General features: G+C 41.5%; 3 protein-coding genes across 4 annotated transcripts; 2 read left to right on the forward strand and 1 right to left on the reverse strand.

The window, feature by feature from the left end:
- The first annotated feature begins 12,988 nt into the window (after window positions 1–12,988).
- Window positions 12,989–88,713, forward strand: TP73 (tumor protein p73). The gene is made up of 14 exons (XM_075839404.1): window positions 12,989–13,085; window positions 18,608–18,703; window positions 19,997–20,120; window positions 38,140–38,385; window positions 64,190–64,376; window positions 65,374–65,489; window positions 65,957–66,066; window positions 66,706–66,848; window positions 67,571–67,662; window positions 70,195–70,319; window positions 70,507–70,655; window positions 71,609–71,741; window positions 80,673–80,766; window positions 87,276–88,713. The coding sequence occupies exons 1-14, from the start codon at window positions 13,009–13,011 to the stop codon at window positions 87,594–87,596; spliced, it is 2,013 nt and encodes a 670-aa protein (XP_075695519.1). The 5' UTR covers window positions 12,989–13,008; the 3' UTR covers window positions 87,597–88,713.
- Window positions 88,714–100,138: 11,425 nt separating this feature from the next.
- On the reverse strand, window positions 100,139–108,896 carry LOC142661810 (myo-inositol 2-dehydrogenase-like). Its single transcript, XM_075839405.1, has 9 exons — window positions 107,824–108,896; window positions 106,392–106,973; window positions 105,150–105,220; window positions 104,786–104,894; window positions 104,505–104,635; window positions 103,794–103,901; window positions 103,233–103,351; window positions 102,281–102,437; window positions 100,139–100,386 (listed from the first exon to the last, which is right to left on the reverse strand). The coding sequence occupies exons 1-9, from the start codon at window positions 108,066–108,068 to the stop codon at window positions 100,238–100,240; spliced, it is 1,671 nt and encodes a 556-aa protein (XP_075695520.1). The 5' UTR covers window positions 108,069–108,896; the 3' UTR covers window positions 100,139–100,237.
- Window positions 105,316–138,517, forward strand: LOC142661811 (urotensin-2-like). Of its 2 annotated transcripts, XM_075839406.1 has the most exons (5): window positions 124,113–124,195; window positions 130,329–130,606; window positions 133,374–133,499; window positions 134,779–134,822; window positions 138,185–138,517. In XM_075839406.1, exons 2-5 carry the CDS (start codon window positions 130,504–130,506, stop codon window positions 138,302–138,304), a joined length of 393 nt encoding a protein of 130 aa, XP_075695521.1. In that variant the 5' UTR covers window positions 124,113–124,195; window positions 130,329–130,503; the 3' UTR covers window positions 138,305–138,517. The 2 variants fall into 2 exon arrangements, with proteins under 2 accessions (XP_075695522.1, XP_075695521.1); XM_075839407.1 differs by lacking the exons at window positions 124,113–124,195; window positions 130,329–130,606 and adding an exon at window positions 105,316–105,639.
- Window positions 138,518–142,643: the final 4,126 nt, after the last annotated feature.

Raw genomic sequence — 142,643 nt, forward strand, 5'->3', positions numbered from 1 at the left:
GTCCTCTCATAATAAGAGTACCAACCAAATTGCCCCATAACATCAATAGCCAGAGTGCCCCCATAGTTCCAGTGTCTGTCACACCCATTACGTTGCCAGTCAAACTGTCCCATGACAAAATTGACAACCACAGTGCCCTCATTAAAGTGCCAGTCTAAGTGCCCCCATAACAGTGAGAGCTACATTTCCTCCAATAACAAAATTCTGACCCCTGCAGTCAGGGAAGGGTACTGCATGAGGCAAAGTACTCAAATTGCCTCATGGATGGTGCAATACACCCAATGCAGTTCCCATAACCTATTTGTGGATTCTGCTAGCTGCATTTATATATAAGGAATTACCGGTATATATAAAAAATTCAGGGATGCTTAATACAAGATTGTCCCCTAGTTCGTAAAACTAGTTCATGTGCCAAAGCCCCTTTTAATATGCCATTCACACGCAGAAAAGTCACTAGATCCAAGCCCTGTAATCATTCTGGGAAAGGTAAAAGTTTTTCTTCTTATAAAGTTGGCATGTGCATTGCATTTCGGAGGCTCCTTACAAGCCGAGCATAACACTCCCAGTTTGTGTGTGCTCAGTGTTCCAGGAAGGAGCACACAAACCGAGCCACGCTCTCACCTATTCTTCAGTAGTCGTAATGTCATCGCCTAGGAGACATAGACGCTACATGGCCCTTGTGCAGTGACGGCTGTTTCATAAGAACATGACGCTCCTCTCTGTAAGAAGTTCCTGCAGGTTTGCAAACTACTTCAGATCAGGTAGGGCCTCATGTCATGCACTGACGGGACTTCTTCTTTTTCTTCTACTAGTCAGGAGTAAGGAATGACTGGGATGATTCTAGATACGTGGTTAGGTTGTGTGCTACAGTACTGGGCAATAAACCCCTGAATGTCCCCACTTCTCTCTCTCTCTTCTCCACTTTCTTGTGTCTTATGAATAATTTGGAGTACATCCGTTTAAAAGCAAAACATGACCTGGAATTGTAAGTATTTAAGATATCCTCAAGTTGTTATAAAATCTATTTAACTGTTTTCAGGGGTGGCCCATATAAAAAATGACGTAGGGCCCCTTTAACAGGCCGCTTCATACTACCAGGGGCAACTCATTAGTGGTCAGGAGGACTCGTTCATCTAACCCACTCGTTCATCTAAACCAATTTTAACCCTTACTTGTTGTTTGTCTCTATTTTGATACATTAATAAAAGTTATATTTTAACTGACATTATTCGATGGTGGTTGGGAAATTGGGACCTTTTGTGCCTAGGCACATTATTTTTCATTGTTAATATATCCCTGCCAACCACTAGGGGTCTCCTCTTTATCTTTCTAGGTCTGATAGAGTGACTCGATTTGCTACCACTCAGGCTGGTAGGCTGAGGAGTGGGAGAACCTATCACAGCCTGGACAGACGGAGATAGCTCCCGCCCTCTGTCTATTTATACCTTCATTTCCTGCTCTTCCTTGCCTGTGCCTCTGTCGGGTTTCCTGGCTCTACTTTTCCTGCTAGTACTATTGACCTCTGCTTCAAATTGACCCTGGCTTTACTGACTACTCTCCCGCTCTGCGTTTGGTACCTCGTACACTCCTGGTTTGACTTGGCTCGTTCACTACTCTTGTTGCTCACGGTGTTACCGTGGGCAACTGCCCCATTTCCCGTAGCTTCTGTGTCCCCTTGTCTGTTTGTCTCTCGTGCACGTATTGAGCGTAGGGACCGTCGTCCAGTTGTACGCCGTCGCCTAGGACGGGTCGTGCAAGTAGGCAGGGACTGAGTGGCGGGTAGATTAGGGCTCACCTGTCTGTCTCTTTACCCCGTCATTACATAATCACAGGCCCATATACCTTTTCTACTCTGGTTCCTACTGCAATGGACCCCCTTGAGACCCTGGCCCAGCAAATGCAGGGTCTCTCCCTACAGGTCCAAGCCCAAGCTCAGAGGTGCAACCAGCGTGATGCTAACCAGGTATAATAATATCCTCTGTTGATTCTGACTTAGTCTATGAAATTGCGGCTGATCAAGGTTCAGCTCCCGTGAACCTTCCTGAGAACAAGCTGTTTGTTCCCCTGCAATTCCGACTAAGGGTACTCAGGGAAAATCATGACTCTGCACTGGCATCCTGGGTACCAAACACCTCATTGCTAGAACCTATTGGTGGCCTGGGTTGCCTAAAGACGTTAAGGCCTACCTCGCCGCTTGTGAAATTTGTGCTAGGTCCAAGACTCCCAGGTCCCGACCAGCGGGCTTACTATGTTCTTTGCCAATTCCCCAGAGACCTTGGACCCATATCTCCATGGATTTTATCACCGATCTGCCTCCATCTCAAGGTAAGTCGGTGGTGTGGGTTGTAGTAGACCGCTTTAGTAAGATGTGCCACTTTGTGCCGCTCAAGAAACTACCCAATCCCAAGACGTTAGCTACCTTGTTTGTCAAACACATCCTGCGTCTCCATGGGGTTCCCGTCAATAGTGTTTCTGACAGAGGGGTACAGTTTGTTTCATTGTTTTGGAGAGCTTTCTGTAAAAAGTTGGAGATTGATCTGTCCTTCTCCTCGGCCTTCCATCCTGAAACTAATGGCCAAACTGAGAGGACTAATCAGTCTCTAGAACAATATTTAAGGTGTTTTATCTCCGACTGTCATTATGATTGGGTCTCCTTCATTCCCCTCGCCGAATTTTCCCTTAATAACCGGGTCAATAACTCGTCAGGGGTCTCGCCCTTTTTCTGTAATTTTGGGTTTAATCCACGGTTTTCCTCCGTTTCACCTGGTGGTTCCAACAATCCCGAGGTAGATGTAGTTCATTGGGAACTGTGCACAGTCTGGGCCCAGGTTCAGAAGAACCTAGAGGCGTCCCAGAGAATACAAAAGACTCAGGCAGATAGAAAACGTTCTGCTAACCCCTTGTTTGTGGTCGGGGATCTGGTGTGGCTATCTTCAAAAAATTTGCGTCTTAAAGTTCCGTCCAAAAAATTTGCTCCCCGGTATATAGGGCCGTACAAGGTCATTGAGGTCCTTAACCCTGTCTCCTTCCGGCTGGAGTTACCCTAGTCTTTTCAAATACACGACGTGTTTCATGCCTCCCTCCTGAAACGCTGCTCCCCGTAGGATGGTCCAGGGCTCCCTCCAGTACCTGGTCCATTGGAGAGGATACGGGCCAGAGGAGAGGACTTGGGTACGCGCCCGGGATGTTCACGCTGGGCTATTGCTCAGGAGGTTCCAACTTCGGTTCCCCAATAAGCCAGGTCCACCTAGGAAGGGTCCAGTGGTCCCTCATAAAAGGGGGGGGGGTACTGTAAAGGATCTGCCAGACACAGCTTCTGTGTCGACGCCCGTGATTAATCAGTCTGCATCTGCTCCTAGGTCTGATAAAGTGACTCGATCTGCTACCACGGAGGCTGGTAGGCTGAGGAGTGGGAGAACCTATCACAGCCTGGCCAGACGGAGCTAGCTCCCGCCCTCTGTCTATTTATACCTTCATTTCCTGCTTTCCTTTGCCTGTGATTCCCTCTTGTTTCCTGGCTCTGCTGTTCCTGCTAGTACTATTGACCTCTGCTTCAAATTGACCCTGGCTTTGCTGACTACTCTCCTGCTCTGCGTTTGGTACCTCGTACACTCCTGGTTTGACTTGGCTCGTTCACTACTCTTGTTGCTCACGGTGTTGCCGTGGGCAACTGCCCCATTTCCCGTAGCTTCTGTGTACCCTTGTCTGTTTGTCTCTCGTGCACGTATTGAGCGTAGGGACCGTCGCCCAGTTGTACTCCGTCGCCTAGGACGGGTCGTGCAAGTAGACAGGGACTGAGTGGCGGGTAGATTAGGGCTAACCTGTCTGTCTCCTTACTCCGTCATTACACCCATATGGCCGCAGTTGATGTTGCTATGGGGTTACCACTGTTGTAGAATAAGTCTTAAAAATGCTTCGGTATTACTGGATGAGTACGTAATTTTTTGTTCAAAACTCCAGAAAAGCTGGATGACAACCCCATGGAATTTGTAGATACCTACCCCTTGTCTCGGACCAAGCTGCTGGACATCTCTGGAGCTGCTCATCTGTATCGGAAACAATGGATTTGGACGGTTTAAAATATAACCTGTTAGATCCAGGTTTCCCTCGACGGGACTGTCTATTTGGGCCTACACATAAAAATAGGCACCATGGGAACCATTGACTCAATCTTATGTCTATGATTCTGAGGCAGGACAATGTTTTCTAATGCCAACATCTAATAACATCTAATGGCCCACCTACCCTATAGCTCAGTGGCCAAAAGCCCGTTTTTATCAAAGCCTACCCCCTACATATCCCAGCCGACAGACCCTCTGACATTACTCATTAAGGGGCCTTTTAGGATTAATGCACAGAGGCAATAATAACAATCAGATTAGACTCATGGAGACCTCAAGGACTCCCGGAAGAGTAGAGTATTGTCCCACACCGGGGCCTCCTCTGACTCCCGCCCTACAGAATCTTCCCTTCTCAATCTAAATTTTAGACTTGACAGGGGCTGGGGTAGAGTGGATGGGTCATCATCTGAGTGCTTGGGTGTGGATGATTTTTGGGGTCCGGTATCTTAGGATTTATCTCATGCTGAAAGACATAACCGCCCTTGTAATTTGCAACAGTACATGTGCACTACACCATGATTGAATGGCGCTTGGCGGAGTGGCCTATATATGAAGGGGCTGGGTATATGTTTGAAGTTCGCTACCCACGATTTCTTGGGTGGGAAGATGTGGGAGGATCTTCCGGTGTCTGGTGCTTTTTTACAGAGGCGCCGTTGGATATCGGATTAGTGTAAAGCGATAGTTCTCATTAAAAAATTCTCTGTGTAACTTCAATTTTTAGTCTAACCACATTGCACTACACGATACCTTGATAAATTACAGAAATGAAAACAGCCCACATTAAAACGAGCCCAGAACACCGACACGGAAATATAAATGATACAACAGTCACCGACTACAGGCCCTTCCCCTATATTAACACCGTCATCCAAGACTGAAACCGGGTTAATAACTTATTAAAGACACATCTCTCACTTTAACACTGAGAGAAGTGGAAGTTTCAAAACGTCCTTAAAACTTTCAGCATTTTGATGACAAATAAGATCACGTGGTCTATGACAGTGCCACCCACGCTTCTGTATAAACGGAGTTACTGGCGCCCTAAAAATAAGTTGTGCCACTCAGTGGGGTATTTCCAAGCACAGAGAGACAGTCAAGAATAAAACGAATGGAAGTGGGGTAAGTCTATACTTTAATACTTCCTCGTTGGACAGATATAGAGTCCTTAGGGTCTCCTAGTTGTATCGAGGACAGTCAGTAAGGACCACCACGTGAAAGCCTAGACACCAAGTCATTGGTAAATTGGACTGATATAATTATACTAACACATATAGAGGCATATACCTAATAAATCTGACTCTATAGCTTGTATACTGGGGGAGTGGAATTTGTGATTGAACTTTTTGTGCACCGTGATGACTCCCTGAATTCGGATTATGTAGCCGATTTACACGCAGTCCTATGGAAAACCACAAAACTTTATATAAATCTGAGTACGGCACAGTCAGCTCTGCTACATCTGTATATGTCTTCTCACCATACTATTACTGAATATCACATATTCACACGTAACGTACAGCACGTGTACATTTATAAGAGAAGTCACACCATGTTCTTGTTACTTTGTCACGTCGTAGGTAAATAAAGCACTATTACTTTGAATTAGAGTAAAATGTATAGGAGCACGTGGTGACAGCCGGGCATCGATCCCTAACAAAAGAAGCAGAATTTGTCGCGAGATGCGGATGTTCCTTATGATGCCTATTAGATGTGCAGCTTCTGGCGCCATTTCCGTGCTAATGTGACGCACTCTATAGCTATGGCGGGTTTTTTTTATAGGGTTTTTTCCCCATTATATTGTTTCAATAGCAAAGCTTATAAAATATTCATCATGGCGGAGGAGTCTGACCACTGAAATCAAAGAACAGGATGATTTTGGCCGGGGGGGCTTGCCACGTATGTGAGGTCTCACTCTCCCCCTATTGAAATGAATGAGAGTTACAGAAACTAGCAAACAAAATAATTGCATCATTAATATTAAAAAAAATATATATATATTTAAAATAAAAACACGAGAGGATTCTCCGATTTAAAAATGGCCGGATGTCTAACTAGGCCTCGTTCATCACTGCTTATAATATAGCTACACATGTAGCAGAGCTCAGCCTACGGTGATATCACATATGTGTTCTGGTAATAAGTAGACCGTGAGTATGTCCCTTTAATGATGTATACAGCTGTAGGTTGGATGATATTGCTGTAAATAAGTTTGGGTCACACCTAGTTTTTCCTTATGTTCGGAGAATACGCTGGGAAATACTCTTGATGTATCCGCCAACCGTTCCATGGAGTATAATGGACCCGGTATATGCCCAAAAATTTCCTCTTGGCGTGTGCACAGGGGGTATTCAGCGGTTTATGTTTGTTTTTTTAACTGTATCAATAGGTGTAGTCAACTTTTCATTATAAGGGTATGTTCACACGACAGCGTCCGTAACGGCTGAAATTACGGGGATGTTTCCGCCTGAAAACATCCCCGTAATTTCAGCCGTACCGGCATGTGCAGGCGCTTGAACGCCGCGTCCATTACGGACGTAATTGGCGCTGCTATTCATTGGAGTCAATGAATAACGGCTCCAATTACGCCCCAAGAAATGACAGGTCACTTCTTTGACGCGGGCGTCTATTTACGCGCCATCATTTGACAGCGGCGCGTAAATATACGCCTCGTGTGAACAGACAAACGTCTGCCCATTGCTTTCAATGGGCAGATGTTTGTCAACACTATTGAGGCGCATTTTTCGGACGTAATTCGCAGCAAAAACGCCCGAATTACGTCCGTAATTAGTGCGTGTGAACATACCCTAAGAGGATCCTGCAAGAAAAGTATATTGCGCTGTATAACATTTTTACAATGGGAGCCAATGGTGATGCATGAAACTGTATTGCATACAGAGGTATATGATCGATAGATAGATAGATAGATAGATAGATAGATAGATAGATAGATAGATAGATAGATAGATAGATAGATAGATAGATAGATAGATAGATGGATAGATAGATGGATAGATGATAGATAGATAGATAGATAGATAGATAGATAGATAGATATGAGATAGATAGATAGATAGATAGATAGATAGATAGATAGATAGATAGATAGATAGATAGATAGATAGATAGATAGATAGATAGATATGAGATAGATAGATATGAGATAGATAGATAGATATGAGATAGATAGATATGAGATAGATAGATAGATAGATAGATAGATAGATAGATAGATAGATAGATAGATAGATAGATAGATAGATAGATAGATAGATAGATAGATAGATAGATAGATAGATATGAGATAGATATGAGATAGATAGATAGATAGATAGATAGATAGATAGATAGATAGATAGATAGATAGATAGATAGATAGATAGATAGATTGATAGATATGAGATAGATAGATGATAGATAGATAGATTAGATAGATAGATAGATAGATAGATAGATAGATAGATAGATAGATAGATAGATAGATAGATAGATAGATAGATAGATAGACCCTCTGGTCTGACACATAGCGGGATGATGAGATCGGTCTTACACATATTTAGGGGCTCCTGTCCGGCCCTTATAGACTGACCTCTATGACATATTATCCTTGTGTTGGAGGGTTTCTGACTATGTATATATTATATATATGTTATACATTGTTATTATTCATTTCTGTCGTTTGCTGTTGTTGTATTGTGAGAATAGGAAGAGAGAACTTTATAAAACGACCTTAAATGTGGCCACTTCTGTGTAATGAATGAGGTCACGTGACCACCACGCTCTTCATTCAACCGAAACGCCTGTAAAATTCATTTATTTCTTTTTTTTTCACAACACGGGGAACATCCTTTGTGGATCGCGGGTAAGAGATCGGCGGTTTCTTTGGCGCAGGGATTTTCAGACGACTTTCTTGGCATCACAGCTGATGAAACATCCGACAGTCAGACAGAGATCGTACGGTCAGCAAAACTGCACGAAGGAACTTTCGCCATTTTTTTTAAATGTGCTTTGATATTTTTTTATCCACCAGGCGCCATTTTAGAGGTTAATATTCCGAGCATTGTAGGCGCAAATGGTGGCGTTTCCAAAATGGTTGCCTGAATCGTGTCTTTAGAAAGTCGTTTGTTTTTTTTTGTGTTTTTTTTTTTAAAGGGACACGTTTCTGTTTTTGATTTTTCTGGGTTTGCTGGATGGCGAGTACAGAAAATATATTTTCTTGTATTTCTACATTTATTCGTACTATAACGCGTATTCCTTTGCCCAATTAAAGGACCGCTGCATCTAATGTCGTCGTCTTATAATAGTACAGGAGCATTATAAGCCGAGCTATGACATCACGACTATGTATATAAATGTGTCCGGAGGTACGAGATGAAGTGATCACGGGGATAGTGAGTTTTCTGGACTTCCTATTACTCATCCCATATATTCAGCCTCTTCTCCAGCCTGCAGCGGCTCATAACAAGGGCTTAGTGGTCAGTGCTATGGCCTTGCAGCCATGTGTGAATCTAAACAGGGTGACATCTGGACTAACAATATAGACATTTCGGCAGAAGACCCATCACCAGAGGTGACTCCTAGCTCCTCAGTCAAATGCATCAGTTGAATGAGGCTGAGTTGCAATACCAGACACTACCAATAGACCAGGGGGCGCTGTTTCTGGAGGAAAAAAAATAAAAAAATTTTCCCCCTCACAAACACCACTTTAATTTATGTTATTTGTGTTTATAATGTGGTTTTATGCCTCATGCCGACAGAGGGGACCGGAAAAGTGTTAATCCTTGGCAGTGAAATGGAATGTGAGTCACTGGGGGGTTAAGCAGCTCATAATTACAAGTATGATTTAATTCAAGTTATGTTATATTATTGCTCACGTATCCGCTGAGCTGAATGTGTTCACAGCTCGCAGGTGTATTGTCCCTTATACGCGTTACCTATGTGTGATTTTCTGGAGGTATGGGACATGAAGTGGTGATCATGGAGGCAGCCATATTTTAGGACTTCCTGAAAACGACAGTTAATCTCTCTCCAGCCTGATATGGCTGATAACAGTGAGCAATAGATTGTATTCAATTGCACATCGAAAGGTTCAAGGACTTTAGGCTTAGTGTCCCTTTAATCTGAATGTGGAAAGAAGGCCAATTAATACGCCCTTAAGAGTTTTAACCTCTTCTCACAATGAATGATGCACGTGGTCTGTGACACTTTCATATCCTGTAGATGTAGAGCACTGAGTAATCAGACAGACCTTCCAAATCTTCATATGAGCAACACCAAAAAATAATAATATACAGTAGAACACACTAAATATATATATATATATATATTTCACAAGAAAATGGTGACGGCACACTGCGAACACTAATGCCACCTAAACCAGTAAATATAAATAAATATACATTACTGCGAAATCTACTTACAATAGGGAGGTTCTTAGCGCACATTTTGATCAAATTGTGTGATCCCACCTGCCACGACAAGGCGACCCCTATGAGGGGGAACCTACGCTGCACATACACCCAGAACTGGGACTAAGCTTACATATATACCTGGGGATGGTAGGAACCAGCATTAAACTAATTAAAATCACACAGGGCAGAATGGGAGGAGTGCAAGATCAAAAATGGAGGCAGTCACTGATTCCACATATATGGATCACATAAACAACACAAAAGTTTGAACAGCACATTCCAACAAAATGAGACAAAACGTGTATAATATATACACGCTAAGCGTCGCGTCTGACTCTTTATGTATTCCTAAACTTACTATATTGCTCCGTTCAGGACGTCCGTCTGGTCCTGCATAATAATACACGCCCTGCGCATTATTTCATGTTGGAGTAGTATTTTATTGCACCTCTCTTTTGGTCCCAATTGTAAATTCATTTCTCCGCAGCCCTCCAGGTGTAGACGTTTGTATTTTTGGATCATTGCCTTCTTGTAAAACCCAATTGCGCGTCAGCATACCTTCCAACATTTCAATCCAAATCATGTGACATATAAGCCCCTCCCCGTTCTATCCGGGAACGCCCACACAAAAGGGCGTTCAATACTAATTGACACAACACTGCTTTTGCAATCTGGTTCTTGGGACTGTCTTGTGAAAATTGGGACTGTTTCCTTAAAGGGGTATACATATAACACTTTCTAGTATACAGATTGTTTTAGTTTTTCCTCTTTCTCCTGATCTCTTCATTTCAGCAGTAATGGAAATATTGTGCTTGCTTTGGGGTTGACATGGTAGCATCACAGACTAAGGGTCTTTTTACACGGGCCAATATGGAAACCAGTGCCGATCAACAAGACAGCTCGTTGATCGGCACTCGTTTGCTCCTTTCACAAGAAGCAACGATGGGTTATGTATGGGGATGAGCGATCGTTACTACGATCGCTCGTCCCATACATTTCCTTCATGGTGGCAGCACGTCTCCCTGAAATGTGCTGTCGACTAGCGACCATTTTTAGCCGCATATACGAGCAGATCAGAGGATGAAGGAGCGTTTGCCCCCTCATTGGCCCGTGTAAAAGGGCCTTAACTCCTCAGTGCATGGACCTCCTGTCATTGGACCTCCACTTTTATAAATGTGCTCTTATAAGTGGAAGTCACATGACGGAATATCTACTATAGAGACTATGACTTATATTTGTAAGCCCCTCTCCTGTTCTGCAGGGGAATGCCCCATACCTGCCAGAAACACCCCTTTCAGTGAAAATTTGCATAAACCACACCCCTTTTGTGCTCTAATTCCCTTTTATTACCCTCTGCTGCCCTCTAATTCTTTAATGCTAGGACTTGATCGCCAGCGAACTACAGTCAGATTGATCCATTACTGCGCCTGGCACACGTCCTCAATGTTTCCCTAGGAGGTAAAAAGTTCTGGACATTGACCATATTGTAACGCAACTTCTTCGACCATAGGTAACATTGAGTCGTTAGCAGCTAAATGTCATCATGGAGCCCAGTAGCTGGCATGTGAGCCGCCAATCAGCTCTATCTCTTGTGCGCCAATCTGTGGGGTCAAAAGCTGGAGAAGACAAGTCGGGCAGAAAGGGTCACAGATGTGTTGCATATTGGGACAGCTCTAGGAATCTGAATCCTGAACCCATGAGCCACATTTGGCTGCTGAATCTTATTGTAACCAGCCTGGGTGTAGATCCCCTATAGAAATATAGATTATATAATGCTTTGTAAATTTCCATTCAGGATATAGGAAAGCTGGGTGACAACCACCATAGGAGTTGCAGCCCCTGATCTTATTACCCAAATTGACCCCACTAGCAAAGCGAGCGATTAAAGAAATAGGGGGCAATTATGGAATTGCCCTATTACCTAATGTAACCAAAAAAGAGAATTTCATTAAACATAATATTTTTGTGCTTCAAGGAAATCCCGCTGTATAAATCTTCTGGGTACAGCAGTGAAGTCTCATGTTTCAGTTTGGACGTGTGGTGAGGGGTCGGCGCAGTCTGGTAGTGATCTGACTCTCACAATGGCATTGGTGCCTATTGCAAAATCTGCAGTAATTGTCATTCCTAGAATACAGAGATAACACCAAGGGGAGCAAAATCTTATCAGAAAGTTTCTCATACACAATGATAACAACTGACAGTTTTATTTTACAGCTGGTCTAAGCGGTATTAGTCGGATGTACATAGAATACACTTTTATATGCTGCTGGCTTTAGGCATAGTGTCCCTTTAAGAAAACTAAATTTAAAGGGGAATACATCTAGTAATAATAGTTGCATACATTCACTTCTGTGTACATAGAAACTTTAGGGCATATGGACTGGTATGTAGTCGGCATGTACAGATGGCTCTAAATATCCCGGCGTCTTGTATATCCTTAGGGATGTACAGATCAGATGTTTTTATTATCCACTAATCCACCGGGACACGTCCTCACTACTTACCTATTATAATATTAAACCTCTGTCATATATACAGTCTTAGAATAATCTGGGGAAAGTCCATACAACATGTTCTCATTGGCCTGTATTGTATGTTTGGATTTCACTCCCACAATTCCCACATTATACATTTTCTGGTTTCATGTAAATTAAAGGGGTTGTCCGGGCACGGGGCGGTTTTTCATACTGATGTCCTATCCTGTGGATAAGTTAATAGTATTTGATCGGTGCGGGTCCGACATCCGGTCACCGCACCGATCAGCTGCTCCTGCTGCCTCCAAGTGAATAGAAGCAGAATTGCAGTACCGCAGCACGGCCACTATGCAGTGTATGGAGCCATCTGCTTCAGACACCGGCCAGTGCATAACATCCGCTACCTGGAGGCAGTAGGAACAGCTGATTGGTTCGGGTTCTGAGTTTTGGACCCCCACCGATCATATACTGATGACCTATCCTGTGGATAGGTCATCGGTATGGAAAAAATAAAATAGGCAACTTACTAATATACTTTGTGTTACAATTCCTCACCATTTTCAAGATCTCTGCGTTCTGTCATTGAATATGAACACTCCTGTTTACATCTTGAGTCTGAAACTCCATACAGACCTAGCCTTGCTCTCAGCTGATGGGTTTGTTACAATGTATCAGTCTAAAGTAGAGGTATTCGGCCATCGTGGCATGCTGGGGATTGTAGTTTCACAACAGCTCAAGGATGAAGTGGGGAAGGACTGTCCATTCTTGCATACCAGGCTTAGAGCTTTATCGGAAATTCCATTTTAGATGTTTTAGCAAAAAAACTCTTGCGTTTTATACAACTTTTTCTAAAAGGAGGTTTTGATACTTTGTTAAAAAGTCGGTTTTTGGTAAAAATGTTCGTTAAATGTATCCAAATCTGTGAAGTATCATCGAGTTTATTCTTTGTTTTATGATCAGTTTTTGGTGTTTGGAATCGCTGTATGCAGTTCTCAAGATGTCCTGATGGTGGCAGTGTTGTACAGAGCCTGTCTATATCTAAACAGGATCTTTAACATTTCATATTGTCTCTGGCTAACACGGTACTACACTATTTTTTACTGTACTTCATGTAAAATGTAGGAAAGTTTCAGATCTTGGTTTACATATTTCTTGTACTTGTCATACACAGTCATACTTTTGCAAGAACTCAGCTGCAATGAGCTGTTTTACAGTGTAACGCCGCAAAAGTGCTGAGGTTATAAGACGGGACAATGCAAGTAAATAGTTTTTAAAATAATAATAATAATAATAATAATAATAATACAATTCTATTATACTCTATACATTGAACACTACAACTACCAACATGACCCAACCACAAGACATGATCATAATATAAATCTATTATACTCTATACATAGACCACTAAAACCCCCAACATGACCGGCCGCTGGACATGATAATAACAATTCTATTATACTTTATACATACAACACTACAACCCCCAATATGACCCGACCACTGAACATGATCATAATACAACTCTATTGTTCTCTATACATAGAACACTACAACTCCCAACATGACCCGACCACTAGACATGACCATAATGCAATTCTATTATTCTCTATACATAGAGCACTACAACCCCCAACGTTACCCGACCACTGGACATGATCATAATACAATTCTATTATTCTCTATACATAGAGCACTACAACCCCCAACGTTACCGGACCACTGGACATGATCATAATACAATTCTATTATTCTCTATACATAGAGCACTACAACCCCCAACGTTACCCGACCACTGGACATGATCATAATACAATTCTATTATTCTCTATACATAGAGCACTACAACCCCCAACGTAACCCGACCACTGGACATGACCATAATACAATTCTATTATTCTCTATACATAGAGCACTACAACTCCCAACATGACCCGACCACTGGACACGATCATAATACAATTCTATTATTCTCTATACATAGAGCACTACAACCCCCAACATGACCCGACCACTGGACATGATCATAATACAACTCTATCATACTCTATACATAGAACACTACAACCCCCAACATGACTGGCCACTAGACATGACATAATACAATTCTATCATACTCTATACATAGAACACTACAACCCCCAACATGACTGGCCACTAGACATGACATAATACAACTCTATTATACTCTATACATAGAACACTACAACCCCTAACATGACTGGCCACTAGACATGACATAATACAACTCTATTATACTCTATACATAGAACACTACAACCCCTAACATGACTGGCCACTAGACATGACGATAATACAATTCTATTAAACTCTAGAACACTACAACTCCCAACATGACCATAATACAATGATGTGATGGTCTGTGCAGACATAAGCCACAAATCGGGCATCTCTTCCAATTCCGGGACCTCAGATCAGGGATTACCGGGGTGCACAGCAGGGCGCTGACTTGTAGTCACTGTCACAGTGAGTGTCGACAAATCTTCCAATCAGAACCCTCTTGGCAGAGTAACATTGGCTTTAAGTATAGGATATGAAGGCAATAAAGTGACACATTATGGCCAGCAACGCACAGGCCCAGGCTTGCCAGGCTTAACGATGGGAAGTGCAACTTCTAATTCAGCCTTCCACAGGCTGGAGACCTCTTGAGGCTTCATTGGCGTCTGAGCCGAGAAGAGAAGAAGTGGTAGCACTTTAATGTAATTGACTCCTACAGCGTTATGTTCACACTATCCGAATCACTGCGGAGCTTGTGAGATTTCCCAGCATGCCTTGCTGACAGCAAACTACTCTATGGTTAAGAATAAACTTCATGATAAAACTTAGTAACCCTCCATCAAAATCCTAAAACAAAGGACTGGTTTAGTAATGTGTTGTAATAATGTCTCATAATGTTTCCAATTATTATATCTCTCTGTGAAATATATAATGTCTCTCGCTCTGGAGAACTTGTCCTGTCCTGCATTACACAGACAACCCATTGATTTGAATGAACACTATGTAATGCTTCATTTCACCTGTGGTGGCGCTGCAGGGAAATTGAACACTTACTGACAGGTTTCCCCACAGATTACAGCTGATCGCTGGGGGTCCCAGCAGGGGGACACTTTGCGATCATCTTATTGTCAAGGGATCCTTCTGACAAGTAGGGATTGTTCAAAGCGGAGAACCCCTTTAAATGTTTCTCTGCAAAGCCCTGGTCTGACTATATCTCAGTGATGAAGACTAACATGCCTGATACAGCTTCTAATGCAGGTTGGACTAAATGGATTTATAATTACCTATATTAACAGCGGCGCTATATGTAAAGGCGCAATAACTTACCGTGCTATATGTAAAGGCGCAATAACTTACCGTGCTATATGTAAAGGCGCAATAACTTACCGTGCTATATGTAAAGGCGCAATAACTTACCGTGCTATATGCACAGTTATACAGAGGTATCTTACTATACAAATGAATAGTGAATGTTTAGGTGAAATATATACTCTATATACTATGATGTCATCACATATGGTGGGTGGTAGCCCAGGTATAACTTTTGCACCAGGAACACAGAGCTTTAAACTATGCCTAGGGGTTGTCTAAACCCCATTATTGTATACGGTACCCTATTAGAGACCCTATTAGCCCAAGGGGAGAGTGGCTACAAAGAGTGTCTCTTACTCAATAGGGAGGATCCAACACTTCCTTACTTTGCATGGACGGCCCTTTAATTTCAATGTGCACTGCGTAATACCTAATTTCCCCTTTGGTGGCGCTACAGGGAAATTAAACACTTGCTGCCAGATACCCTCATAGATTACATCTTATCCTATTAGTGCTGACAGAGGACGACTTTCTGCTTATTTTTACAGATACCTTTGAATGTAACTAATAAGTATCCAAAAATATCTATCTATCTATCTATCTATCTATCTATCTATCTATCTATCTATCTATCTATCTATCTATCTATCTATCTATCTATCTATCTACCTCATATCTATCTATCTATCTACCTCATATCTATCTATCTATCTATCTATCTATCTATCTATCTATCTATCTATCTATCTATCTATCTATCTATCTATCTATCTATCTATCTATCTATCTATCTATCTACCTCATATCTATCTATCTATCTATCTATCTATCTATCTATCTATCTATCTATCTATCTATCTATCTATCTATCTCTCTCTCTCTCTCTATCTATCTATCTATCTATCTATCTATCTATCTATCTATCTATCTATCTATCTATCTATCTATCTATCTATCTATCTATCTATCTATCTATCTATCGCATATCTATCTATCTATCTATCTATCTATCTATCTATCTATCTATCTATCTATCTATCTAGCATCTATCTATCTATCTATCTATCTATCTATCTATCTATCTATCTATCTATCTATCTATCGCATATCTATCTATCTATCTATCTATCTATCTATCTATCTATCTATCTATCTATCTATCTATCTATCTATCTATCTATCTATCTATCTATCTATCTATCTATCTATCTCATATCTATCTATCTATCTCATATCTATCTATCTACCTATCTATCTATCTATCTATCTATCTATCTATCTATCTATCTATCTATCTATCTATCTATCTATCTATCTATCTCATATCTTTCTATCTATCTATCTCATATCTATCTATCTATCTATCTATCTATCTATCTATCTATCTATCTATCTATCTATCTATCTATCTATCTATCGCATATCTATCTATCTATCTATCTATCTATCTATCTATCTATCTATCTATCTATCTATCTATCTATCTATCTATCTATCTATCTATCTAGTAGGAAACAAGGGGAGAAGTCCTCCAGCTCACCTGACACAAGAATTGGGTGTCGCTGTCAGCGCCTGGATCTTTTTCGTGTCGGCACACGATGCAGGAACAGAAGTAGCAGAGGAGGTTAAGTCCAGCGCTTTAGTAGAGGTAAAATAGAAATTTTTTTTCCAAGTTTAATTAGATTTGCATTAAAAAGTCCATTGTAGTATGGTCCCGGTGTGTGGATAGAGGGAAAGAATGATCCTGTAAGCCTACGCGTTTCGGACGAAGCAACGTCCTTAGACTTGGCTGTAGTGTCATTCTTTCCCTCTATCCACACACCGGGACCATACTACAATGGACTTTTTAATGCAAATCTAATTAAACTTGGAAAATTTTTTTCTATTTTACCTCTACTAAAGCGCTGGACTTAACCTCCTCTGCTACTTCTATCTATCTATCTATCTATCATCTATCTCTATCTATCTCATATCTATCATCTATCTATCTATCTATCTATCTATCTATCTATCTATCTATCATCTATCTATCTATCTATCTATCTATCTATCTATCTATCTATCTATCTATCTATCTATCTATCTATCTCATATCTATCTATCTATCTATCTATCTATCTATCTATCTATCTATCTATCTATCTATCTATCTATCTATCTATCTATCTATCTATCTATCATCTATCTCTATCTATCTCATATCTATCATCTATCTATCTATCTATCTATCTATCTATCTATCTATCTATCTATCTATCTATCTATCTATCTATCTATCTATCTTTCTATCTATCTCATATCTATCTATCTATCTATCTATCTATCTATCTATCTATCTATCTATCTATCTATCTATCTATCTATCTATCTATCTCATATCTATCTATCTATCTATCTATCTATCTATCTATCTATCTATCTATCTATCTATCTATCTATCTATCTATCTAATATCTATCTAATATCTATCTATCTATCTATCTATCTATCTATCTATCTATCTATCTATCTATCTATCTATCTATCTAATATCTATCTAATATCTATCTATCTATCTATCTATCTATCTATCTATCTATCTATCTATCTAATATCTATCTAATATCTATCTATCTATCTATCTATCTATCTATCTATCTATCTATCTATCTATCTATCTATCTATCTATCTATCTATCTAATATCTATCTAATATCTATCTATCTATCTATCTATCTATCTATCTATCTATCTATCTATCTATCTATCTATCTATCTATCTATCTATCTATCTCATATCTATCTATCTATCTATCTATCTATCTATCTATCTATCTATCTATCTATCTATCTATCTATCTATCTATCTATCTATCTATCTATCTATCTATCTCATATCTATCTATCTATCTATCTATCTATCTATCTATCTATCTATCTATCTATCTATCTATCTATCTATCTATCTAATATCTATCTAATATCTATCTATCTATCTATCTATCTATCTATCTATCTATCTATCTATCTATCTATCTATCTATCTATCTGTCTGTCTGTCTGTCTGTCTGTCTGTCTGTCTGTCTGTCTGTCTGTCTGTCTGTCTGTCTGTCTGTCTATCTATCTGTCTATCTATCTATTTCATTAAATTGTATTCCCTTTTTGCAGTTAGGTTTTCAACAATATTGAACAATCAGCAATAATAGACAATGATTTGAGTGGCTTTGTTTTTGGATCTGAAGCGATATATAATATTTCCGGTGCACTGTGTAATACATGTAACTGTCTTTCACAGAGTGATATATCCTTTGTCTGATTCTCCCTCGGTGAAGATGTCTAATTCTTCCCCTGCTGATGAAGGGACGACATTTGAGCACCTCTGGAGTACCCTGTAAGTCACGGCCATGGCATGTTGCTACCTCTTTGTACATGTCTGTTACTGATGTAGTGAAGTCCTTATCTGTGGGGGTGTATAGGGGGTGCAGAGGTAGAAGTCGCACATGAGGTCCAAAGACCCCTCTGCCTCATAAGACACCAGTATTATAAATGGTACCTGATCAGTGGGGGCCCTGTTATAAATTTTGCATTGAGGTCCAGCAGATACAAGCTTCGCCCCCGGGCGTTACTTCTGCCTCCGCCTGGTTGATTATTGTGGCCTTCTTCCCACTGCTGTAGATGGGCGGTCATTGACAGGTAGCACTTCGTATGTGTGGCATACCTGGGCACTACCATTTTGCACACCTATGATTTTCTCTATGGTGCCGGTTACGATCTAGAAAATCTCAAATTCAAGTCTCCGGTTTTCCCTCATGACAGCAGATGTCTCTATGTCGTAATACACAATGTCTGCCTCTATAAATAATGTTATTTATTATACAGATGTAGTAGAGCTGAATTTGTCATCTAACACGTTGCCGCTTTATTGTTAAGTATAACTCCACTTTGATTAACATTGGTTCTGTGGTTAGCAAATATCTGATGCCGTCTTTCTCATTTATTGTAATTGCCTTTCTGCCATTTTCACTATTTTTATTGCTCATTTTTACTCTGTGCACTGTAGAAAAATCGTGTTCCTCATTGGAAACCGTCAGCAAGCAGGCTAGTTGTTGCAGCTGATCTTTATTATGGATTTATATTTAATCTAACTTAGGGCAAGTGTGCATACCTAGGACAGCCTGGCTGATGCTGATGAAGACATCAATATCCAAATAGTCTGATTAGGGTAATCAGACTATTTGGATATAGGGTATAAAGATGTAATATTTAGGTTAGGTATTTATGTGTTAATAATCAGAGCTGCAATGAGGAAAATGAGCCAATCAGATCCCTTGCCCATTCACTGCAGGACATCCTGACATCTGATTCACCAGGACATCACATTTACCAACAGCAGCTTGTTGACGGTTTCCACTACTATTATTACATATTACAGAGGTATTCACCCCTAGGGAGGATATGATGACTTTCGGTTGTCAGCACCAAAAAAAGATAATGAAAATATATTGGTTCTCTTAACTTTATACTGAATTGGCTGACAGGGTATGCTGGGGGTTGTAGTTCCACAACTGCTCTATATTGTCACACAGTTTTGGATTTCCGTCACCTCTAGTTCCACATCTACAATTATAGAATTTAAATAACTCTTAGCATCATAATGACACATTGTATTTCTTCTTTCCATCAGGGAACCTGATAGTAATTATTTCGATCTCCATCAATCAAGTCACTCAAACAACTCGGAGGTTTCTAATCAGACGGAAGTCAACATGGACGCTTATCAAATGAGGAACATGAATGAATCCATCATGGTAAGTGTGAAGTGAACCAAATATATAACATAGGAAAGTATCGTACAAACTTTAGAATCATGACTTTCAAAATACTCAGACTATACTCCAGTCACTTCCAAAGCTGCATTAAAAATTCTGCTAATGTCCTGTCAGATCTTAGGCATTGAAAATAATGTAACCTGTTCAATGTCATTCTTTTGTCAGAGGGCTAAAAAATTCCAAATGGCTGCCTGCAGAATTTAGAATGCAGCTCTGGATGTGCATGGAGTAGAAGACCTAATGTCACTCAGGATCAGAATTCTGTAAAGTTATATTTCACATTGGAAGATATTTCTTGTACCATCTGGAATATAGTATAATATCAATAATTGGTCCCTCTTTTTATAATATGATTTTTGAGCAGCCACAATTGTATTTTTACCACATTTGCTCTTTGACGGCTTTATAAGTAAATATTACAAGCAGGGCAGGACTTTGTCCGAGCATGAACACTGTTGGCAGAGATTTCCACTGAATTGTACAGTAATTGTAAAATACTTCAGCAAAGTGTGTGCCGTAACACGTAGAGCTGGCACCCGCACATGTACCGCCAAACCTCATAGCACCAGAATGAGACCCAGTCTGCGATGTGACTCCGTACGGACTTGCTGGGAGTTGAATGTGAACATGTTCTATACATTTTTCTTTTCTTATTTCATTTTAAGAATTTAATGTGTGCTGCTTTCCAAAAAAAGAGGAGTCGAATATGCCCATGTTTTGCCTTGGACGTAATTTGTCTGATTAGATAGATAGATAGATAGATAGATAGATAGACAGACAGACAGACAGACAGACAGACAGACAGACAGACAGACAGACAGACAGACAGATAGATAGATAGATAGATAGATAGATAGATAGATAGATAGATAGATAGATAGATGATAGATAGATAGATAGATAGATAGATAGATAGATAGATAGATAGATAGATAGATAGATAGATAGATAGATAGATAGATAGATGATAGATAGATAGATAGATAGATAGATAGATAGATAGATAGATAGATAGATAGATAGATAGATATGAGATAGATAGATGATAGATAGATAGATAGATAGATAGATAGATAGATAGATAGATAGATAGATAGATAGATAGATAGATAGATAGATAGATAGATAGATAGATATGAGATAGATAGATAGATAGATAGATAGATAGATAGATAGATAGATAGATAGATGATAGATATGAGATAGATAGATATGAGATAGATAGATAGAGATAGATAGATATTAGATAGATAGATAGATAGATAGATAGATAGATAGATAGATAGATAGATAGATAGATAGATAGATAGATAGATAGATAGATAGATAGATAGATAGATAGATAGATAGATATGAGATAGATAGATAGATATGAGATAGATAGATGATAGATAGATAGATAGATAGATAGATAGATAGATAGATAGATAGATAGATAGATAGATAGATGATAGATAGATAGATAGATAGATAGATAGATAGATAGATAGATAGATAGATAGATAGATAGATAGATATGAGATAGATAGATAGATAGATAGATAGATAGATAGATAGATAGATAGATAGATAGATAGATAGATAGATAGATAGATAGATAGATAGATAGATAGATAGATAGATATTAGATAGATAGATAGATAGATAGATAGATAGATAGATAGATAGATAGATAGATAGATAGATAGATAGATAGATAGATAGATAGATAGATAGATATGAGATAGATATGAGATAGATAGATAGATAGATAGATAGATAGATAGATAGATAGATAGATAGATAGATAGATAGATAGATAGATCTCTTAGCTCCCATATTTCCCATTATATATGCCATTCCTGACTCTATATAAGCTGGGTGCTGACCCCCATGAGATGGTACGATGATGAATGACACCCAATAAATCCCGTTATGCAGCAACATGTGGGTGACAGATATCTGGCTGTATGACTTGTGGCCCTCATGATAAATAGAACATATTACTGGCGGGATCTTCTCCTTCTTGTTTATCTTTCGGATTCTGTAAGATAAGTGTGAGCAGGATGACTACATGAGTTTGTGTATTAGGCCACATCTCTAGTCTTTGCTGTGGGGGCGCTGACACCCCTCTCTCCACTCGACTTCAGAACTCCTTGAAGGCTTTGTTGTTACTACCGGCTAAATGCAGAAGGATCAGGTGGAGGGTGCACTGGTAATTATAGGCCAAGCCTTTGATGGCAGATCTATCGCACCCTCAGCTGGGACATTCTTACCGTGACGCCATACGAGGGGCTGCCAAAATAGTGCAAAAAGTTCTCCAGTCTGACTATGCCAACTCCCAGAGCCAGTGCGGATGATCAGAAGAATTTCAGCGCGACGATTCTTTATCACTGATATTAAAAATGTCCGATTCCCAGTATATGGCCCATTTTCAAAAAGCGTCATTTTACAATGTTTTACGTTTGAAGAAAATGGGGCCATTTGTTGCAGCAAATTACCACAAATTATGCACAAACGTATCTGAATGTGGTGCAATTACCTGCATCATAACAATAGAATTCTCTTAAAGAAACACTCTGATAAAAACGAATAGGCCGAGTTATGCCGAGCGGGGACGGTGCGTGAGACTCTGATTCAAAGAGACAATCCTCGTGTCATCCCTTTGCTCAAACCCTGATACATAGAATCATTTCTAAGAACCTTTTCTTGAACAGTTAGGAAAAAATTGCAACTGCTGAGCGCAGCACACCGCAGCAAGAGCAGGAAACACATGTATTATTATATGGATTGTACTTGTGTGTTTTGGTTGAGCTATTTGGTGATAATTTATAAATACCCGTAGTTTTCGGACTATAAGACGCACTTTTTAGCAAGAATAAATCTTGCTAAAAAAGTCCCTGCGTCTTATAGGTTGGCAGTCAAGGGGCCCGGCTGTGGCAGACCCCCCTGACCACTTCCTTAACCCCTTCCCAACCCTGCAGGTGTCAGCTGTGTTTTACAGCTGCCACGCTTCTCTAACGGCTAGGGACAGCGATCGCACTGTCCCTGGCCGTTTAACTAGTTAAATGCCGCGTTCGATAGCGACCGCGGCATTTAAAGGGGTTTTTCCATGGAGGACATTTATGACATATCCACAGGATATGTGCTCACGCTCACTCCCGGCCACTTACTGACTACATGGTCGGGAGTTGCGAAAACAGCTATATAAAATACGATAGATAGATAGATTAGATAGATAGATAGATAGATAGATAGATAGATAGATAGATAGATAGATAGATATGAGATAGATAGATAGATAGATAGATAGATAGATAGATAGATAGATAGATAGATAGATAGATAGATAGATAGATAGATAGATAGATAGATAGATAGATAGATAGATAGATAGATAGAGATAGATAGATAGATAGATAGATAGATAGATAGATAGATAGATAGATAGATAGATAGATTTTTCCATTAAGAACAAGCGGCACGTGCCTAAGAGCCACCTTGGGAGTTGGTGGTCTAGTCTGAGTGCAATGCTGTAATTCATGGTTTTTGGTATAAGACTATAAATGCACACCACTGGCCCAGACTGATACATTGTAACAAAACCATCAGCTGTGAGCAAGTCTAGAGTTGTCCTGGTTTTCAGACTGTGGATGTAAATAAGAATGTTTACATTTATTCACATCAAGCAGAGATCTTGAGATAGAGGGGAATTGGTACACAAAGCATCAATCAGTATTGTATTTGTATAGATATTTGTACATTTTCTGTGCCCAGGTTTTACTGGTATAATGCCAAGCGTCTCACTGCTGAAATGAAGCTGCGTGCAAAGGGTTAGGTCTCATTTCTCAACCCTTATATCCCTATTGACCTGAGTTCTTCCAATGCTTGAGGTGCCCATATACATGAGACGAAACTCAGCCGACGATCTAATGTGTATGATCTAATGTGTATGATCTAATGTATATGATCTGATGTATATGATCTAATGTGTATGATCTAATGTATATGATCTGATGTATATGATCTAATGTGTATGATCTAATGTGTATGATCTAATATACAGTGAAGGAAATAAGTATTTGATCCCTTGCTGATTTTGTAAGTTTGCCCACTGTCAAAGACATGAACAGTCTAGAATTTTTAGGCTAGGTTAATTTTACCAGTGAGAGATAGATTATATAAAAAAAAAAAAAGGAAATCACATTGTCAAAATTATATATATTTATTTGCATTGTGCACAGAGAAATAAGTATTTGATCCCTTTGGCAAACAAGACTTAATACTTGGTGGCAAAACCCTTGTTGGCAAGCACAGCAGTCAGACGTTTTTTGTAGTTGATGATGAGGTTTGCACACATGTTAGATGGAATTTTGGCCCACTCCTCTTTACAGATCATCTGTAAATCATTAAGATTTCGAGGCTGTCGCTTGGCAACTCGGATCTTCAGCTCCCTCCATAAGTTTTCGATGGGATTAAGGTCTGGAGACTGGCTAGGCCACTCCATGACCTTAATGTGCTTCTTTTTGAGCCACTCCTTTGTTGCCTTGGCTGTATGTTTCGGGTCATTGTCTTGCTGGAAGACCCAGCCACGAGCCATTTTTAATGTCCTGGTGGAGGGAAGGAGGTTGTCACTCAGGATTTGACGGTACATGGCTCCATCCATTCTCCCATTGATGCGGTGAAGTAGTCCTGTGCCCTTAGCAGAGAAACACCCCCAAAACATAATGTTTCCCCCTCCATGCTTGACAGTGGGGACGATGTTCTTTGGGTCATAGGCAGCATTTCTCTTCCTCCAAAAACGGCGAGTTGAGTTAATGCCAAAGAGCTCAATTTTAGTCTCATCTGACCACAGCACCTTCTCCCAATCACACTCAGAATCATCCAGATGTTCATTTGAAAACTTCAGACGGGCCTGTACATGTGCCTTCTTGAGCAGGGGGACCTTGCGGGCACTGCAGGATTTTAATCCATTACGGCGTAATGTGTTACCAATGGTTTTCTTGGTGACTGTGGTCCCAGCTGCCTTGAGATCATTAACAAGTTCCCCACGTGTAGTTTTCGGCTGAGCTCTCACCTTCCTCAGGATCAAGGATACCCCACGAGGTGAGATTTTGCATGGAGCCCCAGATCGATGTCGATTGACAGTCATTTTGTATGTCTTCCATTTTCTTACTATTGCACCAACAGTTGTCTCCTTCTCACCCAGCGTCTTACTTATGGTTTTGTAGCCCATTCCAGCCTTGTGCAGGTCTATGATCTTGTCCCTGACATCCTTAGAAAGCTCTTTGGTCTTGCCCATGTTGTAGAGGTTAGAGTCAGACTGATTAATTGAGTCTGTGGACAGGAGTCTTTTATACAGGTGACCATGTAAGAGCTGTCTTTACTGCAGGCACCAAGTTGATTTGGAGCGTGTAACTGGTCTGGAGGAGGCTGAACTCTTAATGGTTGGTGGGGGGTCACATACTTATTTCTCTGTGCACAATGCAAATAAATATATATCATTTTGACTATGTGATTTTCTTTTTTTTTTTAATATAATCTATCTCTCACTGGTAAAATTAACCTAGCCTAAAAATTCTAGACTTACAAAATCAGCAAGGGATCAAATACTTATTTCCTTCACTGTATATGATCTAATGTATATGATCTAATGTGTATGATCTAATGTATATGAGGGCCTCCTGAATCTCCCCTTGATGGCAGATGTCGGGAGAAAAAAGGATCGGCCAGTTGGATTTCATCATGCCTGATCCTTTGTTCTCAGGGGAGATAAGCCGTACCCAGAGGTGCCTGCCAGTGGTTTACTCCCCTCTCCCTTCAGTTTATCGGCGCTCGTTTACTCTTTTCACACGTAGCTATGGTCAGTAATGTATGGGGACGAGTGATTATTACTACGATCGCTCGTCCCCATGCATTTCCATGATGTCGGCAGCGCATCTTCCTGTTTACACGGCGAGACGTGCTGCCCACAACGATGATATTTATTGCAGCATAAACGATACCATCAGACGATGAACGAGTGTTTGCTCGTTCATCGTCTGATCGTTGCCCAGGGCAATGATCGGGGACGAGTTTTCATATGAGCGCTCGTTTGCCCCATCATTGGCCCATGTACAAGGGCCTTTAAGAAAAAAAAATCCTCAGTGATCACATTGATCGCTCCATATAAGAGATAGTCAATGGAAATCTCTGGTGTGAGGAATACACCAAACATCTCTCATATCTCAGCCTCCCGGACTCCTGTAATTGTGCCAAGAGAAGGATGGGAAATTGGGGTTAACTTTTTTTTACTGTCGTTTGACTTTAAGTTATTGTTTTATACAAGGCGTTTCCTCATTGATACATTTTTTTGCGTGTTTTTATACTTTACTAACGCAGTTTAATGCCTCAACAAATGCAGAATGTCAAGAGATTAATACCTGTTAACCCCGAGAATTAGCGGCCGGTCTTGGTGTTTTATGAAGTTAGACTTTGTGTCTCCATGATCTTGGCTTGGAGATGAGACTTATTGATGTTACCTTAACGATGGAGACAAGTAACCGGCTACCGAACCTTCTATGATGAAGAATTAGTTTTTACGTCATCCATAACCCAGTCGCGTTTGACTTGTAGTTCCACTTGTCTTACACGTAACCTATTGGCGCTCAGAATCCAGCTTTACCGAATTAAAATACATTGAGTTTAATAATATTTAAAAAAGTAGACCCGTCCTCATCCCCCCCTCTCGGGATACATGGTATAGTCCAATACAACACCGGGCAAGCCTGAACCTGCCTGGTGGTTTAATGAATAGTCATGAGGAAAGGGGGTGGACTCAAGTTTGTTGTTGGATGCAGCTAGTTGACAGAACCAAGGGAGATGAGAAAAAAACGAAAAAAAAAAACCTAACAAACTGCTTCCATGTACCACAGCATCCTCTAAGACATATGCACTGTGTGTTATACCTGCGCGCTGTCTACACGTTGCATTTCTTACCTATTCTCCATTGCATCCTACTGACCCCATGACTGCTCTGCTGGGACAATTGCCATCTGCATTTGTATTCCAGGAAGACTAAGATGCTGTATATAAGTGACCCCATGCAGCCATACACGGTAGGTTATTTCGGTTGTCTACCTGCATTTTTTTAATTTTTTGTAATAAAAAATAATTGGCAAAATGCCTTTGAGCCAATCACAACTGTCTTACTCATTGTGCAGCGCGGTTTTCACACCTGTTGCCATTGAGAGTCTTCCATGCGTGAGATTAGGAAATTAGGGGCTTCTTTTGGGAACGACTTAGAGTCTGACAGTCATGACAAAAGAAATTAGAGTGCAAAAATGTGCACAAGTATGTACTAAACCTACTCATAATCTGTGTATTCGTTTTTTTTCCTCGCGATCTTATAGTAGAACCATGTAATACAAATTAGGCGAATGATAACCAATTTTCTCCCAATTTATCAACATAGAAAATAAGTTTTAATAGAGACAGAAATGAGATACTTACAGGGAGGTCGTGGAGTTCTCATTCAGTCGCAGAAGGTTTTATATGTACATGTCGGTAAATCATGCTGAGATATAGAAATGTCCAAAAATACTTCACGTTCAGTGGATATCAACGGAGGATCCTCTGTGATAGTTTAATAGAACAGTTGTGATTTCAGAATTTCAATTTTTAATTCAGGGTTTTTTTTCAATGTAAATAAATTTTTCAAAATATTTTGTATGTTTTTTCCAATAAGGCTTTATGTGTTATTTATTGAGAAAAAAAATGGTTCTATTTTAAAAATTCTTATTACTTTTATTATTATTATTATTATTATTATTATTATTATTAATAATATTAATTTCGATGTATTAATTTTCTTTTAGATTATTAAAAATAAATATATTCATGATTAATTACTAGTTTTAGAAAAAAAATTACACTTAACAAATTCATTTTTATTTAAAAAAATTAATCAATAAATAAAAAATGTATAATAATTATATATATATATATATATATATATATATATATATATATATATATATATATATATATATATATATATATATATATAATTATTATACTTACAATTTTTATTTTATTTTTTATGTATTCTTTGTTTTCCAAAAAGGAATGTACAGATCTGAGATTGTTCTTGTTCTTTTATTGGTTATTTTACAAAAATTGATATATATTTATATTTATTATTTTGTTTTATTTAAAAACAAACAATACTAATAGCTTTTTATAAAAAATATTTAATAAATGTATGTAAACAATCATTTTAATAGTCGTTTAATAAATAATATATATATATAATATGACTTTCAAATTTATTGTTTACATACATTTTTTTAATATTTTTTATAAAACGTTATTTGTTATTGTATTGTTGTGTTGTTGTTGTTTTTTTTACAATGTTTTCTACTGAGTATTTAGTAATAATTACTTTGCCTGCAGTCCTAGGTTCACATAGGTCTCCTATACACCTGTCACACAGCTGTTTCATGCACCTCCCACAGATGCTGTACACCTCCGCCCATCTGTATCCCTCGGGTGCCCTCACTGGGAGGGGTGATATTTAGCCTTTTCATTGTCCATTAAAATAAAATATGAAGAAAATGTAGCTAAATAATGACTTTTTGCATATTATAGAGGTTCTGATCTTTTGGAAACATGTGCAGCCAAGGTTAAGGAGATAATGCTGGGTAATGGCATGGGATGCAGATCCTACGGCATTATAACTATTCAAATTGGTCTTTCTTATTATGTTAATAGTTGGTGAGATCCTGCACAGGGTTGTGGTCTCCATAGGTGCTACAATATTAGCAAACAAGGAAGTAGAAAAGGGATGTGGGCATCCGAACCGCCTGTCCTGGGCAGCGTGGGATGGTGTCAAGCAGCACCTGAAAAGGGCCTAATTCGTATCTTTGCTATGGGGCCTCCCAACCTGTTAATATGTTGCTGATTATTAGCTTATATTTACATGAGTCCTTTTTTTCGCCATTTTTGATTCAATTTTCATAAGAAAAAAACACTACGCCATTCTTAAAAAAATCGTGAAAAATAAAACGACCCATATAAATATTATTATTGTTACATATAAAATCTATATTTTTTGGTAAAAATACCATAGGAGATAAAGATGACCAATATCCCCAAAATACTTATTAATACTTCCTACAAATTGTTATTACCCTCGACTTAACACCTTCCACCCTGGGCAGAATTCATTCAGCTTTACAGATCTAAATGTCATTTTCACCTTAAAATAGTTATAATAAGCATTCATTTTATTCGAGAATTTGCCTGAATCCAAGTCAGAATAAAATTATATTAATATGGAAGTTTCCACCGCCAAAATCGACCAGAGCTCATGGGGTATCAGGCCAGGTGTAGTGGCCAATAGGCTAACGCTGAGCTTTATAGTTGCGGCTGGTTGCAATTTTTGTACAGGTTAATGCAATCTGAGTCTTGGATGATACAGAAGGGAAATCTAGTCTCTCAGCATTTCCGTTGACTTTTATGGGAAGAAAATGTTCAAAATTTGCACAAAATTTGCACAGAATTTGCAGTTCCAATATTTTTGTCATTGTCCTCTATGGAAGATGAGTGTCCCAACTGTAGTATATCAGTTATACCAGATCCGAGTGTCATACTGTATCTTACTACCAGTGAAGCCGGTGATATCCTTGCCACTTACGTAGTGTTTTGACTTGTCAGAATTTCCCAACAATACAAAAACACAAACTTTTTGATTTTCAAGACGGAATTTGTATAGAAAAGTTTGCCTGCTAGGGATGTTTTGTGTGAATGGAGTAATTGTCTTTGACTCCGGTTAGAAGATACGTATTGACACAGCTAATAACATTAATTCTTGTGGTCGGCAAGAATGCAGATTAATGTGTTTGAACAACCCAAATTTCGAATGCCTGCTTGCAGGAACAACACCGGGATTACATAGTTTAAGATCCAGGGCACATACATATACGCCTCCTCTCCAATCCATATTTAGGGTGTTCATATATTAAAGGGTAACTAAACTTTTACAAATATTTTGACATGTCATAGTGACACGTCAGAAGTTTTAATCGACGAGGACCCGAGTACTGAGACCCCCACCGATCTCTAAATTGAAGCGGCAGAACCGCTTAGTTTTTGATTGAGTTTTCTTGGAAAGCCGAGCGAGCACTTTCCGGACTCATTGAACCAGTCACCGCTCCGAGGAAAGACGATCAGAAACATAACGGCACAGCGATCACCTTCTCGTTTTAGCTAAGGGAGGGGGTCTCAGAGCTCGAACCCCCACAGATCAAAACTTCTGACATGTCACTATGGCTATAAAAGTTTAGTTACACTTTAAAGGGTAACTCCAATTTGGATCTGCTGTGCAGAATATATGAAAGGAATTGCTTAAATGTCAATTCCTAAAATGTCACATGTGATCGCCACAAGCGCTCGTTCATCGGCTGATCGGATCTTTTATGTGGACAAAAAAATGCTCGCCTGTCGGCATTACGTCTGCCCGTGTGAGCAGGGGATGTGCTGCCGACAAGATGCAAAATGCATAGGGAGGATCGATCGTATTAACGATCAATTACACCAAGTCGATCGAACAAACGAGCGCTGATCGACAAGCTCGTTTGGCAGTAAAGGATCTGGTATGACACCTGCCCATCCTCCAGCTGTGACCGTATGTCTATGAATATCTTCCCATAGATAAGGACCCTATCTTTTTTGGGATAGCGAAGCAAAATATCCATTTCCAAATTGCTGAGACCTGACAGATAGCGAAAGCTTTCGATGGGCGTCCTTACAAGCTGTCATTACGCATTTGATCCCTATACTGATAAATTGCTCGGTAAAACGTAGCCTGTGGGCTGAGGATACTTGTCCCTCCCAGTCTTTGAAAGCTCAATTGAGGGATAATTAGAAAGTAAATATGGGACAGTTCACACATGTCCGCGCAGAATTCTTACAATCAAGATAAGGGTTCGCTGTATTCGAGACGTGTCCGGGTGGATCCTATTGACTGCCATGATGAAAAATGATGGGGCTCCTACCATTCATTATCTGACTGTACGTTAAGAGTACTACTTCACTATTTATTGCCTTAAAGAGACAGGTCCTATAATTACATGTACTTGGATTTGTAAGGACTGGGCAGAATTTGCGGCAAAAAAGGTAAATACACCCTTAAAACAAATATCCTCAAATCAATAGCCATTTGTCAGAAAAGAAGAGGAATACGCGATCCAACCTATTACTGACTGACGGTGGCCTTAGACGTAGCCGTAGTCATCACTAGCCGACCGTAAGGGACAATCATTTACAATAATGATGGCTGGAAAATTGGAATTGTTTCCCATGTTTCAAATTTGTGTTCATTTTTATTTTATAATACATCTTTATATCCGTCTCAGTTCCTTTTTTCTGACACATAGATATAGGGAGGAATTTATTAATGTTTTTACGCAACTTTTCTTACGTTAAAACATTGCAAATTATGCAGCACGCCATATTTGCACAAAGATTTTTTTTGCCATTTAACGCTGTTTTCAGCAGACCGAAAGATTTACTATAATTTATGCCAACGTTGGCGTAAATTATAGCCCAAATCTACACCTGCTAATAACAGGCATAGATTTGATTTTCTGACGCACAAGCTGGCAAAGATGCACCAAATTTATTAAGAAACGTGCGCCTCTTGATAAATTTGGCGCATTTTACTCTAGCGCAGTACAGTTTAAGATTGGCGTGGGAAACACCTTTCCCCCATAGAGTTAAATTATACAAATCTAGCTGTTTGCAGTCACCACTAGGGGGAGCTTACTGCAGACGGATTTACTATTGACTTCAATGGGAGCAGTATGATTCCGTGTGCAGTACGCTCCCTCTAGTGGTGGTTGCAGGCCACTGACTGATGGATATCTGTATCGCAGGTAAGATATTTTATAGGACATACCGAAAATATTCTCTTAGCTACATATGTAGAGCATGATATCTGCAGGGCGAGAAGTTTCTACATGGGGCAAGGCAAATGTTGTATTGTAATTAAGATTGTTAGATCTGTGAGATATTTTTCCAGAAGAACGATAGAAGGATATTTACATGTTCTCTGTATGACAAACGCTGCGATAATGAAAGATTTTAACTCTCAGCAGTTTAAGGAAAAGTCATGATGTCTTCACCAAAACATTATTCGTTTTAGTCAAGCAAGCAAAAAAATTACTTAAAGGGACACTCTGGACTACCCCTTTATGCCCTGCACTTGGCATAACACAGTTTATCAGTGTTGCTTGGTGTAGCCTTTAAGAGAATAGAAAAAGGGGTATTGCTGTAAGAGAAAGCTGATAACAGAGAACAACAGTGTATACTCTTGAATTTGGTCAAGGCATGAAAACTTTTACATGTAGCATGATGATGAAACGTGTCCATTGTATAATGATAGACCTTTGATTTGTTACTTGACGATGAACCTTGTCGATGTTATATACATCATGGTGAGCTTTGTTGATCTTACATTATGGTGGACCTTGTAGATGTTACATCATGGTGGACCTTGTAGATATTACATGATGGTGGACCTTGTAGATGTTACATCATGGTGGACCTTGTAGATATTACATGATGGAGGCCTTGAAGATGTTACATCATGGTGGACCTTGTAGATGTTAAATCATGGTGAGCCTTGTAGTTGTTATATGATGGAGACCTTGTAGATCTTATATTATGGTGGACCTTGTAGATATTACATGATGGAGGCCTTGTAGATGTTACATCATGGTGGACCTTGTAGATGTTATATGATGGTGGACCTTGTAGATATTACATGATGGAGGCCTTGTAGATGTTACATCATGGTGGACCTTGTAGATGTTATATCATGGTGGACCTTGTCGATATTACATCATGGTGGACCTTGTCGATATTACATCATGGAGAACCTTGTAGATATTACATCATGGAGAACCTTGTAGATATTACATCATGGTGGACCTTGTAGATATTACATCATGGTGGACCTTGTAGATGTTATATCATGGTGGACCTTGTCGATATTACATCATGGTGGACCTTGTCGATATTACATCATGGAGAACCTTGTAGATATTACATGATGGAGAACCTTGTAGATATTACATCATGGTGGACCTTGTAGATATTACATCATGGTGGACCTTGTAGATGTTACATCATGGTGGACCTTGTAGATGTTACATCATGGTGGACCTTGTCGATATTACATCATGGTGGAACTTGTCGATATTACATCATGGTGGACCTTGTAGATATTACATCATGGAGAACCTTGTAGATATTACATCATGGTGGACCTTGTAGATATTACATCATGGTGGACCTTGTAAATATTACATCATGGTGAGCCTTGTAGATGTTACATCATGGTGGACCTTGTAGATATTACATCATGGTGAGCCTTGTAGATATTACATCATGGTGGACCTTGTAGATATTACATCATGGAGAACCTTGTAGATATTACATCATGGTGGACCTTGTAGATATTACATCATGGTGGACCTTGTAAATATTACATCATGGTGAGCCTTGTAGATGTTACATCATGGTGGACCTTGTAGATATTACATCATGGTGAGCCTTGTAGATATTACATCATGGTGGACCTTGTAGATATTACATCATGGTGGACCTTGTAGATATTACATCATGGAGAACCTTGTAGATATTACATCATGGTGAGCCTTGTAGATATTACATCATGGTGAGCCTTGTAGATGTTACATCATGGTGGACCTTGTAGATATTACATCATGGAGAACCTTGTAGATATTACATCATGGTGAGCCTTGTAGATATTACATCATGGTGGACCTTGTAGATATTACATCATGGTGGACCTTGTAGATATTACATGATGGTGCACATTGTCAATATTACATAGTGGCGAGACTTTTCATTAATATGATGGAGAATCCGAATCCGTGGCATGATCCGGAAACCTTTGGCCATTGTATGATTGTATGATTGTAGACCTTATCTCTATTACATGATGGAGGCCTTGTAGATGTTACATGATAGTGAGTATTGTAGATGTTACATCATACACTATTACACATATACATTACCACACACACATACACACACGCGCACACACATAGATGCTCATGTAGGCAATTATGTAATACAACAACCAGAGCGCACAGCTCCCTCGCCGGACAGATGTGACAGTCAAGAATTAAGCTAAGGAGCCACCTAAGGCCACAGTGTAAATTATATTATGAATATTCACCAGGGGCCAGTTGTAGGCAGGTGAGCACCTTGAATCGTCTCGCACCTGAGTCATCAGAAATCATCTATCCTTCTCAGATGGAAAAAGTCATTAAACCAAGTAAAGATAGATAGATGTAGGATGTACTGATCTGCTATAGACTACAGACATCAATGCCGTAGGGGCCAATAACAGAAAATTTGGAATCTACAATCTGCACCTTGAAGTGTTCAGCATCACGTCTCAGACCTCATACAAGATGCTCATAGTTTATATCTTTCATCCGTCCCTGAATACCAGATATATCAGCATTTTATACACTTCTAGTACTGCTCTGCCTGTGTAATTGTGCCCGTATTTTCTGCCAGTTCTGTAGCTGTACCATTCTACTCAAGAACCAGGAAGCTCAGGATGAACATGGGTTCTATTAGACTTCTGCTATGCGTGGAATCGTTGGAGGACGCAGAACATTTGAGAATACTGTGGAAGATTTTGCAACCGCTCTCTCTGACAACGCAAATAATATATAATCTGTGCACATTGAAATCAACGGATCTTCTGTGTAAGACATGGGCGTGCCGGGTCCTCCAGAGTTAAAGTCGCCTCTACGACCCCAGGGCATTTGGAAATGGGTGGTCTTAAGCAGACAAACCCTTGAAAAGGATTGTCCGGTCTTATGTAAATAGAGCTTAATCGTTGTAAAATGAGAAGTTATGCACCATTCCATTTACTGACAGCAAGCAGTGATCTGGAAAGGATGAGAAACAAAAAGTAATGATTAAAGCTTCATGTGCATAAGAATCCCTTTAATGTTATTAATGATTTCCCTCCGTATGGACCATGAGTCTGATACAGCGATATGAGGTCATTATGTACCAGGGGAAATAAGCCGTGTCGCACAGATCCTCGGATAATATTTCCAGATATTTGCAACTTTCACTCAATCTCCTTTTCTGAGGTGGAGAACAGAGTCATAGCCCAGAGATAACAAAGCAGAGAGCAGTTTGTAGGTAGAAGATCATTTGCGGGACTTGAATTAAAACTTGATTTGGTGATGTCATCAGCGTCACCTTTCAAGCTGCGGTAAAGAACATATTTTTTCAAAAGTCTGGCATCCATAGTATCACATCCTCCAGAACACAGGTCATAGAAAAAAACCTGGATCAAAAATTACCCAGGACCCAATGGTCCAATCCCAGTTTTACATCAGGTACATTAAAGTACTTGCCAGACTATCAGGACTTCTGGACTATCAGATGTAGTAGAATGACCTTGTATGAAGTGTTCAAGAATACAATGATTATATGAACTAACATGAGATTTTAAAATTCCACCCAAATTACTTTTTAGGACATGTTCAGACGAGGCGGATTTGCAGCAGATTATTAAGTCTTTGCTTTTTATAGCTTTTTGGTTTATTTAGTGCAGGAAACGGTGCGGAAAATAACTTGTGGAGTGGAATTTACACTCCGGAGCGTGCTTAGTCTGTTGCAGAGAAGCAGCGGATATTCACTGCGGATTTCAGCCTTGATTGCAAAGGCTGAAACCTGCGGCAAGTCCGCTGCGGAATCTCACGTCTGGAAGAAACCTCCATGTACAAATTTTTCAGCAGTTTCGTTGAGTAATTGCTGCCAAATTGTGGCAAAATCCTCAGCGGAAAATTTGCGCCATCTCTGAACGTGCCCTTATTGCTGCATGATCTACAACAAAGGTAGAAGAATATTCTAGTTATTATAGATGCCCCTTCTTAGGGTTGTCACCTTCTTCCTTGTAAATTCAATTACTTGCCTTTCAATTCTGTCTATTCAGCAATTTTCTGGTAATATCTATGTCTGAGTAAGTTGTGTGCTCCAATATGGCCATTACTACAACTCCACATGGGTTGTCGTAACCCAAATTTTCCAGACTCCTATATTTTCCATTCTGGACTCCCTTGGCGGAGCTGCGATGGAAGCCGGATTTGACCCAGCTTTCCCAGACACAGACACATCTAAGAAACTGGTGAACATAGGACAATTCAATGATTTATATTTAGTGGGGATTTTTAAAAAATGTTATCTTGTTTACCTACTACAATCAAAAGGCCAATATAGTTGCAATATATGTTATACGTCACCTAGAAGGTCCCTGATCTACTGATCAGACTAATTTTTTTTTCCATTTTTGGTTTTGCTTGTTCAGATATTACTCTGCTGATCCTACAGAAATGCTACTTTTCTTCCATAATAGGGTGATTAGGGCTGATGGGTCATTAAATAGTCAATCCATTCCTTTATTTGCCCTTTCCTTTCAGTTCTGTGTCTACATCCCCATAGGCACTTACACCAATAAACAAAGTGCACTCACCCCTAATCCGTCGTCATTGCCTGTCACTGTAATGCTTAGAACACACATTATCCTGGTCCGGTAACCCAATCTCTTTGATGTCTGGAGACCATAACCCCTGGTGCGACTATTCTCCTTGTCACAGCCATGTCATGGGAAAGAATGTGTCCTGTTCAAAAATAAACACCTTGTAGATGCTTTACTTAAAACCGTGGTGCATTAGCTTTATGGATGTTTGTAGACTTCACTCTTATTTGTTCACATAGGTAAAGATCCCTGAGAAATGACCATCAAAAGTTTACCAGAATAAAGGGACCGTGATGGGGGTGTAATGCACCCTTCCCTATGCACTTGGTAGAATTTCTGGAACTTTTGAGAATATCTATTGGTCCTAAAGACCTGGTAATTAAAAACAATAATTCTTCCCCAAAATCCTTGTGTTGGATATTCCAGCTGAATGGTGGATGAAGATTTCCATAAAAGAAGATATTGAAATGTTAACCAGAGTAGAGAAAATTCCACTATCCTGTCCCACCAAAATTCTGTGGTCTATTCAGCAGCATGAGAATGTAATTTCTAAAAACAAAATCTTTTTTTCTTACAGTAGTTGTCTGACTTTTAAAAAAAACATTCTCAAGTACCCTGTTAAGGAATTCTGAGATAATCGAGGAGGGTTCCTCATTCTGTATCTCCACCAATAAGCCGGAGTACAGAATGGCTACATAGAGCTGGATGACCCAGTACGGTTGTGCATTACATGGACATTTGGATAGCCTATTAATTTTAATATGCACCATGTAATGCTTAATTTCACCTGTGGTGGCACTGCAGGGGAATTGAATACTTGCTGCGGTGTTCCCCCTACAGATTACAGTTCATCGCTGGGGATCTAGACAGTGGGACACCCTGTGATCTGCTTATTATTGTGGACCCAAAAAGGGATTGTAAAAAGTGGACAAGCCCTTTAATGAAACCAAAACATGTACATGTGAAGATACCCTAGTGGCGGCCATTACAAAGTTGTCACCCAGCATCTATTATGTTCTGGGAAACCAAGACAACCTAGAATATTAAAGGCTCATGGACTTGTAGTACTTTTAGATGTTCGAGGCTGTGTAAATAGTCCTTTTTTTTTTTTATATGACACATTTTGCAAAGTCTTTCCTGCTCTTTAGACTCTCTAAGGGTGCAGCTTGCACTGAGTAGCGCTGAGGTATTCCTGTACTTAGAGGGTGCTCACAACAAAACCTGTCATTCAATCCTCTGACAAGTGTTGACCTGTTACCAAAAAGGTAAAAAAAAAAAAAAAAAACACCCTCAGGAAATTTTGCAAATGACTCCAAAGTGAGCAAGTCCTTTAAGAGTCCTGTAACAAGATCTCTCCAGTGCTAAGATGCCGCTGATGCTTCAATCCCTCTTACCTGTGTGTTCTTTTTTTCCCTCCTCCCCTTTCCTCCTTGTCTGCAGTCTCAATTCAGTTTGCTGAATAACACCATGGATCAGAGTATCGGAAGCAGAGCAGCCTCCACCAGTCCCTACAACCCCGACCACAACTCGAATGTCCCCACACATTCCCCCTACTCCCAGCCCAGCTCCACCTTTGACGCCATGTCTCCAGCACCGGTCATCCCATCCAACACCGACTACCCAGGATCCCACAACTTTGAAGTGACGTTCCAGCAATCCAGCACGGCTAAGTCAGCGACGTGGACCGTGAGTTACCCATCTCTTTACTTCCCCTATAGAAAATAATCATGTATCTTGTATTGTAAATTGGGGGAGATGCAAATTGGTGGAAATAGTTTTAAACTGGTTCTGATACCTCCGACACCACTAAGTGTCCACCATATTTATAAATTAGGGATGTCATATATCACACATAAAAGTCTATGGGTCATAGTCGATGGGTCTCATGTCTAACATATTATTCTTGAGACATTTCGGGACATCTGTCATGTAACTGAGACAATTTTGACCCATTTTTAGGGTTTCAGATTTGACGTTGAGATGACACTGGTTATATCTGATCCCGGGAGTGTGAAATTTATTGAAAAGTTTGCATATAAAACTTTATTTGTATAGACTTTTGTATACAGATGACTGAAAAAAGGACGGGACAATATAACTTTGGGATGCCACTTCAGATGAAATGTATATTTTTGGGTCAGAACTTGTATAAATAAAGGTTGTTGAAAGAAGCGGATGAAGATGCCGATGGAGGGGGATACAGAAGTTGCAGTCATACCGGGCCCTACAGCCTAAGGGCCAATACCACATTCGGGGACAGCAGTACTATAGTGGCATGTGATGGGGGTCCCTGTAGAGATTTAGCATTGGGTCCCTGGAGCTTCAGCTATGTCTCTGCATGGACGCTCTGTATGTAAACAGTGAGATCTCTGGAGCTGCCCCGAGATCTGCTCTCAGGGACCAAATTACTGCAGGGTAAATATTATAAGTCAAATTCTATTTATCCAGTATCCAATAGTCCAGCATAGAACCATGGGACTGTGCTCTATTCTTTATAGTAACTTGGGGGACTCCTTTCAGATAGTTAAAAAAAGATGCACCATACATAGACGCAGCCCATCTCCGTAGAAATATAGCAGAGCTGGGTTTATCATGTGGCGCAACTCTCTGTGACATCACCGTGTGTTTTCTGTGGTTTTACGGAATTATCTTAATAGTCAGCACTGCTACATCTGTTGACCGCCATGTTATATAATGAGGGATGTATAATGTTACAAGCTTGTACATACAGGATGGACACTGGTGTCCGGGGGTGAAGTGAGTCTTGGTTTTCAGGGGTAGTGGAAGCCCCGCAAATATAGCAGAGCAATCTCTGTGCAGTGCCAAAGGGTTTGATCTCTTTATATCGCCCTTTCATTCTGGAAATCAGTGGTGGTCCGAGATGAAAGACTCCAGTCTTCTCACCTTCATCCATGACAGATCAGACGATCATTTTGACTGGATTTCCCCTTTACCTGATGTTACCGAGTGCAGAGACATCCGTAGTCCCATCATGGACTAGCAGCCAGTCATAGAGGACAGTGGGCCGCGGCGCCGCCATATAGTGCCTGTCCATTGGCCAACAGTTAGCAGCCCTAATACAATTTGGTGGGGGGTTGGGACGCTCTATGTTCACACTGGGTGTTGAGACGTTGCTCATCATCATTATAAGGCAGACAAATGAGGAAGAGGAGAGGAGTGAAGCACGCAGGAGCGTTAGTTACTAGTGACTCGTTGCTTTATTCCGCTCCTCTTCATTGGTCGGCCCTATATGACAACTACACCGAGTACCAAATTATTATGCAAATGTTATTTTTCGCTGATTTTCCTAAATAGTCGATGCAAATGACAGTCAGTATAATCTTCAAGCCGTCAACCGTTGGAGTATAATGCGAATTTTATTGAACAAATCTCCTAATGAGAACAGATTTTTTTTGTTTCAAATTATTATGCACAACAGAGATCAAAACATTTTAAAGGTTGTAAAGAGACTAAAATGGTCATTTGTTGAATTTGCAGCATCAGGAGGTCATATTTACAGAAATCAAAAGCTCTTTCAATCCAAAAAAACTTAGCAGGCCAAGTTACATGTTACATAGGACCCCTTCTCTGATATCACCTTCACAATTCTTGCATCCATTGAATTTGTGAGTATTTGGACAGTTTCTGCTTGAATATCTTTGCAGGATGTCAGAATAACCCCCCAGAGCTTCTGTTTTGATGTGAACTGCCTCCCACCCTCATAGATATTTTGCTTGAGGATGCTCCAAAGGTTCTCAATAGGGTTGAGGTCAGGGGAACATGGGGGCCACACCATGAGTTTCTCTCCTTTTATGCCCATAGCAGCCAATGACACAGAGGTATTCTTTGCAGCATGAAATGGTGCATTGTCATGCATGAAGATAATTTTGCTACGGAAGGCACGGTTCTTCTTTTTGTACCACGGAAGAAAGTGGTCAGTCATAAACTCTACGTACTTTGCAGAGGTCATTTTCACACCGTCAGGGACCCTAAAGGGGCCTACCAGCTCTCTCCTCATGGTTCCAGCCCAAAACATGACTCCGCCACCTCCTTGCTGACGTCGCAGCCTTGTTGGGACATGGTGGCCATTCACCAACCATCCACTACTCCATCCATCTGGAACATCCAGGGTTGCACGGCACTCATCAGTTAACAACACGGTTTGAAAATTAGTCTTCATGTATTCCTGAGTCCACTGCAACCGTTTCTGCTTGTGAGCATTGTTTAGGGGTGGCCGAATAATAGCTTTATGCACACTTGCAAACCTCTGGAGGATCCTACACCTTGAGGTTTGCGGGACTCCAGAGGCACCAGCGGCTTCAAATACCTGTTTGCTGCTTTGCAATGGCATTTTAGCAGCTGCTCTCCTAATCCTATTAATTTGTCTGGTAGAAACCTTCCTCATTATGCCTTTATCTGAACGAACCCGTCGGTGCTCTGAATCAGCCACAAATCTTTTCACAGTACGATGATCACGCTTAAGTTTTCTTGAAATATCCAATGTTTTCATACCTTGTCCAAGGTATTGCACTATTTCACGCTTTTCGGCAGCAGAGAGATCCTTTTTCTTTCCCATATTGCTTGAAACCTGTGGCCTGCTTAATAATGTGGAACGTCCTTCTTAAGTAGTTTTCCTTTGATTGGGCACACCTGGCAAACTAATTATCACAGGTGTCTGAGATTGATTACAATGATCCAAAGAGCCCTAAGACACAATACCATCCATGAGTTTCATTGAAAAACGAATAGTTAAATGTTTATGACACTTAAATCCAATGTGCATAATAATTTTGAACACGGTGTACAATCTCGCACTTTTTTTTTTTTACCTGCAGCAAGGCGGCTGTGATTGAAAGCAGCGATCCCCTACTGAGGTCTGAAGAGTCTCCAATCCCAATAAACCCTAAAACACCACGATTGCAAAAGGATTATTATCGGTAACCAACAATTTATGGCATATTTGCAGCATTTGCCATAAATATCTGATAGGTGAGGATCCCACATTCTGAGATCTCCACCGTTTTGGAGAACAGGGGTCCCGTGACCCACATTGTACAATAGAAGCTGAGAAACGGGCACTGCAAAGTGGAGAAGCGTTTTCCCCCCTTTGTGGCCACTTGGCTTCTTCTGCACAACGTGGTCATAGCACCTGATTTGATGGGACTCTGACCTATCAGACATTTGCGGCACAGCATATGAATATGCTATAAACGTCTGTCATTGGACTACCCCTTTGAAAAAAAAATGTAAACAAAAAATAAACTTTATTGAGTTTACATCACATGACCACATATTTATTTATTTGGTATCTCCATAACTGTAGCAACCTGTACAAATGTTATTTATGGTAAACAGTATGAAAAAGCATGAAATCAATATAAATCAAGCGCTCATGTATATGTTCAAAACGGCGCCTAAAAAAACATCGGCATAAAAATAAAAAAGTTATAACTAGTGGAGGGGGCAAAAAACAAATACTCTTTAGGTCTTTAAGTGACCCTGCTAGAATCGGACTGCAGGGGGTCTGGTGAATGGATATACAACTCCTTTAAGTCCATATGTGCCGACTCTTACCCTGGAGCATTAGCGGTCACAAGGGGTGTAGGTGAGGATTGCATGGGCCCTCCATGTGCCCCACACAACTAGTTCTTTTAAATGTGGGGGGGGATCTGGCAGAAGAATCTAAGTTGAAGCTGTGCTGGCAATGTCTCGCCACTCTGTATTATCACGATGCAGGAAAATCATGTTTCCTAAAAGTGATAGAAATAGATGCAATTATTAGCAAAACAATTACCATTCCATTGCCATTCATGTGCTTAGGTTTTTGAAACTAAGAAGGGTCCTTTCTTCCTTAGGATGCCCCTAGCTGGATCGTGGGAACAGAGTTGGCACGCCTTCTCCAAGTCCCGACCAAGTAAATATATAGACTCCTCACGGTCTAAGAGAGTCCTGCAAAAATCACTGCTCCCTATGGATCCTATAACTTTATTAAGTAGGGAGCAGTGAGGTTTGACAATACTTTTCCCACGCTCTTGCTGCAGACAACAAAGATATCATACAGTTAGGGGGCAAAGAGACTCTGCCGATCGCAGCTGCACGACACAGTTCAGCACCGTTCTCTTCTGTTTCGAGGCTTGTACCAAGACACACACTCTTTGGGAATGGCGGGATCCCATGACCGTGCCATGTTCACCTGTACTCCCCATTCTATGTGTCTATGGCTGTATGTTTGAGTTTATGCACCTGTTACCAATGGATGTTGCTGGAATGGCTGTACCTACTAATAAGAGGGGGCAAATACTTGCCATGCGGTGATGTATGGAAGTGTTCTGTAACTTAGAAGCTTCGGAATGGTAAATATTTGGCCAGCAGCCCGGAAACTGGACGGTCCCAGGTCCTGAGCTCTGATGACATCACATGGACATTGTATATACGCCGTTGGTTTGGCGCTGGCTCCTCCTGACAGCACGGCCAATATATGTATTTGTTTTCTCACATTGAGGTTAACAGGTGACTGCTCCAGTGATTTGTGTTTTTCTGCCTGAGGCGCGGTAAGACAAGGCACCTCTGCAGAGTTGACATGAGGAAAATCCCACTTCAAAGGCCATGACATCATAGCTAAGACTGAATCTAGAACGCCTGCCTTTGTGTTAGGACCCGGTGGCATCCGGTACATGGGCAAATAACACGCTCTGGATGCCTCCGTATAATAGAGATTTATTTTACTGGTTAGAAAGATCAACAAATCGGAGACAAGTAAAGTCACCGTCTTATTATTATCCTTCTACTTTCATCTGTCGCTAGGAAAGCTGGGTGACAACCAATATGGCTGCCATAACCGCTCCCACAGAAGTTGTCATTCAGCTTTTCTAGTCTCCTGAAAAGCAGCACTGACTGGTTATTCAGTAACACACCGCCCGCTCCTGTTTTAAGGACTGGATTGTTGCAGGGACAAATGGGGCAATTGCCCCCAGGGCCGCTATCATTCCACCACCAGGTCACCATAAAACAAACACCAAAGCTATAGAGGAAAGCGGGGCCCAATGGGTCTGGAGTAGCTCCGGTATTATTTGGTCCTGTATGGTGGTATTGTGTAGGTACTGTATAGCACTGTTATGTGGGCACTGTATGGCGCTATTATTTTTGCACTGTATGGTATTGTTGTCTAGTGAGGACCAAACATCTATTCTTTTTGGCCAAAATCAAAAATAAATTTGTTTAAATTGATTTGCGCCCAGAAAAAAGCACAACTGACCCATTGTATTAAAGAAGACCTCCAGTGGAAACACAACTTTCCATATCTGCACCCCCCCCCCCTGACTGTATACCTCTCTACACTTCTTTTATATATACTGGACTTACTTTTTGAACTACTGCCTTGTCTGTGCTTTTAAAAGCCTCCATCTTCATTCTTAGTTTTCCCCGGCTTTCTCTTCGTCTCTGCTTTGCTATCAATTTTATGATGCTTCAGCACAGCATCACACGACCGGCTAAAGACCATACCAATTCTGCCTGCTGGGGGACACTGTGATTATCATTCTCACTATATTCTCCAATATAAGCTGAGAAACCATAAGTATACAGACAGGGAGGCTGCACTATATTCTTCTACATTATACCTGTGTGACAGGAGCCTGTCTATGATGATAGAAGTTTCTGCCCCCCCCCCCCCTGTGCAAAACTAATGTAATACAGGAACTGCTGAAGCCTGTGATGGGTGACACATATATCTCCATAGAATCAAGCAGAGAGGGGGTGCGGCGGGGATCGGGTTATGGTTGGGGGCAGGGCCGCCATCAGGGGGGTATTAGGGGTAGTGGTGTGAGGGGCCCGGCCAAAACTAATTGAAAGGGGGGCCCGGCAACTGCCTCGACATTCTTTTGGTAGGAAAAAACGGGCCCCTGCAATGGGGCCCGTTTTTTTCACCATAAGAATGTCGTGAGCTGCTGCTGCTGCTGCTGCTGCGGGCCCCCTCCCCTCGTCATGGGGGGCCGTCAAACCGTCCGCCCGCGCGCGCACCCGATCGCGCGCACAATGAAACTGCCGCGCGTGCGCACTCGCGAGCGCATCCAGGAACGCCCGCACTGGAGACCGGCCGCGCGCGCACCCGCGACCGGCCGCGCGCGCACCCGCGAACGAAGCGCGCGCAGCCGCGGACACACATGGACAAAACTTACCTGGAGCCTGGCTGGAGGTGAAGGACTGGACGTCTGGACCGAAGACCTCCCCTGGAAGACATCGCCGGAAGAGGACTGGAGTGGGAGCAGCTCTTCTGACAGTGAGTAAATTATCTCAAAGTGTTGTTTATGTATGGCCCTGTTCACACAGTATTTTGCAGGCAAAAAAAAATCTGCCTCAAAATTCCTTAAAGAATTTTGAGGCAGATTTTGCCCTGCCCACACTATCTTGCTGCGTTTTTTTGCTGCGTTTTTTGCTCGCGGCGATTGAGGACAGCAGACAAAAAACGCAGCGAAAAATGCATTTTCTGCCTCCCATTGATTTAGATGGGAGGTCAGAGGCGGAACCGCGGCAAGAAAGGACGTGCTGCTTTTTCTTTTTTCCGCGACTGGCTCCCATTGATTTCAGATTAAATCAATGGGAGGCGGTTTTGGAAGTTTTTTGGTGCTGATTCTGACGCAGTGTCCGAGTCAATATCAAGGCCCAAAAACTCTGCGAACTGGGCCTTATTGTTAGGGCTTATTCAGACGAACGTGTAATACGTCCGTGCAACGTGCGTGATTTTCACGCGCCTCGCACGGACCTATGTTACTCTATGGTGCCGTGCGGACTGTCAGTGATTTTCACGCAGCGTGTGTCCGTGTGTCCGCTGCGTAAAACTCACGACATGTCCGATATTTGTGCATTGTTCGCGCATCACGCACCCATTGAAGTCAATGGGTGTGTGAAAATCACGCCCAGCGCTTCCGCAGCCGTATAAACTATGAATGAAATTAGAAAAGCACCACGTGCTACAAACATACAAACAGAGTGTCATAATGATGGCGGCTGCGCGAAAATCACGCAGCCGCGCATCATACGCTGCTGACACACGGAGCTGTTATGGACCTTTTGCATGCGCAAAACGCCACGTTTTTTGCGCGTGCAAAAAGCACACGCTTGTGTAAATCCGGCCTTAGGGTAGGAACACACTAGGCATGAACACTGCGGATTTTATGCAACACATTTTATTGTGGATAATCCGCAGTGTATCACAGTCGCAGCAGAGAGGGTCAGATATGAACAAATCTCATCCACACGCTGCAAAAAAAATGGACCTGCAGTGTGGCTTTGGCTTTTTAAGTCGCATGTCAATGTATTCTGTGGAATCGCTGCTCCTCTGTTGCGGAAATGCTGCGGTTCTGCCGCAAAAATCACACAAGAGAAGAAAAAAAAGGTACTTTTTTAAATTGATAAAGTTTAGACATCCCCCGGCCGTAGTCCTGGTGACGCGATCCTCTATTCTTAGCGTAGCCCCGCCTCCTGTCATGACGTTTCATCCCATGTGACTGATGCAGCGGTCACATGGTCTACAGCGTCATCCCAGGAGGCGGGGCTACGTTCAGAAGAGAGAGATGCGTCACCAGGACTACGGCCGGGGCAAGTCTAAACTTTTTTTTCCCTGCAGGATTCCCGCAGCGGACATGCCTCACGAAACCTGCGCCGCTATTTGGTGCGGTTTTGCTGGCAGAATTCCCTGCGGCTCCCGGGATAAGCTGTGTAGTTTTACTCAGCATATCCGCCTAGTGTGTCCCTTATGATGTCGCTCCTGGAGCTGCTGCCGCTCTCTAAATAGGAAGTTGGTCCAGTAGAATTTGGAATTATTTTTTTTTGTGAACCAGCTTAAAAAAATACAAAACTTTTGTGTTAGGGCCTGTTCACATCACTGTTCGCTTCCGCTCCGGGGTTCCGTCTGAGGTTTCTGTCGGGTGAACCCCGCAACGGAAAGTGAAAGTGATAGCACAGCTTCCGTTTCCATCACCATTAGCGCAGTCGACTGCGCTATTAATTCCGTCCGAAAACCAGCCGGAATGGTGACGAACCACCGCTCCGGGGTTCCGTCTGAGGTTTCTGTCGGGTGAACCCCGCAACGGAAAGTGAAAGTGACAGCACAGCTTCCGTTTCAGTCACCATTGATCTCAATGGTGACGGAAACATCGCTAATGGTTTCCGTTCGTCACCATTCCGGCTGGTTTTCGGACGGAATTAATAGCGCAGTCGACTGCGCTAATGGTGATGGAAACGGAAGCTGTGCTATCACTTTCACTTTCCGTTGCGGGGTTCACCCGACAGAAACCTCAGAAGGAACCCCGGAGCGGAAGCGAACGGTGATGTGAACAGGCCCTAACACAAAAGTTTTGTATTTTTTTAAGCTGGTTCACAAAAAAAAATAATTCCAAATTCTACTGAACCAACTGCCTATTTAGAGACCGGCAGCAGCTCCAGGAGCGACATCATAAGGGACACACTAGGCGGATATGCTGAGTAAAACTACACAGCTTATCCCGGGAGCCGCAGGGAATTCCGCCAGAAAAACCGCACCAAATAGTGGCGCAGGTTTCGTGAGGCGTGTCCGCTGCGGGAATCCTGCAGGGAAAAAAAAGTTTAGACTTACCCCGGCCGTAGTTTAAGTGACGCATCTCTCTCTTCTGAACGTAGCCCCGCCTCCTGGGATGACGCTGTAGACCATGTGACCGCTGCAGCAGTCACATGGGATGAAACGTCATGACAGGAGGCGGGGCTACGCTAAGAATAGAGGATCGCGTCACCAGGACTACGGCCGGGGGAAGTCTAAACTTTTTTATAAATTTAAAAAAGTGGCTTTTTTTTTTTTTCTCATTTGTGATTTTTGCGGCAGAACCGCAGCATTTCTGCAACAGAGGAGCGGCGATTCCACAGAATACATTGACATGCGACTTAAAAAGCCAAAAAGCCACACTGCAGGTCCATTATTTTTGCAGCGTGTGGATGAGATTTGTTCATATCTGACCCCCTCGGCTGCGACTGTAATACGCTGCGGATTTTCCACAATAAAATGTGTTGCATAAAATCCGCAGTGTTCATGCCTAGTGTGTTCCTACCCTAAGGCCGGATTTACACAAGCGTGTGCTTTTTGCGCGCGCAAAAACGTGGCGTTTTGCGCTTGCAAAAGGTCCATAACAGCTCCGTGTGTCAGCAGCGTATGATGCGCGGCTGCGTGATTTTCGCGCAGCCGCCATCATTATGACACTCTGTTTGTATGTTTGTAGCACGTGGTGCTTTTCTGTTTTCATTCATAGTTTATACGGCTGCGGAAGTGCTGGGCGTGATTTTCACCCACCCATTGACTTCAATGGGTGCGTGATGCGCGAACAATGCACAAATATCGGACATGTCGTGAGTTTTACGCAGCGGACTCGCGCTGCGTGAAAATCACTGACAGTCTGCACGGCCCCATAGAGTAACATAGGTCCGTGCAAGGCGCGTGAAAATCACACACGTTGCACGGACGTATTACACGATCGTCTGAATAAGCCCTAACAATAAGGCCCAGTTCACAGAGTTTTTGGGCCTTGATATTGACTCGGACACTGCGTCAGAATCAGCACCAAAAAACTTCCAAAACCGCCTCCCATTGATTTAATCTGAAATCAATGGCAGCCAGTCGCGGAAAAAAGAAAAAGCAGCACGTCCTTTCTTGCCGCGGTTCTGCCTCTGACCTCCCATCGAAATCAATGGGAGGCAGAAAATGCATTTTTCGCTGCGTTTTCTGTCTGCTGTCCTCAATCGCCGCAGGCAAAAAACGCGGCAAGATAGTGTGGGCAGGTCAAAATCTGCCTCAAAATTCGGTGCGCGCTTCCAGGCGGTCGCCGGTGCGCATGCGCGGGAGTTTGCATGGTGCGCGTGATCGGTCGCACGGGCGGCGGTGTTTGACGGCCCCCATGCTACCCAGGGCCGCCATCAGGGGGGGTATTAGGGGTACTGATGTGAGAAGCCCGGCCAAACCTAATTGAAAGGGGGGCCCGCAGCTCATGACATTCTTTTGGTGAAAAAAACGGGCCCCATTGCAGGGGCCTGTTTTTTTTCTACCAAAGGCAAGTCGCGGCAGTTTGCCGGGCCCCCCTTTCAATTAGGTTTGGCCGGGCCTCTCACATCAGTACCCCTAATACCCCCCCTGATGGCGGCCCTGGTTGGGGGGGTTAGCGTCAGTTCACACGTTGCATAAATACCGTGGATTTTCCACAACGGAATTAGTTGCGGAAGATCTGCAGCATAATACAGTAGCAGCAAATTGTATGAGATAAAACAAATCTCATCCACACGCTGCGTAAATACTGAGCGGAAGAACCGCTCAGAAATTGACCTGCGGTGCAGATATTTTTTCCGCAGCATGTCAATTGTATTTGCGGAATCGATACTCATTTGTTGAGGGTTTTTCACATTGAATTTAATGGGGAGATCAAACAAACAAACAAATAGCAGTTGTTGCGTTTATTGCGGCGGAATCGTAAAAAACGCAACTCAGAAAAAAACCAAAAACATACTTACCCAGAAGTATACTTATAAAAGTATACTTAAAAAAAAAAACATACTTACCCTCCAGGCCAACCTCCTGGGATGACGGTTCATCCCATGTGACCGCCATTGCAGCCAATCACAGGTTCCAGCGGTCTCCTGGGATGAAATGTCATCCTAGGAGGCCGGTCCGCTAGCAGGCCAGCTAAATGATCAGCAGTTTTCCGCGGCGGACACAGTTTGGTGCGATATTTCGCCCGGAATTCCCTGTGGCCACCGGGCCGGATACAACAAACCTTCTGATGGCAGCAATAGTCACACTCAATTGTATTCTCTTCCTATGCCAGTGCTCAGGGGTGCCCAAAGCACCTTCAGAGACACCTCTATGTGGGAATGAGGGAACAGGAGGGTTGTAGTCGATTTTTATGATATGCAGGGCCCATGCAAAGCTGGATGACAACCTTGGTGGCCACTCAGCACAACTGGACAGTTGGCCATTTATTTATTAATGTTTTAGGGGTAAATGCTCCTGATTTCACCCTCCATTACGACGTTTGGGAGCAGAAGTAGAACTTGAAGCTCTTGGGCCCCAATGCAAAACCGTGTCCAGATATAATACTGGGGTCTGTCTTTGTATGTGACAGAGGGGGCTTTGGGTCTCCCCTGGGCCCAGGTGCTGCGACCTCTGCCCCCTACAATTACGCCCATGCTTGGGAGCGATATGTTCTGGTTTGTTTGGCGAGCAGGTAGTTGGGTTTGAATATGTTTGGCTGATAAATTATTTCTGATGCTAATGTGGAGGGATGGAGGTGCTGCAAACACTGTAAATGAGATTTTGGCACCTCGGCTATGTGTAGCGCCTCTCCCGAGCAGTGCGATTCTGGCCATACATGATGGGACATGCAGATCCGGGGTTCTCGCTGGGATGTATGAGGACGGGAGGCTGCACGGACTTGTATCAGGCTTCACAGCGCTGACTGTTTATCCTTTCAGTCAAGATTGTTTTATGAGCGTAATCTTTATAAATACAGTGCAAACAGTTTCCGGCTTTATCATTTCATGGTCTGGTCACTTTCAAAGAGTAAAGGCCAAGGGGTGAAATCCACAGATCCCTGGAGATTATACAGAGATGTACTTAGTATTAGGAAAATGGTTGGATGGATATGAGATAGATAGATAGATAGATAGATAGATAGATAGATAGATAGATAGATAGATAGATAGATAGATAGATAGATAGATAGATAGATAGATAGATAGATAGATAGATAGATAGATAGATAGATAGATAGATATGAGATAGATAGATAGATAGATAGATAGATAGATAAATAGATAGATAGATAGATAGATAGATAGATAGATAGATAGATAGATAGATAGATAGATAGATAGATAGATAGATAGATAGATAGATAGATAGACAAAAATAGAGAGAGGGACCTCCAGCTCACCTTGTATGTATAGTTCAGATCATCTCGCACGGATCCTCGTGTCGGCACACGGTAAGTAGACAACAATGGAGAAAAGAAAATTTGGATCCAGCGTGGATTTGTGGAATAAAATGGAACGAAGTTCCAAGTTTAATGAAAAAATTCGTTAGTTAAAAAAGGAAAAAAACAGGATTATGCTTGGAAGTGTGCAATCCTGATAGTGTGAGGAAAAATATCAGTAGTATATAGAGCCTACGCGTTTCAGCCATGACTAAGGACGCGTGTAGCGTCTGAAACGCGTAGGCTCTATATACTACTGATATTTTTCCTCACACTATCAGGATTGCACACTTCCAAGCATAATCCTGTTTTTTTCCTTTTTTAACTAACGAATTTTTTCATTAAACTTGGAACTTCGTTCCATTTTATTCCACAAATCCACGCTGGATCCAAATTTTCTTTTCTCCATTGTTAGATAGATATATAGATAGATAGATAGATATGAGATAGATATCAGACAGACAGATAGACAGACCGATGGATGGATAGACGGACGGACAGATAGATAGATAGATAGATAGATAGATAGATAGATAGATAGATAGATAGATAGATAGATAGATAGATAGATAGATAGATAGATAGATAGATAGATAGATAGATAGATAGATAGATAGATAGATAGATAGATATTAGATAGACAGACAGATAGATATTAGATAGATAGATAGATAGATAGATAGATAGATAGATAGATAGATAGATAGATAGATAGATAGATAGATAGAGACAGACAGAGAGAGAGAGAGAGAGATAGATAGATAGATAGATAGATAGATAGATAGATAGATAGATAGATAGATAGATAGATAGATAGATAGATAGATAGATAGATATGAGATAGATAGATATGAGATAGATAGATATGAGATAGATAGATATGAGATAGATAGATAGATAGATAGATAGATGGATAGATAGACAGATAGATATTAGATAGACAGACAGATAGATAGATAGATAGATAGATAGATAGATAGATAGATAGATAGATAGATAGATAGATAGATAGATAGATATGAGATAGATAGATAGATAGATAGATAGATAGATAGATAGATAGATAGATAGATAGATAGATAGATAATTCCAGTGACGGCTTGTGATGTGATTAATTTTCTTATCTATTATGATATAATAAGTATCTGTATTATTAATAAGGAGATATGAGTATATATATATATATATTTATATGACTGGTCATGTTTTGTAGGTTGGTTATGGGGTAGGTCTTAGGATCTGCTCTTGGAAACCTGACAATACTTGGGATGTTTTGGGGTGTAGTTTTAGGTCTGTGCGCTGGGATAACACAGCAGGTGCCGGGCAACATTTCATCGTGTAGACGGATGTATTGTGTGTGGGTGAGACTTGTGCTGTATACACAACAGAGCGGGCACCGATTCTTATATCCTGCTGCGAGGGTTTTTCTATACAACAACCTGTATCCACAGATCGTCCTCACATCTCATCACCGGATCATTTATAGCAAATTCCAAACATAGGAGATGAACATTCCCACCCAATATTCCACAAATGTTATACACCTTGTTCCGTATCAATTATAGGAATCCAATATTTACTTTTTACTTTTGTAAATTTTGTGCAGCAAGGACAATTTTCAGTGCCATTCCTACGGCACATGCAAATAATCATACATAGACCTATTACCCAAAGCGTGGAGGGACGTAGTAGAGGGTTCTTCCTCTCTGCAGGCTCCACGAAATGGATGAGGAGATAGTGGGATGGGTGACAACCCACTGGGTTCTCTAGACCCCACATTTGGGGGTATGAGCCATTACGTAGATGGCGCTATCTAAAATGCAAAATAAGGTGAAGGAATGCACTTTAAACGGACCCTAACTTCCTGGGGGTGGAGGGCCGTAAGATAGTGCACCCTATATGTTGAGGAATCTGTCCCTCTCAGCTAAATGGTCTGCAGGGGAAATGTGATGATGTCTGAAGATATTCGTATATATGGACCTAATCTATGTTTCTATGAATGTGTCCTTAGTGCACGTTCACACAGCTTGTGGTTGCGTCACAGGTACAGATATCAATGAGAAAAGGAAAATCAAGCTTTTCTTTGACCTATTAGCTTTGTTTTCATTCACAAATATCCTTACAGGGTATTTACATAATATTTTTTATATATAAATCATCTAAATAAAAAGTTACAGCCTGCATTATACACCAGAGCTGCACTCACTATTCTGCTGGTGGAGTCACTGTGTACATACATTACATTACTTATCCTGTACTGATCCTGAGATACATCCTGTATTATATTCCAGAGCTGTACTCACTATTCTGCTAGTGGAGTCACTGTGTACATACATTACATTACTTATCCTGTACTGATCCTGAGTTACATCTTGTATTATACTACAGAGCTGCACTCACTATTCTGCTGGTGGGGTTGCTGTGTACATACATTACATTACTTATCCTGTACTGATCCTGAGTTACATCCTGTATTATACTCCAGAGCTGCACTCACTATTCTGCTGGTGGAGTCACTGTGTACATACATTACATTACTTATCGTGTACTGACCCTGAGTTATATCCTGTATTAAACTCCAGAGCTGCACTCACTATTCTGCTGGTGGGGTTGCTGTGTACATACATTACATTACTTATCCTGTACTGATCCTGAGTTATATCCTGTATTATACTCCAGAGCTGCACTCACTATTCTGCTGGTGGAGTCACTGTGTACATACATTACATTACTTATCCTGCACTGATCCTGAGTTACATCATGTATTATACCCCAGAGCTGCACTCACTATTCTGCTGGTGGAGTCACTGTGTACATACATTACATTACTTATCCTGCACTGATCCTGAGTTACATCCTATATTATACTCCAGAGCTGCACTCACTATTCTGCTGGAGGTGTCACTGTGTACATTCATTACATTACTTATCGTGTACTGATCCTGAGTTACAGCCTGTATTATACTCCAGAGCTGCACTCACTATTCTGCTGGTGTAGTCACTGTGTATATACATTATATTACTTATCCTGCACTGATCCCGTTACATCCTGTATTATACTCTAGAGTTGCACTCTCTATTCTGCTGGTGGAGTCACTGTGTACATACATTACATATCTTGCACTGATCCTGATTTACATCCTGTATTATACCCCAGAGCTGCACCCACTATTCTGTTGGTGGAGTCACTGTGTACATACATTACATTACTTATCCTGTACTGATCCTGAGTTACATCATGTATTATACTCCAGAGCGGCACTCACTATTCTGCTCGTGGAGTCACTGTGTACATACATTACATTACTTATCCTGTACTAATCCTGAGTTACATCCTGTATTACACTCCAGAGCTGCACTCACTATTCTGCTGGTGGAGTCACTGTGTACATACATTACATTACTTATCCTGTACTGATCCTGAGTTACATCCTGTATTACACTCCAGAGCTGCACTCACTATTCTGCTGGTGGAGTCACTGTGTACATACATTACATTACTTATCCTGCAGTGATCCTGAGTTACACCCTGTATTTTACTCCAGAGCTGCACTCACTATTCTGCTGGAGGAGCCACTGTGTACATACATTACATTACTTATCCTGTACTGATCCTGAGTTACATCCTGTATTATACTCCAGAGCTGCACTCACTATTCTGCTGGTGGAGTCACAGTGTACATACATTACATTACTTAACCTGTACTGATCCTGAGTTACATCTTGTATTATACTCCAGAGCTGCACTCACTATTCTGCTTGTGATTAGATCATCTATTGTGGAGAAAATATGGGAAATTGGGTACCAGCTCTGCTGAAATCAGACAAGGAGCATACCAATTTTTGCTTTGTGATCAGAAACAGTCGGCAAGCTTGTCATCAGACACATCCCTTAGCTCTAGTAATGCAGGGGGACAGATTTAGTAAAGATTACACTTTTCAGAATGCAAATAACCAAAGCAAGCTCTGTGCAGACATTAAACCAACAGGGAGTGCTGTGAGAGTTCAGCTCTGAAGCCCGCAGAATTGTGAATGCAGCTCTGGAGTATCATACAGGCTGTAACTCAAGATCAGTACAAGATATGTAATGTAAGTACACAGTGACTCTTGATGCAGATGAATTCTATAGACTACCTGTAAAGTGATGTTCTGAGGTGGACATGTCCTTGAAGCGAGCAGGTCTTGCCTATGACCAGTACATTCCCGTGCTTACCTCCGTTTTTTCAGGATAACACCAAACAAGGTAAAATTATTCATGCTGGTTACTGTACCCTTCAGATATGTACTGCAATCCCTGCATTATTTCCAGGATCTGTCGTAACAGATTCGCTCAAGCCAGTTAACGGTATTTGCGGTTTGCAAGATCCTACATGCCAGAGCCGAATGACAGACACATTATTATCACCGCCGTGGCGCTATCTTGTCCGAACCTGTCCCAGGACACAAATACAGCTGCCTGGTAGGAGTGCAAAAAGAATTAACAGCCTGCGGCTCCATCCCTCTCTTCTTGGTGGCTTTTGCTTGGATCTAATGATTACACTGAAAGGCAAGTTGAGTTTAGTCGTCTTTGCACAGACTGGAATGTATTGTACGAGGGGGAGGGGAGGGGGTGATGGGTGGGAAAATGTAATTGTTTGGGCAAATCATTTCCTTTCAAGAAAAAAAAATAAAAAAAAATTACCCAAAACAGACAAGTCCAGACAAGGGCCGAAGATAACTGCGATGTTATCAGCTCCCAATGTGTTAAGACACAACAGCTAGCGGATCCACAGATGCCCCGCCGCCTCGGGCGCCTTGTTTTTGTAGGGGCGAAAGTGAAGTTTGTGTTGAGCTAATGCATATCGATAATTGCGCTCAAGTGTCGGGGAACTGGAGATGCTCCGAACTTGTCTCTCGATCATGGAGTCACGTCTGACGAGGGTGAGCCTCTATGGCCGGCCAAAGATGTAGAGGCGCTCCATCTAGGCTTTCAATGTCATAGCCCTGTATCTACATACCCTGGCCAGGGCAGAGTTTGCCCCCGGCCCCCTAGCTACGCCCCTCCATTATCCATCATTAGGAATGCTATCATCTTACATATTATAGTCAAGTTCCTTTAATCCAGCAAGTTTATTTCAGTGGGGAGAGGGGGGATATGCTGCTGCCCGACTCCTGTGATAGCGGCTTATCTCCCACAGGAATAATGGATCGGGCATGTCACAATGTGGGGGTCAGTCTACAGGTCTCAATACACATGAGATTATCGTCTGATCCCTGCGATATTGGCGCGATCTGACGACTTTTGACCGGCTGCTGTCACCGTTTAGTTTTTTTTAATTGGAGGAGTCTGATATTTGGTTTTCTGCCTCTGGTGTTGTGAGATTTATTTTGTGCTGGAAACATGCGCCAAATTATTTCTGGACTAATGGATACTGGATTATTAGGATTTCAGGATTGTTCTATCATTGCCAGATTGAAGAATTTTTACTGTATAAATGATATTTTATATGTTATTCTGTATTATATTACATTATATTGCATCATAATTGATAGGATATTTCTGTGCCCACATCAGATTATAAATATATACAATGTAAAAAGTTGCAGCACTCCAGCAAGGTCCAGTGAAAAACATCTGCTGTTATTTGCCGATCTTAGGGCCTGTTCACACCAGCGTCGGGGGTTCCGTTCATAAGTTCCGTCAGACCTTTCCGTCAGGGGAACGCATCAACGGAAAGGCAAACGGAAACCATAGCTTCTGTTTCATTACCATTGATTTCAAACGTAATGTTTCCATTGCTAATAGTTTCCGTTTGCCTCCATTCCGTAAGGTTTCCGTTTTTTTGGATAGAAACAATAGCGTAGTTGATTGCGCTATTGATTCCGTAAAAAAAAATAATACCTTACGAAACGGAGAGAAATAGAAAACATTAGCAACGGAAGCATTACCATTGAAATCAATGGTAATGAAACAGAAGCTATGGTTTCCGTTTGCCTTTCCGTTGATGGGTTCCCCTGACGGAAAGGTCTGACGGAACTTATGAACGGAACCCCCGACGCTGGTGTGAACAGGCCCTAAGATCGGCAAATAACAGCAGATGTTTTTCACTGGACCTTGCTGGAGTGCTGCAACTTTTTACATTGTATATATTTATAATCTGATGTGGGCACAGAAATATCCTATCAATTATGATGAAATATAATGTAATATAATACAAAATAACATATAAAATATCATTTATACAGTAAAAATTCTTCACGCTGGTGTGAACAGGCCCTAAGGTGCCAAGCGACGTTTCAGTTCCACCATGAAACTTTTTTCAAGCAAAGGGACACATGTAAACAGAGTATTTAGCTAAAAACATGAAAGTGACTTAGTGAATACAATAGTTAGAATTCTTAAATATAATCAATGCACAAAGTGCACAGCAAACATGTAGTATATATAACATAGTGTATATAACAGTGAAAAAAATGCATTATCTATCTATCTATCTATCTATCTATCTATCTATCTATCTATCTCATATCTATCTATCTATCTATCTATCTATCTATCTATCTATCTAATATCTATCTATCTATCTATCTATCTATCTATCTATCTATCTATCTATCTATCTATCTATCTATCTATCTCATATCTATCTATCTATCTCTCACATATCTATCTATCTATCTATCTATCTATCTATCTATCTGTCTGTCTGTCTGTCTGTCTGTCTGTCTGTCTATCTATCTATCTCATATCTATCTATCTATCTATCTATCTCATATCTATCTATCTATCTATCTATCTATCTATCTATCTATCTATCTATCTATCTATCTATCTATCTGTCTGTCTGTCTGTCTGTCTGTCTGTCTGTCTATCTATCTATCTCATATCTATCTATCTATCTATCTATCTCATATCTATCTATCTATCTATCTATCTATCTATCTATCTATCTATCTATCTATCTATCTATCTATCTATCTATCTATCTATCTCATATCTATCTATCTCATATCTATCTATCTATCTATCTATCTATCTATCTATCTATCTATCTATCTATCTATCTATCTATCTATCTATCTATCTATCTATCTATCTATCTCATATCTATCTATCTATCTATCTATCTATCTATCTATCTATCTATCTATCTATCTATCTATCTATCTAATCTATCTAATCTATCTATCTAATCTATCTATCTAATCTATCTCATCAATATCAGATTGGTGGGGTCAGCCAATAGAAGGGGCCGTGGCGCTTCAGCAATCACTACCTCCATGTCAGTGTTTACCTGGCACAGCGCCGTACATTTGATAGTGGCTGGTCCTGGTATTGCAGCTCAGTCCCATTCACTTGAATGGGACTAAACTTCAGTACCAGACACAGACACTAACCAATGTACGGACATCAATGTAATAGCTCTAAAAAAAATTAAGACGAAAAAAACGCTTTAATGCATTCCTAAGATTAATTTACATGGAAAATTAACTTTATTTATAACAATCCCTTAGATTTAGAAATTAAAGTTAATTTCCCCCCTAAAATAAATATAAGTATTCCAGTTACTTCTGTGTGTGTCAGTCTTCACTGTAATTCTGGCATTATAGTTATGCACCAGTCGACTCAGGATGAACAGTGTTCTGGTTCTCTTGCCGACATGAGAGCGCTGCTGTGAGTACAATTGTTGGAGAAGACACAAAAAAGTGACAGAAGCAGAGTCTTATCATTGTGGGGAAGCCTGGACAGATTATGGGGACGATTATAAAACATGACTGGAACTCCAATCTGTAGGTGATAGGTTATATTCACACAGTGCCGTTTTGGTTCAGTATTTTGGTGCAGTTTTTTAAGCCATAACCAGGAGTTGATTTAAAAAAAAGAGAAGTAGAATATTTCCTATAAACGTCCCCTCTCTTTACGATCCACTCCTGGTTGGGGCTTCAAGAACTGCATTAACAAAAACTGCATTAAAACTGCACTGTGTGAATAAGGCCTAGGTGGAGCGGATCCCCCTGACCGTTTTAACCGTCCAGCCGGTCACTCACCTGAACATCTCACATTAATGACATCACCAATCATCACTCATAGCCCACAGATGTGTGTCTGTCCCTGTTTAGAACTACAAGTCCCAGCATTTGATTCCATCTACAGCGCTGCTTATAGTAGCCCCCTCCACCTTTACTACTCAAGCGTACAGTAGCCATATGTCCACTATATCTGATAATCCGGCACCCATCCCATTAATACCGGATTAAAGGAATTGTGCTGTATTTGGACTGCAGAGGGGGGGGGGGGGGTGTAGAGCGTAATCCCAGCCGCCATGCTGTGCACCCTGCTCCCCCCCCCCCCCACATTATATACATCCTTGTCATGTTGTTGCTGAGGACGGGGGATCTGTTGGGACTTGATGGGGTTGTCGGCACAGACATGTTTGTGTTGGGGTTGTGCGGTGTGTATCTCCTGCAGGCTACTCTATTCCTGCGCAGCAGAGCTCTATCCGTGTCATAACATGGCAGAATGACTGCGTGACTTACCTCCGAGCCCCCCGCAACACACGGCTCCTCTCCTGGAAAGTTTTATATCCCAGACATGTCCAGGATTGTCTGGGAATGTCTACATGAAAAGGGACCATTGACAAGACCTGACAGCCTGGCAGCACCTGGACAGGAAGAAAATCCCCCGACCGCTGACATCACAGACCCAGCGTAGTCAGAGATGACTCCGGCCATATCTGGTCCCATTACAGCTCCCTCAGGGTGATCTCCCGGCTTTCCCAGAGTCCTGAATGGCAATGATACGTCCGCCAACCATGTAACATTCCGTTAATCCGGAAATATTCGTACCTTCAATGTGATAGAAGAGTATAAAAAGCTTTACCCGTAAGGACAGGGAACCCCTACTAAGAATATGCTGACAGCGGTCAGAATTTCCGGATTATCGGATGCCGGAATAAAAGTATATTTCTGTAAATAGAATTGCTTGGCCTCCACTTTGTGGTGATCTAGGCCCTGTTCACATCTGCGTTGGAGGCTCCGTTAGGGGATTCCATCACAGATTTTGCGAAAATAAAAGAAGAACTTTCTGCATTATTGTTTCCGGTAAATCCGCGGACACCCCGAAAGAAACCCTGCGGTACCCATTAAAGTCAAGGGATTCCGTCGGGCACCGCTTGTCTCCGTTGTTCAATGGAGCCTGCGCTTCCGCGTTTTTGTTGCTCTGCTCCTCTGCTGCGCTAACGTTTCCAGTATTGTTGGCCAGATCTGCAATGGAGGCTCCGCGGCCTCTCCAATGCAGGTGTGAACAAGGCCTTATGGCCGGGTTCTCACGGGTCGGCTACGCTGCATAAAAATCACGCAGCAAATCCGGCCTGAAACCCGCAGTACATACCGTCCGAGAAATCGCACCACATTTTGGTGCGGTTTTTGGGACAGAGTTTCCGCTACGGAAGAAAGCGCTCATACTTATCCCCTCCGTCTTCTCTGCGCGTAATGATTGATGATTGATTCTGCAGCCTGTGATTGGCTGCAGCGGTCACATGGGATGAAACATCATCCCAGGAGGCCGGACTGCAGGAAGAAGCAGGGAGTTATTTTTTTTCCATAGTTGCGGTTTTTTTCGGCGTAATCTCTGCAAATACGCCGCAAAAGTCGCAACGCTTGGCTTTCTGTTGCGGGATATGCATCCCCATTGAATTCAAAACCCGCAACGGAAAATCAACTAAAACGCACCATAAATTGACATGCTGCGGAATTAAATTCCGCACCGCAGGTCAATTTATTAACGTTTACGCTGCGTTTTTTTTCGGTAGCACGGGCATGAGATTATCTAAATCTCACCCACTTTGCTGCTGCTGTAAATGCTGCGGAATTTCCACACAGAATTCCGTTGCGGAGATTCCGCAGTGTTCACTGTACATCGGAACCCGGCCTACATGTTCCCATATTTTATCCCGATGCTTCACTCCTGAGGCCCTGTTCACACCTGCATTGGAGGCTCCGTTAGGGGCCTCAGTCGCAGAGTCCGCTGAAAATATCAGGAAAAAAATAGCGCTATCGTTTCCGGTAAATCCAAGGACACCCCGACAGAACCCATTAAAGCCAATGGGTTCCCTCCAGCACCGCTTGTCTCCGTTGTTCAACGGAGCCTGCTGCATTTTCGTTGTTCTCTTCCTCTAACGGAGCCGAAAAACGGAAAGCTGCACTCAGGTGTGAACAGAACCTGACGTATAATATCGGATGTTGCGTCATCCGAATTCCTCTAGTCACATCCAACAGAGAAATATGTTGTGAAAACAATCCTCAGGTCGTCCTGCAACGTCTCCAGATCAGATACGTCTAGTGCCCGTCCAGCTGTCAGCTCCTCGGCCCGGGGCCAGGATGACACTACGGAGGCTAATGGCCAATTACCTGCTATTACATGTGATGTAACGAACAGACAGGAGGGAGATTGACAGCTGGAAGAAAAAAGAGACACCTTACCTGCGCTGCCTCCGCTTGTCATAGATGGAAACAGGACTGCGCTATTGCTTCCGGAAAAACGACGGGTCTGGTGCACAACAGAGACAAACGGAAACCACGGGCACCGTATCCGTCACCATTGAAATCAATGGTGATGGAAACGTTTCCGTTTGTGTCTGTTCAGGGTCCCGTTCTGATGGAAACCTCAGACGGAACGTCAGAACGGGACCCCAACGCAGATGTGAACGAAGCCTTACAGATGTAGCAGAGCTGAGTTTGTTATTTACTGTTTCTTCTGTGCACAATGATATCACAGGAAGGCTGGAAACACACATGCAGTTTTTGGTGCAGTTTTTGAGTCAAAGCCAGAAGGGGATCCCAGAGGAAGGAAACATTTACCGTAAGTCCTTGATCTATACTTTCCCATCCTTCTGGATCCACTTCTGGCTAAAAAAAACTGCACGTGTGATTCCAGACAAAAAGTTAATGCAGCAGATTTGCCTGCAGTCCTATGTAAAACCACAGATTGTGATATCGGGGCATATTGTGCCAAATGACATACTTAGCTCTGCTACATTCACCGATTCTTATTCAATTCTTTTTTGGCTTCACTTAATGACTGTATAATAAGAAGCTTGTCAACGTTCTCATATATTTTGTGTTTACATTTTCCACCATTTTTAAGATTTCTGCTTGCTGTCTGTGAATGTGAACATTTTTCTTTACACCCAAATGCTGAAAACCTGTATAGACCTAATACATCTCACAGCAGAGATTGTGTCACAATTGCATTCAGTCTAGAGAATCATCGGTGAGATCAAAACACAAAAGCAGCACAAATCACTCTCCTATCCTGACACTTGAAAGAAAAGGACAACTCAAGGTTTTTATATTTATAGATTTAGGAAAAGTGTTCCTTAAACTAATGGCTTTTGTTTTTTTTTTTTACCCTTTGGTGGTGGCTGCACCATTGAAAAACAATTTGGTATTTAATAGCGCCACCATTAATAACAGGTGATAGACGGTACTGCATGAATGGCATATTTTGCAGTCTGGCAGGGTATGACCTTCCAATGTATTATTATGTGTATGATGCTGATGTCAGTGACAACATATTATCAGAATCCTGTTTTTATCTGGTGCAAAGGAAAAATGAAGAAATTGTTTATAGCAACCAATCAGGTTACTGCTCCCATCCTACAAAAGTTAAAAATCAGAGCCAGGGCCTATTACCATCCGGATCATACCAATATTCCCAGATGAGTCGTCCACTTTCAGACAACTTCTCAAATGGATTGTTCAATGACTGGATGATTCAACCTCTGCAAGACAGTCCAGCTGTTAGGCCTTGTTCACACAGTGCAAATTTGCTGCAGATTTTGGATGCATTTTTTAAGCCAAAACCAGAAACAGAACCTAAAAAAAAAGAAAAATTTTAAAGGAAAGACTTATAGGTCCGCTCTCCTAGATCCAATTCTCGTTTTTATTTAAAAAAAAAAAAATGCATGCAAAATCTGCAGCAAATCCGCACGGTGTGAACGAGGCCTTAGAGAAGCTGGGGTTCCAGGTTCAATATATGCAGGCCATAGACTGCAGTCTTGCTCCGGCCAAGCCTAGAATCCTTAAAGGAATTTTCCACTTTGGATAAGATCACTATATTGCAATATTTGCCTGACAACCATTTAATCACTGAGCGACTTGCTCTGCGGGGACCGTCTGCGATCTGCTGTTATACCTGATAGAAACTTGTAAAATACTGTAATCAAATTCAAAACTGCATTCAAAAACTAACACCACACCTGAGATCTCAACATGCTCAACACTGCTGCATTACATTCTGGGAGATGTAGTGTTATTCTTTATCACACCATTGTATAGAGAGACTAGAGTAAACACTACATCTCCTACCATGTACCACAACATGTACTGTACCAGCAGGAGGCGACAGTGAGATGTCAAGCTTGTGCTAAGAAGGCAGCAGAATTCTGAATGCAGCTTGGGATGTGACTGGAGTATAAAACATGATGTCACACACAAGATCAGTACACGATAGGTATCAGTATGCAGATTTAACCAGTAAAATTATGTCTATAAGTGGAGCTACAGGAGCTGGATGATATAAATTCTCTTTTTGACTAATGTATTAACCCTTTATATGCCCTTATATGGACACTATAGGGACCTTCTTGTGTCCTACGTGCCCCATTCATTTCCAGTGTCTCCATACTTGCCCTGGCAGGATCCGAGTGATGATCCAGGCAATGTCTCTGCTCCAGGTGAATATTTGGGATCATCTATAAGACATAACACTTGTCCTGACCCCTCGCTGGTGAACTTTACTGTAATATAATATTTCTATACCGGTTTTAGCATTTGCAGTACATCATTTGACAGTAATGAAGGAGCCAAAATGACAAAAACACAACATTTGGACTAAAAAAAAAAATCTATCCCCATTTATGGAAACAGAACTAAGTGAGCAGCAATAAGTAGTGGCAATTTAAAGGGGAAGTTCACTTTATAAATGACTTTTAAAGGGAAAGTCCAACAAATTGTTTTTATTGGTCCATTGTATCTAAAATAAAAGATGAAGCAACTTTGTCAATAGTCTTGATTAAAACTCTATTTCCGTTTTATGTATACAGCTCACATGTAGACCTATGTGTTTTCATGGTGTGTGTGGTCTGATCGTGCAGTCAGAGACCCTTCCAGACTTGAATGGGAATGTAGAAATCTTTTTCAATTTTAGTTAGCATAGCTGTTATACGACTCTGTTCACATGGCAATGACACCGCTGAAGAGAAAGGTTCACTCATTTGACACATTTCCTGGTGTAGGAAAAAATGTGTCATAGAGAGATCAGCCACAGGTTGCAACAATGTAGAAACCATACTGTAACGGGGAATACAGAAAGCATGACCTCTATAATGTGCAGGTAGAGATTATATATATCCACCATTGCCCGGGGTTCCCCTTTACTTTCAGAACGCAGCCTGTGACAAGTAACGACCACCTTTTGGCCTGTGTCCTATTATCTCTGATGGTCAGATTTCTGTTTCTTTCAGTACTCGCCATTGTTGAAGAAACTCTACTGCCAGATCGCTAAGACATGTCCCATCCAAATCAAATTATCCAGCCCACCCCCGCCTGGCACAGTAATCCGGGCCATGCCAGTCTACAAAAAAGCCGAACATGTGACCGAAGTTGTGAAACGCTGCCCCAACCACGAGCTGGGAAGAGACTTTAACGATGGTAAGAAGGACCTGGCCTTCATGGACACCAAGTGTGAGAAGATAAGACCAGTAGGGGGCAGTGAACCGGGAACCACCGCTGCCTCTAAAAACCACAAGATTACCTAGAATATTGGAAATGTCTGAGTAGAGGGGGGTCCGGGTTCCACTACAGAGCTACGAGGGGTCCCTTGGTTTTGGAAATTGGTGGGAGTTTGAGCTAAGGGATCCCTACTGATCTGATCTTCTGATGCGTCCACTTGGTGGGGTTCCCCAGATCTGAATATAGCAGCAGCTGCACTGTGACGTGTGGATTCATATAGTCACGTGATGACTGGGGGGGGGGGGTTAGTATTGAATATCTGTGACATCATATTTCATAATTTGGGATTGATTGTGAAGAACACAAAGCAGATTGGAGGTTGGGACCCCATGCCGATCCTTCCTGTCGTCAAACTAAATCTTGTCATGTCTTCCATGTTGATGGGGCTGAATCACCTTCTCAGATAACCGGGTAGAAGAAACATTCTTAATCATCGGATTCAGCAAGTGTCTTGTAATGAGGGACCTTCTAGGCAAATCCATGGTGGATCAGTGGGCAACACTGGGGTCTCGGGTGTATGATCTGTATGGGGTTTATATATTCTCCCCATCTTTCTCCCGTGTCATTATTTGTTTATATTCAATGGTTGAAAACCCTCTACATATAAGTGTTAAAAAATGTTTCTACTCACTGACAGCAAGCAGATGTCTAGAAAACAGTGAAAAATTAAAACTCAAAGTATATTAGAAAGTTGTAGAACTTTTAGTTATACAGTGAGTAAGCTTCATAGTCTGTGACCCAGTAAACGTTGCACGTCTGCGCCATTTTCATGGTCACGTATGATCAGTGCCGTTTATATATAGTTACGGAGGTTCTGCAAAGACAGATCCGTCAACTTCAACCTGCTAGAATAGTCGAGCTCTACAGCGCCACCTTGTGTTCACTGTAAGTATAATACGTATTTCTTATTTTTCAGGTCAGGCAGCACCGGCCAGCCACTTGATCCGCATAGAGGGCAATAATTTGTCGCAATATGTAGATGACCCGGTTACCGGCAGACAAAGTGTAATGGTGCCATATGAGCCGCCACAGGTAATACCAGTCACTGCCAGTGTACACAAACTGATCTTCTCTATAGTCTATATGTTAACCATGTGAAGAGGTCTGAAGCCTGTGGTCTATAGAAGGTAAAAGAGTTCTGCTGTTTTTGTATCAATTCCTCACCATTTTCAAGATCTCTGCTTGCTGTGATTCAATAGGTACCTTCCTTGTTACACAGCTCGGATAACTTTACTGGAAATGTAACGAGCCGTGCACCACATGACCATGACAGATTTTTTTTATCAACAAGGAAGCAAACAGAGATCTTGAGATAGGAATGACAGCAAGCAGAGATGTTGAAAACCATGATGAATCGATACAGAGCGTATATTGGAAAACTGTAGAACTTTTCAAAATTATTACTGGCCGAAACCCTTTACTAATGATTTATCTGGACGTTTTGATATCGCTGTGTGGCTGATGCGGATTGTTGAAGTGAATTGTTTCATTTTTTTTAGGTCGGCACCGAGTTCACCACAATTCTCTATAATTTCATGTGTAACAGCAGTTGTGTCGGAGGAATGAACAGAAGACCCATTCTGATTATTATCACTTTGGAGACCCGAGAGTGAGTGATCTTCATTATATCGTTGTATTTAGCGGTCTGTGTCCATCTATGTCATCGGGACCCCCAACAAAAGCGAATGTGGCACTGTACACTATGCCGCTACAGCTGAAAACAGAGAGCAGAGGCGCCCTCATTCCTGTGATCCTTAATCAGACGAGCGTGTCCGTTTCGCGTCCGCAAAAAACGGACCGTATTCAATGCATTTCAGTTCCGCGTGCCGTCCATTTTTAATGTCGGTGTTGGTGCAAATTTTTTTATTTATTTATTTTATCAGCATTTCTTTTGTAACTGTTGTGGGAAACACGGACAGCACATGGATGTCGTCCGCGTGCTGTCCCTGATTTTCGTGCACCCATAGACTTCAATGGGCGACGTGGTCCGCAAAAACAGACCAGAATAGGACATGCGGTGAGTTTGACGCAACGGAAACACGCTGCCTATAAAAATGGCGAACGTCTGATTAGCCAAATTCAATTGCATAGGTCCGGGTGCTGTCCGTTTCTTTTAACGGACAGCACACGGACGTATACGAAGGCCTAACATGTGGAGAACATACAGTACAAACATTGTATATATAATATAATATAGTGCATTACCGTCCTTAAAATGCCAGTCCGTAAGAATTGTGTTGTTTGGCAGTGGACAGGTACTGGGCAGAAGGTCATTTGAAGGTCGGATATGCGCTTGTCCAGGAAGAGACCGGAAAGCAGATGAAGATCATTTCCGGGAACAGGCGGCATTGAATGAAACAGCGTCCAAAAATGGCAACGCCAACAAGCGCAGTGAGTGTACGATAAGTATATTTCATCCATCAAATCGAACTGCTCTCTATCTCTGCTGCCCTCTGCAGCTTCATTGCAGTATTACAAGTCAAAAGATCATACACTGGTGTGACCACCTCTTTGGGAACTTCACCCCTTTATCCAGACCAGATTTCCTTTGACAGATTTTCACTACTATCATATACTATAAATAATGGATTTCTTCTTTGAGAGGACCACCCCCCTAGAATTACTTTCTCAAACCAATTTTGGATAGTCGTCTCAAAGAGGTTTATACCAGAGGGACCCAGCAAATAAAATGATTTACCCTTCAGCCCATTTACTTGTTCTGCTGGGGCCAAAACAGAGATCAATCACACTATGCCGCTGAGGTGGTGTATCTAAGCCTGTCCTGTGTGATACAGTCTCGGAGAGCCACACACATCATTACATTCCCCATTATTTGATCAAACTGATACACTATGTAATGCCTAGTGCCGGGCCCGAGGGGGCGGAGCATGGCATAGAGATGAGGGACTCCTCGTGTCATGCTCCGCCCCCTCAGGCCCTGCACTAGGCATTACATAGTGTATCAGTTTTCCCTGGAACGTTCCTTTAATACCTTTCATCTCACCATAATTTCTGATCACAATTTAACATCATGTACAGAGGTTCTTTTCTGTTTCACTTTCACCTCATTCTTTGAATATTGGATTATCATTAAATGGATTCTCCTTTATCAGCAGCTTGTAAGCAGAGTCCGCAGGGAGTCCCAGCTCTGGGTGCAAACATCAAGAAGAGGCGCCACGGCGAGGAGGAGATCTACTATGTTCCAGTGAGTAAAGGTGTTCTATATACATGTCAGTAAAGGTGTACTATATACATGTCAGTAAAGGTGTATTAGATACATGTCAGTAAAGGTGTATTATATACATGTCAGTAAAGGTGTATTATATACATGTCAGTAAAGGTGTGTTATGTATCTGTCAGTAAAGGTGTGTCATGTATCTGTCAGTAAAGGTGTATTAGATACATGTCAGTAAAGGTGTACTATATACATGTCAGTAAAGGTGTGTTATGTATCTGTCAGTAAAGGTGTATTAGATACATGTCAGTAAAGGTGTACTATATACATGTCAGTAAAGGTGTGTTATGTATCTGTCAGTAAAGGTGTATTAGATACATGTCAGTAAAGGTGTACTATATACATGTCAGTAAAGGTGTGTTGTGTATCTGTCAGTAAAGGTGTATTAGATACATGTCAGTAAAGGTGTACTATATACATGTCAGTAAAGGTGTGTTATGTATCTGTCAGTAAAGGTGTGCTATGTATCTGTCAGTAAAGGTGTACTATATACATGTCAGTAAAGGTGTATTATATACATGTCAGTAAAGGTGTGTTATGTATCTGTCAGTAAAGGTGTGCTATGTATCTGTCAGTAAAGGTGTATTATATACATGTCAGTAAAGGTGTATTAGATACATGTCAGTAAAGGTGTACTATATACATGTCAGTAAAGGTGTGTTATGTATCTGTCAGTAAAGGTGTATTAGATACATGTCAGTAAAGGTGTACTATATACATGTCAGTAAAGGTGTGTTATGTATCTGTCAGTAAAGGTGTATTAGATACATGTCAGTAAAGGTGTACTATATACATGTCAGTAAAGGTGTGTTATGTATCTGTCAGTAAAGGTGTGCTATGTATCTGTCAGTAAAGGTGTACTATATACATGTCAGTAAAGGTGTATTATATACATGTCAGTAAAGGTGTGTTATGTATCTGTCAGTAAAGGTGTGCTATGTATCTGTCAGTAAAGGTGTATTATATACATGTCAGTAAAGGTGTATTATATACATGTCAGTAAAGGTGTATTATATACATGTCAGTAAAGGTGTATTAGATACATGTCAGTAAAGGTGTATTAGATACATGTCAGTAAAGGTCTGCTATGTATCTGTCAGTAAAGGTGTATTAGATACATGTCAGTAAAGGTGTATTAGATACATGTCAGTAAAGGTGTATTATATACATGTCAGTAAAGGTGTATTATATACACGTCAGTAAAGGTGTATTATATACACGTCAGTAAAGGTGTATTATATACATGTCAGTAAAGGTGTATTAGATACACGTCAGTAAAGGTGTATTAGATACATGTCAGTAAAGGTGTATTAGATACATGTCAGTAAAGGTGTATTAGATACATGTCAGTAAAGGTGTATTAGATACATGTCAGTAAAGGTGTATTAGATACATGTCAGTAAAGGTGTATTATATACATGTCAGTAAAGGTGTATTATATACATGTCAGTAAAGGTGTATTAGATACATGTCAGTAAAGGTGTATTAGATACATGTCAGTAAAGGTGTATTAGATACATGTCAGTAAAGGTGTATTAGATACATGTCAGTAAAGGTGTATTATATACATGTCAGTAAAGGTGTATTATATACATGTCAGTAAAGGTGTATTATATACATGTCAGTAAAGGTGTATTATATACATGTCAGTAAAGGTGTATTAGATACATGTCAGTAAAGGTGTATTATATACATGTCAGTAAAGGTGTATTATATACATGTCAGTAAAGGTGTATTATATACATGTTAGTAAAGGTCTGCTATGTATCTGTCAGTAAAGGTGTGCTATATACATGTCAGTAAAGGTGTATTATATACATGTCAGTAAAGGTGTATTAGATACATGTCAGTAAAGGTGTATTATATACATGTCAGTAAAGGTGTATTATATACATGTCAGTAAAGGTGTATTATATACATGTCAGTAAAGGTCTGCTATGTATCTGTCAGTAAAGGTGTGCTATATACATGTCAGTAAAGGTGTATTATATACATGTCAGTAAAGGTGTATTATATACATGTCAGTAAAGGTGTATTAGATACATGTCAGTAAAGGTGTATTATATACATGTCAGTAAAGGTGTATTAGATACATGTCAGTAAAGGTGTATTATATACATGTCAGTAAAGGTGTATTAGATACATGTCAGTAAAGGTGTATTATATACATGTCAGTAAAGGTGTATTATATACATGTCAGTAAAGGTGTATTATATACATGTCAGTAAAGGTCTGCTATGTATCTGTCAGTAAAGGTGTATTATATACATGTCAGTAAAGGTGTATTATATACATGTCAGTAAAGGTCTGCTATGTATCTGTCAGTAAAGACATACAGTATTGCGCTGCTCTTTACAGGAGACGGTATGTATCTTCATCCTCGGTTGACATCATGACCAGCGCCGTCTGTACTGTCTGAAATCTGTATTTTCTTATTTGTTTTTGGCGCTCCTCCTGCCCTCCTCCTGTCAGTGATATAATGACTTGTGTCTTGTGTTTCAGGTTTGTGGTCGGGAGAACTTTGAAATCTTAATGAAGATAAAGGAGAGTCTGGAGCTGGTGGAGCTGGTGCCGCAGCAGCTGGTGGATTCCTACCGACAGCAACAGCAGCAGCTGCTACAGCGACAGTAAGATGTGGAACGTTATTATATATGTAGATGGTTATTACATAGAATAGGGGCGGACTGACCGCTCTCTGTGACCCCGGCCCGGGCAGTGATGTCCGGCTGAGCAGGGACACGTATAAAGACATCTGTGGACCGGATAAGACGCTACAAGTCGGAGCCTTCAGTAACGGCGTGTGTTCATTTCCAGTGCCCATCTGCAGTCACAGGCGCACTACGGTCCCGTCCTCTCCCCGATAAACAAAGTCCACGGAGGGATCAACAAACTGCCGTCCGTCAACCAACTAGTGGGGCAGCCCAATCAGCACGCAAACACCGCACCGGGGATGATCCCTATGGGTAAGAATATGTATTACACCCTCTTACTGAGCAGGCACTATATATTGGAGGAATGTTATATATATATATGTCCTGTCCATGATACGTCACATCTGTAATACTCCGCTGTATATACTGTCAGCGGGATATATGCTGTTATCATGGACGCCAATGTCTACAGTGACCTTTATCTGGTAACTTCTTATAAGACACCTATAATATACTTACATTTATCTGTAGTGGTTGATGTAAACATATTGACGTGAAGGGTTTGTTTCTAGATATGGGTTACGTTGAGGGAGGTCTAATGTTTGGGACCCCCCCCCCTCTATGAGCAGGAGCAAAGAGCCGTTCACAAAGTGGTTCTTGTTATGACTCACCCAGTTCACCTATGTGTTATATGGTCTGCCATTTATTTGAATACCCGTGTAATACTACACTTCTCCTGTAGAGGCGCTGCAGGGGAAATGTATATCTGGCAGCAGCTTCCCCCAGCAAGAACAGGGTTTCTAAAACTGGAATTGTGGCGATGTGACCGCTGGCACGTTTCCAATTTTAAAAGGGGCTGTGTTGGTGAGACCACCCATTTAAAGGGCAGTTCCACATACCCCTGATATCAACAGCAATGGTGCAGTAACCATCGCCGAGTTACCCGGTGAAGTCATTTAATAGAATACCCTTTTCTTAGTTCTCTTTTATATTCTTAATTGTCCTCCCATCAAACCTCCGGGTGGAGACACAGATTTCATATTCACATAGAGTGGGCGGAGCTTTCTCCTGTGTTCATTGCTGCCCCCTGCTGACTTGGAAGAGAAGTGAAACATCTCTGAACAGATTTCTGCTTTACCAAAGTAATTGTCATTTCCCATCCAATTCCAACCATCAGTATCAGCCAGAGGAGCCCCCGATATTACACAACCCCCGTGGTTCATACTATCGTCATGTAATACTGTCATCGCTTTCTCTGCTTCCAGGCTCTGGTATGATGAACAATCACTCCATGCAAGCAAATGGGGAGATGAATGGCCCTCACTCTTCACAGTCTATGGTATCAGGGTCACACTGCACGCCCCCTCCCCCCTACAATGCTGACCCCAGCCTCGTCAGGTACGTCTGCTAGTCTGTCGGGAATCCAGAACTTGGTTGTCACTCTTTCCTTGCATGAATGTAATGTAGATGCTTCTTCTGTAAACTAACCGGATGTAGAGTGACCTCTAACATTGAGTGTAATAACAATTGTGTCCACCAGGTGCTTCATATAAAACACAACACATAATACACTACATACACGAGATATACTACAAACACACCATAAACTACATACACAAAAACTTCATAACACACTACACAAAATGAATACGTAATAAAAAATACAGATATTTCTATTTCACTGTCAGTGCTGTGTAAAGTCAAAGAGTAGTCACCGGTAGACGGCCCCCACTTGAGACAGCCCCCGCGTTATTTAAAGAGCAACGGATCGCTCTCCACTTTTATTCCCCAATGAAATAACAATTTGGCAAAAAATTTTCTTAGTTCTCTATGTTGTGTTGTTCCTCTGTTATTCCTCCTGGAAATGTATGAAGAAATTGACAACTGGGTGTTACCATTTCCCTTTTTAGTAGGGTGTGTCCCTAATAGTTTGACACTGTCACCACTGATTGGACATTGCCAGACTGTGACATTTATACATTTCCAGGAGGAATAAGAGAGGAATGAAGCGTTCTAAGAAAATATTGTTCCAGAATTATTGTTTTATTGGAAATACAAGTATATATTAAAACAGACATGTCAGGAGAGGGGTTGGGTCCTCTTTAAGGGTAACTCCACTAGAAAAAATAAATGCGTAATTAATATGACTACTGAGTATCAGCGCTCCAAACTGGAAATAGCTGCTGAAATTTTCCGTCATGTAACGGTGTAAATGAGACAGGAGGAATTTTTCTTCTGAAGCGTTATATTGTGAAATCATAACAGTGCCATAGAGTGCCCCCATAGTAGTGTTATATAGTGAAGTCCTAACAGTGCCATATAGTGCCTACAGAAAAGTGCCACACAGTACCTCCATAATAGTGTTATATATTGAAGTCCTAACAGTGCCATATAGTGCCTACAGAAAAGTGCCATACAGTGCCTCCATAATAGTGTTATATATTGAAGTCCTAACAGTGCCATATAGTGCCTACAGAAAAGTGCCATACAGTGCCTCCATAATAGTGTTATATAGTGAAGTCCTAAAAGTGCCATACAGTGCCTCCTTAATAGTGTTATATAGTGAAGTCCTAACACTGCCATGCAGTGCCTCCATAATAGTGTTATATAGTGAAGCCTAACAGTGCCATACAGTGCCTCCTTAATAGTGTTATATAGTGAAGCCTAACAGTGCCATACAGTGCCTCCTTAATAGTGTTATATAGTGAAGTCCTAACACTGCCATGCAGTGCCTCCATAATAGTGTTATATAGTGAAGCCTAACAGTGCCATACAGTGCCTCCTTAATAGTGTTATATAGTGAAGTCCTAATAGTTCTATACAGTGCCCCCACCATAGTGTTATAGAGTGAAGTCCTAACAGTGCCATACAGTTCTTCCATAATAGAGTTATATAGTGAAATCATTACAGTGCCATACAGTGACACCAAAATGGTGTTATATAGCGAAGTCCTAACAGTGCTATACAGTGCCTCCATAATAGTGCTATATAGTGAAATCATAATAGTGCCATACAGTGCCTCCATAATAGTGTTATATAGTGAAATCATTTTAGTGCCTCCATAATATTGCCATATAGTGAACAGCAGTAGTATATAGCACCATACAGTGCACAGATATCACCGCAGCTGAAGCCCTGAGATGAGTTTACAACAAGGTGCCCGGTAGGAGGTTTAGAGCGGACTGTGCATGGTGGGGATGGGGTGGTGAAGGACCCGGGGTAAATGCCACTTGCGCCCCTTCTATAAGGCCATCTCTGAGGTTACAAATGTTGTGAATGTGGCTCTTAAAAATCCCATGTGGTCTATACATATATACAGCATCACCCACACACCTGATGGTTCAGCCTCATCATTACATTTTACACCTGTCAGCAAAAATGTGACGAGCCCAAGTCCTAGGATCGGAAACATCGGGGTTAAAATTATCATACAGGCAAATCTAGGCGGCAGCGCGTCCAGGGGGCGGGGAAGAGGGCATTTCTTTTTGTTAGGCGGTCGTATTAACCTTATTGGGGGGGGGGGGATATTCTAGGGTTACATGGATGACACTGGTGTATGCAGCTGCCGGGGAGTATTGCAGTGACAGCACCAGGCAGCTTGTAATAAGACATCCCGAGCTGCCTGTCATATCAGGGTTTTCTCTGTTTGTCTTGTTAAAGTGGATCTGTCGGCTAAATATGCAGTCCTATGTAAGGGCAGCATGTTACAGCTACAGGTCCGGACTCCTAGTAGACAAATATTTTGTCCCTTTTAGCTGAAATAGGGCACTGAAAGAATAAGCGGACTCATAGTTCATGAGGGGAGCGCCGCCCTTCAGGCCGGTGATTGACAGGCTGCTGTCTCTATACCTGTATATACTGCAGAGAGTGGCGGGGGGAGCGCTCCCCTCATGAATATAGCGGACTTATAACTATGAGTTTACTGTATTCTTTTAGTGCTCCTACTAGCTGAATGGTACAAAATGTAACATGCTGCCCTTACATGGGACTTCATATTCAGCTAACGGATCCACTTTAACTTTAAAACATTAAGATTCCAGTGTAGAAAAAAATCTAACTTTTCTTTTTACTTAAAGGGGCAGTGCATTTAAAAAAAAACATTGTCTTACGTCCTTTTAGGAACTTAATAGAGGGGGATTGTGTGTTCAGGATCCTCATCTCTAAGGCCCTGTTCACACTGAGATTTTTTGCAGGCCGAAAAATCTGCGTCAGAATTCCTTTAGGAACTAAGAGTCAGATTTTGAACTGCCTGCGCTTTTTTTACACGGTTTTCGTGGCGTTTTTCACAGCATTTTTCGCACACGGCATTGAAGTTAATGCAAGGACCGCGGGTAAAAAACACCACAAAAAACGCTCGGAAACAAGCGCCGCAGGTTTTTTCTGCCTCCCATTAAATTCATTGGGAGGTCAGAGGCGGAGACCGCGGCAAGAAAGGACGTGCTGCTTTTCTTTCCCGCGAGCAGCCAAAAGCCGTTAGGGGAAAAAAAACTTCTCTGCCTCCCTTTGCAATCAATGGGGGGTGATTTCGGTTGCTTTCTGGCGCTGATTCTGACGCGGCTTTCGGGCCTAAGAGTGGAGAGCGGTTACATACAAAGTCTCTCGCTCTGGAGGAGCCGTCCTTCATTACACAGACAACACATTGATATGAATGGACACTGTGTAATGCTTAAAGGGTTAAGGTCCTCTTACACGGCTCATCCTGGACCATGTAAATGAGCGCCAATCAACGCGACAGCTCATGATTTTCAGACGTTTTTTGTGCCATTCGCGATTTTCGCTCCAAAAACGTCCCAGGAAGTGACCTGCACTTCTTTTTCGCGACCGTTTTTTTACGCGGCCGTTTTCAACAACGGCCGTAAAAACCGCTGCACAAACGCTCCGTCGGAACAGAACGCCGTTTTCCCATTGAAATCAATTGGGCAGATGTATGGAGGTGTTCTGCTTCCGATTTTTCGGGCGTTTCCTGCCTGAAAAACGGCCGAAAATAGGCTGTGTGAACATACCCTGAGACATAAATGTCTGATAGATGCAGGTCCCAGCTCAGGGACTTGCACCTATCTTCAGAACAGTAGTCACCTGACCCTCGTTTCGCCTGGCGAGGCGGCTGCCGCATTCAAGCGGTGAATGAATTTGAGAGTTGGTCCCACACACTTGCTCAGCTGTGTCTGCACCTCGAATAGAATGGAAAATGTGGTAGGTGCCGCCTCATCTGTCATTCTCTGCCTGGATGTGGCACCAGACGAGAATGGAGATAGGTGTGTGTCCCGGAGTTGGGACCCGCATCTCTCAGTTATAGCATATCCCATTAACGGAGCTTTCCTTCTATTAGAACTTCTAAGATAAGCGTCACTTCCCGATCAGTGGTGGTCTGACTGCCGGGACCCCCACATACGTAAATCTCAAGACAATGGGTGGGAGCGCTGTATATATTTTAATAGATTTATAACATGAATATGCAGTAGAGCTTAGCTTGTTATTTGGTGATCCCCTAATGTACAGGGTGGGCCATTTATATGGATACACCTAAATAAAATGGGAATGGTTGGTGATATTAACTTCCTGTTTGTGGCACATTAGTATAAGGGAGGGGGGAAACTTTTCAAGCTGGGTGTTGACCATGGCGGCCATTTTAAAGTCGGCCATTTTGTATCCAACTTTAGTTTTTTCAATGGGAAGAGGGTCATGTGACACATCAAACTTATCGAGAATTTCACAAGAAAAACAATGGTGTGCTTGGTTTTAACGTTACTTTATTCTTTCATGAGCGATTTACAAGTTTCTGACCACTTATAAAATGTGTTCAAAGTGCTGCCCATTGTGTTGGATTGTCAATGCAACCCTCTTCTCCCGCTCTTCACACACTGATAGCAACACCGCAGAAGAAATGCTAGCACAGGCTTCCAGTATCCGTAGTTTTAGTTGCTACACATCTCGGTTCTTCACAGCATAGACAATTGCCTTCAGATGACCCCAAAGATAAGTCTAAGGGGGTCAGATCGGGAGGCATTTCTTCTGCGGTGTTGCTATCAGTGTGTGAAGAGTGGGAGAAGAGGGTTGCATTGACAATCCAACACAATGGGCAGCACTTTGAACACATTTTATAAGTGGTCAGAAACGTGTAAATAACTCATGAAAGAATAAAGAAACATTAAAACCAAGCACACCATTGTTTTTCTTGTGAAATTCTCGATAAGTTTGATGTGTCACATGACCCTCTTCCCATTGAAAAAACTAAAGTTGGATACAAAATGGCCGACTTCAAAATGGCCGCCATGGTCAACACCCAGCTTGAAAAGTTTCCCCCCTCCCATATTCTAATGTGCCACAAACAGGAAGTTAATATCACCAACCATTCCCATTTTATTTAGGTGTATTCATATAAATGGCCCACCCTGTACTATTTACAAGGAACTGCTGGTTCAGGGGGTGAGTCCCAAAGAGTTAATACAAAAATACTCCTTTCCTTCTAGATGTCCCTTTTTGCTGCATATTCCCATAATTCTGTATAGACATCTTTACACACCATCCTACCGTTTACATATGTACGTACTATATATATATACTGCCAGTTCCTTGCTGTATTTTAGTCTAAGGCTATGTTCACACGGAGTATTTTGCCGAGTTTTTTGACGCGGAATCCGCGTCGCAAAACTCTGCAAAAACGGCCCGAGAACGCCTCCCATTGATTTCAATGGAAGGCGTCTGCGTCTTTTTCCCGCGAGCAGTAAAACTGCCTCGCGGGAAAAAGAAGCGACATGCCCTATCTTCGGGCGCTTCCGCCTCTGACCTCCCATTGACTTCAATGGGAGGCAGAAAAAGCGTATTTCGCGCTGTTTTATGCCCGCGGCGCTCAATGGCCACGGGCGAAAAACGGCGTGCAGGGAGAGGAAAATCTGCCTCAAAGTTCCAAACGGAATTTTGAGGCAGATATTCCTCCCCCAAAATACTCCGTGTGAACATAGCCTAAAGCTGCACTCGCAATTCTTCTGGTTGCAATGGAAACCAGTTAACAAACTTGTCGACAGACACACCCCTAACTGAGCTCCTGTAAATGCAGGGCACTCTGCTGCAGTGTATTCTGGGAGAGTTACTTTTTCTACATCAGTTGATTGTAGTGACAGGTGTAGGGACTAAAAGTCCCAGAATTTACATCACCAGGACAAAGTATGTGCTGACACTAAATCAGTAGAGATTGCTTTGAGATATAAGATCTGAAGTCTATCGTTTTTGTAGTGACCCCGTACAAGACGAATGAATGAAAGTTAATTCACTTTTTGAATGTTGATTATATGTGAACTGTAAAATGGTGTTCAACTATATTTCAGGCAGCAGCCGGCTCAGTAGTTTTGGAATTCATATTTTAATTCAATATAACAATAGATTATATATAGATATAACATATATAAAAAGTTAAGTAACTTTGTAAATACATGACATTGTAATTTATGTACACCGTGACTCCACCAGCAGAATAGTGAGTGCAGCTCTGGAGTATAATACAAGATGTAACTCAGGATCAGTACAGGATAAGTAATGTAATGTATGTACACAGTGACTCCACCAGCAGACTAGTGAGTGCAGCTCTGGAGTATAATACAGGATGTAACTCAGGATCAGTACAGGATAAGTAATGTAATGTATGTACACAGTGACTCCACCAGTGGAATAGTGAGTGCAGCTCTGGAGTATAATACAGGATATAACTCAGGATCAGTACAAGATAAGTAATGTAATGCATGTACACAGTGACTCCACCAGCAGAATAGTGAGTGCAGCTCTGGAGTATAATACAGGATATAACTCAGGATCAGTACAGGATAAGTAATGTAATGTATGTACACAGTGACTCCACCAGCAGAACAGTGAGTGCAGCTCTGGAGTATAATACAGTATGTAACTCAGGATCAGTACAGGATAAGTAATGTAATGTATGTACACAGTGACTCCACCAGCAGAACAGTGAGTGCAGCTCTGGAGTATAATACAGGATGTAACTCAGGATCAGTAAGGATAAGTAATGTCATGTGTGTACACCATGACTCCACCAGTAGAATAGTGAGTGCAGCTCTGGAGTATAATACAGGATGTAACTCAGGATCAGTACAGGATAAGTAATGTAATGTATGTACACAGTGACTCCACCAGCAGACTAGTGAGTGCAGCTCTGGAGTATAATACAGGATGTAACTCAGGATCAGTACAGGATAAGTAATGTAATGTATGTACACAGTGACTCCACCAGTGGAATAGTGAGTGCAGCTCTGGAGTATAATACAGGATATAACTCAGGATCAGTACAAGATAAGTAATGTAATGCATGTACACAGTGACTCCACCAGCAGAATAGTGAGTGCAGCTCTGGAGTATAATACAGGATATAACTCAGGATCAGTACAGGATAAGTAATGTAATGTATGTACACAGTGACTCCACCAGCAGAACAGTGAGTGCAGCTCTGGAGTATAATACAGTATGTAACTCAGGATCAGTACAGGATAAGTAATGTAATGTATGTACACAGTGACTCTACCAGCAGAATAGTGAGTGCAGCTCTGGAGTATAATACATGATGTAACTCAGGATCAGTACAGTATAAGTAATGTAATGTATGTACACAGTGACTCCACCAGCAGAATAGTGAGTGCAGCTCTGGAGTATAATACAGGCTGTAACTCAGGATCAGTACAGGATAAGTAATGTAATATATGTACACAGTGACTCCACCAGCAGAATAGTGAGTGCAGCTCTGGAGTATAATACAGGATGTAACTCAGGATCAGTAAGGATAAGTAATGTCATGTGTGTACACCGTGACTCCACCAGCAGAATAGTGAGTGCAGCTCTGGAGTATAATACAGGATGTAACTCAGGATCAGTAAGGATAAGTAATGTCATGTGTGTACACCATGACTCCACCAGTAGAATAGTGAGTGCAGCTCTGGAGTATAATACAGGATGTAACTCAGGATCAGTACAGGATAAGTAATGTAATGTATGTACACAGTGACTCCACCAGCAGACTAGTGAGTGCAGCTCTGGAGTATAATACAGGATGTAACTCAGGATCAGTACAGGATAAGTAATGTAATGTATGTACACAGTGACTCCACCAGTGGAATAGTGAGTGCAGCTCTGGAGTATAATACAGGATATAACTCAGGATCAGTACAAGATAAGTAATGTAATGCATGTACACAGTGACTCCACCAGCAGAATAGTGAGTGCAGCTCTGGAGTATAATACAGGATATAACTCAGGATCAGTACAGGATAAGTAATGTAATGTATGTACACAGTGACTCCACCAGCAGAACAGTGAGTGCAGCTCTGGAGTATAATACAGTATGTAACTCAGGATCAGTACAGGATAAGTAATGTAATGTATGTACACAGTGACTCTACCAGCAGAATAGTGAGTGCAGCTCTGGAGTATAATACATGATGTAACTCAGGATCAGTACAGTATAAGTAATGTAATGTATGTACACAGTGACTCCACCAGCAGAATAGTGAGTGCAGCTCTGGAGTATAATACAGGCTGTAACTCAGGATCAGTACAGGATAAGTAATGTAATATATGTACACAGTGACTCCACCAGCAGAATAGTGAGTGCAGCTCTGGAGTATAATACAGGATGTAACTCAGGATCAGTAAGGATAAGTAATGTCATGTGTGTACACCGTGACTCCACCAGCAGAATAGTGAGTGCAGCTCTGGAGTATAATACAGGATGTAACTCAGGATCAGTAAGGATAAGTAATGTCATGTGTGTACACCATGACTCCACCAGTAGAATAGTGAGTGCAGCTCTGGAGTATAATACAGGATGTAACTCAGGATCAGTACAGGATAAGTAATGTAATGTATGTACAGTGACTCCACCAGCAGAACAGTGAGTGCAGCTCTGGAGTATAATACAGGCCGTACCTCCGAATCAATACAAGACAAGTACTGTCATGTATTTAAAAAATGACTCCACTTTATGTAGATTATATCAATTTGGTGTTTAATAGTAAACATATGCTGTAAATACATTAGACATTGAGGGTTATGGGGAGTATTTTTATACAGTCAGACGTCCTGACATCAGAACAGTATAAAATGGTGATCTTCCCAATGGCAACCAATCAAGCGTTTCCTTCTAGAATAGTCGTATGCTCTTATAGGTTGATATCGGTTACAGCACCTTTTCCCTTTGCACCAGTTTTTCCTGCAGTGCCCTTGATTGGCATAGACAGCTCTGTGAACTTCATCTCCTGTTATGAGAACCCATGGTTTATCTGTCAGTTAATTCTGCTTTATTTTTCCAAACCTTTTTTGTTTCTGCAGTTTTTTGACAGGACTGGGGTGTCCAAACTGCATCGAGTATTTCACATCACAAGGTTTACAGAATATATACCACCTGCAGAACCTAACTATGGAGGTAAATGCTGGGAGGGGAAACCTCTTCTAATCAGGGACCTTATAAGTAGATAAAACAGCGGGGGCAATAAGGCAAGCAGTCACCGTATAGCGTAAGAGGCGGCCATAGAACCAGAGATGTATCACTGCCACCAATAGAAAGTGAAACACGTGCCCGTCCTCCGACACCTGCACGGTCAACGCCGTCGTCCATGTTTATTCTATCAAATGGAAGGATCTCATGGAAAAAAAATTATAATCTGAACCTCTTGCCACCTTCCCCCCCCAAACTCCTCAATTATCTTACCGCCCATAATAACAGACTGTGTATGATAACTGTAGACTGTAAAAACAAGAGCGGGGTGGAGGACACTCCAAGAATAATGTATACACTATGTAATGACTAGTGCTGGGCCTGAAGAGGCGGAGCATGACACACTCAACAATCAAACAACACTAAAGAGAGAATTATTGTGTCATGCTCCTCCCCCTTTAGGCTCTGCACTAGGTATGCACGCTCTCTCTGTTTTTCCCACTCTCTCTGTTTTTCCCAGTGTTCCTCTAATACAAGGAAATCTCAGGAACACTGTGTATCTTTCCACCATCTTACATTCTAATTTACATTCCCTGACATTTAAATTTTCTTTGCTTTCCACTTCTAACTCCAACTTTAAATCTCCACAATTCTTGAAAAAAAAAAAAAAAAAAGAAAAACAGCCAGAAAGACAGAGTAGAAAGTTCAGTCCTATTTCTATCACTTAGAGGGCATGTCCACTTTAAAGGTTGTTGCCTAGCAACGTTTAGACAAGTAGTTTCAGTGACTACAATGGCTCTCCTGGATGCTATGGACACTGGTAGTCACTGAGAACAATCAGATCATGTAACTCTCATTATACTCTGAGACGAATGTGAATCTCCATACAATGGGGCAGATTTATTAATGTGATTGCGCCTAAACCTTGTGCCCAAAAAGAACAGATAAAAGGATGTCTAGCAAAATGCGCCAATTTTTATCATACAGCATGCACCAATATAATGACGTTGGCGCAAATTCTGACTGCCTGGTCTTTTACGCTCTTTACGCTTTCTAAATCTTAAACCGCATTAGTAAATCTGCCCCATTGTCTTCACTTGTCTCTACAACATCTCCCTTTATTTAGAATTATCCTTAAAGTGAATGCCCACTTTTTAACACTATGTGCTTTGTTTTTTTAGGTTCAACATGCTGATTCATTTCTTAATATATCTACCTAGTGGTCAGAGGTCTATATTTCTAATTCACAGCTCCAAATAGACATAGATTGAAATGATACAATTATCTCTCCCTGCAGCCACCACTAGGGGGAGCTTAAGAGCTTATTATTGAGTTCAATATCTGAGCAGGATGCAGCCAGCTCCATCTAGTGGTGGCTGCAGGCAGTCAGAATTTTATCATTTAAATCTATGGCTTTGCGGAGGATTTGAAGCTTTGTATCAGAAATTATTCAGCACAAAACGTTGGACTTATTTAGATAAAAGGCAGCCAATCACTATAGGCGGCAACATAGAATATATATTTTATCGTAACGACGACGAAGCCATTTTAGAGAACTCCATACACTACTATACGAAATACTAATTACTTCTATTACCTAAATTGTTACCTTTACTAATGGGAGTCATAGTAGTTGTATAGTTGGAAGCAGGAGCAAGAAAATCGTATAAATGTATATACTTTATTAGAAAATACCTTTATATATACACAATTCCTTACTATGCAGAGTGACCCTTTACTTCAATTTATTTGCGGATAAAACCAGCGATCTGATTGGTTGCTACTTCTACAGTCCTTTTTACATTGCCCCAATGCATATCACACAGTAAAACATTATTAGTGTCTAGGAACATAACATTAACCCCTATCCGCACCAGGACGTAACTGTCCGTCGTTGCGGGAAGTTACTTCCCGCACGAGGATGTACAGTTACTGAGTTAATCCCGGTGCACACTGTCGGCGACAGTGTGCACCGGGAACCAGGAGGTCAGCTGTCGCCGACAGCTGACACTCCCCTCTTGCCGGCCAGCGGTCCTTTGCCGCTGATTTCGGCGCATTAACCCCTTAAATTCGGCGATCGGGTGCAATCGCCGAATTTTAGGGATTTCTAACATATCGGCAGACCCCCGTCCGAAATCGCGGGGTCTGCCGATAGTTAGTATGGCAAACGGAAGCCAAACAATGGCTTCCGGGTCTGCCATGGACGGAAGCCCATCAGGACCAACCTTCGGCTGGTCCTGATAGGCTTCCTGTCAGAGTGACAGAAAGTCACTGTGCCGTTCCCGATGCACACTGTCGGCGACAGTGTGCATCGGGAACTTGGAGATCAGCTGTCCCCAACAGCTGACATTCTCCAGTGTTGCCGATCAGCGGCTCATCGCCGCTGATTTCGGCAATTAACCCGTTACATGCGGGGCTCGATTGCGATCTCCGCATGTAGCGGGTTTGTAGCGCATCAGCAGCCCCCATGCAATCGTGGGGGCTTCTGATGCTTGTGATGGCACCCGGGGGCCAGACAACGGCCCCCAGGTCTGCCATGTATGTCAGCCTATGAGGATCAGCCTCTGACCAACTGTCAGAGTGACTGTGACGTCACACTGACAGTTGGAATACATTACACTACCTAGGTAGTGTAATGTATTCTAGCAGCGATCAGAGCTGCAGGTCAAAAAAATAAAGTGTTAAAAGTAAAAGAAAAGTTAATAAACAAAAATATAAAGTGTAAAAAGTAAAAAAAAGTTAATAAAAATGTTTTATAAAAGTGTAAAAATAAAAGGTTTTGTTTTCCTATAATAAGTCATTTATTATAGGGAAAAAATGAAAACGTTAAAAAAAGTACACATATTTGGTATCGCCGCGTTCGTAACGACCCAATCTATGAAACTATAATGTTAATTTTTCCGCACGGTGAACGCCGCAAACAAAATAAACGAAAACTGTCAGCATCACTATTTTTTGGTCACCACCCCTCCCAAGATATAGAATAAAAAGTGATCAAAAAGTCGCATTTACCCCAAAATGGTACCAATAAAAACTACAACCAGTCCCGCAAAAAACAAGACCTCCCACAGCTTTTTTGACGAAAAAATAAAAAAGTTACGGCTCAGAATATGGTGTCTCAGAAAATAAATAATTTTATAGAAACTTAATTTTATTGTGCAAACGCTGCAAAACGTAAAAAAACCTATACACATATGGTATCGGCGTAATCGTACCGACCGGCAGAATAAATTAAAACGTAATTTATTGCGCACGGTGAACGCTGTAATAAATAAAGAATTTAAAGCGCCAAAATCGCTGTTTTTTGGTCACCCTAGCTCTAAAAAAGATCCTGAGGGGCCAAAATGCTCACTATACCAATAAAAAAATTCCTTGAGGGGTGTAGATTCCAAAATGGGGTCACTTTTGGCGGGTTTCCACTGTTTTGGTCCCTCCGGGGCGTTGCAAACCCGACATGGCACTGAAAACCAATCCAGCAAAATCTGCGCTCCAAAATCCAAAAGGCACTCCTTCCCTCCTGAGCCCTGCTGTGGGTCCAAACATCAGTTTCCGACCACATATGGGGTATTGCCGTAATCGGGAGAAATTGCTTTACAAATGTTGGGCGGCTTTTTCTCCTTTATTCCTTGTAAAAATGAAAAAATTCTATGTTTCCACAGAAAAATAGGTGATTTTCATCTTCACAGACTAATTCCACTAAATTCTGCAAAAAAACTGTGGGGTCAAAATGCTAAGTATACCCCTAGAAAAATGCCTTGAGGGGTGTAGTTTCCAAAATGGGGTCACTTTGGGGGTGTTTCGGCTGTTTAGGTACCACAAGACCTCCTCAAACCTGACATGGTGCCTAAAATATATTCCTAAAAAAAGGAGGCCCCAAAATCCACTAGCTGCTCCTTTGCTTCTGAGGCCGGTGTTTCAGTCCATTAGGACACTAGGGCCACATGTTGGATATTTCTAAAATCTGCAGAATCTGGGCAATAAATATTGAGTTGTGTTTCCCTGGTAAAACCTTCTGTGTTACAGATTTTTTTTTATTACAAATGAATTTCGGCAAAAAAAATGAAATTTCACCTCTACTTTGCCTTAATTCCTGTGAAACACCTAAAGGGTTAAAATATTTTCTGAATGTGGGTTTGAATACCTTGAGGGGTACAGTTTTCAAAATGGGGTGATTTATGGGAACTTTCTAATATATAAGGCCCTCAAAGCCCCTTCAGAACTGAACTGGTCCCTGAAAAAATAGCCTTTTGAAATTTTATTGAAAATATGAGAAATTGCTGCTAAAGTTCTAAGCCTTGTAACGTCCTAGAAAAATAAAAGTACGTGAAAAAAAATGATGCAAACATAAAGTAGACATATGGGGGATGTTAACTAGTAACTATTTTGTGTGGTATTACTATCTGTTTCACAAGCAAATACATTTAAATTTAGAAAAATGCTCATTTTTGCAAATTTTTGCTAAAATTTGAAGTTTTTCACAAATAAATATTGAATTTATCGACCAAATTTTTTCACTAACATAAAGTACAATGTGTCACGAGAAAACAATCTCAGAATCGCTTGGATAGGTAAAAGCATTCCGGAGTTATTACCACATAAAGTGACACATGTCAGATTTGAAAAAATAGGCTGTGTCCACAAGGCCAAAACAGGCTGTGTCCTAAAGGGGTTAATGACTTTTCACCATGTTTACGTGTTCATTATGTGGCTTTGGCGCTACCAGACACAAGATACAACATTAATCCAAGCAGGTCTTATATCTTGGCGCTAAAGAGTCCTTGTTGCCCATAGCAACCAACCGGAGACCACAATTCAATCTTCCAGTACAATTCAGAAACATTGGTTGCTATGAGCAACAAGGACACCTGATACATGATGCTCAGCACGCTCACCTTTTATATTGACCATTGTCTCTATGTATAGTATGGAGCATGGAACTTTTTTTTTTAAAGAAAACTCCCCTTTTGAACAACATTGTAAGGTTAAAATCTACAGAATGAGTTTAGTAACTTTGTAAATACTTTGCTTAACTTATCTTGTATGGATCGTGAATTATATGTTGTTTTCTTCACCATTTATAATGAAAGTGAAAGTAAAAATTCCTTTGATTCCCTGTTGGAATCTGTCTATGGTCATGTGACCTAACCGCTGACCCCCGACTGTGTCACTGTAATCTGAGCTCCCATAAAGCACTGCTCTGTGGTAACAGGAAACCATCATATAATTAAAAGGCAGAAATCAAGTACTTGCAGCAATATTCAGCATTTTATGTAGATTTAAACTATTGAATACTGTAAATATGTTGGGTAAGGAGTGGAGTTCTCCTTTAATTGTTTCTGTGCTGTATAGACAGGAGGGACCCCACAGCTACGGACCGCAAGTCAATGAGGGGTGGAGATTAAAGTAGGTCTCCAGTCAAAACACTGCATATTAACAGATGCCACGCCCTGTCCGCCAGCCATACAGATGTAGAGGGGGTGTGGCTTGTTTTAATAAGTGGCGTTGGCAGCCTCATGTAGGGGAGATAAGCAGCACTTATAACCATCAGATTACACACAAGAAGAGTTCAATTTTCTTAGACGGGATGGAAGGTGTTCCCTGTTCATGGGGTCTGAAGACGTTTCATTGACCATCAGTGTTGGTGGGACATCTGCCTGTCTCTGGCGGCTTTGCTGGTTATATTTTCCTTGATATGGCAGAATTTTCTTTTGCATTAAATAATTTACTTTGATTACATGAGGATTGGGCTCTGGGACAGTTTGAATGACAAAAAAGGATTAATTTGAGCGAATGTTGAATGGATGGCCTTGTACGCACTAGTAGTGTTTGGCCCTGTACGCACTAGTAGGGTTTGGCCCTGTACGCACTAGTAGGGTTTGGCCCTGTATGCACTAGTAGGGTTTGGCCTTGTACGCACTAGTAGGGTTTGGCCTTGTTCTAACTAGTAGGGTTTGGCCTTGTACGCACTAGTAGGGTTTGGCCTTGTACGCACTAGTAGGGTTTGGCCTTGTACGCACTAGTAGGGTTTGGCCTTGTACGCACTAGTAGGGTTTGGCCCTGTACGCACTAGTAGGGTTTGGCCCTGTACGCACTAGTAGGGTTTGGCCCTGTACGCACTAGTAGGGTTTGGCCTTGTACGCACTAGTAGGGTTTGGCCTTGTACACACTAGTAGGGTTTGGCCTTGTACACACTAGTAGGGTTTATGAGCGCAAGTTGTGGACATAGTGATAGACTAACGGGGAACAGTTAGAATAGGGGATCTTCAAAAAGATCCTGAGCCACCAGTTTACCGCCTTTGAATAGCTTGGCCATAGACACATTAATCTAATATCTGTCCATACCGACACACGTAGCCCTCTCCTTGACCCATTCCCCAGTGTGTATTTCTTGTCCGTGTCCATAATTTTTCGTGTCATTATTATAATTCGTCCAAATTTTTGCCAATGTTTTTGGAATATTTCAGACCCATCTTAAACTGTACTGTCTGTTCTTGCAGGATCTTGGGGCACTGAAGATTCCTGAGCACTATAAAGGCTTAATATGGAGAGGAATCCAAGAGTTGAACAAAAGCCACGACTATGGAGCCCAACAGCTGATCCGATCCAGCAGTAACGCTTCCACCATTTCCATAGGCAGCTCTGGTGAGCTCCAGCGCCAGCGCGTAATGGAGGCTGTACATTTTCGAGTGCGACACACCATCACCATTCCCAACCGGAGTGGAGCCGATGATTGGGCAGACTTTGGATTCGATTTACCCGACTGCAAGGCGCGAAAACAGTCTATAAAAGAAGAGTTTGCCGAGTCTGACATAAACTAAAACCTTAAGAATCGGGATGACGTTGACCAAAATTTACACAAATTCTCTCGACTTGATGAAGCCAAAATTTAATAATGCCACTTGGAAGCCAAGGCTAGTGGTCCGACTGGTGGTGGCTTTGCTTTGTTACCATCTGGTGGGTTTGACGGTAGGGTCAATGATAAGGAGATGATCCGGGTATACAAATGATGCTTCTATTATCTAGATATTTTTGAAAACACACCACGAAAATGAACCCAATGATATAGATCCTTAGCAGATTCGCTACAAGTGGAAATATCTCTTTAGACAACCATCTTTGAGGGGTTCTTGGCTCATCTTGGACATCTCTATGGCTTAACATAAACTCGGGAGATTCCCGTATCCCAAGATGTCTGCCCGTGGTTGACAAAGGCAACTCTTCAAAGGGTACAAAATGGAGGACATTCCTTCCCAATGAACTGCCAAAATAAGTATTCATACAGGTGTCTGTTCATTGTGTTTCATTAGACATTTCTGATGGTTTTTGAGAACATGTTTTTGACAAAACGTGAAATATAAAGACCTGCACCGAAAAGGGTGTTTTTATAAAAAAAAAATCATATATATATAACTGGGTTCAGTCAATTCAGCTGCGTTTTAGGGGCCTATATATCTTTAATTTATGACTGTAACCTATGGTGTAAATACGTTGCGTCCCGTAATATTCTTGTTGCTTTTATTTATCTGTAATATAAAGTATTCATGGTTTGTGGAGTAGTCGTGAGTAGTCCAGTGTACGGGGTGAGCAGTCCCCTATACCAGACCCCGTATGCTGTATTATTCCTTCACAAGCTGTGGTTTATTTGACTTGTTGATATATTTAATTTTTCGGAATTTTTGGACTGTTAATTAAGAGGATGGACGCTAAGCGCTCGTCTTCAGGGGCGAGGATACCAGTTTTGGTATTTGTGAAGGGATATAATGAACTGGGAGAAAATGATGATAATTGTTGTTTTTGTGTAGTTGTATATAGTAGGACACAATTTGCTGCGTTGTGCTGTTATTACCAGGGAGATATTTTAAGATGCGTCCATTTCCCAAACCACGTTTCGTCCCTGTCTTCATGTTGGATAGTTTGCAACAAAGACACCAGCTTATAATCCCCCCCCCCCCAGTTCTAAACATCATATTAACCAATCAGAACGCCTGCTTCATTCTCCAGCACAGTCTAATTGACAGCTTATCGGTTGCTATGGGCAACAAGGTCTGAGAGTCCGTTTTCATACATGAGACCCATGTGTCACCCATGTAAGGCTGTGACGAAAAGCTCCCTACGTACGCGCTAAACTTGTCCATAGGGCTTCATTAGCCCGACAAAGTGTCCTTTTGGTCTCCGTCGGGCCGGTATTCATCGGTATACCTTGCTTTTGGAGGATGGAATAACATAGTATGCTACGCTATAACATCCTGGGGGATCCCACAAAAAAATGTATACCGTGCGGTGTGACGTATGACACTTTGCGTTAAAAATATACCTTGGGAAGCTTTCCTGGGGCTGGAATCCCTGGGAAGAGCATCAGGTAGAGCTCAGCTTGGGGATTCTGGCCCTAGGGAAGCTCCTGATGTCACTGTCCATGTATGGACAGTGATGCCAAGGGTTTTCAACTACGGAGTCCCCAACCATAGCATCGGTAGCACTCTGGCCGAGGACTTCAGGACTGGAGAAGCCCCTGGCGTTACTGTCCATATATAGACAGTGATGTCAGGGGCTCTTACAGTCCTGGAGTCCCCGGCCAGAGTGCTACTGATGCTCTTGGTCACTTTCCATATATAGTATTAAAGAAGCACTGTGCCCAGGAAGTTCGGGCGACGTATCCCGCTGTATCCCTACAGAGGGATCCGTCGGGGGCCTTCCATTGTAGGTATATGCCGGGACTCCTCCCGACGTATACCTCCAACAGAAGGAAAAATCGTGGTGTGAACATGGCAGCGGGTGGCAGAATATTCTAAAATGGATTAATAAAAATATTCGGTACAATCTAAGGGACCGGCGGCTATCATGCATACATTTTTTTTTTTTTTTAAATGTCACGGTTGCCCACAGCAACCAATCGGACTCCAGCTTTAATACATAAATTTGAAAATTAAAGCAATGATCTGATTGGTTGCTATGGACAACACTGATACGCCTTATACACGAGGCTCATTGCGATCACTTCTGTGTTGTTTTGTTAACCTAATAAACGTATGAATGTTACGGTCCACATATTTCACTTTGGCCCTCAAACCAGTGCAGACATAAATCCGAACCAATCAGAACCCTGCTCTCATTTGTCCAGGGTGACTTAAAAAATAAAAGCTGGAATCGAATTGGTTGTTATGGGCAGTGGCTCCACTTTCTTGTCTGCGCCGTTTCATATACATGAGCGCCATTGTTTTTATATCACAATATTTTTTATTACTTCTTATGTATTGTCTATATACTGGGCCTCGTGTAGGAAAAACAGATTATACAAAGAGGGGAGGGGTTGTCCATAGCGACCAATCACATCGGTTTTTATTCTTCAGTAAATGTTAGGTAATAAAAACTGTGATCTGATTGGCTGCTATGGTTAACTCCTCCAATTTTTGTCTGTCCTGTATTGTTTTTTATATGTGGCCCTGTGCTGCAGCCATTTTGTGAGAAGAAACTTTAGGCCACAAAATGGCCGCCCATACTATGTATATTCAATATGTCATTTTTTTTTTCTCTGCCATATTTTTCAGTCTGCTGTATGATATAGGAAGAGTTTTAACTCTTTTGAGTGTTTTATGTACATGTTGCTTGGTATACCTTGCAGGGCAAGGACATTTTATACACATATTATGCAACGGTGAAGCTTTGTGACCACTGCATCAATGTAAATAATTTGAGACTGAATTTTATTCATTATATATTATGCTAATGTTATATGAACGATACAAATATTCCAATAAAATCACCATTTTCGGAGGGGGAAATTATTTTTCATTTGAATGATGATTATCAGTCTGGGTAGACCACTGGCACGTCTCAAGGCCTAAAAAACTCTGCGTCTTTATAGGGGTTGTCTTCTTATAAATAAAGTTTATTGAATTAAGAACTGCATGTGTTCATAGATATACTTCATAGAATTGAACCTTTGCAGAATTCCCATTTAGGACTCTTGTAAAGATGGTGACTGCCCTCGTGGAGCTGCAACGGCTGCCAAATTGGTTGTCACTTAAAAAGAGAGAACTAAGAATTGCTTGGAATGGAATTTCCCTCTAAAAAAGGCAATGTAACGTGAGATTTAGCCCTACCACAGAGCCACCATAGATTTGAAGGGGGTTCCCTTCTTTGGGCCGCTGCTTTCCTTACACCCTTTTAGGGCATATAGAAGGGTTCCCCTGCACAACAACAGGGTTAGCCCAAGGTAGGTCCAGTTTTATGTAAATGAAGCTTAAAAGGGGTTATGCGGGGACCAAAAATTACTACTAGTCCCTGCAGTATGTGATACACTCGCTAATATATATTCCATTCCCCGTCGCGCTGATTATGAGATTTTCACAGATATTTATAGCGCTGCCGGGGTACCGGGAGTCAAGTGGCACAGTCTTCCTTCATGACGACACGACTCTTCGTCACGTGACCGGTCCCGCTGTACTCTATGTAATCTCTGTACTACTGCTTGTATATAGAGTACAGCGGGGCCGGTCTCATGACGAAGAGTCGTGTCGTCATGAAGGAAGACTGTGCCACTTGACTCCCGGTACCCCGCCAGCGCTATAAATATCTGTGAAAATCTCATAATTAGCGTGACGGGGGCCGGGATGTATATTAGCGAGTGTTTCACATACTGCAGGGACTACACTGATCATTTTTGGTCCCCACATAATCCCTTTAACTGCAATTTCCTAATATATTCTGGGGGGAATTTATTAAGACTGACGTTTCAGACGCCTGTCATGAAGAGCGCTGGAGTGAGATGCACCCAATTTATTTAGGGGCACACGTCTCCTAATAAATAAGGCGCATCTATGGCCATCCGTGCGCCAGAAAGTCGAATCTACTCTGGCTACGAGCTGGTGTAGATTTGCACTCTATAGTAAATTTGCAGAGCAACGGAAAGCCCGTCACTTTCATTAAGCTCCACCCACTTTTTAAGTAAAGTGGCTTGAGCAACGCAAATGCCTCTAAGGTCCAATTTTTTTAACGCAAATTTCAATTCTTGATCCACTTGCGACTATTCTATGCCAGAAAAATGGTGTCAAAAGAATACATTCCCCCTTCGTTTCAATTTCTGACCAATTTGAAGATCTCTGCTCGTTGTCCGCACATGGAAACATTCTTGTTTACATCTCAAGGCTGAAAACCAGTACTGACCTAACATTTCTCACAGTTGAGAGGTCGTTACAGTTGTCTCCAGTCTAGAAAATCCAGGACAGGAGAGATATTTGTGTAGTATAAGGATTGTTCAGGTTATCAGTCTGTTTCTGTTCACTGACAGCAAGCAGTGATCTTGGCAGAGGAATTGAAACACAAAGTGCATTAGAAAGTTGCAGAATATATCATTATACAGTGATAAGCTTTACTGGAAAACCCAACTGAAAACGTGCAGTCATCTGTATAATCTGCAGCCCACCCGATATTGTGGGACTACAACTCCCAGCCTGCCCTGACACCAGGTCACCAATGTTATACATCTTTTTTCCATATGATTATGATACATTGAACTATCGCACTCATCATCGAATGGAAACCCCGAACCGATTTCTGTCCGTTTCCTTTTATTTGCGCCAATGTTGTTTACGTGTGGATGAGCTTTCGATGCTGTAGCGTTTTAGAGCATTTTATTGCCTTAAGCTCCTTCTCTTCAGGTTTTTCCGGGCGCCGATGCTTCTGATGGGCAGTATTAGTGCGAATAGTCCGGACCGGAGTGTAAATACTGTAATCTGTGCAATGTAACGCTCATGGGAAAACAAACCTTGTATTTTTGTTGTGATTCTTGTTTTTTTTTTTATGTCACATAATAAAAAAAAAAAAAAAGAAATTCAAGTAATCTTCGTGTTTGGTAAATGGCTGGTTATAGAGATTCTTCATCGGGATCAACAGTAACGGTGAACTTCAATGTATATGTTGGAAATCCCTCAAACAGCAACTCCCTAATAAACTTCTAGAATCAGCATCGCTCCCAGGAATGATCCCTATAGAAAAAAAAACCAGTCCTGCAGCTCCCCTGACCCCATGACAACACTTGTGCTCTGGTAGTTCATTCAACTTTATCATAGGGACATTGTGAGGATCCAAATCCCCATCCATATCAATGTCCACACAATATGTGGATATTTATGCGGATGATGATTTTGAGCCTCAGAATGTCCCTATGAAATGCAGGGCAGGAAGAGTTGTCAGGGGGACAGTGAAGCAGGGTGCACTTGGCTTTCGGGTGATGAAGGAGAAATAATTCAAGTTCACGACACGTCATAGTTTAAATAGTTGATTTAATTGAGAATAAATTATTCTATACACGCTGCGTGTTTACACGGTAGAACCGGGACAGACACAAATATGACGTGTGACCTTGCGACGCGTTTGGAAATGTTCTGCCTTACTGATGACACAGTACTTCATGTTCTGCCTTACTGATGACATAGTACTTCATGTTCTGCCTTACTGATGACATAGTACTTCATGTTCTGCCTTACTGATGACATAGTGCTTCATGTTCTGCCTTACTGATGACATAGTACTTCATGTTCTGCCTTACTGATGACACAGTACTTCATGTTCTGCCTTACTGATGCATAGTACTTCATGTTCTGCCTTACTGATGCATAGTACTTCATGTTCTGCCTTACTGATGACACAGTGCTTCATGTTCTGCCTTACTGATGACATAGTGCTTCATGTTCTGCCTTACTGATGACACAGTACTTCATGTTCTGCCTTACTGATGACATAGTACTTCATGTTCTGCCTTACTGATGACACAGTACTTCATGTTCTGCCTTACTGATGACATAGTACTTCATGTTCTGCCTTACTGATGACATAGTTCTTCATGTTCTGCCTTACTGATGACATAGTGCTTCATGTTCTGCCTTACTGATGACATAGTTCTTCATGTTCTGCCTTACTGATGACATAGAACTTCATGTTCTGCCTTACTGATGACATAGTACTTCATGTTCTGCCTTACTGATGACATAGTACTTCATGTTCTGCCTTACTGATGACATAGTTCTTCATGTTCCTCCTTACTGATGACATAGTTCTTCATGTTCTGCCTTACTGATGACACAGTACTTCATGTTCTGCCTTACTGATGACATAGTACTTCAAGTTCTGCCTTACTGATGACATAGTGCTTCATGTTCTGCCTTACTGATGACACAGTACTTCATGTTCTGCCTTACTGATGCATAGTACTTCATGTTCTGCCTTACTGATGCATAGTACTTCATGTTCTGCCTTACTGATGACACAGTACTTCATGTTCTGCCTTACTGATGACATAGTACTTCATGTTCTGCCTTACTGATGACATAGTACTTCATGTTCTGCCTTACTGATGACATAGTTCTTCATGTTCTGCCTTACTGATGACATAGTGCTTCATGTTCTGCCTTACTGATGACATAGTTCTTCATGTTCTGCCTTACTGATGACATAGAACTTCATGTTCTGCCTTACTGATGACATAGTACTTCATGTTCTGCCTTACTGATGACATAGTACTTCATGTTCTGCCTTACTGATGACATAGTTCTTCATGTTCCTCCTTACTGATGACATAGTTCTTCATGTTCTGCCTTACTGATGACATAGTTCTTCATGTTCTGCCTTACTGATGACACAGTACTTCATGTTCTGCCTTACTGATGCATAGTACTTCATGTTCTGCCTTACTGATGACATAGTACTTCATGTTCTGCCTTACTGATGACATAGTTCTTCATGTTCTGCCTTACTGATGACATAGTTCTTCATGTTCTGCCTTACTGATGACAGTTCTTCATGTTCCTCCTTACTGATGACATAGTTCTTCATGTTCTGCCTTACTGATGACATAGTTCTTCATGTTCTGCCTTACTGATGACACAGTACTTCATGTTCTGCCTTACTGATGACATAGTGCTTCATGTTCTGCCTTACTGATGACATAGTGCTTCATGTTCTGCCTTACTGATGACATAGTACTTCATGTTCTGCCTTACTGATGACACAGTACTTCATGTTCTGCCTTACTGATGACATAGTACTTCATGTTCTGCCTTACTGATGACACAGTACTTCATGTTCTGCCTTACTGATGACATAGTACTTCATGTTCTGCCTTACTGATGACATAGTACTTCATGTTCTGCCTTACTGATGACATAGTACTTCATGTTCTGCCTTACTGATGACACAGTACTTCATGTTCTGCCTTACTGATGACACAGTACTTCATGTTCTTCTCCTCCAACCAAACTATGACCTGTGGGAGACAGCTTTTCCTGCACATGTAGCAGAGCTGAATGTGTCTTTAAATATTTGGTGCAGCATTGTGATAGGTCAATCCCTAATACAGTAACTGCAGTAAGAGTATTAAACACCATTACACAATCTATGTGTATTCCTCTACTTGTACCCCCCCCCCCCCCCGCATTGTATATTCAGCAGGATTCGTTTAGGTTGCCTAGAAACCACGTGACATTCTATGTGAGTGACTACTATTTTAGCCTATGTAATCGTTATAGTGATGGTCGCAGGAAGATCTATCCGCTATATAATAGATGGTCTCTCTGTGCCACAGACTTTTTTAGGACCCTTTTCATTTAGGGTAAGTAACACGCTCGCTCTCGGGAAGATTTGCCCCTGATTCCACCAGCATTGAGACATTCTCGTTAAGACCACAGGAACATTTCCATTGTTTGGAGACATAATTTTTGTACCTTGATGGTCCATTAACAATTATATAGTTATGTCTATGGTCCCTATACTCAGCTCTGTTACATCTGTATGAAACTAAGTGGATGTTCACACATACTACAGCCGTGAACGACTCGGGGGCATCCATGAAAATGTTACACTGGAAAAATGAGATTGGTTTTACCTGTGAAGGCCCTGACTCGTCTCTACCCCATGATAAGGCACTTTTGGATTAAACATATGGATGTGATACTGGGATTCAAGACACTGAATCAAGATTGGGGGGCACAATGTAAAAACTGGGCCCGATAAATAAGGGGGGGGGGTTCAACCTGATCCTATAATAAGGCAGAGCTTGACGTAACAGGCCTGCAGCTCCTCTGCCCCTATGTTAACACATCCTGTTTGTATACTGACAGTTCAGCTTTATCATAGGGGCATTTTGAGGATCCAAATCACCATCCACAGTAACGTCCAAACATGTGGATATTGATGTAAATGAGGCTTTTGAACCTTACAATGTCCCTATGAAAAGACAGAACTGTCAGAGTACAGAGCAGGAAGAACTGTCAGAGGGCAGGAAGAACTGTCAGAGTACAGGGCAGGAAAAACTGTCAGAGTACAGGGCAGAAAGAACTGTCAGAGTACAGGGCAGAAAGAACTGTCAGAGTACAGGGCAGGCAGAACTGTCAGAGTACAGGGCAGGAAGAACTGTCAGAGTACAGGGCAGGAAGAACTGTCAGAGTACAGGGCAGGAAGAACTGTCAGAGTACAGGGCAGGAAGAACTGTCAGAGTACAGGGCAGGAAGAACTGTCAGAGTACAGGGCAGGAAGAACTGTCAGAGTACAGGGCAGGAAGAGTTTTGCCAGTGGTGATGATTTGGGGGATTTTTCTAATGTACTGTATAAGGCTGTGGTGCTCGGTTACCCTGTTGCTGCCACTAGGGGGCATCTGCAAACAGATGTATATGGATCCTATTGACCTGAATATAGATCTCCCCCTAGTGGTGACAAGAGGCAATTGAATTGAATTTTTTCCAGAATGTGTAAGAGGGCGGAACAGAGTAACGCTGCTCTGCGCTGAAGAAACAGAGTCCCTCCGTCTTATCAAGAATATTAGCAAAAATTATTTTTGCTGCCCATAATTAATACTTCATACTACAGTATATATAGACTGTATACCGTATTATGTCACCATATACAGGTCATATCGCTGGCAAGAAGGAGCTTAGAGTAGGGACATAGTTCACACATTACCGGTACTGATCTCACCCTCAGACACAGCGATTTCCTAGATTACTTATGGCCCAGTCATTTATAGTCATGGAGTTTTGAATAAACATGGTGACAACGCGCAGCGCCGAGGACGCGGATGACTGCGGCTATTGTGGAGCTGCCGTAGTGAATGGAGTAACACCGCACACTAATAAAGAGACAGCAGAATCTTTTATATTTCATAAATAATGTATACATTATATACAGCTCATATATAGGCTACAGTACGGGACCGGGTCAGTCCTCACCTGCGCCGGGATCCACGGAAAAGCCAAGGCGCAAATAACAACACGGTTTTAGTGATATATTTTTATGTGTGGACAGGGTCAGTCCGGAGGCGGACGAGGTCACGGTGGTTTAAACTGGACCCGTCGTCACTGATAAATAATACGAAATGTCCCAGGTGCCATTTTGGATTACCTTTAGGGGTTCTCCCCCCCCCCCCCCTTCACATGTTGGTACTTCTTACATATCGGAGCGGTTCCCTTAAGAGTTGTCATTTCCCTTCCCACACAGCAGTGACCCCCGTAGGGGTTGTCACTTGCCCTTCCTAACACAGGACTGGCATCAGTAGGGCTTGTTGCTTCCCAACCCCCACCCTGCAATAACTCCCATAGAGGTTGTCACTTCTACATCCCAACACAAGAGCGGTGACTATAGAAGTTGTCTCTCCCCTCCCATCACACAGCAGGGGATCCATGGAGGTTAGAATTTCCCTTTACAACAGAAAAGTAAATAATGGAGTAGGAGTCACCTTGTCAAATATGTCAAAAATGTTTACATAAATTTGGCGTCATGGAAATGCCTTGTCCGTGCACCCACTGCACCCGTCCTCCATCTCCTACCAGTCTGAACGTACCGCTATAGCGGCAGAACGATCTCTCACTAAAAGAGCAATAACGTATTAACGCATTTCCTTGTTCATTATACAGGACAATGATCGTGAACGCAAATATATGCAAATCCTCGCTCACCGATCATCGGCCCGGGTACAATGTGCTTAAGGGCTTATTCACACGAACATTATATACGTCCGTGTGACGGCCATTAAAACAGACGCACGTATTTCAATGGGGCCGTTCACACAGCCGTTGTTTCAACAGACCATGTGAAGGGTCTATTGAAGAAATACTCCTATTTTCTTCCTCAAGTCTGTGAGGGATCCGTGAAAATGTTGGAGTTTTTAACGTCCGAGTTTGCACTCGTTCGTGTGAATAAGCCTTTAAGGCCCTATTATACCGGTCGAGTTTGGTCGGTGCGGCAAGACAGCTTGTTGATCGGCGCTCGTTTGATCCTGTCACACGGAGCTATGGATGGGGATGAGCGGTTGTTACTCCGATCGCTCGTCCCCATACATTATTATCCTGTTGGCAGCTCGTCTCCCTGTTTACACACCAAGATGTGCTGCCGACAACGATAATATTTTAAAACGTTACGATCCGCAGATGATCGAGAGTTTGCCTGATAATTGCCCGGTTTAAAATCCCCTTAAAGAGGCTCTGTCACCAGATTTTGCAACCCCTATCTGCTATTGCAGCAGATCGGCGCTGCAATGGAGATTACAGTAACGTTTTTATTTTTAAAAAACGAGCATTTTTGGCCAAGTTATGACCATTTTTGTATTTATGCAAATGAGGCTTGCAAAAGTCCAAGTGGGTGTGTTTAAAAGTACAAGTCCAAGTGGGTGTGTATTATGTGCGTACATCGGGGCGTTTTTACTACTTTTACTAGCTGGGCGTTCTGACGAGAAGTATCATCCACTTCTCTTCAGAACGCCCAGCTTCTGGCAGTGCAGCACTGTGACGTCACTCACAGGTCCTGCATCGTGTCAGACGAGCGAGGACACATCGGCACCAGAGGCTACAGTTGATTCTGCAGCAGCATCGGCGTTTGCAGGTAAATCGATGTAGCTACTTACCTGCAAACGCTGCTGCAGAATCAACTGTAGCCTCTGGTGCCGATGTGGCCGACACGATGCAGGACCTGTGAGTGACGTCACAGATCTGCACTGTCAGAAGCTGGGCGTTGTGAAGAGAAGTGGATGATACTTCTATACACAACGCCCAGCTAGTGAAAGTATTAAAAACGCCCCGATGTACGCACCTAATACACACCCACTTGGACTTTTACTTTTAAACACACCCACTTGGACTTTTGCAAGCCTCATTTGCATAACTACAAAAATGGTCATAACTTGGCCAAAAATGCTCGTTTTTTAAAAATAAAAACGTTACTGTAATCTACATTGCAGCGCCGATCTGCTGCAATAGCAGATAGGGGCTGCAAAATCTGGTGACAGAGCCTCTTTAAGTCAACCTGAGGCCAATCAGGTTAATCAAAGGCAAAGATAAGAAAGTGTAACCACTGAACTTCTATTTGCAGTAAAGGGGTATTTCCAACTTAGACATAGGATATGGTAAAAATGTCTGACAGATGTGGGTTCCAGCTCTGGGACCTCTACCTATATCGGGGCTAGGGTCACCGACCCCTATTTTGGACCTATTTAAATAAAAAACGATTTTAAGGATGGACAGTCACTTTAAGGGTATGTTCACACAGGGTGTATATGCTGCTTAAAAAAAATAAACAGCGTATCCACCCTGGACCCCGCAAGGAGTTTCCGGACGAAAAACCGCACCAAATTTTTAGGCCGGAAGGTCTGCTCTGGAGAAACAGCAGTGAAAAAAAAAAAAAAAGCCTATACTTACCCGTTGTCATGGCGACACATCCCTCTGATGTCCTGTGGCCCAGACTCCTGGGATGTTTCATTCCATGTGACCGCTGCAGCCAATCACAGCTGCAGCGGTCACATGGAATGCAACGTCATCCCGAGAGGCCGGTCTGGACTTAGGATTTTTTGCGGCAGAAGCGCAGCTTAGCCGCCGCAAAAATCGCAACATCTGCTCTTTGTTGCAGGTTTTACCTTCGCATTGAATTCAATGGGGAAAACACGCAATAGAAAAGCAGCGATTCCGCAGCATAAATTGACATGCTGCAGGTTAACAAAGACGCACCGCAGGTCAATTTATGAACGTTTTTTCGGCTTATTTTCTTGCACAGCGTGTGGATGAGATTTGTTCAAATGGATACTGTATTATATTGCCAATTGTCCGCAATTAAATAATTTGCGGAAAATCTGCAGTATTTACGCTGCGTGTGGACATACCCTGAGGGGAAGCACTCGTGCCCTACACACTCAATGTTTCCTATTGCAGACCTAGATGTGAGGTATCGATTTGTGTCTTATTCCCGAGGTGCAGGATAAACAGCACATATAATGCACCTTTTATAAGAGCAGCAAATATTTCATCTGGATTCAGGACCTCATTGTTCTGTATAGACCTGGAACACGATATCTGTGATAAGGGCCACACAGAGAGTCGAGTGCAAGTTAGTGATTCCAGAGACCATGCAGGAAGAACGCCAATACCTGGGGGTAAACGCAATGAGTTCTCAGCCAATATCTTCCCTCTGGAGCGGAGCCGTTCTCTCATAGAACTTCAGACTTGATCATGGACACATCCAAGGCTTCATCCGTCAAGTCTACGGCGGAGCCGCTCTGCCAGGACTGTTCAGCGGCTGCCGCCACCTGGAGTGCGCAGATATACTGCTCTTTGGTAATAACTGGATGTGATATTCCTGCAAAATAAAAAAGATACCAAGTTCTGTAATCTCCGCTGGGGTGCAGAGGATCATATACAACATCATGATATTTGTTACGAATACAACCACAACACTGTTCACACAAGACATAACAGATATAGGACATGGTTTAAAACATACGTCCACCGCGAAGACCATTTTAAAGTTTATACATAGAATGAATCTACATAAAAAATGTGTCACTTTGTATATACCGTACAATACTTCTCCTGTACTGATCCTGAGGTATATCCTGTATTATACTCCAGAGCTGCACTCACTATTCTGCTGGTGGAGTCACTGTGTACATACATTACATTACTTATCCTGTACTGATCCTGAGTTACATCCTGTATTATACTCCAGAGCTGCACTCACTATTCTGCTGGTGGAGTCACTGTGTACATACATTACATTACTTCTCCTGTACTGATCCTGAGTAACATCCTGTATTATACTCCAGAGCTGCACTCACTATTCTGCTGGTGGAGTCACTGTGTACATACATTACATTACTTATCCTGTACTGATCCTGAGTTACATCCTGTATTATACTCCAGAGCTGCACTCACTATTCTGCTGGTGGAGTCACTGTGTACATACATTACATTACTTCTCCTGTACTGATCCTGAGGTATATCCTGTATTATACTCCAGAGCTGCACTCACTATTCTGCTGGTGGAGTCACTGTGTACATACATTACATTACTTATCCTGTACTGATCCTGAGTTACATCCTGTATTATACTCCAGAGCTGCACTCACTATTCTGCTGGTGGAGTCACTGTGTACATACATTACTTATCCTGTACTGATCCTGAGGTACATCCTGTATTATACTCCAGAGCTGCACTCACTATTCTGCTGGTGGAGTCACTGTGTACATACATTATATTACTTATCCTGTACTGATCCTGAGATACATCCTGTATTATACTACAGAGCTGCACTCACTATTCTGCTGGTGGAGTCACTGTGTACATACATTACTTATCCTGTACTGATCCTGAGTTACATCATGTATTATACTCCAGAGCTGCACTCACTATTCTGCTGGTGGAGTCACTGTGTACATACATTACATTACTTATCCTGTACTGATCCTGAGGTACATCATGTATTATACTCCAGAGCTGAACTCACTATTCTGCTGGTGGTCACTGTGTACATACATTACATTACTTATCCTGTACTGATCCTGATTTGCATCCTGTATTATACTCCAGAGCTGCATTCACTATTCTGCTGGTGCAGTCATTATATACATACATTACTTATCCTGTACTGATCCTGAGTTATATCCTGTATTATACTCCAGAGCTGCACTCACTATTCTGCTGGTGGAGTCACTGTGTACATACATTACATTACTTATCCTGTACCGATCCTGAGTTACATCCTGTATTATACTCCAGAGCTGCACTCACCACTCTGCTGGTTGTCAGTGTAGATAAGCATGGTAAGCAGACACCACTAACACCATAGCTGTGATCCTATAATCTATGTTAGTTTTACATCAGGTTACTGTACAGTGCCCGGTCTATAGACTACAAGGTCAGTTAAAACAGTAAACCAACATAAAATGCTGAGAGATTTCAACTGTGAATCCTGGAGAATAGTGAATGCAGCTCTAGAGGAGAATACAGGATGTAAATTGATAAAAGATAAGCAATGTGTTTATAAAGATTCCCTTTATGATTTTTCTAGAGATGCACAGCTCGTTACAGTACAGAGCTCTGAACAATAGATTCCTTCTATTAGATGGGGGATCAGTCTATAATGTCAGTACTAGCCATATATATTCAGAGTGGTTCAGTCAATGACCACGTTAAATTTTGGAAACCGGATCAGGGACAGTCAAGAGCACAGCAGAAAGGCATCACCACTGACCTTTGATGGTACGTATAAAATGGCGGAAGAGCTCTTTGTAGGCCTCTCTGTATCTTTCGTTGTGTGTCTGGGAGGGCGTCGGGAGAGATGAACCGTTCTCTATAATGCACAGTGGATTCTGATTGTCTAAACGTAATGATCCTTGCAAGCCATATAACTAGAAGGAAGAAGGTGACAGTAAACGGATCATGAAGTGTCGTCCTGCAGGGATCCCCGCGATCAGCTGTAATCTGTGAGGAAACCTGGCAGTAAGTGTTCAGTTTCCCTGCAGCGCCACCACAGGAGAAATGAAGCACTACACCGTCTCCATTCATATCAATGTGTAGTCTGTGTAATGCAGGACAGGACGGGTCCTCCAGAGCCATTCTTTGTAACCGCTCTGACCAAGAGATGAGGATCCTGAACAGGGGCTGTACCCAACCCCAAACAGATGATAGGGACTGGGTGACAACCAGTATGAATGCAAATACAATTTCCACAGGAGTTGTCTCTAACTTTTCTTAGACTCCTGAATGGCAATTCTGCCTACTTCTTGCAAAGATTCAGATGTGAAAGAATGCATTATTACGTAGGCGGAGTTGTTGTCCAGGAGCCTGGGAAAGCTGGGTGGCAATTCCTGTGGGACTTCTGATTATCACAAAAAAAAAGAGAGAAATATAATTTTTTTTAAGACAAGACCAATCAAGGACTTATATATAATATTGTGTGTGTTTTTAGGGGGTAATGTTCTTTTGGATAAAGAGTGTGAAGCGATTCATGACACGAGGGGTACATTCATCCTGCAGGACCATGACAGGTAATTAGTCCAGCACTTTGTTAGTTGGAGGACAGGGATACCAGTCCCTATAAATCAGCTAGGACAGAAGATAAAGCCGTCCTGTGTATGGCAGAGGTGTTTTACTTGTGCGGTTTTGTCTCTACACTCCATGTGGCAATCATTAGGTAAAATCACCTCTAATCTCTGATCGCAGGATTTGGTGCAGTGCTGACTGACGTCCAAGTTCACGACGGCTCCACTGGAAAACTTCATGCTGATGTTGACGGTGTCCGCGTCCCTGAAGGTAATCATGTCTGGGGGGCAAAAAGCATTTCTTACATTACATGATGAGCAATCAGTCCTCTCCTGTATCATTTCTGATTTTACGACGAGGCTCTGTAGGTAAGCTCCCAAGCAGCCGATTTGTTGCAGAAACTTCCATATATGTGATTGGTGTTGGTAAAAAAAAATCATGCGGACGCTGCAAAAACCGGACGTACGGCCCAGATTTTCAGTTGTAGAGATTTATGCATCAAATCTTGTATGTGAACAACTTTAAGGCAGAATCCACTTTGTTAAGTCAGATATGAGTTATTTCCCCTATCAACATACAGCGAGGAGGTATCTGCATAGTGAATGCCAATCATGCACCCTAAAACCAGGACACCTGAACCTCATACCGGAACAGTAGGTAGAAACATATGGGATCTGCACTTCTGTTCATGAAGAAGATGTTCATGGTGTTCTAAGACCTACCTGAACAGAACGCATGTCCGAGGGAGAAGACCGTGTCCGGCAGGTTTTCTCCCAGTAACCAGGTGACAATGTCTATATCATGTAAGGCAGAGTTGTAAAAAATACCTCCTGGTAAAAAAAAATAAAAGAGGTTATTATTTTCTTCAAATAGCTTGTGACATGAAGAGAGAGTCGGCCTCCTAAAGTCTAAGTAAGGTCAAATGATGCCCGCAAATCCCGTATGTCAGTGAATGTGCACTCGAGTCAACACACAGACTGTAGTTTTGTTATATAGAGATAGTTCTGTGGTCAGATTTGCATCCACAACCCCAGCGCGGCAGGTCCGCAGACATAAGCCCTAAGGCTGGATTCACACGAGCATGTTCGGTCCGTAAAGGATGGAACGTATTTCGGCCGCAAGTCCCGGACCGAACACAGTGCAAGGAGCCGGGCTCCTAGCATCATAGTTATGTACGACGCTAGGAGTCCCTGCCTCTCCTGTACTGTAATCATGTTTTCAGTGCGGGACAGTAGTTCCACGGAGAGGCAGGGACTCCTAGCGTCGTACATAACTATGATGCTAGGAGCCCGGCTCCCTGCACTGTGTTCGGTCCGGGACTTGCGGCCGAAATACGTTCCATCCTTTACGGACCGAACATGCTCGTGTGAACCCAGCCTAACTCTCCGTTACGTTCACACGATTGCTTAGACCGTTTGCTCAGCTAACTGTACCTGACGTCTTGATCTTGCCGACAGAAGAGCTGGGGAAGGTGCGGCTGACTGTAGACAGTTTCTGTATTCGGCCCAGGGCATTTTTCTGTTGAATCTTCTTAAATAGGTATTTTAAGGCTGGATCAAAGCGCCTGTGTAGACACAACATAAAATAGATCTCTAACCTGTCGCTCTCCGGCTGTTGGGTAACTACAACTCCCACCATACCTTGGGCTGTCAGGGCGTGCTCCACGGCGTCTCACATCATCTACGTGAAGCCCACCTCCCCTCCTATAACTTACTTGTAGAAGCCGCACACCAGAGGCTTCCCGTGTTTCTCGGCCTCATCGAAGCACGCTTCAACGGTGCGCCTGCTCGTGCTCAGCAGCTTCTCACACAGCACGGCCTTCCCTAGAAATAAACACACAGAGATCTGTGCAAATATTTGTCAACTCCTTTTGCATTTGGATTCTACAGCAGAAAAGCATCGGTTACCAAAAAGTGACAAACGACATCACAATGTTCTGCAAATATAAAATGTGTCCAATGATGTCAGGAAAAAGTCCCAACATGTACCAGACGGGCCTCACACTTGGCCTGCGGCTCTCAGGACATGCTGGGGGTTGTGTTTTTTCAGTACCGGTAGATTAGACACCAATCACTTACCAGCTTTTAATGTCTCCAGGGTCATGACAGCAGCAACTTCTGGTGGAGAACAAATCACAACCCCGGACACTCTGCAAATAAAGTCCAAAGATTAATCCAAAGCACAAACCATACAAGATATAAGCAGCAGCTACGCGGATACCCGGAGGAACAGCTGACACGTTACACTGGACACCGCATTGTGCATCTGCTACAGACACACGCGATTGGCTGGAACGCCTAGCCCACCAGTATGCACTAGTGATATGCCTGTGATTAGCTACAGCCAATTACAGCATGACTTAGGGGCAAGTTAAACCAATCAGAAACGACTATATTATTGATGTGCATGGGCTGATGGACTGTCTGGTAGGGCCTCCCTGTTGTACTGGACTGGGATGTACCTGCGCCGGACAAGCTGCTCCTCTGGACACCACGTGAAGGCGGATCTATCTTATGTATACTGTGCACTGTACAGGACTCTCTGGGATTCCCCGGCTCTTCCTTACTGGTGTGTATATATATATATATATATATATATATATATATATATAATTGCTTTATCTGTATAAGTTATCTGCCATTTTTCTTTCATTTTCATTAGATCTTATTTTGGGGTGACAGGTTGGGGGATTTGGAGTTGTGGTAAAAGTCACAATACCTTTAAAAGGAGTTGTCCCAAGATTAAGATTTGTGAACTTTCACAGGACAGGTAATAAACGTCTGATGGCTGTAGATCCCACAGATCTCTAGAACGGGGGGTCCTGAACCCCCCCCCCCCCCCATTCCTCCTCACTACAAGATTGCAGTGAGGAGGGGCTTAAATGGAGAGGATGAGCTGCTCCATTCAATGCCTATGGGACTGAAACAGCCTAACGCTCTCCAGTCTTTGAATCGTCTCGAACTCCCCCGTTCCTCCTCACTGCTAGACTGTAGTGAGGAAGACATTAAATGGAGCGGTAGTCGAGCATGCGTGCTGCACTACAGTCTATGGGACTGATGGAAACAGCAGAGTACAGCGCTCAGCTGTTTCCGGCATTCTCATAGACAATGTATGGAGCGGCGGGCGCATGCTTGACCGTCGCTCCATTCAAGCTCCTCCTCACTGTGGGGGGTGCAGTGAGGAGGAATAGGGGGGTTTGGCACCCCCGTTCTCATGATCGGTGGGGCCCCCAGTGACTACACAATTATCACTTATTCTGTGGATAGGTGATGATTGTCTATTCTGGAACAACTCCTTTAACACATGCGGTTCTATCTTACCTTTGGTCACTGAGGGCGATGTCCACATCCTGCTCCTGCAGCACTTTCGTCTTGGCTAAGAGTCCTTCACTAAAAGCCGTCTCCACCGCCAAACGCTGATTTTCTACAACGTAGTACAGGCGGCAGCCGTTTTCTTCTGCTAAACATTGAAGCAAAGCATGGCTGCCGTGGCTCACCCCTATGACAGCCAGCCCAATATTACTCTCCCGAGAGCCATCTCTGCTGTAAAGACCTCCAGGGACAATGCTGTTGGAAGCTTCGGAGATGACGAGCCTTTGGTTGGTTTGTTTAGAAGAAATGGACGGATTCTGGATGTGGATGATTCCGAATGATGACGGCAGCGAGGAGGAGGTAGACGGTGCTGGATCTTCTCTTCCACACATGATGTTGGTGGTGGAACTGATATATGGATGACCAGAAAGAGAGGTCTGAAGATAACGGTTGAGTGGAGGTGATGGCCCTGGGCTACTGGTGCTCATAGTATTAGTGATAGAGTTGGCCTGCAGTATAAAGGAGGGCGGACGATGAAGAGAAGAGTCCAGAGGCAGCGAGAGGTCTTCACTGTGGTCTGCACCTGTCGTTCTATAAAAAAAGCAAAGCAACATACATTGAGGCCTACGCTATATACACACATCCATCTCCTTTACATGGCAGGATCCAGGACAACACATACATATGTCTGTTTCCATGACGAGTACACAGATCCGGCCATCATCGCTCCAAGAATGAACATCATTTGATTGGTTACATCTACATACAATGCTTTGCTTATGGTCCCCATTCAGGACTGTCTTCTTAACCAGCAGCTACAAGAAATGCCCCTTGCAATTGCACATGTCCTGCATTACATGGACAGCCCACAGATTTTAATGAGAACTGTGTAATGCTTCATTTCCCCTGTGGCGGCGCTGCAGGGAAATTAAACGCTTGTTGCCAGGTTCCCCTGCAGATTATATCTGATCACTGGTGGTCCCAGCAGCGGGACAGTCTGTGATCAGATAATCATTATGGGGCCCTTCTAACAAACAAGGACAATCCAAAGCGGACAACCCCTTTAACCTGCGCTAGGTTACACTGTGTCCAATACTCCAGTCACTTCCAAACCTGCATCAGAATTTTGCTAATTTTCTGACAGCACCCAGGTTGCCTGACCTCCAATCTCTCTACTACATCTCCCGCAATGCACGGAGTCCGCACTGACTTATAGAATATAAACGTAAGGGGCAAAAAATAGATACATTAGCAAACTGTATCCTGAATAAGGGGGCGTGTCTGTCAGCACAGTGCTGACTGATTCCAAGTAGATACCAATAGAAATCTGTGCATATACATGAAGTGACCCATTACAAGATAACTAAAGTATTAGCAGCATTTTATGCCGTTATACAGTATCCCTATTATATTATGGACGGTGATAGCCGCCATCACTTACAGGAGCACCGGGGATCGGTTCCAGGGCTGTTTGATGAATCTCCCGTTCCTGTAATGCCTTCCTGAGGCCAAGTGCTCCAAAATCCGATCCCGTCTCACCCGCATGGGCAGCTCGCAGGATATACAGTACAGAGTCTCTACCACAGAGGTCTCTCCCGTGTCATCGTGTTCCACGACGCGTCTCCTCACAGCCAAGTCGCTGAACTCCGCCGCGTAGTCGTGCAGCGTCTTCTTTTTCCTTCCCATGACAATGGGAAAAATCAAAGTCTAGAAAAGTTCAGTAAAACAGGTGTCGGTGCGGGGGTTGGGGGTTTCCGTATACTCCGGACGCTGCGTTCTCATACCTCACATATGTACGTGTACCTCTCACACACCGGCGTCTATACTAATCCAATCACTGAAATTGTTTAATGCACGGAAGAACACGTGACTTTACAGCTCATATATGACATAATCCAAATGTCTATGTCTTCTCACTGTCGCCCCCTATCTTCCAATTTATTATTAAATTACATAAATAACATTGTATTTACTTTTATTGTTCTTCTCTCTAAAAACGTAAAACCCTCCCTAGCTACATCGGCCCACCTTTTGGGATTTGCAGGTCTCCCCTCTTCTCATATCGGGAGCAATTTGTAATTATTAAACCTTAATATAAATAATTAGTATCAGATATTATTATTAGACGTCCAGAGACCGCTATAATGAGCTTATAATACTCTGTATGGGGGAGGGGATTTCTAGTTCTTGCCCAAGTCTCCTATAATAGACAAGTAACCATGGTGATAAATTAGCTTTAACCCTATGTATTCCTCTAGTGGGTGTATGAAGGGGGGCAGCACTATTCAATACCTGACGATACAGAGATACTGCCCCCCTCCTCCCTTATCCCAATGCTGTCTATGAACTATATCAATTATATACTGTATATATAGGGGCTCCACATGCCGACTACACTGCTATCACCAGGCCGGTGCAACCTCTTATGTCTTCCCCGCACACAGCTCAGGACTCCCAGGCACTTCTTGTCGAGTTTACTGCTCCCAAATATAACACTCAGCTGACCCGGAAATGGAGCGATAGATGAACAGGAAGTGAATGAGAATCAGAGACGGGCGGTTCAGTGCTGTGATTAGAATGTAGTTAATGACTAGCGACATCTAGCGGTGGCTGACCGCATTACAGCGCTGTGTGTACAATATGTACAGATGGTGGCAGATTTATCAGAACTCACTAAGTAAAACAGTCTTTGATCCTCCTAGCAACCAATTACAGCGCAGCTTTCATTTTGCCAGAGCAGGTTAAGAATTTAAATCTGAGCTCTGATTGGTTGCTATGGGTATCTAGGACAGATTTACTGTTCAGGGCTGTTCACATCTGTGGCAGAGGCGCCGTTAGGGGCTTCCGTTATAGATTTAGTTGTTTTTGCTGGACAAAATAGTGCAGAAGTAGATAAAGTATAGTTTTTGAAATTTATGCGTTCACGTAACTCAAAGTAGAAGGTATCGCCTGGACAAGAACGCTTAAAAAACATTTTTATTTTTATTAAATCTTTAAAATGGGCTATTCGAGCCTATAATTCCTATAGATACCCGGCTAACCTGCTAGGTAGGAATAGATAAGGGTGCCAATAGATTGGTTTCAATTGTTATGGAACTACTCCAAATAGCTACCGTAGTTAAATTCAGTAGCAGCGTAACACCTATAGTAGTAGTGGCATTCACACCTGATAAATATTGTCCAACTGATAATACGTGCGCATTCACACTGAACAACGATTGTACGCCTAACGCGTTTCCACGTCCTTATTTTATATAGAAAGTTTCTTCAGAGGCACGTGTATCATGTATAGTGAGACGGGGCAGATTAGCACATCGGTTTCTCGTGCAGTATTGTCTGTCCGCTCTGTGTCTGCTGGAGCTTTTCTCCGCACAGCAGGGTCTGGTATCTGACCGCAGCGATGCGACAGAACGCCGGCTATTTAAGCTTTTAGCCCTGCCCTTTGGGAGGCTGGACGATTACCTCAAACATCCAAGCAGAGCGTGCCACGTCATCAGACGCCGCGCCCATTCAAGAGCTCATCCAAATCACTCCTCCCTGGGCATTTTAACCCCTTCCCGACATTTGACGTATCCATACGCCAAAGTCGGGTAGGGGAAGTATGGAACGGGCTCACGGAGTGAACCCGCTTTATACAATGCCGGTGTCGGCTGTATGTTACAGCCGACACTTCAGAGTAACGAGCGGCATCGCTCGTTTAACTCGTTAAATGCTGGGGTCAATACCGACCGCAGCATTTAAATCGTTAGAAAGAGAGGGCGACCCCCTCTAATAGCTCATCGCGCCCCCCGCAACGCAATTGATGGTTGCTATGGCTGCCTGGGGGTCTAACGAAGGCCCCCAGGTCCGCCATCTTTGTGCTCTTATTAAGCGCTGTCTCCGGCAGGGCTTAATAGTTGCCTGTCAGAATCACAATATACTGCAATACATTAGTCTTGCAGTATATCGTGCAAGCGATGTAACGATCGCTGGTTGAAGTCCCCTAAGGGGACTAATAAAAAAAGTAAAAATGAGTAAAATAAAGTTGTTTTTTTTTTCTTGTAAAAAAAATAAATTTAAAATTAGAAGTTCAGAAAACCCCCCTTTTCCCATTTTCCCCCTAGAGCATAGTAAAAAATAAATAAATAAACATAATTGGTATCGCCGCGTCCGTAAAAGTCTGAACTATTACAATATATCATTATTTAACCGGCACGGTGAACGCCATAAAAAAAAAAATTGGAAACGCCAGAATCTCTATTTTTTGGTCACCTCATCTCCTACAAAAAATTAAATAAAAAGTGATCAAAACGTCGCATGTACCCCAAAATGGTATTATTAAAAACTACAGCTTATCCCGCAAAAAATAAGCCCTCATATCACTTAATCGACGGAAAAATAAAAAAAGTTACGGCTCTCGGAATTTGGCGACACAAAATTAATTTTAATTTTTACACTTAGGTTTTTACTTGTAAAAGTGGTAAAATATAGGAAAAACTCTATAGATTTGGTATTTCCGTAATCGTATTGACCCACAGAATGAAGTTAACATGTTGTTTTAATTGCACGGGGAATTCCATAAAAACGAAGCGCAAAAAAACAATGGAGGAGTCGCTGTTTTTTTCATTTTCTACCCCACAAATAATTTTTTCCCCGTTTCCTAGTAAATTATATGGCACAATAAATGGTGCTACGAAAAACTACAACTCGTCCCACAAAAATCAAGCTTTCAGTGCGACAGAAAAAAACAAAAGTTCTGGCTTTTGGAAGGCGGGGAGGAAAAAAACTAAAATTAAAATCTGAAAGTTCTTTACGACGGGAAGGGGTTAAACGACACTTACTGTCATATAACTATATGGGAATCACCAAGCGGCTGTAATTCTAAATAATGGCGTATATATAGGAGAAGCAAATATGCACATATAGCTGTGGTACCTGCAAAGCGTGTAGATCAATTCTGAGGGTATGTTCACACGAGGTCATTACGTCCGTAATTGGTGGACGTATTTCGGCCGCAAGTACCAGACAGAATACAGTGCAGGGAGCCGGGCTCCTAGCATCATAGTTATGTACGACGCTAGGAGTCCCTGCCTCGCTGCAGTCCCTGCCTCGCTGCTGGCCAACTGTCCCGTACTGAAAACATGATTACAGTACGGGACAGTTGTCCGGCAGCGAGGCAGGGACTCCTAGCGTCATACATAAGTATGATGCTAGGAGCCCGGCTCCTTGCACTGTGTTCGGTCCGGTACTTGCGGCCGAAATACGTCCGTCAATTACGGACGTAATGACCTCGTGTGAACATACCCTAACAAGTAAATCATATTGTAGCACCACATCCGGTCATTCATACGAGAATTCTGACTTCATCAATTGTAAGACTCAGGGCTTATTTAGACAAACGTGATATACGTCCGTGCAACGCGCATGATTTTCACGCGCCTCGCACGGACCTATGTTAGTCTATGGGGCCGTGCAGACTGTCCGTGAGTTTCATGCAGCGTGTGTGCGCTGCGTAAAACTCACGACATGTCCGTTATTTGTGCGTTGTTCGCGCATCACGCACCCATTGAAGTCAATGGGTGCATGAAAATCACGCGCAACACGCGGAAGCACTTCCGTGGGACGCTTGTGATTCGCGCAACAGCAGTAAAAAGTATGAATGAAAACAGAAAAGCACCACGTGCTACAAACATACAAACAGAGTGTCATAATGATGGCGGCTGCGCGAAAATCACATAGCCACGCATCATACGAGGGTGACACACGGAGCTGTTAAGTACCGTTTGCACGCGCAAAACGACACGTTTTTTGCACGCGCAAAACACACGCTCGTGTGAATCCGGCCTCAAGGTGTCATATATGTGATGACATGCAGCTGTGATATCCAATATGTGGGGGAAACCATTCGCGAATTTCGCAGACGTATCAGAGACCATATTAATGATACGGTTAAACGAGTCGATACTCCGATCGCGCGCCATTTCTGCGAATGGTATCAGGGTAACCCTGACCATCTGAGATTAGAGGGGATTGAATGGGTACGTCCTCATCCTAGAGGGGGTGACTGGGATAAACGTCTATTTCAGCGGGAAGCGAGGTGGATATTTCCGTTACAGACTGTTAACCTCTTCCCGACATTTGTCGTAAGTATACGTCGTGGAAAGCCAGTGCTTCCCGCAAAATGTCGTACACTTACGACAAATGCATGGCACCGGCTCAGAAGCTGAGTCGGTGCCATCATCCCCGGATGTCAGCTGTATCTGACAGCTGACATCCTGTTGTAATGGCGGGGACCAAAGTTAACTTCGATCCCTGCCATTAACCCCTCAGATTCTTGGTTGTTAGCAGATCGGCAGCTGTGCCCTGCAATCGCACGACTGCTGACTGCTATTATGGCAACAGGAGACCTAACAATGGCATCCTGTTTGCCATTACGGAAGCAGATTAGGCCCCGCCCGGAGGCGAAGCCTAATCTACTTTCTGTCAGTGAATGACTGGCAGATCTAATACAGTGCACTACGTAGGTAGTGCAATGTATTAGAAAAAAAATCTGACAGTTGGACATTCAAGTCCCCTAGTGGGACTAAAGAAAAGTGTAAAAAAAAGTTGCAAAAAATATAATAAAAGTTTCAAGTAATAAAATAAAACACAATCGCCCTTTTTCGCTTATCAAGTCCTTTATTATTGAAAAAAATAAATAAACCATACATATTTGGTATCGCTGCGACCACAACGGTCTGAACTATAAAAATATAAAGTTATTTATTCCACGTGGTGAATGGTCTAAAACAAAAAGTAAAAAACAATGCCAGAATTTCTGTTTTTTTGGTCACTTTACCCTACAAAAATTGAAACAAAAAGTGATCAAAAAGTCGCATGTATCCAAAAAGGGTACCTATAAAAACTATAGCTCGTCTCGCAAAAAACAAGCCCCCATACAGCTCCGTTGACGAAAAAATTAAAAAGTTATGGTTCTCACAACATGGCGACAGAAAAAAGACATTCTTTTTACAAAAGTAATTTTATTGTGCAAAACGTTGTAAAACATAAAAAAGTGCTATAAATTAGGTATCGCCGGAATCGGACTGACCCGCAGAATAAAGGTAACATGTAATTTATAACGCATGGTGAACGCTGTATAAAAAAACTAAAAAACTATGCCAGAAGTGCTGTATTTTGGTCACTTTCCCACTCAAAAAATAGGATAAAAAGTGATCAAAAAAAGTCTCATGTACCCCAAAATGGTACCAATAATAACTACAGCTCATCCCGCAACAAACCAGCCCTCATATCACTACATCTATGAAAGAATAAAATTTGTTAAGGCTCCAAAAAGACAGGAAATAAAAACATCCAGTTGTGCAGATCAGAGGGGAATATTTTGTCTGTTTCAAGAGGCGATTTATCGGGGACCTAAAATTAGGGAACCAGGAAGGGGGGGCCCAAACATATCTGCTAGAAGCGAGGGTGCCCGTATTATACCAGGACAACACTTCCTAGCAAAATTCCCCAAACTGCAAAGGTGCGGAGTGTGGACCAAAAGGGGGATAAGTAAAGACACCGTTTATCAGTGCGACACCGGCCTGTGCAGAAAGGATTGCTTCACAGCGTAACACACATCTATGGATTATTTTATTGTTTACCCCATTATTATACCACCTGACTATGCCCCTGATGTATTCCACACAGCTTACATGTACCCCCACATTCTAAACGGAAACACCAGTAATACTCAAACAAATCTACTACCAAGCAAAATCTACGCTTCAAAAGCCAAATGGCGCTCCCACCCATCTGAGCCCTACAGCGTGCCCAAACAGCAGTTTACTTCCACATATATGGCACTGCCACACCCGGGAGAACCCTTTTAATAATTTTTGGGGTGTGTGTCTCCAGTGGCATAAGCTGGGCATGACATATTTGCCACTGAATTGGCATATCTGGGAAAAAATTTTTTTTTTACTTTGCACCATCCACAGCGCATTCATTTATGAAAAAGATCTGTGTGGTGAAATTGCTCACTACACCCCTTAATAAATGCCTTGAGGGGTGCAGTTTCTAAAATCGGGTCACTTCTCAGGGGTTTCTTTTATTACTTCACATCAGAGCCTCTGCAATTGTGAACCAATACTTTATATGTCGCCAAATTAGGCCTCAATTTCACATGGTATTCTTTCACTCCTGAGCCCTGTCAAATGTCCAGGCAAAAGATTAGGGCCCCATGTAGGGTGTTTCTAAAACCGGGAAACACAGCATAATAATTAGAGAACTGTCTTGTTATGGTGGCACAAGCTGGACACCACATATTGGCATATCTATTTTCACTCTATTTTCAAAACACCTGCGGGGTTAACATGCTCACTACACCCCTAGGTGAATACCTTGAGGAGTGTAGTTTCCAAAATGGGGTCACTTCTGTGGGGTTTCCACTGTTTTGGTCCCACAGGGGTTTCGCAAATGCAACATACTACCCAGAAACCAATCCAACAAAATCTGTACTCCAAAAGCCAAATGGTGCTCCTTCCCTTCTCAGCCCTGCTGTGTGCCCAAACATCAGTTTATAACCACATATGGGGTATTTGCTTTACAAATGTTGGGGTTCTTTTTCTCATGAACAGTCTAGAATTTTTAGGCCAGGTTAATTTTACCAGTGAGAGAAAGATTATATATAAAAAAAAAAAAGAAAATCACATAGTCAAAATTATATATATTTATTTGCATTGTGCACAGAGAAATAAGTATTTGATCCCCTACCAACCATTAAGAGTTCAGCCTCCTCCAGACCAGTTACACGCTCCAAATCAACTTGGTGCCTGCATTAAAGACAGCTCTTACATGGTCACCTGTATAAAAGACTCCTGTCCACAGACTCAATTAATCAGTCTGACTCTAACCTCTACAACATGGGCAAGACCAAAGAGCTTTCTAAGGATGTCAGGGACAAGATCATAGACCTGCACAAGGCTGGAATGGGCTACAAAACCATAAGTAAGACGCTGGGTGAGAAGGAGACAACTGTTGGTGCAATAGTAAGAAAATGGAAGACATACAAAATGACTGTCAATCGACATCGATCTGGGGCTCCATGCAAAATCTCACCTCGTGGGGTATCCTTGATCCTGAGGAAGGTGAGAGCTCAGCCGAAAACTACACGGGGGGAACTTGTTAATGATCTCAAGGCAGCTGGGACCACAGTCACCAAGAAAACCATTGGTAACACATTACGCCGTAATGGATTAAAATCCTGCAGTGCCCGCAAGGTCCCCCTGCTCAAGAAGGCACATGTACAGGCCCGTCTGAAATTTGCAAATGAACATCTGGATGATTCTGAGAGTGATCGGGAGAAGGTGCTGTGGTCAGATGAGACTAAAATTGAGCTCTTTGGCATTTACTCAACTCGCCGTATTTGGAGGAAGAGAAATGCTGCCTATGACCCAAAGAACACCGTCCCCACTTTTAAGCATGGAGGTGGAAACATTATGTTTTGGGGGTGTTTCTCTGCTAAGGGCACAGGACTACTTCACCGCATCAATGGGAGAATGGATGGAGCCATGTACCGTCAAATCCTGAGTGACAACCTCCTTCCCTCCACCAGGACATTAAAAATGGCTCGTGGCTGGGTCTTCCAGCATGACAATGACCCGAAATATACAGCCAAGGCAACAAAGGAGTGGCTCAAAAAGAAGCACATTAAGGTCATGGAGTGGCCTAGCCAGTCTCCAGACCTTAATCCCATCGAAAACTTATGGAGGGAGCTGAAGATCCGAGTTGCCAAGCGACAGCCTCGAAATCTTAATGATTTACAGATGATCTGCAAAGAGGAGTGGGCCAAAATTCCATCTAACATGTGTGCAAACCTCATCATCAACTACAAAAAACGTCTGACTGCTGTGCTTGCCAACAAGGGTTTTGCCACCAAGTATTAAGTCTTGTTTGCCAAAGGGATCAAATACTTATTTCTCTGTGCACAATGCAAATAAATATATATAATTTTGACAATGTGATTTTCAGTTTTTTTTAAAATATAATCTATCTCTCACTGGTAAAATTAACCTAGGCTAAAAATTCTAGACTGTTCATGTCTTTGACAGTGGGCAAACTTACAAAATCAGCAAGGGATCAAATACTTATTTCCTTCACTGTATAAGGCCCTAAAATCCACTTCACAACTGAACTGGCCCTTGCAAAAATAGCCTTTTGAAATTTTCTTGAAAATGTGAGAAATTGCTGCTAAAGTTCTAAGCCTTGTAACGTCCTAGAAAAATAAAAGGATGTTCCAAAAACGATGTCAATCTAAAGTGACATATGGGGGGATGTTAATTAGCGACTATTTTGTGTGCTATAACTGCCTGTCTTACAAGCAGAGACATTTAAATTTAGAAAAATTGCAATTTTTCACAAAATTTTGGTGTTTTTCACAATTAAATACTAAATGTACCGAGCAAATTTTGCCAGTAACATAAAAAACAGTCTCAGAATCGCTTTGAATAGGTAAAAGCATTCCGACGTTATTACCACATAAAGTGAAACATGTCAGATTTGAAAAACGAGGCTCTGTCAGGAAGGTCAAAGGTGGCCAAAGAGGGAAGGGGTTAAACCTGGGGGGAATCTGCTCCACTCATCGTGGGAACGGAGATAGGTAAGTATTTTATTATTTATTAGGCACTATGGGGCATTAGATTGTGTGGTGGCAGCTAAGCAGGCAATATACTGTATGGGGCAGCTAAGGGGGCATTATACTGTATGGGGGCAGCTATGGATCATTATACTCTATGGTGGCAGCTAAGGGCCATTCTACTGTATGGGGCAGCTATAGGGGCATTTTACTGTATTGGGTAGCTATAGGGGCATTATACTGTATTGGGCAGCTATAGGGGCATTATACTGTATTGGGCAGCTGTGGGGTATTATACTGTATGGGGGCAGCTATGGGGGCATTATACTGTATGGAGGTAGCTATGGGGGCTTTATGCTGTATGAGGGCAGCTACGGGGCATTATACGGTATGGCGGAATTTGTGTGGGCATTATACTGCATGGAGCATCTGTGTTTGCATTATACTGTATGGGTGCATTTATGGGGGTGTTATTCTGTATGGGGCAGCTATGGGGGCATTGTACTGTGTGACAGACACTATGAGGTTTTATACTGTGTGGGGGCAGCTTTAGGAGCATTATATTTTGTGGTGGCAGCTATAGGCGCATTATATTGTGTGGGGGGCAGCTATTGGGGCATTATTCTGTGTGGTACATTCTATGGGGTCATTATACTGTAGGGAGGCACTATGGAAGCATTATACTGTGTGGGCTGGACCGGGTGTGTATCGGCGGGGTTAGAGGTGTGGCTTAACAAGGAAAAAAACAGGTTCTCCCTCTTTGCAATACTTAAAAGGTGGGAGGTATGTGTCACATATATGGACAGTGAGGTCAGCAGCTACTTCTTGAGTGGGATTGTACTGTTGGCCCGATTATTTTTTTTGCATTGGTCCAACATATTGTACCATGAATGGCCAGTCTAACCTTCACTGAAGGCCTCACTACAAGGAGCGGTATCCTTGAGGTGCCGGAGACTCCACAAGGAAGGTGATGCTATGAGGAAATGACTAAAAACAAAGTACCCCCATGAGGTCCTTTTACGCCGGGCAATTATCAGGCAAAGGAGCGTTCACAGAATGTGATAATTGCCAAACGCCCGTCCATCGGCTGATTGTATCATTTTAAATACCCAAAATATTATCGATGTCAGCTGCACGTCTCCCTGTGTAAACGGAGACGTGCTGCCGACATGATAGAAATGTATGAGGACGAGTGATTGTAGTAAGGAGCGCTCTTACCCATACTAGCTCCTTGTGAAAGGAGCAAATGAGCGCCGATCAACGAGTTGTCTCCAACATGGGTTGGTGTAAAAGTACCTTTAGAGTAATACATTTTTGTAAAGTGGTTATTTGGTTTAGGAATTTAGGGAATGCTAAGTTAATTAAGAGGGTCCACCATTTAGAACCCACCTCTACTAGCCATAGTTAGGAGCTGCTACAAAGAGGAGGACCCAGAACGTTTTGCATTACATGGACAGCCCATTGATAAAAATAAGATCTGTGTAATACTTAATTTCCCCTCTGGAGGTGCTGCAGAGAAATTGTACACTTGCCAAGTTCCCCCACAGATTACAGCTGATTTCCAGGGGTCCTTGTAGTAGGACAAACATTGATCAGTATAGCATTGGGGTCTTACAAAATGGTGAAAAACCCCTTTAAAGTTCTTTCATAAGATGAGATGGTCCTTTCAGAAACATACTGCAAACCTTGAATAATCGGGTGGAGTGCAGGTTGATGAATGTTTCATGGTAAGCAGTGTGATCACCATGTAATATAAAACTGGTTGTCTATTTCTACCCTGATTACATCTATTCCATCCTCCTGAGTATTTTGCAGCCCTGACAATGAAACTTCACTTTGTCCACTTTGACAAAAAAGTGCAGCCGGCCATCAATCTTGGGGAGATTTTACAAGTCTTGACGTCAGCAGTCAATCTATACTTTCATTAGAGACCTTATTGATTGGGATGTCGCAGCCAAAGGCCATCATCTACGTCTCTCGGTTCAGCATTGTGGTCCAATATATTTATTGCTTCTGTAATAAAATATTAGATTTTTTTTTTCTAGCTACAATTAAAGGCAGGTACAAATCTGTTTATTGTAATGCTTCCAAATGGGAGGAATGATTAAACGCTATCTCTAGGCAGGCAGGACACTCTCAGAGGAGATTTCATTAACCCGACGGAAGATCTGGACTCATGTATTGGAAATGAGGCTCAGACCATCAAGGTCACGTTGCTGAAAGGAAGAACACTAATGTGCAGTTAGAGTCTTTCATTCCGATGCCGAGAATTATAGATTACACACCCATAAACAAGGACCCGGACCCCCTGAAAAAATACAGACCCCCTCAATAGAGACCTCAGACTAGACCCCCTATACAAATACAGAAGCCAGACCAGAGCGCCTACACAAATACAGATCACAGACCAAATCCCTTAAATAAATAAAGATCCCAAACCAGATAGCTTAAACAAATATAGACCCCAAACCAGTCCCCCTAAATAAATACAGATCACAGACAAGATCTCTTAAGCTAATACACACCCCAGGCCAGATCCCTTAAATTAATCCGACCCTAAACCCTCTAACTCAATACAGATCCCAGACCCCTTAAACAAAAACAGACTCAGACCAAATCCCCTAAACAAATACAGACCACCAGACAAAACCCCCCTATAAATACAGACCCCCTAAATAAATACAAACCCAGACCAGATCCCTAAAACAAATACAGATCCCAGACCAGACCCCCTAAACTAATAGACCCCAGACCCCCTACCTAAAAACAGATCCCAGACCCCTTAAACAAATACAGACTCAGACCAGATTCAATAAACAAATACAGACCAGACCCCCTAAATAAATACAGACCCCGATCCCTTAAACAAATACAGTCCCAGACCCCTAAACAAATACAGAAGACTTTCCGTGTTTGGATGCAGCCATTGATTGTCACGTTGCCCGTCAGGGTTCCCCCCATTCTCCCGATAGGTGGAGGAGGCAGAGGTGGGACCCGCACCTATCCGGTGGATATGCCATAAATGTCTGAGATGGGAACACTCCTTTAACAATTTGACAGAAGACTCTTTTTAATTTTAAGGGGCAAATATGTTTTAGGATCTCTAAAAAATAAGAAGTTCTGAACTTCCGGGCGGTGATAAGCTGAGACGTTGTAATGGTTTTGCCCTTGCTACATGATGATATTATGTAGAGTTATGAGTCAGAGACATCATTGATTTGCATATACGGGAGCCCTCATTCACAGAACATGATGTCATTTAGTCATAAAGTTGGACGATGCAGCGGATAAATCTCGTCGGACAAACCTGTTGAGTATATTAATGTCTGCACTTTGGAATTCTCCAGTCCTGGCAATCATAGTAGTGAAGTGATTCATTCAATGGAAGGCGGCAATGAGCGGCTGCCACAGATCAATGAGAGGATATCATCACATCCAAAGTTATTGTATCAAATTGCACCAATTATCACCTGATTCATCCCGTCCTATGTCTAATTCCCCTTCATCTACCCCCGAGGCTCACCGTCACCTCCCCGCTTCTTCATCATCCTATTAAGATTATTTAACCCTTTCTGTTATTCTTCATCAAAGAGCTTCTTGTAGATTTAGAGAATAAAGATAAGAAGCTACGAACATCCTGGACTCCTTCCCTTGAGGTTTCATCGGATCTGCAAAAAGCACTGGCCTCCACAAGGTACATCTTCAAACATACTTGCCAACTTTTGAGAAACTACATCAGGGATATTCCGAGAAGATATGTAATAAGCAACCCCCTTCATTACACCCCAAAATTACTACACACCCCAGATCAGACCCCTATACAGATAATAGACTAGACCCCCTAAATACAGACCCAGGCCCCATAAACCAGTGGTGTTCTATTTCATCAGGGTGTTTGATGGGGTAAGGGTCCAGGCTCTGTGCATCCACTCGAGATCCTCCACACCAAACTCCTCACCCCATGTCTTTATGGAGCTCGCTGTGCGCACTGGGGCACAGTGATGCTGAAACCAGAAAGGGACAAACCCCAAACTGTTATCAACAAGTTGGAAGCTGCAATTGTGTAAAATGTCTATGTATGCTGTAGTATTAACCCTTTAATGGAAATAAGGGGCTAAACCCTGAAATACAGTCACGACTATTACCCCTCCTCCACCAAATGTTACAGTAGTCACTATGTAGAACACGCTGTGCCAAAGTTTCGTGGCGGCGTGCTTTACACTACTACGGCCGCCGCTTGCCATTGTGCGTAGTGATCCTAGACTCGTGTGCAGCACCATGGAAACCCATTTCATGAAGCTCCGGACGCACAGTTCTGGTGCTGATGTCGCTTCCAGAGGCAGTGTGGATGTCTCTAGTGAGTGATACAACAGAGGATAGGTGATTTTTACGCGCCACACTCTTCAGCACTCGGCGGCCCCGGTGTGTGAGTTTGAATGGTTTACCAATTCATGGCTGAGCTGTTGTTACTCCTAAATGCTTCCACTTCACAATAAAAAACACTTACCGGTGACCGGGGCAGATTTAGCAGATAATAATAACAACAACAACACAGATGACATGGGCAAATCTACCAGATAATAATAGCACTTGCAGGTGATCGAGCCAGATCTACCAGATAATAATAACACTCATAGGTGACCGGGGCAGATCTAGCAGATAATAATAACACTCAGGCCCCATGCACACGACCGTAAAAAAAAAACAGTTTTTGCGGACCGCAATTGCAGTCCGCAAAAACAGACCCATTCACTTTCATTGAACGACGCGGACACCTTTCCGTAGTGCTACGGAAGGGTGTCCGTGCCGTAGAAATGTTCCGAAAATTATGGAACATGTCCGTTCTTTTGCATTTTGCGGGCCGTGCTCCCATACTTTGTACGGGGGCACGGCCCGAAAATGCGGGTGGCGGCTGGCCGTGCCCGCAATCGCGGGCTGTGATTGCAGGCACGGTCGTGTGCATGGGGCCTTACAGGTGTCCGGGCATATCTAGCAGATTATAACACTTACAGGTAACCAGAGGCAGATCTAGCAGATAATAATAGCACTTGCAGGTGATCGGGGGAAGATCTGGCAGATAATAATAACACTTACAGGTGATAGGGGGCAGATCTGGCAGATAATAATAACACTTACAGGTGACCGGGGCAGATTGAGTAGATAATAATAGCACTTACAAGTGACCAGGGCAGATCTAGTAGACAATAATAGCACTTACAGGTGACCGTGGGGAGATCTAGCAGATAATAATAGCACTTACAGATGATCGGGGCAAATCTAGCAGATAATAATAACACTTACATGTGACTGGGGCAGATCAAGCAGATAATAATAACAATTACAGGTGACCAGCGCAGATCTAAAAGGTAATAATAGCACTTACAGGTGACCGGGGCGGATCTAAAAGGAAATAATAGCACTTACAGGTGACCGGGGCAGATCTAGCAGCTATTAATAACAACACTTACATGTGACCGGGGCAGATCTAGCAGATAAATATAACGCTTACAGGTGCCTAGGGCAAATCTAACAGATAACAATAGCACTTATAGGTGACCGGGGCAGATCTAGCAGATAATAATAGCACTTACAGGTGATCGAGGCAGATCTAGCAGATAATAATAGCACTTACAGGTGACCAGGGCAGATCTAGCAGATAATAATAGCCCTTACAGATGATCGGGCAGATCTAGTAGATAATAATAGCATTTACAGATGATCGGGGCAGATCTAGCAGATAATAACACTTACATGTGACTGGGGAAGATCAAGCAGATAATAATAACAATTACAGGTGACCAGGGCAGATCTAAAAGGTAATAATAGCACTTACAGGTGACCGGGGCAGGTCTAGCAGATAATAATAGCACTTACAGGTGATCGGGGGAGATCTAGCAGATAATAGCACTTACTGGTGACCGAGGGAGATCTAGCAGATAATAATAGCACTTACAGGTGACCGGGGCAGATCTAGCAGATCATAATAACAACACTTACAGGTCACCAGGGCAGATCTAACAGGTAAAAATAACACTTACAGTTGATCAGGGCAGATCTTCTTGATAATAATAACAACATTTACATGTGACCGGGGCAGATCTAGCAGATAAATATAATGCTTACAGGTGCCCAGGGCAAATCTAGCAGATCACAATAGCACTTATAAGTGACCAGGGCAGATCTAGCAGATAATAATACCACTTACAGGTGATCGAGGCAGATCTAGCAGATGAGACATTTCTGAAAATAATAAATAGATGACGTCCTATGACAATCCCAGATATAAAGTCACTGCTCTTCAGTACAATCTATTCTACTAGCATTGTTTGTCTACGGAAATTGCATGGTTGTGTGCTTGATTTTATGCACCTGTTTGCAATGGATGTGGCAGAAACACCTGAACTCAATAATAAGGAAGGGTGTCCACATACTTTGGCCATATAGTATATGTATACATGGTGATCGCAAGGACAGGGCTAAAAACCTCACATTCCGGCCATTTAACCCCTCAGACACGGCGATCAATGCTGATTGAAGCTCCTAAGCAAAATAAGGAAGGAAACCATCTTTATGTCACCTGGGTTCACACTTTATTACAAGCAGCTCGACCCCCAGGGCTGTCTCACGATAATGCCTGATAATGACTACTTTTAACACCGCATCTCTGCATATGGTGCAGGGGAGGTAACTCCATTCTTTGGCGCTGGGGTCTGTGCAATTATTTCTGTTTTTGTGATTACAAGTGTTGTAACATATGGCGAGACCGTCAGCAAATGCATGACCGCCAGATCTCAGCGTGCGTCCTATGTAGCTCCAACACATCTGATAGCATTTTATCTTCATGAGACCTGGCACCCTGACCATGGCCCATGTGGGCATTACGTTCAGGTCATGCCAAATCGACTTTGGCTCATAAAGAACATAAACAAGATAAAGACAACACATTTGTATCTCAGCCTCCTACTAATCAGCTAGTAATGACATAATAGGCTCGTATGACAGGCTCTGGTTGTAGAGAACAAGGGGGGCACACACGGCGCCACCCTACTAGTCCTGTAGGTTTTCATGGAATAGATAGAGAGTGCATACAAACAGCTTATCTCTGCCAAATATAACATTATCCCAAGCCAGCGGGCAGTGATCTGTGGAAACGGAGAGGATTTGCACCATTAGGGAAGAGTTTATCGTAGGAGGGAGTAGCTGAAAGAGGCTCTTTGTGGTGAGAAAATATAAATACTTATTATGGGGTGAGAAAAGAGCCATAATATTGCATAATATCACATAAAAGACAGTGTGGATTTTTGTATAAAATGACTTAAATCCAGCATCTGATGATCCAGAAAGTCTGACAATCCAGCACCTACTTCTAGCCCAAACTTGCATTCTGCATTCTATTTTTTTTAACCCTAAACTCACTTGCTAAAGGTCCAGATTCACCATATTTTTCAGACTATAAAACACACTGGACTATAAGATGAAAATATTTCAGACTAATTCAAATTTCCCTGGTGGTCTAGGGTAGTGAAGGAGTTAATGTCTGCTTCCCTGGTGGCCCAGAGTAGTGGAGGGGTTAATGTCTGCTTCCCTGGTGGTCTATGGTAGTGGAGGGGTTAATGTCTGCTTTTCTCATGGTCTAGGCTTGTGGAGGGGTTAATGTCTGCTTCCCTGGTGGTCTAGGGTATTGGTGGGGTTAATGTCTGCTTCCCTGGGGATCTAGGGTAGTGGAGGGATGAATGCCGCCATCCTTCGTGGTCTAGGGTAATGGATGGAAGGAGGCTTCCCTGGTGGTTTAAGGTTAATGTCTGTTTTGCTGGTGGTCTAGGGTAGTGGGGGGGGGGGGGGGGTTAATGTCTGCTTCCCTGGTGGTCTAGCGTGGTGGAGCGGTTAATGTCTGCTTTCCTGGTGGTCTAGGGTAGTGCAGGGGTTAATGTCTGCTTCCCTGGTGGTCTAGGGTAGTGGAGGGAATAATGTCTGCTTCCCTGGTGGTCTATTGTAGTGGAGGGTTTAATGTCTGCTTCCCTGGTGCTCTATGGTAGTGGAGGGGTTAATGTCTGCTTCCCTGGTGCTCTATGGTAGTGCAGGGGTTAATGTCTGCTTCCCTGGTGGTCTAGGGTAGGGGTAAATGCCACCATTCCTTGTGTTCTAGGGCAGAAGAGGGGTCAATGTTTGCTTTATATATTTCAGACCAATTCTATCTTCCCTGGTGGTCTAGGAAAGTGAAGGAATTAACCCCTGCTTCCCTGGTGGTCTGGGGTATTGGTGGGGTTAATGACTGCTTCCCTGATGATCTAGGGTAGTGGAGGGATGAATGCCGCCATCCTTCGTGGTCTAGGGTAATAGATGGAAGGCTTCCCTGGTGGTCTGAGGCTAATGTCTCATTCTCTGGTGGTCTAGCGTAGTGGAGGGGTTAATTTCTGCTTACCTGTTGGGCTAGGGTAGTGGAGGGGTAAATGCCACCATTCTTGGTGGTCTGGGCAGTAGAGGAATCATTGTTTGCTTCCTTCGTGGTCTAGGGCAGTGGTAGTTTTAAAGGGTCTTCGGTAGAAGACGGGTTTAATTTTTCATTTTAATCACCTCCCCCGACTCCAGTGATTTGTCCTCCTGCCACTCTGACAGATCTGCAGGAGCCCGGATGACCGCTGGGCCCTGTCTGACGCTGCATCTCCCACTGACACTTTTAAAATGATGGTTGAATTATCACTTCTATATTCATACAAGGTAGAAATATAAATGGTTTTATTATTATATTATTACTAAGATAAAAGTCTTACTTTTCTTGATTTTCGTAGCAAACCCCCCCCCCCCCCCCCGCCCCCGCCGCCTTCTTCATCCACGTGCCTGCGAATGTTATAAGATAGAAACCACTTTACATTTTGCTTGAAATCCAGCAGTGATCCTGGTGCATCCGTCCATGGAGGAGAACAATTTATAGTCCAAACTGTGTATGATAAATGCACCTGACAAGGCCAAAAATGGACCAATTTCCACTCAGCTGGACGGAGTAATTTGAAGTGATGCTTGATAAATAGGCACATTCTGTGCTCTCTTACCCAGCGACAGAAAGTGATTCACTCCTCTACACCCCTACTATCTATCTATCTATCTATCTATCTATCTATCTATCTATCTATCTATCTATCTATCTATCTATCTATCTATCTATCTATCTATCTATCTATCTATCTATCTATCTCATATCTATCTATCTATCTATCTATCTATCTATCTATCTATCTATCTATCTATCTATCTATCTATCTATCTATCTATCTATCTATCTATCTATCTATCTATCTCTCTCATATCTATCTATCTATCTATCTATCTATCTATCTATCTATCTATCTATCTATCTATCTATCTATCTCATATCTATCTCATATCTATCTATCTATCTATCTATCTATCTATCTATCTATCTATCTATCTATCTATCTATCTATCTATCTATCTATCTATCTATCTATCTATCTATCTATCTATCTATCTATCTATCTATCTATCTCATATCTATCTCATATCTATCTCATATCTATCTCATATCTATCTCATATCTATCTATCTATCTATCTATCTATCTATCTATCTATCTATCTATCTATCTATCTATCTATCTATCTATCTATCTATCTATCTATCTCTCTATCTATCTTCTACACAGATGTAGCAATGGTAAACCCGTCACCTAAAGCTCGGTCCTCACATTGCAGTTAAAGGGCATTTTCTCCCTTGAACAATAGCAAAACTGCTGCATTTTGCCACGATTTTTTGGCAAAATTTCAGACAAAATGGTACGGGTTTTGCCAAGGTTCGTGTCAAAAAATGCTCTTTGACCACAATGTGTGGGGGAGGCCGTTAAATGATGGCGGCTCAGGGCAAGGGTCTACATACCACAGAGACCGCCCATGCAGCTGTTACGGGGCCCATAGAGAGGTGGGGCACACCCTGGGCTGTTGTTGTCCTATTTAAATGGGTGGTAAGAACTTGCACAGGAAAGTGGAAAATGTACTTATCTCAAGAAAACGGCAATCTTGGCAGCAGGACCTCCTGTTACAAGTGCTTAAAAGTGTGGTGGTGTCAGGCAGCACCTGAAAGCAGCCACATTTTTGTCTTTGCTCTAAGACCCACCATCCTTTATGTATGCCACTACTACAGGGCAAATACCTCTTTCACCTATGTGATAATCTGTTCCTGAATAGCAGCCCTTACATGTGCCCCCCCCCCCCTCCCTGTGTCAGTAAGGCACCAGCAATACCCCCATGTATCAGTGGGGGGCCTGCAATTTGATATGGGGTAAGCAAAACTAGACAACCTCATTAACTCTTTTGCCTTTTCCGCTCATTTCTTTATCTTTTGCTTCATGCCTTGCCCTGTTTCATTCACTGATTCCTTTATCCTGACTCCTAGGGATGGATTAAGCTTGGTGGAACCCCCTTCTCCAGTAGTAGTATCATATAATTGATGGCTGAATTATGCTAGACATGTCAACAGCGTCTAACCGCAGCCAAATGTGTATGAGGACAGCCAACGCATGTCCTGGTGTAAACAGGAATTGCCATGATGGATTCTAACATACCAGATCATTTGTTCATCTGAGAGATAAGCGGAGCCAGATATGTCTGTCTGCTGCTTATCTCCAAATTCCTATGGCAATAAAAATGCACCACTAAATTGTTTCTAGTTAGCAGTGCATCCAGTTTATTGGAGCTACAGTGAAGGAAATAAGTATTTGATCCCTTGCTGATTTTGTAAGTTTGCCCACTGTCAAAGTCATGAACAGTCTAGAATTTCTAGGCTAGGTTAATTTTACCAGTGAGAGATAGATTATATTAAAAAAAAACAGAAAATCACATAGTCAAAATGATATATATTTATTTGCATTGTGCACAGAGAAATAAGTATTTGATCCCCTACCAACCATTAAGAGTTCAGCCTCCTCCAGACCAGTTACACGCTCCAAATCAACTTGGTGCCTGCATTAAATACAGCTCTTACATGGTCACCTGTATAAAAGACTCCTGTCCACTGACTCAATTAATCAGTCTGACTCTAACCTCTACAACATGGGCAAGGCCAAAGAGCTTTCTAAGGATGTCAGGGACAAGATCATAGACCTGCACAAGGCTGGAATGGGCTACAAAACCATAAGTAAGATGCTGGGTGAGAAGGAGACAACTGTTGGTGCAATAGTAAGAAAATGGAAGACATACAAAATGACTGTCAATCGACATCGATCTGGGGCTCCATGCAAAATCTCACCTCGTGGGGTATCCTTGATCCTGAGGAAGGTGAGAGCTCAGCTGAAAACTACACGGGGGGAACTTGTTAATGATCTCAAGGCAGCTGGGACCACAGTCACCAAGAAAACCATTGGTAACACATTACGCCGTAATGGACTAAAATCCTGCAGTGCCCGCAAGGTCCCCCTGCTCAAGAAGGCACATGTACAGGCCCGTCTGAAGTTTGCAAATGAACATCTGGATGATTCTGAGAGTGAATGGGAGAAGGTGCTGTGGTCAGATGAGACTAAAATTTAGCTCTTTGGCATTAACTCAACTCGCCGTTTTTGGAGGAAGAGAAATGCTGCCTATGACCCAAAGAACACCGTCCCCACTGTCAAGCATGGAGGTGGAAACATTATGTTTTGGGGGTGTTTCTCTGCTAAGGGCACAGGACTACTTCACCGCATCAATGGGAGAATGGATGGAGCCATGTACTGTCAAATCCTGAGTGACAACCTCCTTCCCTCCACCAGGACATTAAAAATGGTTCGTGGCTGGGTCTTCCAGCACGACAATGACCCGAAACATACAGCCAAGGCAACAAAGGAGTGGCTCAAAAAGAAGCACATTAAGGTCATGGAGTGGCCTAGCCAGTCTCCAGACCTTAATCCCATCGAAAACTTATGGAGGGAGCTGAAGATCCGAGTTGCCAAGCGACAGCCTCGAAATCTTAATGATTTACAGATGATCTGCAAAGAGGAGTGGGCCAAAATTGCATCTAACATGTGTGCAAACCTCATCATCAACTACAAAAAACGTCTGACTGCTGTGCTTGCCAACAAGGGTTTTGCCACCAAGTATTAAGTCTTGTTTGCCAAAGGGATCAAATACTTATTTCTCTGTGCACAATGCAAATAAATATATATAATTTTGACTATGTGATTTTCTTTTTTTTTTATATATATAATCTATCTCTCACTGGTAAAATTAACCTAGCCTAAAAATTCTAGACTGTTCATGTCTTTGACAGTGGGCAAACTTACAAAATCAGCAAGGGATCAAATACTTATTTCCTTCACTGTATATACACGAAGAACAGTGCTGTCCACACATATGAAAGGAGTTGTCCAGTTTAGAAAACCCATTTCCATACACCCTATTAGGGAATTCTGAGCTAATAGCGGGGGGGGGGGGGTCCTCTGTTCAGGATCCTCATTTCTTGGCCAGAGTGGAAAGTGATCACAAAGAACAACATCACTCGCTCTGGAGGACCTGTCCTTTCTTACATTACACAAACAACACATTCATAGGAATGGACACTGTGTAATGCTTCATTTCTCCTGTGGTGGTGCTGCAGGGAAACTGAACACTTACTGTCAGGTTCCCCCACAGATTACAGCTGATCGCCGGGGGTCCCAGCAGGGGGACACTTTGTGATCTGCTTATCATCAGGGGACCCTTCTAACAAGTAGGGAGATCCCCTTTAACATCTTAAAATTTGTGTATTGTTGAAGGTGCACTTTAATTCTTTCCAAACATCCAAGTCTTGCTGCTGGGAGTGTCTTAGAATTACTGGAGGGAACTGGGTGATGGAGGTCCCCAAGGTGGTGGGGGGGAACGTGTCTACTCCTTGTTCTCACCCTATAATTCGAGCCTGCTAACACCCCTGCCTAAACTTTATTCTGGTCTTTGTAGGAAAGAAAGGGTTAATCAGTATCATTTTATACACCGGTTGATTATTCCAAAAGCGTAAAAAAAAGTAAAATCTATTAATTACATGTTCATCGGATCCACCAAACGTGATCGACAACCATTTCATCTTCTCGGTGTATATGACACCCCCCCCCCCAAACACCACCTGACACCTCATCCATCCACCTCAGTAAAAAATCCACCTTTCAAAGCCCCGGTGTCTTACGTCAAATTAGGTGCGAGCCCATAAATCACCGGCCTCGTTGCCTCGGTCATCTCCTCCACCAAGAGTTGACCCTTTCCTAACTCCTTGAGTTACTTTCTTTCATTGGCTATGCCACATTTGCTGTAACAGTTTGTAGCGAGGGCCTGGGAGACAGTCAATTTCTTGCCTATGAACCTTGAAGAATGACATCAATGCAAAGTGTCTCGCATTAGGAATTCAGTGGGGATGGAACCATTGGCTCGTCATCTGTCTTCTTGGAGGGGAGCGATGTTTCCTATGTCGTCATACAACGCTATATAAGATTTGACGCTTTAATGATAAACCTGGCAACCAAAGGAGAATCAGAGAAGCTGCCTCCTGCTATATCAGCTCCCGGGTCCAGCAGCCATGCACAAGCTCCTGTCCTGCGGGCTCATCCTTGCCATTGTCTTCAGCCCACTCCGATCACTTCCGATCCTGGACCCCAATGAGATCTCCTTCCGAATACCAGGTAAGAATAATTATATCTTTATTATACCTTTCCCCCAAATGAAGGTTAAACCACTAAACGTCTTGATATCCTGCAGCCAATTCCTAATGATTAATCCTACAGAAGGGTCAAGGACGTTTTAAATGCCGAAAATAAATTGCTTTATAGTCTGGAATTAAATATCTCCATTAGCCTCGTATTTAAGGAATATATTCACGTAATTTTCATTATTTTTTTTTTATGCTGAGGGTACTTACTTTTTTAAGATATTACAGTAATAAGAAATTAAGTGAATATTCCAGACTGTATAAGTGATGGATAATTTAAGGAGTTGGAATAACAAAGTCACTTTCCTTTTTTTTTTTATTACTAGTTTAGATTTTTTTCTCTTGACAATAAATGGTAGGAAACAGCATAGCAACAAAGTTGCTAAAAATATTTTACTGTAAAACTTGCATTCAAATTTTACATTTCTGTATATATTATTTGCTGAATTATTAATATATTATTCTTTTTTATTTTATATATTTATTAAGTTTTTTATGTTATTTTTTATATTTATTTCTAACTATTGATCTTGAATTTTTTTAAATTCATTTCTGCATTTATCTGATTTATTCATATGCTCTGTAATAAATACTTTCAAACATCCATAATCCAATAATTAGCATCGTACAAATGTAACTAATATTATTAATAATAATAAAAATAATAATAAGTGGAGAATATATATAGAAAAAAATAATATATACTAATAATAAGTGTAGAATATATATATAATTATGATAATAATAAAAATAATAAGTGGAGAATATATATAGAAAAAAATAATATATAATAATAATAATAATAATAATAAGTGAAGAATATATATAGAAAAAAATAATATATACTAATAATAAGTGTAGAATATATATATAATTATGATAATAATAAAAATAATAAGTGGAGAATATATATAGAAAAAAATAATATATACTAATAATAATAATAATAAGTGAAGAATATATATATAATTATGATAATAATAATAATAATAATTAAAAAAAAAAAATCCTTTATTCTGTAATCCAATAATTGTTTCCAGTACAGAACATGTTTTCTTGGGGGGGGGGGGTCATCCAGGAGGTTCTCCCCCCTTATTGAAGTGTTTTATATACTTTCCTATGACGGTCAAGTAATCCAGAATATTTGATAATCCAATTATGTCCCTTTTGATGCCAAATTACTTTTTTCTTTACTGTATTATAATTTTTTATTAATTTAATTAAGTATTTATTTTTTGCATTCAAAATCAGGCAGATTTCACATATTTATTTTTATTGCCTATATGACACCAACATATTCCGCAGCGCTGTACAGAGATTGTCACCACTCACATTAGTCCCGTTCCCCAATAGAGGTCACAATCTAATTTCCTACACACACATGGGATCATATTAAGGGGAAGCCAACTAACCTATGACTACGTCTTTGGAGTGTGGGTGGAGTGGGTACCTGGAGGAAACCCCCTGCAGACACATACCCATAAATCTCCCGGCAGATTTGAAGGGGTTCCCCAGATTGTATGACGCGGTGGTAGCACAAACACATTTTCTCTCCATACAACCATATAGGAGTTATGGAAGCCATCGAATGAGAGGAACGGGCGACTAGTGCTCGTGGGGGTCCGGGTGTTTTAACATTTATCACCTGTCCTAGGTGTAGCTGATACGTTTTGTTTGTAGGAAAACCCCTTTAAATTTTCTACATTTTTACAAAGGTTACTATATGCTATTGCTTTCTGTTATCAGACAAAAGGGAAACTGAATGAAGTATCATCTAATAAAACTGATTAAGTTCTATCACATCCTCGACCCCATTAACTCAGACGTACTAATAATTGTGACTCATTCACTGCAACAGCAAAGTCATCCTTCATTATAAATAGTGGCGGGAGGGGTCATGTAGCCAAAATTCCTCCCTCTTGATTTGTGAAGGAACAATATAGCCACAGGTGCGGTGTCCCTCAATGTTCATGTCATGTGACTGCACATAGACCGCACCTGGCAGTACCTCCATCATGTGTGTGGTCACATGACACACCTTTACGTTTCTTGTTTTCTGCTCCTTACACTATATGTTGCATTTCTTCTATTATATTGTTTTGTATTTAACTTTTGTTGTTCTTAACCTCTGGAAGTAAATAGGAATGTTTCCATTCACTGACAGCAAGAAGAGATCTTTAAAGCTGTAAGGAACTGATGCACAACGTCTATTAGAAAATTGCAAAACTTTTTAATTATGCAATGATTAAACTTCATATATAAAACATAATGGCTAACTACTGCTCTTTGTTATCAACCTCGTACATTTGTATAAAGATTGTCATTCACTATCAAAATAATTTTACGCTTCTATCTTCGCTTTATTATTTGTTGCTGCATGGATCATTTCTTAATCTTCTTGGTCACTTTGTGAAACCACAGTCACAAACTAAAGGAGGAGGAGCATGACAAAGAAATTCTCTCTTTGATGTTCTTTGAACCTTTGTGTCATGCTCCGCCCCCTCACTCACTGTAGAAGTATTCCTTTAAGAATGATAATTTCATTCATTCTGGGTCGTATTCTGCTGATGCACCATTTCTAGTTCTATTTTGTACTGGTTTAGAAAGCTGATATTTGATTGGTTGCCATTGGTTATCGCAGGTTTTGCGCACATTTTCTCCGCACTTATGTCTTAGCTTATTATTATTTTGCGGCGATGCTTGCTTTACAGTCGTTTATTATTCCGTTTTCCTTTTGACAGATTCAAAGATGGATTTTGGAGATGTGAGCAGTTGGGTCGACACTCACTTATTACAGAATCTGCCTTCATTTCTGGACAAGGGCAGAGACACAGATATTAATACAGATGACATTTTCAGCAAAGAAGGTACAGTACACGAAACGATTCAAGTGAATGTCGCTTTCCAAAAGGGGAAGGCACACATACACCGAAGTAGAAATGAAAGTCATTAGTTAAGCAGTCCCTCGTGTTCAGTAATTTGAGGAAGAAGCTCCAGGTATTCCAAGGTCCAGTTGAGAAGTCCCTAGCCTTCAGTGGTTTGGTGGAGTTGTCTCTGCTTTTCAGTGGTTTGGTGGAGCTGTCTCTGGTCTTCAGTGGTTTGGTGGAGTTGTCTCTAGTCTTCAGTAGTTTGGTGAAGCTGCCTCAGGTCTTCAGTGGTTTGGTGGAGTTGTCTCTAGTCTTCAGTGGTTTAGTGGAGCTGTCTCTGGTCTTCAGTGGTTTGGTGGAGCTGTCTCTGCTCTTCAGTGGTTTGGTGGAGCTGTCTCTGGTCTTCAGTGGTTTGGTGGAGCTGTCTCTGGTCTTCAGTGGTTTGGTGGAGTTGTCTCTAGTCTTCAGTGGTTTAGTGGAGCTGTCTCTGGTCTTCAGTGGTTTGGTGGAGCTGTCTCTGCTCTTCAGTGTTTTGGTGGAGCTGTCTCTGGTCTTCAGTGGTTTGGTGGAGCTGTCTCTGCTCTTCAGTAGTTTGGTGGAGCTGCCTCTGGTTTTCAGTGATTTGGTGGAGCTGCCTCTGGTCTTCAGTGATTTAATGGAGAAGTTTGTGGTGCACAATTTTTTGTTGGAGCAGTCTCTGATAGTCAGTGTTTTGGCGAAGACGTCCAAGTATTTAGTAGTTTGGTGGAGGAGGGTCTGGTTTTCAGGGGCTTGTTGGGGCAGCCCTGTTTAGTAGAGAGGTCCTCATTATTGAGTGGTTTAAAGGAGCAATACCTAATATTCAGTGATTTGGTGGAGTAGTCCCTGATGTTTAGTGGTTAGGTGGAGCAGTCCCTGTGTCCATCTGCGAGACCCCTAATTCTACAGATGCTGGCATAGATGCATCATGAGGAATCTCCACCAACTTTCCACATTAGAAGTCAGAGTGAGCCATGTGATTTGTTTATACTTTTGGTAATCAGAATAAACCTGATCCTGGAAACATATAAAATATAATACAAACTATTATCTCATGTTATAAAGCTCCAACATATTCTGCAGAACTGTCCACAAAATGTATTATGTAGTTACATTAGTACAAGTCCCCAGCTGAGTGTACAGCATAGTTTTTCTCATACAAACAAATAGAACTAGGCAAACAGACCTACATATAAAAAAACTGAATCATTTGTACTTTTACTGAATTGTCGCAGGATAAATATATTTCTCTTTTTATTAGGCATCAGTCTTGGAACTTATAATATGGACGATGTCATAAAAGAGGTAAGTTCCAGTCACTGTATAAACTGATAAACTGACAAGTATTATAGTAGTTATATTCTTGTACATAGGGGACAGTATTATACTAGTTATATTCTTGTATATAGGGGACAGTATTATAGTAGTTATATTCTTGTATATAGGAGCAGTATTATAGTAGTTATATTCGTGTATATAGGAGCAGTATTATAGTAGTTATATTCTTGTACATAGGAGCAGTATTATAGTAGTTATATTCTTGTATATAGGGGGCAGTATTATAGTAGTTATATTCTTGTATATAGGGGCAGTATTATAGTAGTTATATTCTTGTATATAGGGGCAGTATTATAGTAGTTATATTCTTGTATATAGGGGACAGTATTATAGTAGTTATATTCTTGTATATAGGAGCAGTATTATAGTAGTTATATTCGTGTGTATATAGGAGCAGTATAAGGGCATGCCCACACATGGCGGAATTCCTCCGCAACTGTCCGCATCAATGCCGCACCTAATCCGGGTTGCGGATTACGGCTGCGGATCTGCACAAAATGTGCAGAAAATTGATGCGGACTAGCTGCTGCGGACTGCGGGAAAAGTGCTTCCCTTCTCCCTATCAGTGCAGGATAGAGAGAAGGGACAGCACTTTCCCTAGTGAAAGTAAACGACTTTCATACTTACCGGCCGTTGTCTTGGTGACGCGTCCCTCTTTCGGCATCCAGCCCGACCTCCCTGGATGACGCGCCAGTCCATGTGACCGCTGCAGCCTGTGCTTGGCCTGTGATTGGCTGCAGCCGTCACATGGGATGAAACGTCATCCTGGGAGGCCGGACTGGAGACAGAAGCAAGGAGTTCTCGGTAAGTACGAACTTCATTTTTTTTTACAGATACATGTATATTGGGATCGGTAGTCACTGTCCCGGGTGCAGAAACAGTTACTGCCGATCGCTTAACTCTTTCAGCACCCTGGACAGTGACTATTTACTGACGTCTCCTAGCAACGCTCCCGTCATTACGGGAGCCCCATTGACTTCCTCAGTCTGGCTGTAGACCTAGAAATACATAGGTCCAGCCAGAATGAAGAAATGTCAAGTTAAAAAAGCAAGACGTATCCGCAGCACACATGACATGTGCATGACAGCTGCGGACTTCATTGCGGAACTTTGAATCTCCATTGAAGTCAATGGAGAAATTCCGCCATGAGTCCGCAACCAGTCCGCCACTGCTCCGCAAAAGACAGAGCATGCTGCGGACACCAAATTCCGCTCCGCAGCCTATGCTCCGCAGCGGAATTGTACGCATCGTGTAAACGAACACTGCTAAATTAAAGTGAAAGTCAATGGAGAAACGGCTCCGCTGCGGATTAACGCTGCGGAGTGTCCGCAGCGGAATTTAAGTGAAATTCCGCTATGTGTGAACCCGCCCTTATAGTAGTTATATTCTTGTACATAGGAGCAGTATTATAGTAGTTATATTCTTGTATATAGGAGCAGTATTATAGTAGTTATATTTGTGTAAATAGGAGCAGTATTATAGTAGTTATATTCTTGTACATAGGGGGCAGTATTATAGTAGTTATATTCTTGTACATAGGGGCAGTATTATAGTAGTTATATTCTTGTATATAGGGGGCAGTATTATAGTAGTTATATTCTTGTACATAGGGGCAGTATTATAGTAGTTATATTCTTGTATGTAGGGGGCAGTATTATAGTAGTTATATTCTTGTATATAGGGGCAGTATTATAGTTAGTTATATTCTTGTATATAGGGGGCAGTATTATAGTAGTTATATTCTTGTATATAGGGGACAGTATTATACTAGTTATATTCTTGTATATAGGGGACAGTATTATAGTAGTTATATTCTTGTATATAGGAGCAGTATTATAGTAGTTATATTCGTGTATATAGGAGCAGTATTATAGTAGTTATATTCTTGTACATAGGAGCAGTATTATAGTAGTTATATTCTTGTACATAGGGGCAGTATTATAGTAGTTATATTCTTGTATATAGGGGCAGTATTATAGTAGTTATATTCTTGTATATAGGGGACAGTATTATAGTAGTTATATTCTTGTATATAGGGGGCAGTATTATAGTAGTTATATTCTTGTACATAGGGGCAGTATTGTAGTAGTTATATTCTTGTATATAGGGGACAGTATTATACTAGTTATATTCTTGTATATAGGGGGCAGTATTATAGTAGTTATATTCTTGTATATAGGGGCAGTATTATAGTAGTTATATTCTTGTATATAGGAGCAGTATTATAGTAGTTATATTCGTGTATATAGGGGTCAGTATTATAGTAGTTATATTCTTGTATATAGGGGTCAGTATTATAGTAGTTATATTCTTGTATATAGGGGCAGTATTATAGTAGTTATATTCTTGTATATAGGAGCAGTATTATAGTAGTTATATTCTTGTATATAGGAGCAGTATTATATTAGTTATATTCTTGTACATAGGGGGCAGTATTATAGTAGTTATATTCTTGTATATAGGGGGCAGTATTATAGTAGTTATATTCTTGTATATAGGGGCAGTATTATAGTAGTTATATTCTTGTACATAGGAGCAGTATTATAGTAGTTATAGTCTTATATATAGGAGGCAGTATTATAGTAGTTATATTCTTGTATATAGGAGCAGTATTATAGTAGTTATATTCTTGTATATAGGGGGCAGTATTATAGTAGTTCTATTCTTGTATATAGGGGGCAGTATTATAGTAGTTATATTCTTGTATATAGGACCAGTATTATATTAGTTATATTCTTGTACATAGGGGGCAGTATTATAGTAGTTATATTCTTGTATATAGGGGGCAGTATTATAGTAGTTATATTCTTGTATATAGGGGGCAGTATTATGGTAGTTATATTCTTGTACATAGGAGCAGTATTATAGTAGTTATAGTCTTATATATAGGAGGCAGTATTATAGTAGTTATATTCTTGTATATAGGAGCAGTATTATAGTAGTTCTATTCTTGTATATAGGGGGCAGTATTATAGTAGTTCTATTCTTGTATATAGGGGGCAGTATTATAGTAGTTATATTCTTGTATATAGGGGGCAGTGTTATAGTAGTTATATTCTTTTATATAGGGGGCAGTATTATAGTAGTTATATTCTTGTATATAGGAGCAGTATTATAGTAGTTATATTCTTGTATATAGGGGGCAGTATTATAGTAGTTATATTCTTGTATATAGGAGCAGTATTATAGTAGTTATATTCTTGTATATAGGGGGCAGTATCCCCACTTATTTTGGCAGCTTGCACAAATTCTAATACTCAGCCGGGGGCAACATCTTGGGCATGGCAAAGGTGAAATTCAGAATAATAAAAACATTTTTTTTATTTCAGGAGTTGTTTGACAAGAAGCCACAGATATCACTATTGAGTCGACTTCAAAGAAAAGAGCGCAAACCTTATAAGAAGAGAGCAGGGAATTTATCTGAATGTTTCTGGAAATACTGTGTCTGAATGTGAAGATTGGGAAATATCTATAGGAGTTCTGCTTATTTATACACCCCTGTATTTACAATGACGCCTCATCTCAACACACGACGGAATAACGGATATAAAAACGAACTCTGCAAAATAGTTTCTTTTAAATTTCAAAAGAGTATTTTCTGTTCTGCTTATATTTGGTATAAGTTTTCTTTTCTTCAATGGAAGCGATTTAATAAAAGTAATAATGACAATAATATGTGGAATATCAAATTATTTCAAGATGCGTATGGTGAATAAATATTAAAATTATAACGACAAATAGGACAAACATGAAAATATCGCCCTGGTAGGGGTTTAAAATGATACATCACAAATTAAAAAAATGCTCATGTCCCATTAAAATTGGTCCCTCTGTATCAAGGCCCCGCCCACATTATTTCTCCTTTATTTTTCTACTACTTAATGGAGAGTACCAAAGCATTTGGGCAACTAGACAATGGTCAGAGACCTGGTGGCTGGAGGAGAACAATGGCTCAATTTAATTTTGCTCAAATAAGTGATCTCACTATAATAGTTCCATCCATAGACAGAAATATATAACATTTATAATACTCTCTTCTATCTACAAGAATATTCGTACGGTACTTATACTGCCTCCTGTATCACAAGAATATATCTACTATAATACTGCCCCTATATCCAAGAATATAACTACTATAATACAGCCCCATATATACAAGAATATAACTACTATAATACTGCCTCCTATATACAAGAATATAACTACTATAATACTGCCCCCTATATACAAGAATATAACTACTATAATACTGCCCTCTATATACAAGAATATAACTACTATAATACTGCTCCCTATATACAAGAATATAACTACTATAATACTGCCCCCTATATACAAGAATATAACTACTATAATACTGCCCCTATATACAAGAATATAATTACTATAATACTGCCCCTATATCCAAGAATATAACTACTATAATACTGCCCCTATATCCAAGAATATAACTACTATAATACTGCCTCCTATATACAAGAATATAACTACTATAATACTGCCCCCTATATACAAGAATATAACTACTATAATACTGCCCCCTATATACAAGAATATAACTACTATAATACTGCCCCCTATATACAAGAATATAACTACTATAATACTGCCCCTATATACAAGAATATAACTACTATAATACTGCCCCTATATACAAGAATATAACTACTATAATACTGCCCCCTATGTACAAGAATATAACTACTGTAATACTGCCGCTATATACAAGAATATAACTACTATAATACTGCCCCCTATATACAAGAATATAACTACTATAATACTGCCCCCTATATACAAGAATATAACTACTATAATACTGCCCCTATGTACAAGAATATAACTACTATAATACTGCCCCTATATACAAGAATATAACTACTATAATACTGCCCCCTATGTACAAGAATATAACTACTATAATACTGCCCCTATATACAAGAATATAACTACTATAATACTGACCCCTATGTACAAGAATATAACTACTATAATACTGACCCCTATGTACAAGAATATAACTACTATAATACTGCCCCCTATATACAAGAATATAACTACTATGATACTGACCCCTATATACAAGAATATAACTACTATAATACTGCCCCTATATACAAGAATATAACTACTATAATACTGCCTCCTATATACAAAAATATAACTACTATAATACTGCCTCCTATATACAAGAATATAACTACTATAATACTGCCCCTATATACAAGAATATAACTACTATAATACTGCCCCCTATGTACAAGAATATAACTACTATAATACTCCCCCTATGTACAAGAATATAACTACTATAATACTGCCCCCATATACAAGAATATAACTACTGTAATACTGCCCCCTATATACAAGCATATAACTAATATAATACTGCCCCCTATATACAAGAATATAACTACTATAATACTACCCCTATATACAAGAATATAACTACTATAATACTCCCCCTATGTACAAGAATATAACTACTATAATACTGCTCCTATATACAAGAATATAACTACTATAATACTACCTCCTATTTACAAGAATATAACTACTATAATACTGCCCCCTATATACAAGAATATGACTACTATAATACTGCTCCCTATATACAAGAATATAACTACTATAATACTGCCCCCTATATACAAGAATATAACTACTATAATACTGCCCCTATATACAAGAATATAACTACTATAATACTGTCTCCTATATACAAGAATATAACTACTATAATACTACCTCCTATATACAAGAATATAACTACTATAATACTGCCTCCTATATACAAGACTATAACTACTATAATACTCCCCCTATGTACAAGAATATAACTACTATAATACTGCCCCTATATACAAGAATATAATTACTGTAATACTGCCCCTATATACAAGCATATAACTAATATAATACTGCCCCCTATATACAAGAATATAACTACTATAATACTGCTCCTATATACAAGAATATAACTACTATAATACTGCTCCTATATACAAAAGAATATAACTACTATAATACTACCCCTATATACAAGAATATAACTACTATAATACTCCCCCTATGTACAAGAATATAACTACTATAATACTGCTCCTATATACAAGAATATAACTACTATAATACTGCCCCCTATATACAAGAATATGACTACTATAATACTGCCCCTATATACAAGAATATAACTACTATAATACTGCCCCCTATATACAAGAATATAACTACTATAATACTGCCCCTTTATACAAGAATATAACTACTATAATACTGCCCCCTATATACAAGAATATAACTACTATAATACTGCCCCTATATACAAGAATATAACTACTATAATACTGCCCCCTATATACAAGAATATAACTACTATAATACTGCTCCCTATATACAAGAATATAACTACTATAATACTGCCCCTATATACAAGAATATAACTACTATAATACTGCTCCTCTATACAAGAATATAACTACTATAATACTACCTCCTATTTACAAGAATATAACTACTATAATACTGTCCCCTATATACAAGAATATAACTACTATAATACTGCCCCTATATACAAGAATATAACTACTATAATACTGCTCCTATATACAAGAATATAACTACTATAATACTGCCCCCTATGTACAAGAATATAACTACTATAATACTGCTCCTATATACAAGAATATAACTACTATAATACTGCCCCCTATATACAAGAATATAACTATTATAATACTGCTTCTATATACAAGAATATAACTACTATAATACTGCCCCCCATATACAAGAATATAACTACTATAATACTGCCCCATATATACAAGAATATAACTACTATAATACTGCCCCATATATTCAAGAATATAACTACTATAATACTGCCCCCCATATACAAGAATATAACTACTATAATACTGCCCCATATATACAAGAATATAACTACTATAATACTGCCCCCTATATACAAGAATATAACTATTATAATACTGCCCCTATATACAAGAATATAACTACTATATTATTGCACCTATGGATAATAAAATGACATTTTCCTCACTTGGTTAAACTCTATGACTATTTTGCAGGTAGTATGGATCCTTTACATCTACTTCCCATTACAGTATTTCCTCTTTAACCTTATTCCTCTCTGCAACGAGGTCCTTTCTAGAATGCGGCACGGATGCAGACACTGTCATATCTTGGACAATATTTACGGTACATTTTCTAGGACAATAAAACCACATAGAAGACCCTTTTAAGAACCGCAGTGGCATAAGCTTGTGTCTGGGCCCCTATAGCTGGGGGTCTTTAGAATGGGCAGTGTTGGCGCAGGCAATGAGATATAGTACAATGATGTAATCACACTACTTGGGGCTACCTCACCGGATCCTGTGACATCATCATATACAGCTGCATCTGGTTTCATGTAGGGTTAAAACCTATGTATTGGTTTATGGACGACATTAGATTTCCAACGGGATAGGATACGTTTTTTTTGTTCTTTTTGGTCGTCTTTATACCGTTTCTTGCTGTATACACACTGCAGGAGAAATCATATGCACAATGCATGTCTATAGCTTTTGGAACAACTTTATTATCATCTGGAATTTGATAGACTGCATTTCAATGAGGTCCAGGGAGATATCGGACATATTCCCCCCATAATTGTTCATCAATGCCTGACGTCCATGTTATATATAGGCTTCATTGATCTTCGTGGTATCCCGCATCCGTCACTGACATGATTTCTACACTTCAGACCCATTATCATATAAATCCTGTTCA

This window comes from Rhinoderma darwinii, chromosome 10 (assembly GCF_050947455.1).
Source record: "Rhinoderma darwinii isolate aRhiDar2 chromosome 10, aRhiDar2.hap1, whole genome shotgun sequence".
In the NCBI taxonomy this organism is placed as follows: domain Eukaryota; kingdom Metazoa; phylum Chordata; class Amphibia; order Anura; family Rhinodermatidae; genus Rhinoderma; species Rhinoderma darwinii.

Bases quoted from the DNA above. Each gene is read 5' to 3' on its own strand.
- TP73 (XM_075839404.1), top strand. From the start codon at position 13,009: ATGGTGGCAGTGTTGTACAGAGCCTGTCTATATCTAAACAGGATCTTT. The intron at 71,742-80,672 runs GTACGTCTGCTA...TTGTTTCTGCAG, and splicing joins GCTGACCCCAGCCTCGTCAG to TTTTTTGACAGGACTGGGGT. The intron at 80,767-87,275 runs GTAAATGCTGGG...CTGTTCTTGCAG, and splicing joins TGCAGAACCTAACTATGGAG to GATCTTGGGGCACTGAAGAT.
- LOC142661810 (XM_075839405.1), bottom strand. From the start codon at position 108,068: ATGGGAAGGAAAAAGAAGACGCTGCACGACTACGCGGCGGAGTTCAGC. The intron at 106,974-107,823 runs GTAAGTGATGGC...CTTTTTTTATAG, and splicing joins AACCGATCCCCGGTGCTCCT to AACGACAGGTGCAGACCACA. The intron at 104,636-104,785 runs GTAAGTTATAGG...GTGTCTACACAG, and splicing joins CTGGTGTGCGGCTTCTACAA to GCGCTTTGATCCAGCCTTAA.
- LOC142661811 (XM_075839406.1), top strand. From the start codon at position 130,504: ATGCACAAGCTCCTGTCCTGCGGGCTCATCCTTGCCATTGTCTTCAGC. The intron at 130,607-133,373 runs GTAAGAATAATT...TCCTTTTGACAG, and splicing joins GATCTCCTTCCGAATACCAG to ATTCAAAGATGGATTTTGGA. The intron at 134,823-138,184 runs GTAAGTTCCAGT...TTTTTATTTCAG, and splicing joins TGGACGATGTCATAAAAGAG to GAGTTGTTTGACAAGAAGCC.